This window comes from Rhinatrema bivittatum, chromosome 8, assembly GCF_901001135.1.
Source record: "Rhinatrema bivittatum chromosome 8, aRhiBiv1.1, whole genome shotgun sequence".
Taxonomy (NCBI): Eukaryota; Metazoa; Chordata; class Amphibia; order Gymnophiona; family Rhinatrematidae; genus Rhinatrema; species Rhinatrema bivittatum.
The window spans coordinates 251,068,025-251,189,176 of record NC_042622.1 but is presented as its reverse complement, the minus strand read 5'-3'; the positions used below and the strand labels follow the sequence as shown (position 1 = coordinate 251,189,176).

General features: G+C 44.5%; 1 protein-coding gene across 7 annotated transcripts; it reads right to left on the bottom strand.

Annotated features, from left to right (window-relative positions):
- Positions 1–5,093: 5,093 nt before the first annotated feature.
- On the bottom strand, positions 5,094–92,138 carry TNFAIP8L1 (TNF alpha induced protein 8 like 1). Of its 7 annotated transcripts, XM_029614560.1 has the most exons (4): positions 91,690–92,064; positions 73,708–73,816; positions 60,646–60,984; positions 5,094–6,656 (listed from the first exon to the last, which is right to left on the bottom strand). In XM_029614560.1, exon 4 carries the CDS (start codon positions 6,649–6,651, stop codon positions 6,091–6,093), a length of 561 nt encoding a protein of 186 aa, XP_029470420.1. In that variant the 5' UTR covers positions 6,652–6,656; positions 60,646–60,984; positions 73,708–73,816; positions 91,690–92,064; the 3' UTR covers positions 5,094–6,090. The 7 variants fall into 7 exon arrangements, 6 of the variants coding, with proteins under 6 accessions (XP_029470420.1, XP_029470419.1, XP_029470421.1 ...); XM_029614559.1 differs by lacking the exon at positions 60,646–60,984; XM_029614561.1 differs by lacking the exon at positions 73,708–73,816.
- Positions 92,139–121,152: the final 29,014 nt, after the last annotated feature.

Sequence of the window (121,152 nt, the reverse complement as noted above, 5' to 3'; positions counted from 1 at the left end):
GACCCAGTATAACAGAGACCTATTTAAGAAGATCCAGGATTTCTCTGTCTTTACCTGACCAGCTTCAGGATCAACTCAATGCCCTGGCTCAAAAGGGTCTAGATGCTGGCAAGCATGAGGTCTTTGCTGCCTATGACATTTTTGACACTGCTCCTAGGGTGTCCGCAGTGGGGATTAGTGCACGAAGATGGGCCTGGCTGAAGTCCTCTGACTTAAGACCAGAACTACAGGCCTGATTATCTCCAGCATAGGCAGGTCAGCCAATCTCTTCGGGGACAAAATCCAGGAGTCTGTAGCACAGCTCAAAGACCACCACGAGACGCTACTCCAGCTTTCGTCGATGCCTTCTGATTTCCCGTCCACCTCTAACTTCAGTTAGAGGACATTCCGAAGAGACTCTAAGTGGCCATTGTTCAAGCCACGGAGATATTATCCTCCTGCTACTTGAGGTTGCCCCTCCAGACCTTACCAGAAAGGTCAGGCCAGACAATCCCGGCCTCAGAAAACTCAGCCAACCCCTCCACTGGGCCCAGCTGCTGGATTTTGACTCCTCGCTGGAAAGCATAAGCCAACCTCCTCTACCGTCTGTACCTGTCAGCGGGCATTGTGCCACTTCACCAACATATGGCACACGATCACCTCAGATCAGTGGGTACTTGCTGTACTGACTCAAGGTTACCACCTCAACTTCCTGACTGTACCAGCGGACTCCCCACCTTGGCTGACGTGGGGATCATTCGACCACTCCTCTCTTCTGAAGGAGGTTTCAACCCTCCTGAAGTCCCGGGAGATAGAACCAGTGCCCCTCTCCAAGCAGGGATGGTCCAAGAAAGCAAAGAGGTAGGCGATCTATGATACCGTCAGGTGAGCACAAAAGAAATAGATGCCTTAATCTTTTTCAATACTTTATTGATGCAGAGACGTTTCAAGTGAAATGCCCGACTCAGGCCGAGTTTCGCAGCTTGTAGCCGCTGCCTCAGGGGCTCCAAACTTTAAATCACTGATACTGTATAATCCACTCTGATTAAACAATATGCCATCGATGAATGAACAACTTGAATGCAAAAGGTTCAAACCCAGATTTCTGTGACAAACCGCAGTCTCTGGATTATACAGTATCAGTGATTTAAAGTTTGGAGCCCCTGAGGCAGCGGCTACAAGCTGCGAAACTCGGCCTGAGTCGGGCATTTCACTTGAAACGTCTCTGCATCAATAAAGTATTGAAAAAGATTAAGGCATCTATTTCTTTTGTGCTCACCTCTCCAAGCAGGGGCAGGGAGTTCTATTCCCCGTATTTCCTCATTTCAAAAAAGTCAGGGGGCATTCGTCCAATCTTGGACCTGCGTGCCTTCAACAAGTATATACAGAAGGAAAAGTTCAGGATGGTAACCTTGGGCTCTCTACTTCCTCTTCTGCAAAGAGAAGATTGGCTTTGCTCTCTGGATCTTCAGGACGCATACTCACTCATCTCGATCACTCCGTCTCACTGCAAATTCCTTCGATTCCTAGTCAGCCCTGGCACTTCTAGCACCAGCTACTGCCGTTCGGCCTAGCATCCGCATCTAGAGTCTTTACCAAGTGCCTCATAGTGGTCACGGCCTACCTGAGGTGTCAATGCGTGCATGTCTATCCTTATCTCGACGATTGGCTAATAAGGGCTCCAACTCAAATGGACGCACTAGCCTCCTTATGTCTAACTCTCCATACATTGCTGTCTCTCGGGTTTCTGATCAACTATCCCACATCCAGCCTAGTTCCATCTCAAGCCCTATCCTTCATAGGAGCCCATGCAGGTGAAAGCATTCCTCCCTTAGGATCGAGCTCATACTCTCATGTCCCTAGCGCAATGCCTCCAGGATCGAGATTACATGACAGCTCATCATTTCCTCATTTTGCTGGGTTGCATGGCATCTTCTGTACATGTCACTCCAATGGTACATCTCGCCATTTGAGTCATGCAGTGGACTCTGAAGTCCCAGTGGGCTCAGGCTTATCATCCAAGGTCCAGCATTGTCCACATTACCAAGCAGCTCCGCCTGTCACTGGCTTCGTGGATGCTGCTCTCCAATCTCCTTCAAGGCCTTCCCTTTTAAGTTCCAGAACCTCAAATTATCCTGACAATGGAAGCCTCCAACCTAGGTTGGGGTACTCATGTCGACGGCCTGCAGACTCAGGGAACCTGGTCTCCAGGGGAAGCCAAACATCAGATAAATTTCCTGGAGCTTTGGGCGATCAGATATGCCCTCAGAGTCTTTCAGGATTGCCTCCCAAACAAGACTATTCTGATTCAAACCGACAACCAGGTGGCGATGTGGTACATCAACAAGCAAGGGGGAACGGGCTCCTACCTTCTGTGTCAGGAAGCCTCACAGATATGGGCGTGGACTCTTTCCCATTTGATGTATCTCAGAGCGACCTACTTGGTGGGCGTGGACACTGTTCTGGTGGACAGGTTGAGTCGGACCTTTCATCCGCACGAATGGTCTCTCAACCCCACGGTAGTGGACACAATCTTCCAACGTTGGGGTTATCCACAAATAGACCTCTTTGCGTCCATCCATAATCGCAAAGTAGAGAACTTCTGCTCGCTTACTCGCAGCCGCCACTTCACAGCCGAGGGACGCTTTCGCCCTCTCGTGGTCCAGCGGTCTCCTCTACGCATACCCTCCATTTCCACTCATATCGAAGACTCTCGTGAAGTTATGAAGGGACAAGGGCTTAATGATTCTGTTAGCCCCTCACTGGCCACACCAAGTCTGGTTCCCAATCCCCCGGGACCTATCAGTTTGCCGGCGCATCCCTCTAGGGGAGGACTCTCTGCTGATAACTCAGTACGACGGGTGCCTACGCCAGGACCTATCCCTGACGGCCTGGATGTTGAAAGGTTAATACTCCAACCCCTTAACCTTTCGGAGTGAGTATCCCGAGTCTTGGTAGCTTCATGAAAGTCTTCCACGAGACGCTTTTATCGTTCTAAGTGGAAAAGGTTTACGGTCTGGTGCATGTCCACAGACCCCTTCACTTGTTCCACTGCAAAGTTTCTAGACTATCTCTGGCATCTGTCAGAATCAGGCCTGAAACCTTCCTCTATAAGGGTGCATGTCAGTGCGGTAGCTGCTTTCCACAATGGCGTGGGAGATGTCTCTATTTTGACACAGCCCTTAGTCACATGCGTTATGAGAGGTTTGCACCACCTGAAACCTCCATTGCGCCCTCCTGCCCCCGCTTGGGATCTTAACGTGGTGTTAAGACGGCTCATGAAACCTCTGTTTGAGCCTCTCCACTCCTGCGATCTCAGCTATCTCACCTGGAAAGTAATTTTTCTTCTCGCTATAACATCCGCTCGCAGAGTTAGTAAGTTACAGGCATTAGTCACCTACCCACCTTACACTAAAATTCTACATGACAGAGTGGTCCTCCATACACACCCTAAGTTTTTAGTGTAGGAATTTCATCTTAATCAATCCATCATCTTACCTACTTTCTTTCCAAGGCCCCATTCAAACCCAGGAGAACAGGTTCTACATTCCATGGACTGCAAACGTGCCCTAGCCTTTTATCTGGAGCGCACGTCAGCTCACAGGAAGTCCACTCAATTATTTGTTTCTTTCGATAACATCAAATTGGGAAATCCAGTGGGAAAACAGACCCTTTCCTCCTGGTTGGCGGACTGAATCTCCTTTTGCTATCAGCAAGCAGGCATTCTGCTACAAGACCGTATAAAAGCGCACTCTGTTAGGGATGTGGCAACCTCAGTAGCACTCCTTCATTTGGTGCCGCTTGCTGATATTTGTAAGGCTGTGACCTGGAGCTCTCTCTATACCTTCGCAGCCCATTATTGCTTGGATAAGGCTGGCAGGCAAGATTCCATTTTTGGCCAGTCTATTCTACGCAATTTATTCTCAGCTTAACTACCCAACATCTTACCAGTGGACCCGTTCAGGGTTTTCAGGATGCCCTCCTATCCAAATCCACCCCTGTTATTGTGCCTGTTGCACGTCTTTGGGTGCATTTGGTGCATTGCTCTGGCATCCTCAGCTCGCTACGCACCCATATGTGAGGACTACCATCCTGCTTGTCCTGTGAGAAAGCAGTTGCTTACCTGTAACAGGTGTTCTCACAGGACAGCAGGATGTTAGTCCTCACGAAACCCGCCCGCCACCCCGCTGAGTTGGGTTCGCTTGCGATTTATTTTATTTTTCGTATGTACTTCTTGCTGTACACGAGACTGAAGGGGGACCCCTGCTGGATGCAGGGTTGGTGCCATGCTGGGCATGCCCAGTAGGTGCCAGTCAAAGTTCTAGAAACTTTGACAAAAGTGTTCCATCCTGATGATGTCACCCATATGTGAGGACTAACATCCTGCTGTCCTGTGAGAACACCTGTTACAGGTAAGCAACTCTGCTTTTTCCCCACTGCACTTTTCTTTCTATTTCTCCTCTATACTGAATAGAAAGGTACAATGCAAAATAGTGGCCATAAGGTATCTAGGGCTCCTGATGTCACTTCCTGCTGTCCCAGGACATATAGGACGGATGACATCAAGTAATGGGAAGGAATCTCTGTCCCCACCTGCTGGTAAAAGAGCTAATTCCATTTGTCTGGACTGGTCTGTCCGGTTTCAAGGAAAGAAAATGAATGGATATGATTAAATTTCACCATTCTTGGAAGGAGGGGGGCAGACTTTTGCACTCTGTTGCTTTTGTTTTGAACAGAAGCTACTACTATTAATGTCTGCAAAGCATGTTTTATGACAGTTGCATAACTGTTGCTTTCTGTTACCATACAAACTTGCTGGTTACTGGGGACAGAGTCTGTATGATTTGCCATGTTGTGTGAGCCTTATGTGCACTTCCCTTTCAAGCTGAAAAATTGGATACTGATGCTGGCAACAATTCATCGTTTCATTATAATGCTTGAATAAGAAGTGATTCCAGGTAAAATAATTGTGTTATTTTTAACAAGCTTTGCTGCTGTCTTTCTGTTCAATTAAATCTTCATCTCTAAAATGCCTAGGACCCATTGGACAGTTAACAAGAAAACATATACAAAACCTATTGCAATAAAAGGGTGACAGAACACAGATTCCTATATAGCACAATAATAAAATTGCATATTTATTTGGTTATAAGGTGCAGTGTGTCATTTCTGTACAAAGAATAATATTAATGCAAAAGCACAGTTGATGAGGTTAGTTATTTGATCAAAGTTAGCCTTGCTAACAAGTTCCCTTGTGTCATTATTCTTTTGTCATATTAATTGTTCTTTTTTGTCATCTTACAATTTGCACCCCCATCTTCTTCCATCCCCTCCTCCCCAGAACTGGAGTATGTTTATGCCATCCTTTAAGCCCCCTTCCTCCACATTCTACAAATACTGTTATTAAAACACTAGGCTCCAAAAAATAATGTATGCTAACATGAATAAAAGAGTGTGGACCAATAAAAGATATTGCTATTTCCAAGGTATCATACTCCTGCCTGTGCAGTCAGCGACTGAGTTCAAGAACTAGTCTGTTTTCTATAGGGATCACTAGCTTAGACAGGTAGCACATATGAAATTAAATGTATTGCTCCTCTTTTGTTTAGCTGAAAAGCAAGTGAACAGTCTCAAAGTACAGGTCCTTATAATACATGTATTTTGAAGTGCTGTACATTTACTTGGATCCTAGATGCTGTGGGGAAAAATATATACAAAGACTAAATCTAGGCTAAGAAATGGTATCTCAGTTCAAGCTTGTTCTGGCCTTCAGCTAGGCTGGAGAAATTACTGGCTGGAGCAGAATGCAAAATGGCTCCACAGGCTTGACTTTGCACCATAAATTAAAATATTACCTCATCTTTTTTTTGATCTTATCAAAAAAATATGCATTTGCCTTCCATTGAAGTGTGGTGAGAAAATCATGGTAAATCTTGGTTCTTTTCTGTTCATTGAGCAAATGAGGTAAAACGTTTAGAACAAACTTGGTACTGCACATGATGCAGTTAGTAAACAAAAAGATTTGCAGTAGAATAGAAAGAAATTTAGCACCTGTAAGGGAGAGAGTTTGGCCAGGACTGACCTAGAACAGAGGAAGGTATTTATTTTAAACTAGATGTTCCCCTCATCCAGCATTTGATTGAGCCCCTCACAGATCCTCTGTAAGTGTGTGTGATATGGTTCAGATGGTCCATAAAGTGTTGACAGGAAGTCATAGTCTGCAAAGTGGTTGAAGACATGGTTTATCCTGGAGTGAGATTTGGCTGTCAAGTGCCTGTTAACAGCCTGATGAAGCAGATCCCGGCACTCATTCAGGATGCTGGACATAACTCTGCGATCAAAAGTGAAGTCTATCTGGTAGAAGCTGACAGCAGTCATAGCCAAGGTATGAACTTTCTTGCGGAAGCGTTCCATCAGAATTAGTTCATCTGCATTGAACTGTCCATTACGGTAAAGCAAACCAAGTTTCATTACAACCTTGATCAGGTTCTTGATGATCTTCTGTGCTTCTTTGCGGTTCCGAGTAAATTCTTTTGTAACTCGATAAAGCTCATCCAGGACCTCACTAGTTGTGTCATCGATAAAGGCATTGGCCATGGTCTTGGAAGCCATCTTGCTCAGGAGCTTCTTTTGAGCTTGCAGAGCTAGGTTCTTGGTGCTAAAGTTGTCCATCTTCTCTACAGGGAAAGAAAGAAAAAATTTTTAGTAATCAGATACTGCACCTTTATCTTTTACTTTTTATTTTTGGATAGAAGCATTCCTCTCAGTCCCCAAGGTTAAAATGTTTCTGCAGTTCAGCTTTCATTAAATTGGACTGTTATTTATGGCGTTACTGGAAACAGACTTTTAGGATGGCTTAGTGATCTCTGAAATACATGGCCCATTCAAGTTGGAGATAATGTATGCTATACTCGGATTCACACTGATGGCAAGTCTACGGCTACATAGGGCCAAGGTGGAGTTAAACTTTGCACTTACAGGGCCAGCCCCATGTGTCAGTGTCACATAATGCCTCAGCACCACTTGTAACACTCAGGATTTACCCCATGGTTACTCAGAGGGTCATTTGTGCGCTGTGCACATGCCTCTATGCTGGCAGCCTCACACCCACCAGCTGGGTCCCGCTTGCCCCTAGGCAAGTCCCCACCTGCAAGCTATTCCCTGGTGGTTACTAGGGACACTTGAGATCTCACACAAGCCAGGGGTCACACAGTTCCTAGAATTGCACCACAGACAAAATACAGAGAATACTGTAATATTAATCAGTTCAAGACAGGAAGAGCTAACAAACTGTTTATTAACAAAAATTGAGCCCAATGAATGGAAAAAGATTAAATTTGCAAGCAGTAACAGGTAAAATAAGGATTAAACAGCAAAAGTCAATAAAACCCTTTTTCGCTGTACTTAACAGTGCCTGAGGTACTAAAAAATGTGCTGTCAAGCAATTTCAGTACAAAAATTTACTCTGTTCTCAGCCAAAACTAGATATTCTTAGCAAATTTAGGGCTAGTTCTCTGTTTAAATGGCCACTCAGTATGCAATTTATTAACTATAGCTCTCTGACCAATGACTTTCTGAGCAGTAATAGCTTTCTAGCCAGTGCCACAGCAGGATATTACAGTGTTACATCTTCCTCAAGGATATTCGGTTTTCCATGGACAAGCAGGACACCAATTACACTAATGGGTTATGTCATCTGATAGTGTCAAATTGGGCTCTGATCTCACAGCTGAATCTTCTAGATGTTTTTTGACCATCTGTGGTAAGTTTGCGCCTAACAGCCACTGCATGAGCCTTGCCCCTCCTGCTCAGTCTCTTTCTGTTCACCATCACAAACAGTTGGGCTCTGCTTCTCTCTCTCCTGCCACTGCAGTTTATCATGTCAGAAGAGACTCACTCCCGAAAAAGCATTTTCCCCTTCAAGTTCTTTCCCCACTGTAACAAGAAAATGTCCAGTAGGGATCAACAACTGTTTGCCTCCTCTGCCTTGGTCCTGACCATGACTCTTCTTCATGTAAGGCTTGTGGCAGTATGTCCTCATGGGCCCATTGCTACCACGACCTAAAGATTAAATACAAAACTCTGAATACAAGCTTCTCTTTCCAAGAGGAAACAATCCACTTCTCCAGAATAGTCTTTTAGGAGAGTAAAATCCCATCGCTCTAGTATTGAAGACAGTACATCTTCCAGGTGCACACCAGCTCTGTCTCCCATCGTGGACCTCACCAAGAGCCTCAGTGACAGTTGTCCTGTGTCCCTGTGAGCCAAAAATGAGCCCAGCTCTCCCCACCTTTGTTGTATCCCAGATAGCCTTCCAAAGCGTAAAAGCTTGGCGGCAACAGGCCACCGAGTTTTAGCGCTGAGCACACAGCGCCAAAGTGTAGCGTGGAAGGCAAGCTGGCTAAGCACAGTGCTGAAGTCAAAGTGCAGAAGCACAGCGCTGAAGGCAAAGCAGTAAAGCACCAACCACAAGCCACTGGAGCCTACTGCTGATTGCTCAGCACAGCTACATAATGGAGGCACCAAGTGTGGCCCTGATACCAAGCCACCAAAACAGATTCCTCAATCCTCAAACGCCCTTCCTGGGAATGGGAAAGCCTCTACTTCAGCTAATGGAAGCTGCTCCTTATTTTCTCTTCTGGAAGGTGGCTTTTCTCATATCTGTCACATCTGCTGACTGCTCATAGAATCAGCGAACTTCAGGCTCTGGTGTCTATCCTCCCTATACTCATTTTTTCCCTGATAAAGTGCTTCTCTACATGCATCCCAAAACCCTGGCAAAGGTCATGTCTTTTCTTTCACATCAGATGGTGGTCCTTCCGTCCTTCTACCCGCCTCCTCCTCCTCAGCTGCTTGTCTTCATATTCTACACTGCACCAGGGCGTTGCAGATCTACCTTCACTGTACTCAACCAACCAGATCATCTTTGCAGCTGTCCTAGAGCTCCTGTTTTCAATAGACCATATCCCACTGGATCACTGGTTGCATCAACTTTTGTTATTCACATAGGGCCGGATTTTAAATGCCCTGCATGCCGGTGCGCCTATTTTGCATAGGCCGCCGGCGCGCGCAAGTCCCGGGGCTTCGTAAAAGGGGCGGGGAGGGGCGTGTCGGGTGGCGTGGCGCTGGCCCGGGGGCATGGTCGAGGCCTCCGGATCAGCCCCTGGGTCGGGTGATGGCGCGCCAGCAGCTTGCTGGCGCGCGCAGATTTACGTCTGCTTTCAGCAGGCGTAAATCTGCCAACAAAAGGTAGGGGGGGTTTAGATAGGGCTGGGGGGGTGGGTTAGGTAGGGGAAGGGAGGGGAAGGTGCGGGGGGTGGAAAGAAAGTTCCCTCCGAGGCCGCTCCGATTTCGGAGCGGCCTCGGAGGGAACAGGCAGCGCGCGCCGGTTGCACAAATGTGCACCCCCTTGCGCGCGCCGACCATGGATTTTATAAGATACACGCGGCTACACATGTATCTTATAAAATCCAGCGTACTTTTGTTCATGCTCGCGCTAATGTATAAAATCTGACTCATAGTGGAGTTCTTTGTCCTGGTCTTATCACTGCCCACAAGGTCTGTGCATGGGCCATGACTGCTGCCTTTCACAACTCCACACAATTTCTGGATATCAGCCAGGCTGCTATGTGGTCTTCAGTCTATACATTCACTTGCCATTATTCTCATGACAGAGAATCTTCGGCTGATTTATTTGGTCGGACTGGCTTACAGATTAAGAACATATGAAATTGCCATACTGGGTCAGGCCAAGGGTCCATCAAACCAAGCATCTTGTTTCCAACAGTGGCCAATCCAGGCTACAAGTACCTGGCAAGTACCAAAACACTAAGTAGATCTCATGTTACTGATGCCAGTAATAGCAGTGGCTATTCTCTAAGACAACTTGATTAATAGCAGTTAATGGACTTCTCCTCTAAGAACATATCCAAACCTTTTTTTAAACCCAGCTACACTAACTGCACTAACCACATCCTCTTGCAACAAATTCTAGAGCTTAATTGTGCGTTGAGTGAAAATGTTCTCCAATTAGTTTTAAATGTGCTACTTGCTATTTTCATGGAGTGCCCCCTAGTCACCACAAGCGATCCAGGGATTGACGTCCATAGCCCCAGCTTCCAGCGGCCCCACATTCCTTTGCAGTAGAGGAGGACCGGAAGGCTCATCTGCATACTACTCCCAGCATCCCCCGGGAGAGGAGTCCAGAAGTCACCGCAAGCGATCCAGGGATTGACGCCCATAGCCCCAGCTTCCAGAGGCCCCGCATTCCTTTGCAGTAGAGGAGGACCGGAAGGCTCATCTGCATACTGCTCCCAGCATCTCCCGGGAGAGGAGTCCAGAAGTCACCGCAAGCGATCCAGGGATTGACGTCCATAGCCTCAGCTTCCAGAGGCCCCGCATTCCTTTGCAGTAGAGGAGGACCGGAAGGCTCATCTGCATACTGCTCCCAGCATCCCCCAGGAGAGGAGTCCAGAAGTCACCGCAAGCGATCCAGGGATTGACTTCCATAGCCCCAGCTTCCAGAGGCCCCCGCATTCCTTTGCAGTAGAGAAGGACCGGAAGGCTCATCCACCTGAGTTCATTGTAAACCGGCATGATGTGCTGCACGAATGTCGGTAAATAAAAGTTAATAAATAAATAAATAAATAAATAAATAAAATCTGCATACTGCTCCCAGCATCCCCCGGGAGAGGAGTCCAGAAGTCATCGCAAGCGATCCAGGGATTGACGTCCATAGCCCCAGCTTCCAGAGATCCCGCATTCCTTTGCAGTAGAGGAGGACCGGAAGTGCGCGCCTAATGGCGCATGAGTCTCAAACCCTTCCATTAACTGAGTGAAGATTAATTTAACGGTGGTTAAAGAGGAGTGGTAAGTATAGCTTTCAGAAATTTTGGGGCTTATAAAAGTTTGGTGAAAGGTGAAATTAAGGGATATATTCTTTAGAGTTTGTGTGTGTCTTAGGTAATAAGCAAGCCAGAGATAGTTAATTCTAGTGTCTCTTTCCCACCCAACCCTAGATTTTTAGGCACGAGACACTATCTCATTAAAAATCAATCAATCAGAGTCTTATCTAAATCATTCTATTGTACCAGCCCTTACTGAAAGTTTAATCATCCCCTTGTAGGACACTAGCTGATTAATTGGTAAATTCACCTGTAAATTTAAACTACTCTCATTCCAACTCCCTTAGTATCCTAAACTTAACTAGGAACTCAATAAAACTAAGATGAAGGCAGCAGTCCAGCAGCAAGAGGGGGGCTTTCCAGTCTTTTGCATTGAGTGTCACATGTATGATTTTTTACTCGCCGGTGAGAGATTGTATGTGTGCACTCGGTGCAAAGAGCGCCTGGCTCTCAGGGAACGAGTCCGATCTCTGGAGGCTAGAGTAGCAGACTTGGAGGAGCTAAGGGAGACAGAGAGGTTCAGTGATGAGACCTTCAGGGACATAGTAGCCAAGTCCCAAATCCAGTCTGGCAGCCCTAGTGCTGTCTTGGATCAGAAAGGTCTCCCAGTAGGAGAACATCACCCTGGTGTAGCAGGAAGTGATCCTGTAGCAAGGACCTGCTCTCCAGGTGATGTATTGTCCTCTCGCACCGAGTACAAGTCTCCCAAGGCTACTGCCCAGGAGGGAAGGGTTAGGCCGGCCATCATAGTTGGTGATTCGATTATTAGAAATGTAGATAGCAGGGAGGCTGGTGGACGTGAGGACCACTTGGTAACTTGCCTGCCTGGTGCGAAGGTGGCAGACCTCACACATCACCTAGATAGGATTATATACAATGCTGGGGAGGAGCCAGCTGTCGTGGTACACGTGGGCACCAATGACATAGGAAAATGTGGGAGAGAGGTTCTGGAAGCCAAATTTAGGATTTTAGGTAGGAAGCTAAAATCCAGAACCTCCAGGGTGGCATTCTCTGAAATGCTTCCTGTTCCATGTGCAGGTCCCCAGAGGCAGACAGAGCTCCAGAGTTTCAATGCGTGGATGAGACGATGGTGCAGGGAAGAGGGATTCAGCTTTGTAAGGAACTGGGGAAACTTTTGGGCAAAGAGGAGACTTTTCTGAAAGGATGGGCTCCACCTTAACCAGAGTGGAACCAAGCTGCTGGCACTAACTTTCAAAAAGGAGATAGAGCAGCTTTTAAACTAGAACAAGGGGAAAGCCGACAGTCACTCAGCAGTGCATGGTTCAGAGAAATGTATCCTTGAAGGATACTAAAGAAACAGGAGAGTTAGGGCATCCCAACAGAGAGGTTCCATTAAAAGCAAACATAGTCCATAGGCCTATATGTAAAAAATCACCAAAGCTAATGATTTCTGAATTATCCCAAACAACTGAAAAGCAGGTTGTTAAAACAAACAAAAAACACACTTTGAAATGTCTGTATGCCAATACCAGAAGTCTAAGAAGTAAGATGGGAGATTTAAAGTGTATAGCAGCAAATGATGAAAGTGACATAATTGGCATCACAGAAACTTAGTGGAAGGAGGATAACCAATGGGACAGTGCTATATCAGGGGACAAATTATATCGCAATGATAGGGAGGATCAACTTAGCGGGGGTGTGGAACTTTATGTCCGGGAGGGTATAGAGTCCATAGAATAAAGATCATACAAGAGACTAAATGCTCAGTAGAATCTATATGAGTAGAAATCCCATGTGTGTTGGGTAAGAGTATAGTGATAGGAGTATACTTCCGTCCACCTGGACAAAATGGTCAGACAGATGATGAAATGCTAAGAGAAATCAGGGAAGCAAACCAATTTGGCAGTGCAATAATAATGGGAGATTTCAATTACCCCAATATTGACTGGGTAAATATAACATCAGGACTTGCTAGAGATATAAAGTTCCTGGATGTAATAAATGATTGCTTCATGGAGCAATTGGTTCAGGAACCAACAAGAGAGGGAGCTATTTTAGATTTAATTCTTAGTGGAACGCAGGATTTGGTGAGAGAGGTAACGGTGGTGGGGCCACTTGGCAACAGTGATCATAACATGATCAAATTACTAATAACTGGAAGGCGGAGAATAAGTAAATCTGCAGCTCTAACACTAAACTTTCAAAAGGGAAACTTTGATAAAATGAGGAAAATAGAAAAAAACTGAAAGGTGAAGCTGCAAAGGTTAAAAGTGTTCAACAGGCTTGGACATTGTTTAAAAATACAATCCTAGAGGCACAGTCCATATGTATTCCACGCATTAAGCAAGGTGGAAGGAAGGCAAAACGATTACTGTCAAGGTTAAAAGTTGAGGTGAAAGAGGCTATTTTAGCCAAAAAAATCATCCTTCAAAAATTGGAAGAAGGATCCATCTGAAGAAAATAGGATAAAACATAAGCTTTGTCAAGTTAAGTGTAAAACATTGATAAGACAGGCGAAGAGAGAATTTGAAATGAAGTTGGCCACAGAGGCAAAAACTCATAATAAAAACTTTTTTAAATATATCCAAAACAAGAAACCTGTGAGGGAGTCGGTTGGAACATTAGATGACCAAGGGGTTAAAGGGGCTCTTAGGGAAGATAAGGCCATTGCAGAAAGACTAAATTAATTCTTTGCTTCAGTGTTTACTAATGAGGATGTTGGGGAGATACCAGTTCCGGAGATGGTTTTCAGGGGTGATGAGTCAGACAAACTGAACGAAATCACTGTGAAACTGGAAGATATAGTGAGCCAGATTGACAAACTAAAGAGTAGCAAATCACCTGGACCGGATGGTATGCATCCTAGGGTACTGAAGGAACTAAAAAATGAAATTTCTGATCTATTAGTTAAAATTTGTAACCTATCATTAAAATCATCCATTGTACCTGAAGACTGGCGGGTGGCCAATGTAACCCCAATATTTAAAAAAGGCTCCAGGGGCGATCCGGGTAACTATAGACTAGTGAGCCTAACTTCAGTGCCGGGAAAAATAGTGGAAACTATTCTCAAGATCAAAATCATAGAGCATATAGAAAGACATGATTTAATGGAACACAGTCAACACGGATTTACCCAAGGGAAGTCTTGCCTAACAAATCTGCTTCATTTTTTTGAAGGGGTTAATAGACATGTGGATAAAGGTGAACCGGTAGATATAGTGTATTTGGATTTTCAGAAGGCATTTGACAAAGTCCCTCATGAGAGGCTTCTAGGAAAAATAAAGAGTCATAGGATAGGTGGCGATGTCCTTTCGTGGATTACAAACTGGCTAAAAGACAGGAAACAGAGAGTAGGACTAAATGGTCTATTTTCTCAGTGGAAAAGGGTAAACAGTGGAGTGCCTCAGGGATCTGTACTTGGACCGGTGCTTTTCAATTAGGGGTAGATTTTAAGAGGCGCGCGAACAGCCTACTTTTGCTTGCGCATCAGACTCAAGCAAAAGTACGCTGGATTTTAATAGATACGCGCGGAGCCGCGCGTATCCACTAAAATCCTGGATCGGCGCGCGCAAGGCTATCGATTTTGTATAGCCTGCGCGCGCCGAGCCGCGCTGCCTCCCCCCGTTCCCTCCAAGGCCGCTCCGAAATCGGAGCGGCCTCGGAGGGAACTTTCCTTTGCCCTCCCCTCACCTTACCCTCCCTTCCCCTACCTAACCCACCCACCCGGCCCTGTCTACACCCCCCCCTTACCGTTGTCGGGGGATTTACGCCTCCCGGAGGGAGACGTAAATCCCCGCGCGCCAGCGGGCCTGCTGCGCGCCGGGCCGCGACCTGGGGGCGGGTACGGAGGGCGCGGCCACGCCCCCGGGCCGTAGCCACGCCCCGTACCCGCCCCCAAAACGCGGCCGACACGCCCCCGAAACGCCGCGTCGACCGGGCCCGCCCCCCGACACGCCCCCGACACGCCCCCCCTCCGAAAACCCCGGGACGTACGCGAGTCCCGGGGTCTGCGCGCGCCGGTAGGCCTATGTAAAATAGGCTTACCGGCGCGCAGGGCCCTGCTCGCCTAAATCCGCCCGGTTTTGGGCGGATTTAGGCGAGCAGGGCGCTGAAAATCCGCCCCTATATATATATATATATATATATATATATATATATATATATATATATATATATATATGATCTGGAAAGGAATACGAGTGACATTATCAAATTTGCAGATGATACAAATTTATTCAAAATAGTTAAATCACAAGCAGACTGTGATACGTTACAGGAGGACCTTGGTATCCCGCTTGTGGTATGACATGGCTGCTCTTCTGCGCCATAGGAGATCGTCTAGTTCACCTAATGGACACGCCAGCCCTGTGTCCAAGCCTTATTCTGAGTCAAACCAGTATCCCAAGCTTCAGTTTGACCTGCAGTCCATCTCAAAGAAAATGAGCTGTCTCTGGGGAAACCACAGGTCTCAGAGTAAAATGAGAAATCACAAGGCTATAAAGCCCCTGTTATGCCACAGTTGGTCATAACGCTACATGTGTTGTTTGGTGGTCTCATGCAGATGTTGCAGTTGAGCTACAAGAGGAAGAAAGGTGTTTGCTGATAAGTATGACCCCTGTTGATAGGAAATAAACTTTTCCTCTGCTCTTTGGCCAGGAAAAGAAGTTGATTTGCTCAGCTTCTTGAGGAGGGGGGCTTTAAAACATCAGAAGAACCCGTCCCCCCAGCTCCCTAAATGTATGTGCTTTTATTTTAGCTTTATTGTAGTTAAGCCTCATTAAGACAACCATCCGTGAAACTAATATTCTGTGCACTATTTGTGCCAGATGCTAAGGGTTGACAAGAACCAGGTTAATTGTCTAAGATCCAGGTAATTTTGCATAATAATGTCCCTAAAACCAGACCTGCTTGTGGTCCTCAAGGACCAGAATTGAGAACCTCTGGCCTACATTGATTCTATTTCTTTTTATTTTAAATTGTGCACTTCCTAAATCTCAGACCTCTACAATGAACCAACCAAAATCCTTTCCGCACAGTGCAGCTATGTGATGGAACCTGTTGGCAGGTGGCGGGAGGGGAAGTAAATAGATGGCAGAGCATTGCCAGTCCAATTATAGTAGATGATTATTTAAATAAAATTTGTGGACAGTCTTCTTAGTGGTGTACTTAGAAACACACCCATAGTTAGCCCTGCAGATGTGGACAATTTCAGCAGTTGTAGGCTCCAGTTTGATGACCTGACTCATTAGCATTCTGGGGCTTGCTTTCTGAGATGGAAGCACTGGCTGAGAGCGCGCATTTCAGCTGAACAGTAATGTTTGGAAATGTAATTTATTCAATCAATACAGCTCACTGGAGAATAATCCTGATATTTCTCACTTGTTTTTGTCAACTTTCATAAAGCATTTGACCCTTCTTTTGCCCATTTAAATTCATGTTTCCCTGTACCAGCGGAGACAATTTTGATTTCATAGATGCATTCAATTACAGAACAGTAATATGAGTTGAATTATTCTTATACTTTTGTTGTCCTGAAAACTATTTTGTAACAAATCCTACATGTTTGTCAGACTTGTTTCTGGCACATTAGGCAAGGGAAAATTATATGTTTCTGTATCAGTGCTGCCCAGGGACCTATCTGTCATATCTGGTTATAGTTTGATAAACAGTTCGTGATGACTAATTTAAGGGACGAGCTGGTATTTCTTTTGGTACGTAGTTGCCCACATGGGACTACTGGAAATGCATACCTTAAATGCATCTAGTCAGCCATGACTTAATTTTTAAGAAATGTTCATGTTGTTTTTCTGATCTAATACAGGCCTTTTCTAGGGACCCTCACAGACAGCTGGTTTTCAGGATATCCACAATGAATCGACATGAGATTCGGTGTATGAAAATTTATCTCATGCATGTTCATGTCTAAAAACCTGACTATGGGGTCCCCAGAAAGCCATGGTGTAGATCTCAACCCAGTCCTCAGGATACACCTAGCCAGTCAGGTTTTCAGGATCTCCACAGTGAATATGCAAGATATATTTGCATACAATGGAGGCAGCATATCCATGTTCACTGTGGATATCCTTAAAACATGACTGGTTCGGTATGTTTGGAGAACTGGGTTGAGAACCATTGGTGTAGAAGAAAGCCAGAATTTGAGGGTTAATGGACTGCTGTGATAAAATACCTTTAGAGGAAGGATGGTAGTTTGATAGTTTTCTTTTTTTAACCCAGCAGTTTCCTTCTCTCCTCTGGGCTCCCAGCTCCGTCAGAACCAGGGTTGGAATCTGGTGCTCTGAATCTTCATTCACAGGGATTTTTCCCTTGTTTTATATCCTCCTCTCAAGTTACTGTAGATCAGTCATTGCAGTGACAGCACTGGGTCAGGTCTCCTTCAGGAACCTGGCAATCAATGGCCCTAATATCTGGGCCACTGTGTGGTGTTGTTGCAGGATGACTATGACTTCCTCCGCTAGGGAGTGGCAGATGTGAGCCAAGATCAAACCCAGGTACCTCTGCATGGAAGTGGACAGCACAGCTACAGAGTCATCAGGTTGGCTCTAAACTTATACTCCTTATTTAAATCAGCAAGATAGATTTTTTTTTTACATTCAGTTTTCAAGAACCAACCTCCCCCCCCCCATCAGAAACCAGAACATCCTGTCCCACTGGAGACCAATAGATATGGAAAATGCTTGCAGTTCACCCCAAGACACTCTTCCAGATGCTAATGCGTTTACCTTTTAGTTAAATTAAAAACTAAAGATTGATAACCAAGTAGACACAAAAGGAGCTGAATTAGCATATGTTTGAAACTTGTGAGCAACAGTGGCAATTGTCAAGACTTAAACCATAGAAGTAGCCCTACTGCTAATTCAACCCCTTTTTGTGTCTACTACCATGTAACCAATATATGCACATGTATTTTTCTGTGTAATAACCAAGTAATAAATTAACAAAGCCAAATAGATACCAAAAGAAGACTGTCACATGAAATAACACAATAATTTACTGTGAAAATCCGCTTGAGAATGGATTTTGTGAAAAATGCATTGAGGTCCCTTTACACTTCTTGCATTAAAGTATTTTCCTTCCGCTTCCTTCCCTAAGACTACCTAGGAGAATCAAGTCCCTTTCCTGGCCAAAATAAGAAAGGGATATCTCCTCCAACACGGATACCTTTGTTGACAAATGGGGCCTCTAAAAATGGATTATTTCTTGGACATGGCCAACGCATACTGGTCAGGAGACTCAAACACTGTAGTGCTAGTCTATACAGCCGGTCCCTGTTTACTGATTTTTAACTGTAGTACTACAGTAAAATTTGCTTTGTGTATATATTTTCCTTGTGCCAACCTGCTCTTGGTGTAAACCAGGCTTTGTTGCTTTTAGATTTTGTTTCAGTCAGCGCCAACCCTAGACCTCTAGCATTTTTGAAAGTAAAAAAGTCAAAACAAACCTCAGACCAGTATTAAAGCAGTAAAAAACAAACCTTGCAATTTTGAGGTGAAAGGTAAACATAAAAGATGCTGTACTGATTTTGTTCCAAAGTATTCCCTGTCAAGGCAGCACAGCAAGACTAGATAAATAAAGAAAAGTTAACTTTCACAGTTAAATCGTTGTTTAAAGAGAAGACTCAAGTGAAAATGTCAGTGAGAGATCCTGTACCCTTGAAGATTTCCTTTACATTTCCACTAGTATTTACCTCTGTCCCAATACTCAGGAGGCTTTTCAGTCCTTCTGCCCAGACACACACAGCTGCTTCCTGGATGAGAACAGTTAATATTTCATGCAGGAACACAAAGGCATCTTGAATGATTGATGGAGTGGGGCAAGCTGAACATGCTTGGAAAGAGCACCTTCTGGGATGGAGGAAAGGGGACTGGGCTACCTCCACAACTGGAAAATGTACTGGCAGCAGAACAGAGGAATGCATACAGCTGCCCCATGGGATAAACAGGTTAAGAAAACCCCTCAAGCAGGAAAAAAGTATTATGCTGAACAATTATTTCAGAAACCAAAGGCTCACAAGCAGACACCACTTTCTCACTTACACTGCCATCTGCTGAGAGAATGCATATAAAAATAGCAAGAAGAAATGCATGTCAGGTTTTATCTAGCAAAAAGATGGTTTCACTTGGTACTTAATGGCAATAAGATTTTCAAAATAAGTTGCTGCCTAACTAGACCATTGCTAATTCATGGAACAAGATTTAGCTATCTAAGGAATAAAACATACTAAAGACATGTTTTTAAATACATTAGAATCAGAAAGCTTATAAGAGTGTCAGTGGGGCCTTTGGGCAATCAGGATGTAGAATTATGTACAAGCTAAAAAGAAAGTAAATAAATTATTTGCATTGGTCAGAGGTTGTAGCAAGGGAATACTAAATCAAACCTGATCTTGGCAGGGGCTGAATCTGAAAACCTGGCTCAAACTGAGGTGACAGGAGAGCAGGTTTTAGAACAAATTGATAAATAGTAGCAAATCACCAGAACCAGATGGCAGTCACTGGAAAGTTCTAAATGAACTTAGATATGAAGCTGCAGAGCTACTAACAAAAATATTTAAACTATTACTAAAAATATTAGTGGCAGAGGACTAAAGGACTGGCAATGTAACGCACATCTTTATAAGGGGCTCCAGAAGTTATCCAGATAGTTACAGATCAGCAAGTCTACTGTCTGGTCTAAGCAAAATGGTAACATCTATAATAATAAAAAAACCAGAATCATTACTTGTAAGTGATTTTGATATGTTGGGAGAAGGGTAAACATGGCTTCTGTATAGGGAAGTCATGTCTTAATAATCTGTTGGAGTTTGTTGAGGGAGTCCAATTGATAGAATATACTTGTAATTTTCCAGAAGTTTGCTTTATTTTTTTTTTGACTCTGAAGTTTCTTCCTGCTCTTTTGGTCTTCCAGCTGAGCTGGGATCTGATGCAATGATTCTTCATTTGCAACTATGGGGGGGATGGGGGGGATTTTCTCCCCTATTTATGCCCCCTTCCAGCTGACTTTTAGTCCAATCATTGCAGTGTCAGTCCTCAACTGGGGGCCATGCACGAAAGCTCCTGGAGCTCTGCAATCACGGGCTCTAAATCCAGTTAATGGGTATCACCAGTGTGCAATGACTAAGACATCACCCCCCCCCCCCCCACCCTCAGAGTTTGTGTGGGTGCTGCCTTCATGGCATTCCCAACCCTGGCTAACCTGGTCTTTTACGGCATGCCACTGATCTGAGCCTCACTAAAGGTGCTTAATAAAACTTAAGTTATCATGAGATTAGAGGGAAGGTTCTTTCATGGATGAAAAGCTGGTTCAAAGAAAGGAACAAGGGATTATTTGTCACTATGGAGAATTGTAAATAGTGATGTCCCACTGGCATTTATGTTGGGATCAGTGCTATTCAATGGGATGGTAACTTCAAAATGAGTGCAAGGGCGCACATATACATGTGAATATGGTCGTGCAGCCAGATATGCGGCAATTAAATATTCTGCATGCACGTTATAAAATGGTCCTGGCGCGTGTACATGCGTGCCTAATTTAAAGCTTGTGTGTGTACAGCAGCATAAGTCAGCTTTAGGATGCATAAGTGAAGGAATTTGATAACAGATGTACATCCAGCCCATGACCAGTTTCACCAGTTCATCCACCAGTTTTCCCAGACTAGAGTTAAGTCCTACAAACCCCCCTGGTTCTTTAACCTGCACTCCCCCCAGTGAACCCAGACCCCCTCAAACACTTCATAAATGCCTGTAATTAGCTTTATTAAAGACTTACACCTCATCCATAGCAGAAGTAAGTTTGTGCTGAAATATACCTGGGCATGCCCAGGTGCACAGCTACCTTTGTGCATATCTCCTGGTCCCACCTTGGCACATCCATGCCCTATCCACATCCCACCCCTTTTCTCACCTGATACGAGATATTCGCTCACTGGAACTTGTGCGTGCATGGGGCGGCTTATATAATTTGGTGGACTTACACATGTGCTAGATGCATGCCCATCTCCCAATTTTTGTGCGAGTCCGGCTTTTAAAATTCACCTTTATATGTATACATGATCTGGACAAGGGATTAAGCAGTGAAGTGGGAAAGTGTGTCTTTTGTGGATGATATCAAATCCTGAAACAGGGTAGACACTTGGGAAGGTGTGTAAAATATGAAGAGGGATCTAGCAAAGCTTGAGGAATGGGCTAGAGTCTCCCAGCTAAGATTTAATGCTAAAAAATAAATGCAGCATTATGCATTTGGGCTGCAAAACCCAAGGGAGCAGTACAGATAGGGTGAAATTCTGCTATGCAAGAAACAAGAGCTGGCTTGGTGGGTGATCATATCTGATGACCTGAAGGTGGCCAAACAGGAGCATACATTGATGAAAAAGCCAGAAGGATGCATGGGTACGTAAGGTGAAGAATGGTCAGCAAATAAAAGGAGGTGATATTGCCCTTATACTAGTCCCTGGTGAGACCTCATTTGGAATACTGTGTACAGTTTTGGACACAGTACCTTCAAAAGGATATAAACCAGATGGAGAGTGTCCAGAGGGTAGCTATTAAATTGTCACTAATCTTTGTTATAAGAACATGTAACCCCTCCTTAGCGTATGAGTCGGGTATGGAGGGGGACATAAAGTTATTTATAAGTTCTTTGGGGGCAGGGACACTGGCTAGCTTTTACTTCTCCCATCCCAAGGCATAGATCCTTTGGACTAGGGGTGGAAAGGAGTCTTCTCCGGTCCCAATATGGAGTGACTAGTGAGCTGTGTTGGAGTTCCCTCATTCTTCTGTGAGCTGTGTGTTGTGTGCCAAACAAATCACACTCAGACCATGTAGGCCTTGTCCAAAATAATGCTTTGCTGATACAGTTTCACTTAATTACAATTAAATATTGTAAATCACACACCACATTTCTGCAGTTTCTCTCAAAGTTATAGATCTTTTCTCCTCTATCTGTGCATTAGTCTTTATTAGGCCAGGAATCCATCCATACTTCTGGATTAAATTGTGCAGTGGTCCCTCTGGGATAGGCCCCCTTGGATGGCCGGGAAACCCTTCCTGATGGCACAAAAATCTAATGTCTCTATCTCTCAGGGATTTTGATAGACACCGGATGGATATCCTCCCTTGAATGTGGACCTTTACTCACAGTTAGTTGATTAATCTTCTGATGGGATCCCAGGTAGGAGGAATCCTTGGCAGACTGCAGGATTTGCCAGTCCCTTTGATGGGCAGGAAGAGGGGCAGAAAACACTTCCGCCCAGATAATGGAAACAAAATCTTCTTTCCCCAACTCAGATAATCGGGAAACCCTCTGCAGCGGGTCACGACCTCTGTTGAGCAGGTCTTCCCTAAACACTGGGCGTCTTTCCCAATCCCTGGCTTCAGAAAGGCCCAGATCTCCAGCAAGGCTCCTCTTAAATAATGTTCAGAATTGCAAAATAGTTCCAGAGCAGCCACTCTGTACCTCGTGGGGTGAATACAGCAGTTGAGCCCCTTAGGTTTATCCTGGAGGGGTCTCTGAGGCGCCAGGTAGGCTCAAAATCCAACTTAGGAAAAATACAACCTCCCTCTTTGATTTCAAAATAATACTATATACTCTGCTATAAAACCTCAGGATCAAGGGTATCCATTACAACTCCACCAGTGGGAGGGCTGGCCATGAATGGATACTCCCCTAATTATTTCCGTAACTATACTAGACTGTTACAAGACCTATTAGTAACCCAAAAAGTGGTCTGGGTTAAACATATGAAGTGCCATGCTGGGTCAGATCAAGGTCCATCGAGTCCAGCATTCTTTCTTGGCAGTGGCCAGTCTGGGTCACAAGTACCCAGCAGATTCCCAATAGTAGATTTATTTCTTGTACCTCACTGCCAGAGATAAGTGCCGGCTTTCACAAATCTACCTGGCTAATAACTATTTATGGACTTTTCCTTCGGGACCTTGTCCAGTCCTCTTTTGAACTCATTGACCACGTCCTCTGGCAACAGATTCCATAGCTTGATTGTACACTCTGTGGAAAAACACTTCCTATGATTTGTTTTAAAGTTGCTGATTGCTAATTTTATGGAATGTCCCCTAACCCTAGTGTTTGGAATTGTAAATAAACATTCCCTCTTTACCCGTTCCACCCTACTCTTGATTGTATAAATTTCAGTCATTTCCCTTCTCCATTGTCTCTTCTCCAAGCTAAAGAGCTCTAATCTGTTTAGCCTTTATCCATAAGGGAGCTTTTCTAGCCCCTTTTTGCCACCCTTTTCTGTACTCTTTCTATGTCCGCTATGCTTTTTTTGAGATGGGGTGACCTAAATTGTACACAATACTCAAGGTGTAGTCACACCATGGATCTATACAAAGGCATTATGATATTCTCAGTTCTGTTCTCCATTCTTTTCCAAATAATTGTTAGCACTCTATTTGCTTTTTTGACCACTGCCGCACACTGAGTCAAAGATTTCAAGGTATTGTCCACAAGAACTCCAGCATCCTTTTGCTGGGTGATGACTCCTAACACAGAACCCAGCATTGGGCATCTGTAGTTGGGATTATTTATCCCTACAAGCATTACTTTGCCCTTGTCCACATTAAATTGCACCTCTCATTTAGAAACCCAGCCTCCTAGTCTCACAAAGTCCTTTGGCAGTCTTTAACAATCTGCTGCTGTTAAGACTAAAAACAATTATGTGTCATCTGCAGATCTGGTCACCTCACTCATTGTTCCTTTCTCCAGATCATTTATGAATAAGAAAAATAGCAGAAGTCCCATTACAGACATATAAGGCATTCCACTAACAACTTTTCTCCATTTGGAAAACTAACCATTTAGTCCTATCCTCTGTTTCCTGTTTTTTATCCATTTACCAATCCACTACAGGACACTGCTTCTGATCCCATGACCTCCCAATTTCTGAGAAATCTCTCATGAGAGACTTTGTCAAATGCCTTCTGAAAATCCAGGTACATCGGCTCACCTTTATCTGCATGTTTATTTACATCCTCAAAAAAAAATCTAGTAAATTAGTAAAGCAAGATTTTTCTATGCAAAAACCATTTGACTCTCCCCAATTAAACCATGTCTATTTAAGTGGTCTTCCATTTTGTCCAGCATCAATGTCAGGTTCACCAGTCTACAGTTTCCTTGATCACCTCTGGAGCCCTTATTAAAAGTTGGTGTCACAATGGCCACCCTTCTTTACAGAGAAGGTGGTAGATGCATGGAAACAAGCTCTCAGTGGAGACAAGGCCAGTATCTGAATTAAGAAAGCATGGGACAAGTAAAGAGATCTCTGAGGGAGTGGTAGGGATTGTAGAGCTGGTAGTTGTTGTGGAACAGCAGATTAGATAGACCATATGGTCTTTTCTGCCATCATGTTTCTATATTTCTAAATTATTCTACACAATCCAAACCAAAATTGAAGAGTTACAAAAGGAACCTCACAAAATGGAGCTGAATGAGCAATAAATGTTTCAGCATGAATAAATACAGCGTGATACACATAGGAAGGGGAAAAAATATCCAAACTTCTCATTCATCGGAATAAACCATCACCACTTAGGAAAGATCTCTTGGGAGTCATGGTGGATAGTTCTTTGAAAAAATCAGCCCAATGTTTGGTGGTGGTCAAAAAGGTTAACAAAATTAGGAAGGGATTTACAAACAAAACAGGCACAAGATTTGCCATACTGGGTCACACCAAAGGTCCATCAAGCCCACTATCCTGTTTCCAGAAATGGCCAAGCCAGGTCACAAGTACCTGGCAGGATCCCAAGAAAAAGCAGTGGACTTCTGCAACTCTAATAATGGTTTATGGACTTTTCCTACAGGAACTTGTCCAAACCTTTTTTAAACGCAGCTACACTAATAGCTTTCACCATATCCTCTAGCAACAAATTCCAGAGCTTAATTATGCGTTGAGTACAAAAATATTTTCTCTTATTAGTTTTAAATGTATTTCCTAGTAACTCATTGTGTGTCCTCTGGTCTTTGTACTTTGAGAGTAAATAACTGATTAAAGTTTACTCGTTCCATTCACAGACCTCTTATCATATCTCCCCTCAGCCGTCTCTTTTCCAAGCTGAAAAGTCCTAACCTTTTTAGCATTTCTTCATAGGGGAATTGTTCCATCCCCTTTATCATCTTGGTCAGCCTTCTCTGTACCTTTTCTAATTCTGCTGTATCTTTTTTGAGATGTGGTTACTAGACTTGCACACAGTACTCAAGATGAGGTTGCACCATGGAGCGATACAGAGGAATTAGGATATTCTCTGTTTTATTCTCCATTCCTTTCCTAATAATCCATAGCATTCTATTTGCTTTCTTGGCTGCTGCTGCTACACACTGAGCAGAAGATTTCAACATATTTTCAACAATGATACCTAGATCCTTTTTCTGAATGACGACTCCTAATGTGGAACCTTGCACTCTGTAGCTATAATTTGGGTTTCTCTTCCCTAAGTGCATCGCTTGGCTCTTGTCCACATTAAATTTCACTTGCCATTTACATGCCCAGTCTCCCAGTTTTGCAATGTCCTCTTGCAATTTCTCACAGTCCTCTTGCAATTTAACAACTTTGAATAATTTTGTGTCATTGGCAAATCTGATCACTTCACTCGTGTTCCCATTTCCAGGTCATTTATAAATATATTAAAAAGCAGTGGCCCCAGAACAGATCCTTTCAATTTTCCCATTGGGAAAATTTGCCATTTAGCCCTACTCTTTGTTTTCTATCTTTTAACCAGTCGAAAAGCCACAATAGGACACTGCCCCCTATCCCATGACTTTCTAATTCCTGAGAAGTCTCTTGTGAAGGACTTTGGATTTCCAGAAAGCATTTGACAGATACACTATATCAACTGGCTCACCTTCATCCACATGTTTATTTATGCCCTCAAAAAATGTAGCAAATTTGTGAGGCAAGACTTCCCTTGGCTAAATCCATATTGGCTTTGTCCCATTAAACTATGCCTATCTATATGCTCAGCCATTTTGTTCTTTATGATAGTTTCTACCATTTTGCCTAGCACAGACATTAAACTCACTGGTCTGGATCACCCCTTGATGCCTTTTTAAAAATTGGCATTACATTGGCAACCCTCCAGTCTTCAGGTACCATTTATTTATTTATTTATAGATTTTTCTATACCGGGGTACGTAAATAACATCACCTCGGTTTACATTCAAACAGTAATTCAGCATTGCGCTTTACAATATAACATGGTAACTGAACGAATACAATACAGTATATAACTTTGTATTAATAGAATATAAGCAATATATGAGAGATTGTGGCAGTTAGGAAGAGTAGTTGAGGATTCAGATCATTGATAGTATGCTTTTTTAAATAGCCAGGTTTTAAGGTTTTGTTTAAATTTTTTGTGACAGAGTTCCTGGCGTAATTCAGAGGGCATGGTGTTCCATATTGTTGATCCAGCAATGATGAAAGATCATTCTTTTGTACTAGAGAGTTTAGTCAGATTGGGTGCTGGGATATTTAGTTTGGCTAAATTCTGGAATCTCGTTGGGCGGGAAGACGTTTTGAATTGTAGTTGATCTGTGAACCAGTGCATTTCTCTGTTTTGAATGGCTTTGTGTATCAGCGACATAGATTTATAAATTATCCTGTAAGCCACGGGTAGCCAGTGCAAAGACTGAAGAGCTGGAGTGATGTGATCATGGCGGCTTGTGTTGGTGATAATGCGGGCAGCTGCATTTTGCAGCATTTGCAAAGGTTGAATGGTGGCTTTAGGTAGACCCAGTAACAGAGCATTGCAGTAATCAATCTTTGATAAAATAGTTGCTTGTAAGACTGTGCGGAAATCATATTGGTATAATAGAGATTTAATACGTTTAAGCGTGTATAGCTTAAAGAAACCGTTTTTTACCGTATCCGCGATGAATTTTTTAAACGTGAGATTGCTGTCAATAATGATACCAAGGCTGCGTACTTGTTGTGAAATAGTGGAGTTGTTTTGAGAAATATCATAGATGATGTTACTGTTATCATCATTGCACCATTACACAAATCCATGATATACTAGCAACTCGAATAGTGTGGGCATAGGACAAATAGAAAAGATACAGAGAAGGGCAGGAAAGATGATCAGGTATAAGCTGCAACATCCACATAAGGACAGACTCAAACAACTAGGATTCTTCAGCCTGGAATAGAGATGACTGGGGACACATATGAGAGAGGTGCATAAAATCATGAAGAGGTATGAAGGAAGTGAATGAGGATGGGGAATTCTTCACTGCCTCTAGTAGCAGAAAAACAAGGGTGGCACTTGAGGAAGCTATCAGGGATGGCAGATTTAAATAAATTAGTACTTTATGCAATGCAGAGTTAACCCATGAGACATGATGGAGGCAATAGTATATATGGGTTAAAAAAAAAGATTACACAAATCTATGGAAGGGGGGGGGGGGGGGGGTCAAGCACAGATTTAATGTAAATCCTAGATGTCATCCCATGACTGATTGAAAGCGGAAAAATTAGATAAAGGATGGACTTTGCTACACAGGTCCCATTTCTCATGCACGTCTTCTAAAAATGTTTCATCCCAGCTGCGCTTTCCATGTTGTATATAGCATATATCACTAAGCAATAGTGCCAAGTGTATTTTTGGTGCAAACAAATTTGTATTAGATATAACCAGCCTCACAATAATCCTTGGCATGCAGCACTGACTGTGGTCTCTGATACTCAGACAAACTAGAGCAGTCTGGGAAAGTCAGGGGCAGAGGAAAGAGGCCGATTGTTGCGTCCATTGCTGCTCAACGCCCTCACTCTGCCCTCTTTACCTCAGTGGCAACTCCCTCCGGGTCTGATGGATGGCTGGCTGCCACGGCGTCTCCATGCCGTCTTCCCTCCGGCGTCCCCGGACCGGCTCGACATTGCAGATCTGCCATGTTGCCTGATGACCTAGGGTGCGCGCGCGCTCTGATTGAAGTACCAGCAAGGGCGCGAACCTCAGGGGCGTCCCCCTGAGATAACGTCATCCGCTTCCAATATTTAAAGGTCTCTAATTCACTCTCTAACTGAGTTAGCAAGGGGATTGCTTCGACTTTACTTCCAAGCTACTCTGCCTCCTCGGACTTACCAGAGGTACCCGCTCCTCGGGGGCCTCGCTCTTTTCTTTACTTTCAGATTACAGATAGGAACCGGTACTCGTTCCTCGAGGGCCCATGTTCCTGGACATTCTGAAGATTCTCTACTGCCTGGAAGGTATCGCTGCTACAAACAATTGTGAGTTACCATCGCTCTCTCAGAGCTTTCCCTGGAACCGGTACTCGCTCCTCGAGGGCCTAAACCTTTCCAGCTCCTGAGCTTCCTTGAGACCTTATGTGAGTTTTATCATCTAGTTCTGTTCATGAACCTTGTCTACACTGCCTACTCACTTTCTACAGTTTCTCAATAGCTCAGCCATCCTGGATCGCGATTCCAGTGCCTGAGGGACTACAGCCCTGCTGGGCATATCAGCTCTCTACTGCCACCTCTGGTGGTTTCCAAAAACCTGTCTAATAAAAGAACTAATGTGTGTCTGTCTCCATACTCAAGCCTAGCCGGTGGTCCCTCTCGGGATATCCTCCTGGGGGCGTGGTCATCTGCCACCGGCCCAGGGATTCACCACTACTATCTCAGATTCATAACAGATTGCTAACTCCTCACGGAGAACCCTAACAGATTGCTAACTCCCAGCATAGCGGAATATACAGAATCTGAGACACTACAAGATAGCTGACTCCTCCTTCTTAGGAGCCATTCATTCAGATTGCTCCTCCCATCTAACGCCCAGCTTTCTTACAGATTTACAGCAAATTGCTAACTCCCTAGCAGATTCTCAACAGATTTCACAACACCGTTCTTGCTATTTCAACTTCTCTGGCTGTCTTGGAGCAAAAGCAAGGTAATCCTTTTTTGATGCCTTTTTTTTTCAGTGCAAGTAAAATAATTTTGTTAAAATAAAAGCATAAGTGGGGGAAGTGACTTCATCCCTCCAGCATGGTCGCTTGAGGCGATAGCTCCCCTCACACTTTCTATATTCCTTAAAAAATCGGAGACATCGATGAGAACAGATAGTCTTGGAGAGTAACTCAGATATGCTGTACAGCTTATGATGTCATCTAGGAAAAAAATCAATTGATTTAAAGACACTTTCGTACGAAGCGGGGGTTCCCGATTTGCGGCCTTGCAAGAATATCCAGAATCGGGTGAGGATAATATGGCGGTCGCAGGCGCGCAGAAATCTAAGGAGGACAGTTATCCGGCGGCGGCTGGACTGACGGGGGTAAATGGGGAACCCACCAAAGAGGACTTTCGGTTGTGGTTCCAGGAAATTCAAAAGGGTATAAAATTGATTAAGATAGATATGAAAACGGCATTGTCGGAGTTCCGATCAGAGCTGGGGGAATATGGCCGCCGAGTTGAGGACGTGGAAAATATTGTGGAAAGGCAGGTTATGGAAACCTCTCGCCTGAATACAGAACTCACTACTCTGCAAACCACAAATGAAGAGATTCTGCTGAAACTGGAAGATATTGAAAATAGATCGCGGCGATCTAATATTAGAATAAGAGGGGTGCCAGAATTGGAAGCTTACGCAGATGCTGGTCTAGTGGTCAAAAAAATCTGCCAAGCTGTGCTTATTGCGGGATCTGACTCTGCTGATCTCCTGGACAATGATGTTGTGTTGGATCGGGCGCACAGAGCCTTAGGACCTCCGAGAACCAATGCTCCCTGCGACATTAACGCCTGCCTACACAGTTTTCGCCAGAAGGAGGCGATTATGCAAAAAGCCCGGCAGCTGGGTACCATTAATTGGGAAGGACTCAACATTGCCCTTTATAATGATCTAGCTGCAGCTACCCTTCAAAAACGCAGGGACCTTCAAGTTGTGACCTCCCTACTCCAAAAGGAGAATATACATTACCGGTGGCTGTACCCAAGTGGATTAGCTTTTACTGTGGGAGGCACAACCCATCAGATTAAGAGGCCAGAGGAGGCGGGCTCGATACTGGCGGAAGTGGGGCTTACCCTTCCAGATGGAGAGAACACTGCCCAGAAGACTGCGGGGACTGAACGTCCAAGATGGCAGCGGGTGGGAAAGTCAGGCTCCCGACTACGCTGCAAGTCTAATGAACAGAGCCTACCGAAGGAGGGTGTGGAGTGAAGACAGGAGATGAACGTCTGCTTGGCTCAGAATTACCTTTACCGGTGGGAGTATGGTTCACTCCTGGATGACAGTTAGTTACTTTTCCAAGTTACAGTATAATTAATGCCACTTATTTATGGTGGTTTACGGACAAAATGTTCTCTTTGTCAGAGTATGCTGATGTTGGGAAAGTGTGTGCGGGGAGGGGGTGGCGACTTCTCGAGGAGACACTACTGATGAGTTGGTGGAAGGACAGGGAAGTGGGGGGAGGAAGTGGAAGGGGAAAAAAGGGGAAATTTAGGTTATGGGCTATGCGAGGGATCCTCTCCTCTCAGTGTTCCAGTGGGAACACTGAGAGGTGAGGATCACCTTGCTGGTGGCTGAAAGGAATCAGTAAGTTTTTGCTTGGACATTTTCTTTTTTAAAAGTATTGGGGCAAAGTTAACTATTTGGGAATATTATTTAGTGTGTTTGTGCTTTTAATAGTCAGTAAGGCAGTGAATAAACATGTTAGACTGTTTGATAAAGATTTAATATTTTTAAACAAATCCTGTTCAGTCATGATACAATAATCACTAATTTTCTACATACATCCTTTTTTTCCCACCAGTTCTCTTTTCTTTTTTCATATTACTTGGAGAGCAATTTATTTAGAATCCTATTGGGCATTTATATTAGCTATATATATATTTAAAAGCAATATCCATTTTTTAGGTATCTGTCATCTTTTAGCATTTATTGCTGGTTTTAGCTATTTATTGTTACTTTTACTGTATACTTTTATGTTCATGATATTTTATTCACTACACACATCCATGCTACCATTTTACATGTTCATTTTATATGTTCATTTTATATGTCCATTTTGAATGTCTGGTTATCATATGTTTTTATTAGTTTTTAATAATTTATTTTTATATTATTTAATGTCAATTATTGTATGTTTTTAGCCCCTGATGCAGCCCTATTGAAAGAGGGCGAAACTCGGCTGGAGTCGGGCCTATTGTATAATTTGATTCTACACAATAAATCCTAATTTTGGACATTAGGCTGCTTATTGCGTATTTCTGCTTCCACGGCTTTATTAAGCAGCCTTCCTTGCTGTTTTGTCAGTCCCTCACTTTTGAGGATTATGTCCTTCTCTCCTTGGAGAGACGTCTTCAGTTACAACGATGGGCATCTTAATGAACTTTTACCAGAGGAACCTTTTTTCAAAGATGACAATGGATTTGAGGACTTTATCAAAAAATGGGAAGAAACTATAAATACAAGCAAAGGTTTAATAAGGAGTAATCTTCATGCCTCAACCCTACTTGAATATTGTAGATATAAGCGTATACCAAGAGGACTGAGGATCAACAAACCACCGAGAAGACTCTGAATTTATGACTTTATGGGAATCTATCCTCAACAAATGTTCTTTAGATTTAATGATCTTGGTCATCAAAACATCCAAAAAAAGAGAAGAGAAATTGAAACAATCTTTGGATGAACAATTAGAATATTTGAAACAAAATGACTTATGCTTTGATATTATTTATGCAGATTACAAGAAGAATTTAGATAGTTTCACCAGTGAGTTGAAAAATACAAAATATGAAAAATTCAAATGTGATGAAATAGACTATAAGAATAATAAAATTTATAATTGGCATCTTACTCACAAAAAACCTTTCAGAAATGACCAAGTGCAGGAACAACCAAAAATGTTACATAACAAAAGAAATGATGAACGCAAAGACAAACGTACGCACAACAGTCCGAATCAAGATAGGAACCCAAAGAGAATACGGAGTAATACTGATTTGGACATAGATCCCTCGGCCCCTTTATTTTCAGAATCATCGAGTCAGGCCACACAGGCAAACAATAATAGATTAGAAAATAGAGCATACGAGGTAGGGAAACTGTGGAGAAGAGACTCCACTAAAGAAAATCAACCACAGATGAATCGAGAGAGTCCTTTTTTAAGAGGAAGAGGTACTTGGAGAGGGAGAGGCAGAGGAAGAGGGAGATACAATCCATACCAACCACACAATCAATACAATTACCAATATTAGGTCAGATTAATGAAAATACACCGGAGAATAATAGCAACAGTACCATTGTCAATCTTTCCTCTCACATTTTGACACCGGACAAAGAAAGTGTACTTCATAAAGGGTTATCATTTGTCCCCACACCCACGTACAATGCCTTTAAAACTCGGGTTGAATTGTTTAAATTTATTAGGAAACTGAAAATTTTGGATGTTTTTTCAGACAAACCTGCTAGTGTTTCAGACAATTCCATAGTGAAAAGATCCAGTAAATGGATTCCTTCCAACACTATTAATCCTGTTATTGAAACTTACGAGAAATTAGTCATACATGAATTAGAAAAGACAGAAATTGATTGTTCATCCAAAAAAAGATATTATAATATAACCCTCAATGAAAGTAAAGCTTTGACGTCACTTGGTAAAGACCCAGAATTAGTGATTAAGTCTGCAGACAAAGGAGGTTGCATAGTCCTTATGGATAGGACAAATTATGTGCAGGAAATAAATCGCCAGCTATCTGATGATAATTTTTATCAGAAATTAGATGCAGACCCAACACCTTTTTTAAAAAAAGACATTGATAATCTGCTGACTGTTGCTAAAGATGGTGCTGTTCTTACCAGTAAGGAATTCAATTTTTTAACAGTTGAATATCCGGTGACACCAATAATTTACATTCTACCCAAAATCCATAAATCCTTGATTGATCCGCCAGGAAGGCCTATAATCTCTGCCAACGGCTCACTCCTTGAACCTCTTGCCACATTCTTAGATAAATTTTTGAAACCACAAGTTGAGAAGATTCCGTCCTACATTAAAGACTCTACCCATTTTATTAATTTTTTAAATGATTTTAATGATTTGAGTGATGATATTTTAATGGTAACTATGGATATAGAATCTTTGTACACAAACATTCCGCAAGATGCAGCTTTAGAGATAATTTCGAAAGAATTTTCAAACACAATGACAATTCCAGAATTCCGAATCAATTTTTAATAGATCTAGCGGAGTTTCCTTTGAAATCAAATTTTTTTGCTTTTAATCAGAAATTTTATAAACAGGTTAAAGGTGTTGCAATGGGGTCTCCGATGGCTCCTTCCATCGCAAATTTATATGTTGCAAGATTTGAAGAATTGTTTTTAACTGACCATGATTTTAAAGAGAACATTTTATTCTGGAAACGGTATATTGATGACATTTTTATGATATGGAAAGGGACTTCAGATCTGCTCAAGCTTTTTCACAGTTGGCTTGATAATTTGGATTTTAACCTGCGTTTTACTCTTGTTTTTAGTAATGATCAGATTTCATTTTTAGACGTTTTAGTATCTTTTAAGGATGGTTCTTTTTTTACTGACATTTTTAGAAAACCAACAGATACCAACAAGTTTTTACATTATGAGAGTTGCTACAACAAGTCTTTACAGAAGAATTTACCGTTTTCACAATTTTTAAGACTCAAACGAATTTGTGGCGATGAAGAAACTTTTCAAAAAAGATCTGAAGAAATGTCTATTAGATTTAAAGAAAAACGCTATCCACAGAGACATATAACAGCAGGTTTTGTTAAAGCTTCTAACTGTGACAGACAAACTTTACTACAATCTAAAGAGAGAAAAAAGAATGAACGTATAGTCTGCCCCATCACTTATAATCACATGTCATTTCGGATCACAAATATCCTCAAAAAACATTGGTCGGTCCTACAAATCTTGCCCTGTTTTAAAAACAAACAACTGATGATTGCCAATAAGAGAGAAAAAAATATCAAAGAATTTATCTCTCCCTCCGCTTTACCTCCTATTCGTCCCAAAGATATAAGACCATCTGGATACCGACCTTGCGGAAATTGTTCGGTGTGCGGTGTGAACATGAGGACAGATACATTACATATCCCTGGACGTGATAAGGCTTTTAAACTTAATAAATTTACCAATTGTAAAAGTACAGCAGTTGTGTACATTGCCTTCTGTCCCTGCAATAAAATTTATATAGGAAAGACTATTAGACAATTTAACAAACATATCATAGAACATAGAAGTAGCATAAAAAGAAATATACTAACTAGCCCACTAGTGACACATACCATAGAGAACAACCATAAATTTGAACAATACAAATTTTGTGTATTACAACAGGTTAATGTAAATTGGAGAGGTGGTGATTTAGACCACCTCTTACTACAGATGGAACAAAGATATATATTTGATTTTAAAGCTTTGGAACCTAATGGTCTAAATCTGGACATAGATTATTCTGTTTTCCTGTGAATGTATGCACTTATGTGGATATTGCCTTTTGTTATTTATTTTTTTTATTTTTTTATTTACACTTTTGCTCCCAATTTTCCAAGTTTCTTAATATGGTTTTCGAGTCAGATATTATATAGTAATTTTCCTAGTTACATTCATCTTTTTTCATCATTTCTTTTCTTTTTCCAGTTTCTTCATCTTTTTTAATTTTTCTATCGTCACTATCAATTTTTCCAACTAATTTCCGACCCTTTGACTAACATTGACAGTTCGTTAGGAGTTTTTAAACACAACACGATAGCAAAGAAGTTATAATACATTTTGAATTGATTGTGGAGTATAAAAAATTTTTTTTTGGCTGAAATTTGTTGTTTTCTAATTTTGTTTCTTAAGTAGAATGACCTTTTCAGTTATATTAAGTATATATTTTTATTTAACATACATGTTTCCTCAATTTCACGGTAAACCACATACTGTTTGCTTGTGCAATTATTTTTTTGACTATACACTGAGGTCATTTTGAGTATACGTACATAGGAGACACTCAGCCTACCCTTATTTTTTAATTACTCTTCTATTATATTTTTTTCATTCCATTCATTTATTTCAGTCATTGTTTACCAATTGTTTAAAGTCTAGTGTTCTTGATGACATTTTGTGCACAATACTAAGATACCAGTAGGAACGGACTCAGTTTGAAAATTACGCGAATCTATGTAGTCACGGCCCCTTTTTTTGTTGATTGACATTTATTTTGGCGCGCTTTCTCCCCCTCCCTTTAAAAGCAGTACGCCGGCGCCGGCGTCTAAATGTTTTTTGAAGAGATCGTAGCGATTTGTTTTACTGAGATCCTCAATACGTTACCCGCTGAAAGTATTGTTGCACACGGAGCCAGTTTTCAAATGCCGTAAGTTACATCGCTAAAATTTAATAATACACCCGAGCATGTTTTCTTTATTCGATTTGTTTATTTATTTACAGTAATTATCTTGATGTCACTAGTTTTTTTGAGCCTCTTGTCTGGCTCTTTCCTATTATTCAATTAATAATTTTAGTTTTGAAAATAAACATCCCTTCACTTTCAATTTATTTTTTCATTTCAGTGGGCACTTAATTTATTTCACATAGTAGTATTTTTTGTGTTCACTTTATTATGCCCCATGCACGGCACGTTTTTAATTCTGTTTGCCTCACATACTATGTCATAACTATATTAGTCATCTTCTTTTTCATATATTTTTTATGTTTGCACTCATATTCACTTATATATTTTTTTAGCGTCAAGTATTTATGCTTACATTTTTTGTATATTAACGTGTTAGCTTTTATTTACGCTTCCTTTTTTTGTGATTGACATTTTGTTTGGCGCACTTTTTCATTCCCTTAAAAAAAAACAGCACGCCGATGCCGGCATTTCAATGCTCTGAAAAGATCGCAGCGATTTTGCACTACTGTCATTTTGAATATTTTACCTGCAGAAAGTGTTGCTATACACCAAATCAGTACCTAAATGCTGTAAGTAACATTGTTTAAATTAAGTATACCCGATTACTGGTTTTTATTTGTTCATCCACCCACGACACTACTTTTTTAGTTTTTTATTTGAGTCATCCCTCCATTTTCATTCACTTTTTTAACTTGAAATCGCACTTACCTTTTTTTACTTGAAATCGCACTTAATTTATTTCACACGTCAATATTTTACACAGTATTTCCTTTGTCCATACATAATGTAATAATCACTGCCCATGCAGCTATATATGTCAATTCATTCATTTTCAATTCAATATTTATTTCTTTTGCCAGCATTTTGTATAGCATTTTCCACACATGTTTGACTTTACGGTGTTCATTTTTCTATTATGAATTTTGTGGATTTGGCTGCCAATTAAGAGAATATATTAATTTAGCCGGATTACTTTTTTTACTGTATAGTGAATTATCAAAAATTTGAGGTATTTTGATAATTCATCATGACTATTCTGTAAATACCACTTATCAATTCTGAATATTATTTTGTTTTCTCCACATTAACTTCATAGGCACCTTTTATAGGTTTTACTTACAACTCCTTGATAAAGATTTAATATATACATATGTAAATTGGAAGCATTTAATTTTTTTTTAAACAAATTTTTTTTAAACAAATCCTGTTCAGTCATGATACAATAATCACTAATTTTCTACATACATCCTTTTTTTCCCACCAGTTCTCTTTTCTTTTTTCCTATTACTTGGAGAGCAATTTATTTAGAATCCTATTGGGCATTTATATTAGCTATATATATATTTAAAGGCAATATCCATTTTTTAGGTATCAGTCATCTTTTAGCATTTATTGCTGGTTTTAGCTATTTATTGTTACTTTTACTGTATACTTTTATGTTCATGATATTTTATTCACTTTTGCAGTTCATTTTATTTCATGTTCATACTACATACATCCATGCTACCATTTTACATGTTCATTTTATATGTCCATTTTGAATGTCTGGTTATCATATGTTTTTATTAGTTTTTAATAATTTATTTTTATATTATTTAATGTCAATTATTGTATGTTTTTAGCCCCTGATGCAGCCCTATTGAAAGAGGGCAAAACTCGGCTGGAGTCGGGCCTATTGCATTATTTGATTCTACACAATAAATCCTAATTTTGGACATTAGGCTGCTTATTGCGTATTTCTGCTTAAATAGTCAATAAGGCAGCTAGTAAGCAGTAGGTAGTGTGTTTAGTTTTAAAAGTCTGTAAGACAGCTAGTAAGCAGAACTGAGTGTTTGTATTTAAAAAAAAACAAACACAACCCCCCCCCCCCAAAAAAAAGGAGCCAGAAGCTAGAAATAAGCTAGGAACAGTGTATACCTAAGTAAAAAGGTTGAAAAGTTCAGCTCAGTTACTCACCTTGGAAGTGTGATTTGGTTTGAATAGGTACCAACATTTGTTAATCAAGAGAGCAGTGAGTCACTCTGGCTGACTAACTGTTAAGGTTGTGTGTTTAACAAAGAATGGTACCTATTCAAATCAATCAGAACAGCAGTGAGTAACTCAGGAAAACTAACTGAAGTGTAAATCTCTAAAGGGATTGTTTTGCACTAATTTACCATAAAAGCACATTATATATTACAAGGGAAGTGCTAAGGTTGTGTGTTTTATTTGATTAGGTACCATTCTTTGTTAATCAGAACAGCAGTGAGTTACTCAGGAAAACTAACTGAAGTGTAAATCTCCAAAGGGATTGTTTTGCACTAATTTACCTTAGAAGCACATTATAAATTAGAAGGGAAGAGCTCAGTAACCCACATTCCAATGGGAACACTGAGAGGAGAGGATCACCTTGATGGTAGCTGAAAGGAATCAATAAGTTTTTGCTTGGGACATTGTCTTTTTTAAAAGTATTGGGGCAAAGTTAACTATTTGGGAATATTATTTAGTAGGGATGTGAATCGTTTTAGGACGATTAAAATTATCGTCCGATAATTTTAATATCGTCTTAAACCGTTATGGAACACAATACAATAGAGATTCTAACGATTTATCGTTATAAATCGTTAGAATCGTGAGCCGGCACACTAAAACCCCCTAAAACCCACCCCCGACCCTTTAAATTAAATCCCCACCCTCCCGAACCCCCCCCCCAAATGACTTAAATAACCTGCGGGTCCAGCGGCGGTCCGGAACGGCAGCGGTCCGGAACGGGCTCCTGCTACTGAATCTTGTTGTCTTCGGCCGGCGCCATTTCCAAAATGGCGCCGAAAAATGGCGGCGGCCATAGACGAACACGATTGGACGGCAGGAGGTCCTTCCGGACCCCCGCTGGACTTTTGGCAAGTCTTGTGGGGGTCAGGAGGCCCCCCCCAAGCTGGCCAAAAGTTCCTGGAGGTCCAGCGGGGGTCAGGGAGCGATTTCCCGCCGCGAATCGTTTTCATACGGAAAATGGCGCCGGCAGGAAATCGACTGCAGGAGGTCGTTCAGCGAGGGTTCCGGCGCCTCGCTGAACGACCTCCTGCAGTCGATCTCCTGCCGGCGCCATTTTTCCGTACGAAAACGATTCGCGGCGGGAAATCGCTCCCTGACCCCCGCTGGACCTCCAGGAACTTTTGGCCAGCTTGGGGGGGCCTCCTGACCCCCACAAGACTTGCCAAAAGTCCAGCGGGGGTCCGGAAGGACCTCCTGCCGTCCAATCGTGTTCGTCTATGGCCGCCGCCATTTTTCGGCGCCATTTTGGAAAATGGCGCCGGCCGAAGACAACAAGATTCAGTAGCAGGAGCCCGTTCCGGACCGCTGCCGTTCCGGACCGCCGCTGGACCCGCAGGTTATTTAAGTCATTTGGGGGGGGGGGGTTCGGGAGGGTGGGGGATTTAATTTAAAGGGTCGGGGGTGGGTTTTAGGGGGTTTTAATGTGCCGGTTTTGCGATTTTACGTTTTTTCGATTTTTTACGATTTTTCACGATATTTTACCCCCCCAAACGGCAACAATACGATTCCCTCCCCCTCCCAGCCGAAATCGATCGTTAAGACGATCAAGGACACGATTCACATCTCTATTATTTAGTGTGTTTGTGCTTTTAATAGTCAGTAAGGCAATGAATAAACAAGTTAGACTGTTTGTATTTTTAAATAGTCAATAAGGCAGCTAGTAAGCAGTAGGTAGTGTGTTTAGTTTTAAAGGTCTGTAAGGCAGCTAGTAAGCAGAACTAAGTGTTTGTATTTAAAAAAAAAACAAACACAACCCCCCCCCCCAAAAAAAAAAGTAGCCAGAAGCTAGAAATCAGCTAGGAGCAGTGTATACCTAAGTAAAAAGGTTGAAAAGTTCAGCTCAGTTACTCACCTTGGAAAGGTGTTGAGGTAGTGTGATTTGGTTTGAATAGGTACCAACATTTGTTAATCAAGAGAGCAGTGAGTCACTCTGGCTGACTAACTGAAGTTAGACTGTTTGGATTTCCCACCCCTAGCTTGGTCATTTAATTTATAGGCAGGTGCCACTTTCACAAAAAAAAAAAAAACAATAAAAACTTTATTAAGAGTTTTATCAGACCCCTGTAGGCCACTACCAGACATATAGTGAATTCACTAATACATTTAAAGGACATAAGACACATTCCTACTCCCATAGCAACCTAAAACCTAACTAGGAACTGATCAAAATTGAGATGAAGGCAGCAGACCAGCAGCAAGAGGGGGGCTTCCCAGTCTTTTGCATCGAGTGTTACATGTATGATTTTTTACCCACCGGTGAGAAGTTGTACATGTGCATGTGATGCAAAGAGCTCCTGGCTCTCAGAGAACGAGTCCGATCTCTGGAGGCTAGAGTGGCAGACCCGGAGGAGCTGAGGCAGACAGAGAGGTATATAGATGAGACCTTCAGGGACATAGTAGCCAAGTCCCAACTTCAGACTGGCAGCCCTGGTGCTGCCTTGGAGGAAGAAGGTCTCATGATTGGAGAGCATCAAACAGGTGCAGCAGGAAAGGATTCTGTAGCAAGGACCTGCTCTCCAGGTGATGCATTGTCCTTTCGGCAGGCAGAGCTCCGGAGTCTCAATGCGTGGATGAGACGATGGTGCAAGGAAGAGGGATTCAGTTTTGTTAGGAACTGAGGAACCTTTTGGGGAAGGGGGGAGTCTCTTCCGAAGGGATGGGCTCCTCCTTAACCAGGGTGGAACCAGACTGCTGGCGCTAACCTTTACAAAGGAGATAGAGCAGCTTTTAAACTAGAACAAAGGGGAAAGCCGACAGTCGCTCAATAGCGCATGGTTCGGAGAGCGGTATCTTCATAGGATACTAATGATGAATTAGAATTAGGGCATCCCGACAGTGAGGATCCAATAATAAGAAAAATAATCCAAGTGCCTGTAACTAAAAACTCACCTGAACTAAAAAAATTCTAACTTATCCCTATCAATTAAAAAGCAGAATAAAAATACAAACAAAAAACAAACTTTGAAATGTTTGTATGCTAATGCCAGAAGTCTAAGAAGTAAGATGGGAGAATTAGAATGTATAGCAGTGAATGATGACATAGACTTAATTGGCATCTCAGAGACATGGTGGAAGGAGGATAACCAATGGGACAGTGCTATACCGAGGTACAAATTATATCGCAGTGACAGAGAGGAGCACCCGGGAGGCGGTGTTGCGCTTTATGTGCGGGATGGCATAGAGTCCAACAGGATAAACATCCTGCATGAGACTAAATGCAAAATTGAATCTTTATGGGTAGAAATCCTTTGTGTGTCGGGGAAGACTATAGTGATAGGAGTATACTACCGTCCACCTGGTCAAGATGGTGAGACGGACATAGAAATGTTAAGAGAAATTAGGGAAGCTAACCAAATTGGTAGTGCAGTAATAATGGGAGACTTCAATTACCCCAATATTGACTGGGTAAATGTATCATCGGGACATGCTAGAGAGATAACGTTCCTGGATGGAATAAATGATAGCTTTATGGAGCAATTGGTTCAGGAACCGACGAGAGAGGGAGCAATTTTAGATCTAATTCTCAATGGAGCACAGGACTTGGTGAGAGAGGTAACGGTGGTGGAGCCGCTTGGCAATAGTGATCATAATATGATCAAATTTGAATTAATGACTGGAAGAGGAACAGTATGCAAATCCACGGCTCTCGTGCTAAATTTTCAAAAGGGAAACTTTGATAAAATGAGAAAAATTGTTAGAAAAAAACTGAGAGGAGCAGCTACAAAAGTAAAAAATGTCCAAGAGGCGTGGTCATTGTTAAAAAATACCATTCTAGAAGCACAGTCTAGATGTATTCCACACATTAAGAAAGGCGGAAAGAAGGCAAAACGATTAGCGGCATGGTTAAAAGGGGAGGTGAAAGAAGCTATTTTAGCCAAAAGATCTTCATTCAAAAATTGGAAGAAGGATCCAACAGAAGAAAATAGGATAATGCATAAACATTGGCAAGTTAAATGTAAGACATTGATAAGACAGGCTAAGAGAGAATTTGAAAAGAAGTTGGCCGTAGAGGCAAAATCTCACAGTAAAATCTTTTTTAAATATATCCGAAGCAGAAAGCCTGTGAGGGAGTCGGTTGGACTGTTAGATGATTGAGGGGTTAAAGGGGCACTTAGAGAAGATAAGGCCATCGCGGAAAGATTAAATGATTTCTTTGCTTCAGTGTTTACTGAAGAGGATGTTGGGGAGGTACCCGTAATGGAGAAGGTTTTCATGGGTAATGATTCAGATGGACTGAATGAAATCACGGTGAACCTAGAAGATGTGGTAGGCCTGATTGACAAACTGAAGAGTAGTAAATCACCTGGTCCGGATGGTATACACCCCAGAGTTCTGAAATTTCAGACCTATTAGTAAAAATTTGTAACCTATCATTAAAATCATCCATTGTACCTGAAGACTGGGGGATAGCAAATGTAACCCCAATATTTAAAAAGAACTCCTTGGGCGATCCGGGAAACTACAGACCGGTTAGCCTGACTTTAATGGAACAAAGTCAGCATGGCTTTACCCAGGGCAAGTCTTGCCCCACAAATCTGCTTCACTTTTTTGAAGGAGTTCATAAACATGTAGATAAAGGTGAACCGGTAGATGTAGTATACTTGGATTTTCAGAAGGCATTTGACAAAGTTCCTCATGAGAGGCTTCTAGGAAAAGTAAAAAGTCATGGGATAGGTGGCGATGTCCTTTCGTGGATTGCAAACTGGCTAAAAGACAGGAAACAGAGAGTAGGATTAAATGGACAATTTTCTCAGTGGAAGGGAGTGGGCAGTGGAGTGCCTCAGTGATCTGTATTGGGACCCTTACTTTTCAATATATTTATAAATGATCTGGAAAGAAATAAGACGAGTGAGATAATCAAATATTCAGATGACACAAAATTGTTCAGAGTAGTTAAATCACAAGCAGATTGTGATAAATTGCAGGAAGACCTTGTGAGACTGGAAAATTGGGCATCCAAATGGCAGATGAAATTTAATGTGGATAAGTGCAAGGTGATGCATATAGGGTAAAATAACCCATGCAATAGGTGCACAATGTTTGGTTCCATATTAGGTGCTACAACCCAAGAAAGAGATCTAGGCGTCATAGTGGATAACACATTGAAATCGTTGGTTCAGTGTGCTGCGGCAGTCAAAAAAGCAAACAGAATGTTGGGAATTATTACAAAGGGAATGGTGAATAAAACGGAAAATGTCATAATGCCTCTGTATCGCTTCATGGTGAGACCGCACCTTGAATACTGTGTACAATTCTGGTCGCCGCATCATAATTGCGATGGAGAAGGTACAGAGAAGGGCTACCAAAATGATAAAGGGGAATGGAACAGCTCCCCTATGAGGAAAGACTAAAGAGGTTAGGACTTTTCATCTTGGAGAAGAGCCGGCTGATGGGGGATATGATAGAGGTGTTTAAAATCATGAGAGGTCTAGAACGGGTAGATGTGAATCGGTTATTTACTCTTTCGGATAATAGAAAGACTAGGGGGGCACTCCATGAAGTTAGCATGTGGCACATTTAAAACTAATCGGATGAAATTCTTTTTTACTCAACACACAATTAAACTCTGGAATTTGTTGCCAGAGGATGTGGTTAGTGCAGTTAGTATAGCTCTGGCGGGTGGAGAGGTGGAAGTGGGGCATTTCTTTAAGCCAGGGGGAGTTGTTTTTGTAGAGGGTGTTGTGAAGAATAGTAAGGGTTTTGTATTGGGAGCGGAACTGGATGGGCAGCCAATGTAGGTCTACTAAGATGGGTGTGATATGCTCTCTTTTACGTGTGTTGGTAAGGATACGAGCCATGGCGTTTTGAAGAGTTTGTAGGGGTTTGATGGTGGAGAATGGGAGGCCTAGTAGGAGGGCGTTGCAGTAGTCCACTTTGGAGAAAATAGTGGACTGTAGGACTAATCTGAAGTCTTGAGTATGGAGTAAGGGCTTGAGTTTTTTGAGGATCTGGAGTTTGTAGAAACCTGCTTTGAGGAGGGACTTGATGTGTGGTTTGAAATTCAGGTGTTGGTCAAGGGTGACTCCCAGGTCTCTTACGGAGGGGGGTAGTGTGGGGGAGATGTAGGGGTGCGGTGGTGTGGTGGTGGTATCGTGTTCAGGTTGCTTGGATATAAAGAGTAGTTCGGTTTTGGTTGCATTGAGAGCAAGGTGTAGGTCGGTTAGTAGGGAGTTGATGGAGACTAGGCAAGATTCCCAGAAAAGGATGGTTTCTAATTTGATTTTCTAATTGTTCAATTTTATTTGCATCTTTTCAGATTTAATCAAATTTAATTGAACTTTCTCTGTCTCCTCAACTCTCTGACCTATATTAACTACTATCTCTTCTAGTTTTTCTGTCCTAGACTGTAATATCTTACTGTTATTCAAACTTTCTTGAACCATTTTTGACAAATTATTGATAGACTTTTGCATTAAGTATACCATTTTACCAATCCCGTCCAAAGTAAAATTGGGGGGAACTATAATAGATATACCAGACAATGCGTTCCCTTGTACTCCTTCCATCTCTTTTTCTTTAGAGTCAGACTTGGTACTAACTTCCAATTTTTGGTCCATAATAACCTGAGATTCTAGGTTCTGTAGTGGGTATTCTATTCCCACTACTCCTCTTTCCTCAGGAGATGTTAAAAGGGCCAATTTCGAATTAGTGTCAGTAAATAGAAATTGTCCTCCTCCTTTCCCCATTGGTGGATCTGGGGTTAAGGGAGCACCAGGGCTTAAAGATGTTTCACAAGTCTGGGAATTGTAGCCCTGCTCCTGGGCTTCAACTCCAGCGACTTCTACTCCTGGTGTAAAAGTTACGGCTCTGCCAAAGATGTCCTGAATTCTTGGCTGGTTATTACTCACAACTGGTGTTGAAGTTGCTACTTTCCCCTTCCTCTTAGTGTGGGGCATACCCAAGAGGAATAGTATCCAGCTTTTAATTAAGAAAATTTGTACCTCTTATAAAGATAGGCTCCTTGGTGACACACTCAATCCGGTCAGGTTCCGCAATGGCTGCAGTCTAAAACTCCCAATAGAATTTCAAATTCCAGCAATAGAGATTCCTTCACGTTTCCTACAAACTCCTACGAGCTCCGACGAAGCCCGACAAAGCCCCGCGCCCCTTAGGCGCGCGGCTTTGGCGATGCGCCGATGGCGGCGCGCCCTCTAAACGCCGATTTTATGGGCGTTTGTCTGGGCGCCTCCCGATGACGTCGAATGCGGAAGGGAGTCTCAGAATTAGCTTCAGCTGCTCAGCCCGCCAACAGAAAAGATAACAGCAATATTCCAACACAGGAAAAAAGACCTCGGGGGTCCAAGGCCAAGGTAGGCATGCTGAGAGGGAGCAAGTCGCAGCAAAGTGTCTCTAGACAAACGCCGATTTTATGGGCGTTTGTCTGGGCACCTCCCGATGACGTCGAATGTGGAAGGGAGTCTCAGAATTAGCTTCAGCTGCTCAGCCCGCCAACAGAAAAGATAGCAGCAATATTCCAACACAGGAAAAAAGACCTCGGGGGTCCAAGGCCAAGGTAGGTGTGCTGAGAGGGAGCAAGTCGCAGCAGTCTCTCTAGACAAACGCCGATTTTATGGGCGTTTGTCTGGGCGCCTCCCGATGACGTCGAATGTGGAAGGGAGTCTCAGAATTAGCTTCAGCTGCTCAGCCCGCCAACAGAAAAGATAGCAGCAATATTCCAACACAGGAAAAAAGACCTCGGGGGTCCAAGGCCAAGGTAGGCGTGCTGAGAGGGAGCAAGTCGCAGCCAGTAATTACCTCTTTAATTCATTATGATCAGGCAGGATTTATGCTGGGCCGTATGGCAGGGGATAATATCAGAAAGGTGCTTAATATTGTCCATTATGCAAGGAAAAATGCAATTCCATCAGAGTTATTTGGGATCGATGCAGAAAAGGCATTCAACAGGGTGCACTGGCCCTTTCTATTTCAAGTAATGAGAAAAGTGGGCCTGGATGGCGGTTTTCTTCAGTGGGTGCAGGAATTGTATAGGGACACAGCGGCTTGCATAAAGGTGAATGGGGGTTACTCGGATAATTTCCAAGTCCAACGGGGTATGAGGCAAGGGTGCCCACTGTCTCCATTGTTGTTCGCCCTTTGTTTGGAGCCTTTGGCAGAGAAAATCAGAACAGCGAGAGGAATTCTAGGTATTTGGATACAGGACAAGAATTATAAGATCTCTCTTTATGCCAATGATGTGCTTTTCACCTTGGCCAATCTGGAGCACTTGAAAAATTTGGGAAGGTGTCCGGCTTCAAATTCAATAAAGAGAAATCGGAGTTACTTCCTATTTTTTTTATTACCACCTCAGATTACTAAGTTAAAACAGTCATTCCCCTTTCAATGGGCGAAACAGACGGTAAAGAATTTAGGGGTCCAGATAGAATCGGAATATAGGGATGTTTTCAGCCGTAACTATTTACCATTATTTAAACAACTTGAGAGAGATCTTCAATCCTGGGACAGATTATTGCTATCTTGGCTGGGCAGGATTGCTGCCATAAAAATGACCTTTCTGCCGAAATTGGCTTATTTCTTCCCAGACTCTCTTGTGTATATTGCCAGCACAATATCTTAAGGGGTTGCAATCTAAAATTTTCTCCTTTATATGGAAGAGGAGACCTCCCAGGGTTTCCCGTTCGGTGCTTTATCAAAGTAAAGCAGATGGAGGCTTAGGGGTCCTTAACCTTATTAAGTATTATCCCAACTGAAGGTGGTGATGGACTTCCATAATCATGTCCACACTAAACAATTGGTACAATTGGAAAATGAATGGCCCCAGGCATAACGATTAGGAAGCTCTTCTGGACAGGTGGGCGGGTACGGTTTGATGAGGATCGCTTTTCACCCTGCACTGTTACCACTATAAACATCTGGAAAAAATGGAAGACAGTATTAGTGGGTGACCGTAAATTTCTGTATTCTACCTCAATTAGAGGATGTGAGGATTTTCCGGCTGGGAAAGTGGGAAAAAGGTTTCAAGTATGGGAAGATAAAGGATTGACTACATTAGGACAGGTCTGGCATGATCAAGAGGTGTTGTCTTTTGAGGGACTGAGAGATAAATATCTCCTGTCTGACGTGGATAAGTTTGCCTAACTCCAGTTAAAACATTTTTTCTCTTCTAAAGAGGTGCGAGCAGACATGAACAAGGGGAAAACATTAGTTGAGGGCTACTTTGACAAGGCTCACCTATTAAAAGGAGTTATATCCAAACTTTATACTATTCTCAATAGGGCATGGGAGACAGACCTGGGAGTTTCCCTGATGGAGGGAGAATGGGATGCATGTTTCCTGGCAGTGAGCCATAGTTCTCTAGCTGCACAAATGGTGGAACAAAGCTATAAGATGTTGTTTAGGTGGTACTTAACACCATATAAGTTACATAAAATGGGGCTTAAGAAGGACACCTTATGTTGGAGAAAATGTAGGTTAGTAGGTGATTTCTATCACATGTGGTGAACATGCCCTGTTATTATGCAGTTATGGGAGCAGGTCGAGACCTGGCTTCAAAATTTGTTACATGTGGACATTAGAGATGTGAATCGTTTTCCATATCGTCTTAACGATAGAAATCGTGTGGCAGGGCAAGAAAATCGTGTTAGGCACGATTTTTTAGTTAAAAAATCGTTAAAAATCGTTTTTTCCGATTAGTGCGCACTAACTCGAGTTAGTGCGCACTAACGGGAGTTAGTGCGCACTAACTGGGAGTTAGTGCGCACTAACTGAAAATGATACAATTTGACACTTTTCAGGTCAGTTAAGGTCAGTTTAGGAATGAATATGTATTCCTATTGGCTGCCCTCTTATTTATTCATGTTACCAAGCTTCCCACTGACAGTATATGGGGGATGGGAAATGGAAACAGTTGGTAGCTTGACAAAACAAGTAATGTGATCAGTCAAAGTGACTAGAACTTGTGCCCTAACCCTGATACCAGGGGTATTGTGATCTTCCTGCACACAGTGCCCTATCCCTATTAATACCAGGAGTGTTGTGATCTTCCTGCACACAGTGCCCTAACCCTGGCACCAGGGGTGTTGTGATCTTCCTGCACACAGTGCCCTATCCCTATTAATACCAGGAGTGTTGTGATCTTCCTGCACACAGTGCCCTAACCCTGGCACCAGGGTTGTTGTGATCTTCCTGCGCACAGTGCCCTATCCCTATTAATACCAGGAGTGTTGTGATCTTCCTGCACACAGTGCCCTAACCCTGGCACCAGGGGTGTTGTGATCTTCCTGCACACAGTGCCCTATCCCTATTAATACCAGGAGTGTTGTGATCTTCCTGCACACACTGCCCTAACCCTGGCACCAGGGGTATTGTGATCTTCCTGCACACAGTGCCCTATCCCTATTAATACCAGGAGTGTTGTGATCTTCCTGCACACAGTGCCCTAACCCTGACACCAGGGGTGTTGTGATCTTCCTGCATGCAGTGCCCTATCCCTATTAATACCAGGAGTGTTGTGATCTTCCTGCACACAGTGCCCTATCCCTAATATCAGGCGTGTTGTGATCTTCCTGCACACAGTGCCCTATTCCTGATACCGGGGGTGTTGGGATCTTCTTGCACACATCCCGGTATCAGGGATAGGGAACTGCATGCAGGAAGATCACAACACTCCTGGTATCAGGAATAGGGCACTGTGTGCAGGAAGATCACAACACCCCTGGTATTAGGGATAGGGCACTGCGTGCAGGAAGATCACAACACTCCTGGTATTAATAGGGATAGGGCACTGCATGCAGGAAGATCACAACACCCCTGGTATCAGGGATAGGGCACTGTGTGCAGGAAGATCACAATACCCCAGAGGAGTGAGGGTCAGGCAGCTCCCCCCTGTCTGTGAAGCCAGCCTCTCACTAGTAATGCAGGGAGGGAGCTGTCTCAGACTTCACCATCCTCCTCCCCCCCCCCCCCCCCCCACCCACACACCATTCACTAGCTGGGACATGGGGGAAGTCAGGAGTGAGGGTCAGGCAGCTCCCCCCTGTCTGTGAAGCCAGCCTCTCACTAGTAATGCAGGGAGGGAGCTGTCTCAGACTTCACCATCCTCCCCCCCCCCCTCACCCACACACCATTCACTAGCTGGGACATGGGGGAAGTCAGGAGTGAGGGTCAGGCAGCTCCCCCCTGTCTGTGAAGCCATCCTCTCACTAGTAATGCAGGGAGGGAGCTGTCTCAGACTGGTATCAGGGTTAGGGCACTGTGTGCAGGAAGATCACAACACCCCTGGTGCCAGGGTTAGGGCACTGTGTGCAGGAAAATCACAACACCCCTGGTGCCAGGGTTAGGGCACTGTGTGTGCAGGAAGATCACAACACTCCTGGTATTAATAGGGATAGGGCACTGTGTGCAGGAAGATCACAACACCCCTGGTGCCAGGGTTAGGGCACTGTGTGTGCAGGAAGATCACAACACTCCTGGTATTAATAGGGATAGGGCACTGTAAGAGATGACTGTAGTAGATTGAATAAAGATCTGATGTTTCTGCTCTCCTCATACCAAACAAAAGCAACACACAAGCAGAGAAGCCCTTCTTACAAAGCTGAGCTAGTGAGTTAAGTAGGAGGAAAAGTAAACATACTGGTGCCAGTGTGGCTACTTAAAAAATACCCTTACCAACAATCAATTACATATATTTGAACTGTGTACAGTTCCAGCCAGGACCACCTTTCTAAAATGCACAGTGATTGGCAAATTCAACATGCACTAGCATTTCAGGTGCCTGCTAACAAAAATAATAAACAAACAAGTTCTAGTCACGTGAGTGCTGATCATCACATTACTTTTTTTGTCAAGCTTCCAACTGTTTCCATTTCACATCCCCCCAACCATTACCTCAGTGTTAACCTTGGTAACATCAATAGATAAGAGCACAGCCAGCCAATAGGAATACATATTCATTCCTAAGTGACCTTTACTGACCTGGGAAGTGTGAACACTTTGTTTCATTTTCTGTTGGTGTTCGTGAGTTTCCAGTTCCATTTCCCATCCCCCCAACCATCACCTCAGTGGTAACCTTGGTAACATCAATAGATAAGAGGGCAGCCAGCCAATAGGAACACATATTCATTCCTAACTGACCTTCAGTGACCTGGAAAGTGTTTATTTGTATCATTTTCAGTTAGTGCGCACTAACTCCCGTTAGTGCGCACTAACACGATTTAACGATTTTTAACGATAAATCGTTAGAATTTCTATTGTATCGTGTTCTATAACGATTTAAGACGATATTAACATTATTGGACGATAATTTTAATCGTTGAAAAACGATTCACATCCCTAGTGGACATGCAATGGACTGCGCAGGGGGGGGGCCTTACTTCATGCCCCAGTGGATAAGGTGTCTTCCTTACAGCAAACCATTCATCTGAGCTGTAGCACATGCTGTGAGGGGAGAGATTGCGAAACACTGGAAAGAGGTGCGGGCACCTTCTTTATCATCGGTGCTCCAGCGACTGAAATGGATTCACTATATGGAGTATCTCACTGCCTTGAGGAGAGACAATATGTAACGATTTAGTGGTATTTGGCAGACCTTTCAACGATGGATATCCTCTACTGAATGTTAAGTGGATGTGTCGGAGATAGGGGGGATGGAAGGGAAGGGGAGGAGGGGGGTGGGGGTCTACTGATTAATTAATATTTAGAATGTACATCGGGTCTAAATGGATGCTGGGTGGCAGTAGATGGAAGGCGCTCATGTGTACAACGCTTGTTACTTGTTAATGTGTTATTAAAGGTTCTGCATACTGTGTATAAATGGCGTATGGTATCTGTTGTATTTGTACTACTGACCACAGATTTGCAATATGGTACCCTGTGTTCTATTTTATTGGTTATCATTGTACAATAAACAGATAATTACAAAAAAAAAATAAAAGCATAAGCTGCTACTGGAAAATAAAGTAATTGATTACAGCATAGAAATAAGAGTGCAAAAATAATGACATTTTTTTCTAAAAAGAATGAATTTAGTCACTGAGAGAGGGGATGACTTCAGCTTAGAAATGTTATCTTACAATGACCCTGAAGGCATTTGTGCTTGCTTTGCATTGAGCTGGTCATGTGCCAACAAAAGCTGTTGACCCTATGGCATTTTGTATATGCTCTTTTTAGCGCAAAGGATGTATATAAATGTATTTACTATTAGCACAATGATTAATAGGCTGCATTCAAGATCTCTTCTACTTCCTGGTCCACCAGCCAAATTTTTCCTAGCATCTTGAGCAGAGCCATAGCCAGGCAATTTGGTGACTATGACTACGTGAAAAAATTTAACCTCACCCTGTGCACAACACGACACGACGAGCTGGAAGACTCAAATTATTTTTTAAATTTATATTCTATAAGTAAACACAAGTGTGCCATTGGTCCCAAAAGTGTAATCTTTAGGTCTGTAAGGATGTGACCCTTAATTCTTGCTACATGAAATATAAATAAATATAACATGAGAAAAAAATGAAACCAAGAAAATGAGGAATGAATACAAATAAAGTAATAAAAAGCACTAACTGCCAGCACTTAAACAGTAACAACTTTATTCATGAAAAGGCAATATTGCATATATTGCACCAGGCTCTAAAACACTAATACACCTCTTATTAGGAAAGCAAAAAAAGTCAGGCTGCCATAAATGCCTACACAGAAACTACACACTAGCAGAAAACCTCACTTCAGATATAAATGCATAATGCAGGTAGACCCTCATCAAATAAAGAATAAAGAGAGCATAATATATAAATAGAAATCACAAGAAGCCATTCTCTGTATGTAATGCAATAATGGAAATACAGAATAATCACCATTCCTCAGAAAACATAAAATAATAAAATCAAGAAATAATCATTAATGGTAAATTTCCTGTTCAATGTTTTGCAGCAGACAGCAAGCGATGGGAGAGAGGAATGCTACGACGCCTGGGCCCAACACGGCGCTTTAAGCGCCGGGGGGACCATAAAGTGTCAGTGTCGGGCCCAGGCGTCGTAGCATTCCTCTCTCCCATTGCTTGCTGTCTGCTGCCTGCTATTCTGCCTTACCTACCATCGGAGGCCGTCAGAGAGAGTGAAGGGAACTGTTTTACCATCTCCCTGCTCTGCTAGGGCCCGTATTGTGCCGCGCTCGGTCCCCCCCCCCCCCCCCCCAAGGCCAGCTCCACCCACCCGGGTACGTCATCACCAAGCACTGGGGGGGGCGGCCCATAAAGCGCTGGTGTTGGGCCCAGGCATCGCGCGAATAAGGGGCCTGCCCCTTTGAGTGCCCCTTCGATCGCTCCGCACGTTCGGCCTGACCAGGATATCGTATTTACATCTTCAATAAGTTCAGTTATCTGTTTCTTCATCCTTAATTAATTCACCCAGTGTTATCAATGTCTCCCCAACCAGATTCTGCTCCACAAAACATTTCAATCTGTATGTACAATGGAAAAAATAGAAAACATCATCCGACAAAGTATCAAGACCACAAGAGAACAAAACATAACCAGACCAATTACTATCGGATGGTGATCAACATTTCCTAAAACCATAAACCTTTAATTACCAATTGCTTATTCCTGACTTTCATTCTTATCAATATCTAAGCTGTCTCAAAAAATCAGTATTGATTTCTGACCTGATTCATGATAAAAAAACAGATTTTTTTGCCATAACAGAAACATGGCTGAAACCTACAGATAATGTATTACTTAATCAAGTAGCTGATGCGAACTATGACATTTTTTCAGCCCCTCGAGTACAACGCAGAGAAGGAGGCTTAATGTTGATAGCCAAGAAACAGCTTAAACTTAAAATATTGCCTACTACCATTTGTCAACCTTACGAAGTGATGTTACTAGAATCCGAGAACTTACAAATTTGTTTGTTATATTCCCCACCCAGATTACTCGACCATAATATCTCTCCACTCATTGAGCTACTCACTATCTCTTTAAATCCCAATAAGCCATAAATTATTTTAGGCGACTTTAATTTACACATTGATATTACTCCCTTAGATACTACATGTACTATTTTACTTGAATCTTTAGGATATCATCTTTCCTCATATAAACCTACTCATAAAGCCGGTCATACATTGGACTTGATATTCACCAATTCAAACTTTTATAAGAACACAAATGTTTCAATAACACAGGTACTGTGGTCAGATCACTCTCTCCTCTACGTAGAAACTGAATATACACTTCCTGTCAGACACAATAATAATTAATCTGTTCACATATCCTACCAAATACAACCCAAACCTGAAGATTTAATAAATTAATTCAGGAATATAAACGATAACCTTAAAGATCAAAACTGTATTGAAGCTACGAACACTTGGTTGTATGACTCCCAGATCATTGCCGATAAGCTATGTCTCATCAGAACAAAAAAAATTAATCCTATTAGCTCGCGAAACCCATGGTTTTCAAATAAATTAAAGTTGGAAAAAAGCACTTAAAAAGCTGGAATTAACATGGAGACGTAATAAAGACTCATCATTAGGTAAATTTAGAGCAGCGCTAAGTCATTATAAAAAAAGCATAGACAAAGCAAAAAAAAGAATATTTTAAAAGTAAGATAGAGAGATTTTATCACAACCCTAAAATACATTTTTAACTATTGAAAAAAAGTAACTAAAGATAATATTCAAACTAATGAAGTTCTATCTGAGGACAGAACAAACGAGAAACATGAGGATACAATACATGCGCTTGCCCTTTGTCCCTTCGCCCTCAACAAATACACATGACACTTAGTGGCATTAAAATAGGCTGCAGTTTATTAATCTAACCCGAGCCCTTAACAATCGATAACTTCTTAAACAACATCTCCCCCCTTTTATCCATTCCCCCATTCCCCCCCCTCCCCTACCATCCTCCACCACCTCGAACCAGTGGCAAAGTCCCACCCCTCTCCCCTTCTGCCTACTCCGCCTCAAGCCAGTGAGAGCAAGCTTTGACCGTGAACTGGAGCCCCATAATACACTGGTCATCCCGTGTAACAGCCCCCCCCCACAACACACGAGACCCCCCCCCTCCAACTCCAATACCCCAATGCATACAACATAACCTGGGCTCGGGTTTACCACCACAAACAAGTCGACCTATGTTGACCTGTTCCCCACTGTGGCCTCCTACCATTTCCTGATCTCCTTCTCCAACCCTTCCTGCAGGGAATTGTTGAATAAGTCCATCCCTACATCAGACAAATGTACCCCATACCGCTAAATAATCCCGCCTCCATCTCCCAGGACCAGATGCCTTACCCAAAACCCTCCCTCCCACCCCATCCACTTTCCTAACTAAGAGGTTCAACTTTTTAACCCCGTTCTCCCATAACGCCTCTCCTTTATGCTTTAAACGCACTATGATGTCAGACTATCCCAACCTTACCTGTGGCCACCTAATCATTATTTGGGACAAATCCTTCTTCATGCACGTGAGTAAGTCACGGCATGATTTCAAACCGATATCATTGCCCCCTAAGTGTATCAATAGGATATTGGATACGCCCCACATGTCTACCCGTTCCTGCAGGAAAGGCAAGAGTTCTTCCCACCCCATGCACCTCCTGCTGAACCATGCTAATTGCCATCCCACACTCTCGAGCTCGAGGTGTTCGCCATACGGGCGTTTCAGCGCTCTTCTCTGCACCCTGTGTATGAAGGAGTGGCCCACGATCCAGGTGCACCCTGATGAACTCCGCACCACCATTCTTTCTGTAACAGAAGACACCTGCGTTAAATTCTTTTTATGACCAGATGTCCCCCCCTCGCTACCCCTTCCCCCCCATCCCGCCCCTGCCTAGGAGTCCTTCGACCGCACGTAAGCTCGGAAAGCATTGGACTTCCATCTTCCAATAATCTTTATCCCATCTGCCGGTATTCCTGCTTTAGCTGGTGACATGGCCGCTCCTATCCTAAAAGAATGAGAACTAAACCCACTTCCTTCCCACCCCAGCCTGTCAATGACCAAACTTAGGACTTTGCTGAATTGGAATCTGGTCAAAGGCACACCATCTTCATGCACCAAAAAGGAGCCCAACACCTCCGGCCTCAGCTGCAAATGCCCTTGCGCCGCCTTCACTGGACATGCCGTTTCACAATGCGCAGGTACTAAAGTAATATATTTCCCTTTCTGATCTGCATAACTCAGCGCAAGTGAAAAAAGGCATTTCTGTTAAAATGAGCAATAACCTTGAGCAAGAAACTGAAACAGTTGGTACAGAAAGTTTGCCCATAGCTCAAGGCCTGAACTACTGAACAGTGAAGGGGGGGGGGGGGTATTAGATATGGCACTTGGCAAGCTTTAGCATTAACCATAGTTTTAGAAAGCTTCAGTAGCTTTCCATTTCAAATAAGGAAAGTCCTGGAAAAGAAAAAAAAAGTAGAACTTTTCCAGCAATACCTGTATATAACAAAGCAATATACCATGTAGAATTTGAGCAGACTCTGAGGCACGTCATTATTAGACTGTTTCAATCTGTTCCCAAGAAACCTCTGTATTTTCTTGATTTCTTACCTGATTCTTATTTTCCTACTTTACTTAATAAAGATTATTGCTTAGACATAAGGCTGAGATATTTCTTTGGTTACCGGCCATATAACCTGAGAGGTATGGTCCTCGGGATGTAAACATAGGTGAAAAGGTCCCTGGATGAACGTATACCTGGGAGTTAAGGTCCCCAGTTGAACATATCCTACATCTCTCATGCTGAATTGGGACTTGGCCATCAGCTCACTAATATGCAACACTCCAAAAAATGCGAAGGAAAAAGCTACACGAAACAGAGCCTCCTCATACCTGGACCAGCAGATACCTCCCAAATTCTCTATCAAACTCACCAGATCCTCATAACGGATGGGTCTCCTGATATCTTGCTGATCCCTCCTCCCCCTCTGCCATCCGCTGAGCACTCGGCGCACTCTAAAACTACTCACAGGGTTACCCCAACCTCTCACTTTCTGAAAGAAAGCAAAGCCTGCCACCTGGGTCTTCACTGTCGCTAACGAATAACCCTCTAGCTTCGCCCTTAAAATAAACTGCACCAAATCGCACTCCTGCACCAACCCTCCTAGCCATCCTTTCTCCTGCAAAAAAAAAAAAAAACCGGCCACTGCTTTACTTCCCTTGACATAAGCTCTCCATGTCGCTGGCGCCACAGATCGCTGGATCAGCGTCCATTCATCATCCTCCCTAGGTTCCATAAATATTTTGGGAATGGCTCCACTTCGATCTGCACTCCTGGTGCCCATTGTCGAAAAACCTTCCAAGGAAAACTAGACAATGAGTCAGCCACCACATTTTGTACTCCCAGAATGTGCTTTGCCCGTCTATTGATGTTTAATGTCAAAGACAACCTCACCAATTCCCTTAGAAGCTCAGACACTTTGGGACAAACAATTAATGACTTGCACTACTCCTAGATTATCACATCAAAATACAAGTCTTTGACTCGACAACTGCGCACCCCAAATGACCAATGCCACTATTATCGGGAATAACTCTAAAAAGGTGATATTGGAGGTCAGCCCTTCGCTCACCCAATCTGCTGGCCAAGGCTGAGTGCACCTTTTACCTTGAAAATAAATCCTAAAGCCCAATGCACCTGCTGCATCCGTGAATAACTCCAACTCTTGATTCGAAATTTCCTTGTCAGGTATCAATTGCACACCGTTAAACTGTGCTAAGAAAGCATCCCAGACTGCTAATTCATCCTTGATCTTTTTGGTAACTCAAATCAAATGGTGGCCTGCCTTTACCCCCGTTGTAGCGGCTGATAAACGCTGCATGAACGTTCTCCCCACCGGAATTACCCTACACGCGAAATTCAACGACCCTATCAAGGACTGCACTTTCCGGAGCATAATCTTCTTTGCATTTAGAGTCTCCTCTATCAACTGTCTGAGTTGCCCTACCTTGTCCTCCGGTAACCTAGATACTATGTGTATTGTATCCAATTCAATCCCTACTTAAGAGTAGTAAATCACCTGGACCGGATGGTATACACCCCAGAGTTCTGAAGGAAATCATCCATTGTACCTGAAGACTGGAGGATAGCTAATGTAACCCCCATATTTAAAAAGGGCTCCAGGGGCGATCCGGGAAACTACAGACCGGTTAGCCTGACTTCAGTGCCAGGAAAAATAGTGGAAAGTATTCTAAACATGAAAATCACAGAACATATAGAAAAACATGGTTTAATGGAACAAAGTCAGCATGGCTTTACCCAGGGCAAGTCTTGCCTCACAAATCTGCTTCACTTTTTTGAAGGAGTTAATAAACATGTGGATAAAGATGAACCTATAGATGAAGTGTACTTGGATTTTCAGAAGGCATTTGACAAAGTTCCTCATGAGAGGCTTCTAAGAAAAGTAAAAAGTCATGGGATAGGTGGCGATGTCCTTTCGTGGATTACAAACTGGCTAAAAGACAGGAAACAGAGTAGGATTAAATGGACAATTTTCTCAGTGGAAGGGTGTGGGCAGTGGAGTGCCTCAGGGATCTGTATTGGGACCCTTGCTTTTCAATATATTTATAAATGATCTGGAAAGAAATACGACAAGTGAGGTAATCAAATTTGCAGATGATACAAAATTGTTCAGAGTAGTTAAATCACAAGCAGATTGTGATAAATTGCAGGAAGACCTTGTGAGGCTGGAAAATTGGGCATCAAAATGGCAGATGAAATTTAATGTGGACAAGTGCAAGGTGATGCATATAGGTAAAAATAACCCATACTATAGTTACACAATCTTAGGTTTCATATTAGGTGCTACTACCCAAAAAAGAGATCTAGGCGTCATAGTGGATAACGCATTGAAATCGTTGGTTCAGTGTGCTGCGGCAGTCAAAAAAGCAAACAGAATGTTGGGAATTATTAGAAAGGGAATGGTGAATAAAATGGAAAATGTCGCTCCATGGTGAGACCGCACCTTGAATACTGTGTACAATTCTGGTTGCCGCATCTCAAAAAAAGATATAATTGCGATGGAGAAGGTACAGAGAAGGGCGACCAAAATGATAAGGGGAATGGAACAACTCCTCCCCTATGAGGAAAGACTAAAGAGGTTAGGACTTTTCAGCTTGGAGAAGAGATGGCTGAGGGGGGATATGATAGAGGTGTTTAAAATCATGCGAGGTCTAGAACGGGTAGATGTGAATCGGTGTTTTACACTTTCGGATAATAGAAAAACTAGGGGGCACTTCATGAAGTTAGCATGTGGCACATTTAAAACTAATCGGAGAAACGCACAATTAAACTCTGGAATTTGTTGCCAGAAGATGTGGTTAGTGCAGTTAGTATAGCTGTGTTTAAAAAAGGATTGGATAAGTTCTTGGAGGAGAAGTCCATTACCTGCTATTAATTAAGTTGACTTAGATAATAACCACCGCTATTACTAGCAACGGTAACATGGAATAGACTTAGGTTTTGGGTACTTGCCAGGTTCTTTTGGCCTGGATTGGCCACTGTTGGAAACAGGATGCTGGGCTTGATGGACCCTTGGTCTGACCCAGTATGGCATATTCTTATAGTAATAGAGGTATCCGGCCCTTGTCTTCTCCTTCGCTATAGGCACTCCTAACTGTTCTGCCACCTGCAAAAATCTTTCCAACAACAACCTGCAATCCTGCGATTCCCTAGCGCCTACAAACATAAAATCATCAAGGTATTGTAACATTTCCCTGCTTCCCGTAAATTGTTCTGTTACCCACTGTAAGAAAGAACTGAACTTCTCAAAGAAGGTGCACGAAACTGCACATCCCATAGGTAAACAACAGTCCACGAAAAAACTACCTTCGAAACTGAAACCAAATAAAGGCAAGCTCTCTGGGTGGATTGGTAAAAGCCTGAACGCAGCTTCTATGTCCGTCTTAGCCATCAAGGCTCCCTGTCCATCCGATCTCACCATAGCCAGAGCTACATCAAAAGAGGCATATCTCACTGATCAGCAATCCCTCGGAATGAAGTCATTAACTGACTCACCCCATGGGTATGACAAATTTAAGATAAGCCTAAATTTTCCTGCCGTCTTCTTTGGGATTATCGAGAATGGTGAGAGGTGCATCTCTGGGAAAGGTGGAGACTGGAAAGGCCCGGCAATATGTCCCATGTTCAAATCCCCTTCCAGCTTGCACCTCGCCACCTCTGCCATCTTTCTTGCCGATGGAGCATTACACACTCTCCCCCCATATCCCGGACCCACGTAAGGAATTCTGAAACAGTCCCTAAAACCCCAATATAAAAACTTGGCTGCTTCCTGATCCGGATAGTATTGCAACCACCTAGCCATCGGGCCGATACAGTACAGTTAGCCGGCATTTGGACACGCCGGCTAAAAAGCTAGCGCGTTTTGGTCGTGCTAGCTTTACCCCTTATTCAGTATGGGGTAATAGCGCGTCCAAAACACGCATCCAACCCCCCTGAACCTAATAGCGCCCGCAACATGCAAATGCATGTTGATGGCCCTATTAGGTATTCCCGCGCGATTCAGTAAGCAAAATGTGCAGCCAAGCGCACATTAGTTTTTGCCAGCACCGGGAACGTGCACAGAAAAGCAGTAAAAACTGCTTTTCTGTGCACCCTCTGACTTAATATCATGGCGATATTAAGTCAGAGGTCCCGAAAGTTTAAAAAAGTAAAAAATTTAAAAAAAAAAAAAAATTTAAAATGGGCCCGTGGCTGTCAGGTCGAAAACCGGATGCTCAATTTTGCCAGCGTCCAGTTTCCGAGCCCGTGGCTGTCAGTGGGCTCGAGAACTGACACCGGCAAAATTGAGCATCGGCTGTCAAACCTGCTGACAGCCGCCACTTCCGTCAAAAAAGAGGCGCTAGGGACGCACTAGTGTCCCTAGCGCCTCTTTTTACCGCCGGACCTAATTTAAATAAATTAAGATACTGTATCGCGCGCACAGGAGAGTGGCCTGTGTGCGCGCCGGGAGAGCGGGCATTCGCCCGCTCTCCCGTGTTTTTACTGTATCAGCCCGCATGTGAGCTAGCACTATCGGTGAATCAGCTTTTTCCAACTACCTTCATTGCTTGCCCCCTTTAACTGCTGCACTCCCAAGCTGCTGGGCACATTTGGATGCTGGGTGTGCTCCATTACACGAGGAACATGCGTGATGGAACTTGCAATCAGGGAACAAACAACTCGTCCTATTGAAGCGCCAGCACACATCCCCACTTCCCGCACCTCCTTTCTGCACTCCGCTCCCTTTGGGCCCATTTCCAAAGCCACGAAAGGAGCCCATCCCCCCATTCCCTCCCCCCGCCCCTATACCTGTTCCATGAAAACCAGATGCCCCCCTTCTTTACATTCCCTGAGCTCTTATTTGTCATCTGGGTAAGCCACAAATTGATATCCTGAGTGCCCCAGGACATAAACCGATTACCTTCCATCTTGTCATGAAATTTTTTGTCATAATTTAACCATGCCCAACCCTCGAGGTCCTTGAAAGCACCTACTATACTATCCCCGTAAGCTAAAAGAGCACCATATTGCCCTGGCTGATAATGGCCAACCACGCTAGCTAGCCTGAAAACCCCCCTAACCCAATTCAATATGTTTTTTGACACCTTTGGCCCATTGCTCGCACCACTCTTCTTCTTTTTATTCTTCTTTTTCCCTTTCCTAACTCCCCTTCTACCCTCCAGCAATTTGAAGATGATCATGTACTTCCGTTTTTTAATCCTGCACCTTAACTTCTTAGGCACCTCCTCCCAAAGCTCCATTAAGGACGCTAGGGCCGGGTGGCCCATATCCTGACTGGGTTCCTCTCCCCCTTGTCTGTGTACTGCTGGACTCCGAGGAGGATATCTCAGTAGAATCCGACCCTGAGCTAGATTCCGACGATGACCCCCTTCTTCCTCTTACCCTTTTTTGTTCCCTTGGCACTCCGACCCCCAGTCTCTTTACCTGATGTTGCTCCTCCTATCCTGACCAGGATGTCTCCCTCTGCACCTTCCTGCCGTCCTTGTTGATGCCTCTCCCCACCCAATGTCTGCACTGGCATCATCTCTCTCCACGCTTCTCTGGAGGACAGTCCCGGAGGCTCCTCACTCATTGACCCTGGGAAAACAAATGCACCAGCAGCAGCATCTCCTCTAACATCCTGTTTCCTGCATTCCTTCTGTCCCTATCCCGAACACCACCCCCTTTCTGACCTAACGTGTGCCCACTCTCACCCCTCCAGTCGCCCCTCCCCCCTCCTCTCACCAATACCTCCTCCCTCCTCCTCTCAACTTGGGCCCATTCCTGCCATCCCCCAAATCCTGAAATGCCTCCATCCCCTTTTCCTCGCCTAACAAATCCTAAATCCTTGTCCCCAGCACTAGTTCCCGGGGTTACCTCCCCTTGAGGCCTGAGCCCACACTCACCGCATGGCTCTCTAAACACTCCACGCCCTCCATCAGGTCTCCTCGTGTCTCCGACTCCCACGCTCGTTCCTCCTCTGCTATGTCCTCGGGTACATCTCGTGCTGCTTCCGCTGTCCCTCGCCTCCTGCGACCTGACAGGCTGTCTTCTGCCTCTGACTCTCAGGCTTCTCTGCACGGCATAACCTCCCTCCTTCCTCTCTGTCCGGATCTGCGCTGCTGTGCTGGGCCTGGGGCTGCTCTCCCGCACGATGGCTTCCCCCTGCGGCTCCCCCCAATGTTGCTCCCGTTTTCGGCCTGGTCATCTCCTTCGGGTGCAGCTTGCTGCTCCTTGCTTGAGGCCTAGGGGATGGCGGGAAAGCACTCCCTGACGCGTTTAAAGATAAATCGAGCGGGGCAGCTTGTATGTCGCACTCCTCCCTGCTTAGCGCTTTCCCTTCTAATTCTGACCCTAGCTCTGGGCCACTTTCCCCAGAGCTGGCAGGCATCGTATCCACAGATGGGCTGTTAGGATCCTGCCCGTCCGCGGGCCCCGGAGGGCTGTCGAAATGCGCCACCATGGTAACTTGCCATCCTGCCTTACCTAACGGTCTGCTCGGTTCCTGCTTCCCTCCGCGCTCCCTACCCTTCCTCATGCTAGGAATCCCTAGAAACCTGGTAGATAACTTTGGTTTATTAATTTTTTTTTTTTATACTTCACACAATCCTCCTCACAAAAGGCGGCATAATCGGTCAAACGCTCCCAATCCTAGCTGAGCCCAGCTAACGGTGCTGTTACCACCTACATCACCAACCTGCTCCCAATCCCCTTTCAGGGTTTAAATCTCGTTCCCGCCCTTTCTCGCTCCAACCTCTTTCCACTCGCCTAACTCCTCCCTTCCTGTTTCCTAACTATCATCCCTTCTACCACTCCCCCTCCCCCACTTTTCCCTTCCTCTGGCTGCGCGTGATCTACCCATGTTACTACATCGGCGCAGGACAAGCCTGCTCCGCTGCTCTTTTAGCTCAATTTTTTAAAAACAAAATAGATTCATTAGTTGCTTCTTTTTTCTCTAATTCTAGTCAGGAAGTTAAGATGATTCAAAAAATGGGCATGAACTGGACTACTTTTGAGACCACCTCAGTCTTAGAGATTGAGACAATAATAAAAAACTTAAATCTGGCAAAACACCCTCTTGACCATATCCCAATTTCCACCCTTAAAACAATAGCCAGTACTATCGCTACACCAATTACTACAATAATCAACCTCTCATTAACTGAAGGTACTTGTCCTGACATTTTAAAAAATGCCATTATTAAACCTATTCTTAGAAAAGCCAAACTAGATGTTTCACAAGCAATCAACTACAGGCCTATATCAAACCTTTCATTTATAGCAAAATTAACAGAAAAGGTTATACAAAGACAATTAAACTCTTACCTAGAATCCAACAATATTTTATTCCCGAATCAATTTGGTTTTAGAAAAATATTTTAACACTGAATCTCTGCTAATTTCTTTATCTGATACGATCCTTAGAGGTTTTGATTATGGCCAGAGCTATTTCTTAGTCCTACTAGACCTATCGGCGGCTTTTGATACGGTCGACCCCGCCATTTTACTTTCTCGCCTTAAAGAAATTGGAATACAAGACACTGTTTTAAATTTGTTTACGTTGTTCTTAAATAATCAACTTTTTCATGTAAAGATAAAAAACTCATATTCTAGTAATCCATCTCTTGAAACTGGAATACCACAAGGCTCCACTCTTTCCGCTACACTTTTTAATATTTATCTTTTACTGGTCTGCCATTTTCTCTCAGGCTTGGTCTTAATTTTTATATTTACGCTGACGATATACAGTTTCTTGTTCCCATAGATGTGTCCATAGAGCAGTCTTTTAAAACCATAGCAATTTATTTAAATGTGATTAACCAGCTACTCAAACACCTGAAACTTGTCCTCAACACAAATAAAACAGAGGTACTACTGTTAGAACGTAAATGTATGAGAAGTGAAATTCCCCCAATATGTTTAGGAAATAACTCCAAGATAAAGCCATCTTTATTTGTAAGGGACCTAGGTATTACCCTCAACACTGAATTAGGATTAAAAAAACAGTTCGCATTAAAAATAAGAGATGGCTATTTTAAACTTCTCACTCTCAGAAGATTGAAACGTCTGCTTGATCCTAAAGATTTTAGAACTGTTTTACAATCACTGATTTTATCAAACATTGATTATTGTAATGCTCTATTGCTTGGTCTCCCTCATAGCACAACAAGACCACTCCAAGTGCTACAAAACGCTGCTGCAAGGGTTCTATCTGGGGTGAAAAAATGTAATCACATCACCCCCATTTTAATTTCTTTACATTGGCTTCCCATAACATCATGAGAACAATATAAAACGGTTTGTATTCTCCATAACATAATATATGGAAATAAAACAATTGCTAAATTCAGCAATCCGGCTACATATTCCACAAAAAAATCTTAGATCTAGTAACAAGGGTCTATTAACAATTCCCACAATTAAATCAGCGAGACTCAGTGAAGTACGAGAAAGGGCAATCTCCATTGCAGCCCCTTGTGAGACTGGAAAATTGGGCATCAAAATGGCAGATGAAATTTAATGTGGATAAGTGCAAGGTGATGCATATAGGGAAAAATAACCGATGCTATAGTTTATTCAATGTTAGGTTCCATATTAGGTGCTACAACCCAAGAAAGAGATCTAAGCGTCATAGTGGATAACACATTGAAATCGTCAGTTCAGTGTGCTGCGGCAGTCAAAGGGAATGGTGAATAAAATGGAAAATGTCATAATGCCTCTGTATCGCTCCATGGTGAGACCGCACCTTGAATACTGTGTACAATTCTGGTTGCCAAATCTCAAAAAAGATATAATTGCGATGGAGAAGGTACAGAGAAGGGCTACCAAAATGATAAGGGGAATGGAACAGCTCCCCTATGAGGGAAGACTAAAGAAGTTAGGACTTTTCAGCTTGGAGAAGAGACGGCTGAGGGGGGATATGTTGGAGGTGTTTAAAATCATGAGAGGTCTAGAACAGGTAGATGTAAATCGGTTATTTACTCTTTCAGATAATAGAAAAACTAGGGGGCACTCCATGAAGTTAGCGTGTGGCACATTTAAAACTAATCGGAGAAAGTTATTTTTCACTCAATGCCAGAATTTGTTGCCAGAGGATGTGGTTAGTGCAGTTAGTATAGCTGTGTTTAAAAAAAGATTGGATAAGTTCTTGGAGGAGAAGTTCATTACCTGCTATTAATTAAGTTGACTTAGAAAATAGCCACTGCTATTACTAGCAACGGTAACATGGAATAGGCTTAGTTTTTGGGTAGTTGCCAGGTTCTTATGGCCTGGATTGGCCACTGTTGGAAACAGGATGCTGGGCTTGATGTACCCTTGGTCTGACCAGTATGGCATGTTCTTATGTTCTTAAGCTTTGGAATAAATTGCCACCTCATTTACGGCTGCAAACTAACTCTAAGAAATTCAAATCCGATTTAAAAACATGGCTCTTTACTTGTGCCTATGCAGAATTGGGTTAAACTAACAGCAAGCATTGTATTTTGCATTTACTATTCACTGTTTTAATCTATGCTTCTGTTACTGAACATAAGAACATAAGAAATTGTCATGCTGGGTCAGACCAAGGGTCCATCAAGCCCAGCATCCTGTTTCCAACAGAGGCCAAACCAGGCCACAAGAACCTGGCAATTACCCAAACACTAAGAAGATCCCATGCTACTGATGCAATTAATAGCAGTGGCTATTCCCTAAGTAAACTTGATTAATAGCCGTTAATGGACTTCTCCTCCAAGAACTTATCCAGACCTTTTTTGAAACCAGCTACACTAACTGCACTAACCACATCCTCTGGCAACAAATTCCAGAGCTTTATTGTATGTTGAGTGAAAAAGAATTTTCTCCGATTAGTCTTAAATGTGTTACTTGCTAACTTCATGGAATGCCCCCTAGTCCTTCTATTATTCGAAAGTGTAAATAACCGAGTCACATCTACTCGTTCAAAACCTCTCATGATCTTAAAGACCTCTATCATATCCCCCCTCAGCCGACTCTTCTCCAAGCTGAACAGCCCTAACCTCTTCAACCTTTCCTCATAGGGATGCTGTTCCATCCCCTTTATCATTTTGGTTGCCCTTCTCTGTACCTTCTCCATCGCAACTATATCTTTTTTGAGATGCGGCGACCAGAATTGTACACAGTATTCAAAGTGTGGTCTCACCATGGAGCGATATAGAGGCATTATGACATTTTCCGTTCTATTAACCATTCCCTTCCTAATAATTCCTAACATTCTGTTTGCTTTTTTGACTGTTGCAGCACACTGAGCCAACGATTTTAAAGTATTTTTTAGACTTAAACTTCTCTCTTAATATTATAATTAAATTGTAATGCTACATTTATTTCTAATTGATATTAGCTGTTATTATTTTACATTACTGCTATTTTATTGTATTTTCTTGCTTTTTTATTGAATGTACACAGTTGTGATGGTTTTATTACTGATGTGACGGTATAAAAACCAAATAAACCAGAGCTGATATGTTAATGCACAAGATTTTTGTCATTTGTTGACTTAAAATGCAGCTGGTGAGATGTCTGTTACACAACTAAAAATGCATTTAAAGCCTTTTAAAAAAGTGCATATTTGAAAACAGCTGACCAGTAGAATAAATAATATCCAATAATTAAAAACTTATTTACGTAATTTTTTAAAATTTCCCAAGCACCAAGAAAATATTTCAATACACATCAAATACCCAATAAGTAAAACAAATAATTTAAAAAACTGTCTTGCTCTCCATATCTGGACTTGTGATTTCCAGTCACCCTGACCCCAAGATTGTTGTGGATTAGTGTCCATGTGTGTGTGTTTTGGCATGCACAAGCTTTCTCCTCTCTCTCTCTCTCTCACACACACACACACACATGTGCTCATTCTCTCACACATACATACATGTGCTCACTTTCTCTCTCTCTCACACATACACACACACAGTGCTCTCTTCCTCCTCAAACACATACTCGCTCTCCCCATTCACACACATGCTATTTCTCTCTCCCACGTGTGTACACACACATGCTTTTACATCATCATCCCCTCCCCCCATCCCATCAATGTCCCCTTCTCTGTTCCTGCCTCCCCCAAAGCAGTACCAGTATCCCTGTCTCTCTGTGTTCACATTCCCTTGCAAGCCAGCACCAGCAGTATTCCCCATCCCCCCATCTGTTCCTGCCTCCACTTTTCTTCACACTACCAGGAACATTCGACTCTCTCCCTCAGGAACTTAGGATATCACTAACATCCTTCCCCTCACTGCCCTCTCCTCCTCCCAATACCATCAAGTTACTCTCCCTTCCGAAGTCTTTTCCTACCAGATGGCTTGCATTGCAATGCTCTCCGAGTCTGTCTCCTCCAAAGCTGTTGTGGCAGTAGTGTCTTCCCTTTCACTTGCTCTGTTTCGGTGCTCACTGCTGGATCAGCTGGGCCCCAGGGTTCTTCTTCAAGACAGCAGCCAGCTGCAGCCACAGTACCCGCTTTGTTCCCTGCACTGCCTGCCCTGCCTCTGTGTGGCACGTGCTTAGCACTGCACCTGCGTGGCTGCAAGTGTCTCAGCATGTCATGTGGGAAGCTCCGTTACTTTTGGGAGGCAGGGACATTGCAGCAGGCATGTTAGTAGCCACAACGTGGAAGTCTGCAGTGTGGCTGACGGTAGTGGTGCTGACGCAGCAGCGCCTATGGCCATGGCCTAGCTACGGCACTAATCTTGAGAGTAAATAATTAAACAATCCAAACACAGCCAGGATGAAGGACCTCATGTATTGCTTCACACCTGAGCAACAGCTGTTTGTGGCCTATTGGTATGATCACACCTTACCTTGCCCAACAGCCAGTATCTTCTGACTGCTTGGAAAACTCTTTAGTCATTGTTTGCTGTATTCTTATTGGCTATGCAATGTTAATTGACGTAAAGCTAAACACAAATTTCCCCTAACCTAAAGCTTGCATATATGCACACAAAAGGGGGTGAGGTGACAAAACACACTGCCTTCTCCATTTCTCCCTGACCCAGGGAGAAATGGAGAATGCAGTAAGAAGCAGACAACAGTATGTGATTGTATAATTGTTTTCCCCCATATCCAGGATCAAGGCCTCCCCCCTTGTATTATGGTTCTGCACATTTTCACAGTGTTGACATCTTTCCTTGTCCAGAATAATACTGTTGGGGGAGCGCTAGGGAGCAGCCCCCATTCCAGAGAGGTAGTGTGCCCTTGGACCACGGTATGACTGCAGAGGAGCTCAGAGGAAGCGCCGAGGCAGGCAAGGCGTGTCCAAGCACGGGTGGACAGGCTGAAGACCAGGAGCCCTGACCTCTGCCAAACCTGAGCGCATCGAGAGAGACCCAACAATGCAATGCTGGTCTCTGGGATAGCCCTCCGGCCACTCGATAGCCCTTTCGGACCTGCTGCCAGGAAGCGGCAGATGCGACAGGACGGACAGAGGTCGAGGACAGGCCATGGTACTAGAACAAGACAAAGACACTTGAAGACATGGTCGAGACGAAGGCACTTGGAGACATGGTCGGGCAAAGACACTAGGCAAGAAGGCACGGTCAAGGCAAGGCTGAGGCAGGAATACGGGCGGCTCTCCTAGCAGGTTCCAGCCGGAGTAGAGGCTACAGTGACCCGGCGCTCTGGCAGGTCCACTGCACACAAAATCCGCTGGCAGGACCTGAGACATCCGAACGAGGACAGGCAAGGACACTAGGTGGACGAGGACTCTTGATGAATGAAAAGGACAGCAAGGTTAAAACTCAGGATGAAGTGGAATCCGGGCAACACTCAAAGCAGGTTCTGGCCGAAGTGGAGGCTTCAGTGACCTGGCGCAACCGGTGACATAGCAGATCCACTGCAAACACAATCCACCAGGGAGAGGCTAAAGTGAAGCCGGAACCAAGGACATCCGAGGACAAGGCTTCCAAAGAGAGAGGCCGGAAACAGTGAATGCCAGAAGGCGGAACATCTGAAGATGAAGACATCAGGATCATCTAAAGACAAGGACATCAGGAACATCTGAAGACGAGGACATCTGAAGACAAGATCATCTGGAACAGCTAGAAACAAGGACATCAGGGACATCTAACGATGAAGACATCAGGAAGATCTGCAGACGAAGACATCAGGAATATCTAAGACGAAGACACGAGATCCGACGAGAAACCAGAAACACAGAAGAAGATGACGAGGGAATTCCCATGAAGAACAGAGTGCCTTAAGAAGCTGGCAATGATGAAAAGTCCAGGAGTGGACTGGCTCCTTGCAAAGGTGCTGAAGGACTGGCGAAGGGCCCTTTTATAGGGCTGAAGTGGATACACCCTGGATGACATCATCAGGAGGGGCCGCGGGACTACTCCCGCCGCAGGTGCTTTAAATCAGCTGGAGAGGTGCGGCCGTGCGCCTAGGAAGTGGGCAGAACAGGGGATAGCGGCATCCACGTGTTGTGTTTGAGGCATTGTGGACCCTTGGTCACAATGGAGATGACTCCGCCCACGAGGAGGAGCCCCGTGGGGAACCACTGCGATAGGCTGACACAGGTAGCAGACACAGAATGGATAGAGTCTTTATTGTTCTGCTGTAGATAGATGGTGAAAGCAGGAAGGTAAGGCACTGATCTCACCCAGATGTTCACGATAGGTGGGAGCCCGCAATGTGGGTAACGCCACCGCTGGTGGGTGGAGTTGGAGGGCCGGATCATAGAGGTACTCACAGAATGAAGGCGTCTTCCTGGTGATAGAATGGTGGGACCGAAGGTCCGTGGTGCAAGATATAAAGGTAGATAGGCCCTCGAGGAGCGAGTATCCAATGGTACTCGCTCCTTAAAAGTAGAATAGAGAGAAAGACTCCTGAGGAGCGGTTGTCTTAGTTAGTGAGGAACCCCGAACAGAAGTTGGAAGCGAGAGACCCCCGAGGAGCGGGTGTCTAGAGCTTCTACTAGAGCGAGGCCCTTAGCATGAAAGTGGCATCTAAGCATGCAGCTTAGAGAAGTCAGAGTAGCAAAGCGAAGTCTTTGCTAACTGAAAGTGGTAGCGGAGGCTAGATATACCCAGAGTACTGACGTCATGCGGTGGGGCCACCCCTGAGGTTCCCACCATGACATGTATTTGAGCGTAGGAGATGTGCGTGCTCGCGCCCTAGGAGGCCACGGGAGTGAGCATGGTGGATGGGGACGCCCATACGGGTTTGGAAACGCTGAGGCCCTCAGCACCGGAGGCAGCCATCTTGCCCAAAAAGAGTGAAAGGGGAGAAAAAGAGGTAAGGCAGAGCGGTCGCAGCCATCTGCGACTGACGGACGCAACACCACGCAGCAAAGAGGAGCAGGAGTGGCACTAGGCCGCGAAGCCAGGACCCGGTGTCAGTGGCAGCCTCCTGCCACAGGAGTAAGAGCGTCAGCAGCGGCCTCTGGGCCGTGCAGGAGGAACGACGGCAGCAGCCTCCGGGCCATGTGAGAGCACAGTGGCAGCAGCAGTTTCCTGCTGCAAGGAGGAATAATGACGGCGGCCTCCGGGCCACGTGGAGATGGCGTCGGCAGCCTCCTGGTTGCAAAAGCAGGACGGTGGAGAGGTGAGAGGCTGCTCGCGGCCTAGCTGCGAGCAGAATCGCAACAAATACTCAAGGGCAACAACATTCAAATATTTCTAGTTTACGTTGTCTTTTTTCTTTGTGGGAGGAGTTCTGGGGGGGGGGGGGGGGGGCCAGAGAATCCAGAATGCTAGGGAAAGCTTTCTAAAAATAATGGGCAGTGACAACTGTAGGATAGCAGAAAGAAAAGGGTGGCACGTTACCTTCACCCTGGGGTAGGAAGCCTGAAGGCCAGTGGATGCATTCAAGCTGAGAAGAGCTAAAAGGCGGTAAAGTGAGCAGCTGTTCTCCCTCTCCCTGATGATGCCCCCTCCCTCCAGGTCTAATCTGACAGGTGGAAGGCTCTGCAAGCACTTGGCATCCAATTGCACTTCAGAGTGCTGCCAGGAGAAGGGAACTGAAGAAAGGGTCTACATATGCAGGGCTGGTGTAAGGGTGTTAGGCACCCTAGGCAAAACCTTACAGCCTGGCATCCCCTCCCCCACCTCCCCATATACAATTTTAAATTATGCATTTATAACAACGTATTTTACATAAAAAATGACATTGAGGTAAAATTAATATACATGTTGCTGTTATAATTTCATGCATTGTTGCGATGCCAACCAGAAAACTTTGCATCTTGGAATTCATATGGCATCATACCTATTGTGATATGTTTCAGCATGGTCCTCCCTTATCAACACAGTACTATCTGCCAATACTCAAAGAATAACAACCCAACCTATGAAAAAGAATACCACAAATATTATACCGAATCTAAAATATCAATACACCTATAAGGAAAACAGAACAGGCCAAACTACTACAGATCCCTACAGAGAAATCATATGCTAAAAAGATGCTTCATCTCAGTCTTTGCATGCAGAACATGAACCCTCACCAAATACAGAATAAAGCCACATAAAGTATAAAAACTGAACTGTAAAACGCATCACGCCAGGCTATACAGTGCAACAATGGAAAAACAAAAATTTCACCATTCCTCATGAAACAAATCAATAAAATCAAGATATATAAATCATTAATCATAATAGTAAAATCATACTAATAAAATAATTTCAAAACAGCTGATGAATAGAATAACCAATAATTAAAGACTCATGCAAATTTTGAAAGCTTTACCAAACACCAATAAAATATTTCAAAACAGCAAACACATAAACACTACTCAATAATTAAAATAAGGTTAAAAAATATCCCACAATCCATAGCTGGGAACTTTTGATTTTCAATCTGAGCATATCATGGATTAATCAGAGGAGGCGATGGCTGCGATACAAAGACTTTCTCCTCTCTCTCACATACACACGCTCCACACAGGCATACTCGCTTACTCAAACATATCCATACACACACTCACTCTCTCCCTCACATGCTCTGTCACACACACACATATGCTCTCTCCTCCATATGCTTTCACATACACATACACTTGCTCTCTCTCTCCCCTACATGCTCACTCTCACACACACAAACACACGTTCTCTCTCCCCCTCATGCTCTCTCAAACACAAATGCTCTCTCTCCCCCACAGGCTCTCACCCCACACACTCGCTCTTCCTCACATGCTCTCTCTCATAAACACATACTCTTTTTCTCCCCACATGCTCTCTCTCCCCATTTACTCTCATATACACATGCACTCACACATGCTCACACGCATATATATTTTTTACTCTCCATCCTAGGTGTAGGCAGCAGCAGCAGCTTTCTTCTTAGACTTCCATGGCATCAGGAGGCCTCCACTGTCTTCCTCGTTCAGCAGAGATGCTGCCTCTTTTCTGCAGCATGCCCAGCTGATCCTGCCTTTCTCCTGCCGTGCAGCCTGGCCAATCACTGCCTCTCTCCTGCTGTGTTGCCCGACCGATCGCTGCCTCTCTCCTTCTGAGCGGCCCGGTCGAGCGCAGCCTCTAGTCAGCCACACAGCCCGACCAATCCTGCCTCTCTCCTACCGTGCAGCTGGCCGATGCTGGCAATTGACCCTCTCAGTCTTTTCTTCTGGCCATTCCTTCCAGCTATGGCGATTGGGCATCCTTCTTCCTGCCCATATGGGCCCACAACACATTTCCTCTTCCGGTCCTCGAGGGCTAGAAGGAGGTCCAATTGCCTAGGTCAGTGGTTCTCAACCTTTTTCCTGTTGAGACACACCTGATAGATGGTCATCACATGCGAGACACACTGAACACATGACAGACACAGGGCTAACTCCACCCCCACCCCTCAGTAATGGGTATAAAGCAGAACTAGAACATTCCCCGTACAACTTACCATACAAAAAAAGATATTCTGGTGTTATCTCAATAACAGCAACACAAACTCCCTCTACTACCGGGCGCAATAGCCCTACTTATAAAAAAGACAGCAGCTCACCACCAATGCATGTCCAATTGAGAAAACACAACATATAAAATGAGGTATTTTATGTGCCTACGTGCTAGTTAAATATCTCACCTCAGTCATAAACACACGACCTTCACCAAGTACAGAAAGACCACAAATTACTAATATGGAGAAAAACTGGAATGAAAACCCAAAAAAAGCCACTCTGCATGCACAGCAAACCTGGAGAAATGGAAACAGAAATATAGCACATAACAAAGTCCCAGGATATGCAATAATGCACACAAACTAATCCGCACAAAGTTATACCTGCATTATGGCATGTACTCAAATTGAACAACCCTACCTATAAAAAGGCAACACTAAAGATATTAAACCAGGCCCTAAACACCAATATACCTCCCATTAGGAAAACAGAAAAAGCCAAGTTGTTATAGATTCCCACACAGAAATAATTGTAAATATATATGAAAAAATGTTTCAAAACAGCTGATGAACAATTAAAAACTCTTAAAAATTATTAAAAATTCTTCAAACACCAATAAAATATTTCAAAACAGCAGACACATCACATACTAGCCAATAATTTAAATGGTAGTCAATCACGAAAAATCGACTTAAAAAGCTACCTTTACTTACCCTCTCCAGCAGTTCTCCTACTCCTTTCCCTTGCAGGCCACACCAGAAGCAGCAGTAGCTGCTGAAGCTGTACTCACGGTCCTCTTCCTTAGGGACCACAACCAGTCTCTCTCTCTCACGCTAGCACACACATACCAGTCATCTCCCTGATCAGTCTCTCACACATGCACAAGTCACCTCTCTGGCCAGTCTCTCTCAATCACACAATGCTCTCGCTCTCACTTACACACAAGCTCTCAATCACACACATGTTCTATCTCACTTACAAACAGGCTCAATCACACACATGCCCACTCTCTCTCACAGCCAGCCAAAAATATGCTCCATTTCTCTCTCGTACACACACATAAGCACCCTCCCTGACTCACATATACACCACACACATACAGAAGCACCCTCCCTGTCTCACACACAGAAGCACCATTCCTTTCTCACACACACACCACCCACACACAGGAGCACCAGTCCATTCTCACAGACACACCACCCACACACGGGAGCACCATTCCATTCTCACAGACACACCACCCACACACGGGAGCACCATTCCATTCTCACAGACACACCACCCACACACGGGAGCACCATTCCATTCTCACATACACACCACCCACACACAGGAGCACCATTCCATTCTCACATACACACCACCCACACACACAGAAGCACCATTCCTTTCTTACATACACACACACACACACACAGAAGCACCATTCCTTTCTTACATACACACACACACACACACAGAAGCACCATTCCTTTCTTACATACACACACACACACACACACAGAAGCACCATTCCTTTCTTACATACACACACACACACACAGAAGCACCCTTCCGATCTCAAACACACACACACACACACACACAGGCCCCCAGCTGAACAGCTCATCTTCGGCCCCGCCGACCTGGTCTCCAGCGGCGGCTGGCAGTGCCGGTTTTCTTTTCTTCGGCCCCGCTGGCTGCGAGTAGCACACGACACACTGGTTGATAATAGCTAGCCTAGGTCCTGCAGCTGCCACCAGTGTTGGGAATTGGGATACATTTTTTCACAATTCTGAGCAGGTTTGATGGAAGCAGTAGGTGGCTACTGGGTCTCCCCTAAACCTGTGGCACCCTAGGCGATCACCTAGTTCTTCCACCGGCCCTGTACATTTGAATATTTCACTTAAAATCTTTTTGAACCAAAGTCTGTATGTACACATGCAGAAACAGAATTTAACAGAGCAAATGCAGTTTCATTGAATCTCAGGTGCATGCATTGCTCTGTCTGGATGTTACAAGCCTTGGTTTGCTTATTCTTTTACTGGCATATTATATGATTGTCTCCACTGAGAATAACAACTGGAAGAGGGAGGGGAGAGCCTGGAAAAGGTGATGGGAGGAGGAGGGAGTGTTTACTTACAATTGTAAAGTTGTGTGATTTCTTGCAAATGAGATGAGAGAAATGAGGCTCCCAGGATATCTGTGTGATGGAGGACCAGACAGCTGGAAGTGGATGCCTATTTCAAGATCTAACAAGAGATGCTTAACTTTGTATTATATTCCACCTTTCATGACACTTCAAAGCAGATTACATTCAGGTACAATAGGGTTTACAATCTAAGGGCCTCATTTACTAAAGTGTTTTCTCCATTCTATCGGGTTAAATTTTAAAAGGAATGCATGTGTGCCCATAAACGTGTGTTTTGCAGCGTGAACAAAAATACGCCTCATTTGATAAAGTACGCGCGTAGCATTTAAAATACTGTTGCCACACATACTTCTACAGCCTTTACACGTGTATCTTGCACACTCAGGGAGAGAGAGAGAGAGAGAGAGAAACTGTATAGAGTCAGTCTGATATTCTCTATGGGGCGGATTTTCAGAGCCCTGCTCGCGTAAATCCGCCCAAAACCGGGCGGATTTACGCGAGCAGGGCCCTGCGCGCTGGTGAGCCTATTTTACATAGGCTCACCGGCGCGCGCAGAACCCCGGGACTCGCGTAAGTCCCGGGGTTTTCGGAGTGGGCGGGGCGGGAGGCAGGGCGGGGGGCGGGGCCGGAGCGTGCGGCGTTGCGGGGGCGTGTCGGCAGCGTTTTGGGGGCGGGTACGGGGGCGTGGCTACGGCCCCGGGGCGGGGCCGCGCCCTCCGTACCCGCCCCCAGGTCGTGGCCCGGCGCGCAGGAGGCCCGCTGGCGCGCAGGGATCCCCGACAAAGGTAGGATGGGGGTTTAGACAGGGCCGGGCGGGTGGGTTAGGTAGGGGAAGGGAGGGGAAGGTGAGGGGAGGGCAAAGGAAAGTTCCCTTCTAGGCCGCTCCGATTTCGGAGCGGCCTAGGAGGGAACGGGGGTAGGCTGCGCGGCTCGGCGCGCGCAGGCTATACGAAATCGATAGCCTTGCGCGCGCCGATCCAGGATTTTAGCCGATACGCGCGACTACGCGCGTATCTACTAAAATCCAGCGTACTTTTGTTTGCACCTGGAGCGCAAACAAAAGTAGGCTGTTCGCGCTCGTCTGAAAATCTACCCCTATGTATGTACCACTCTAGAGGGGCACTTTGAATCAGGGAGCAGTGCTAGCTGCAGTGAAAAAATCTACTCCTTGTCATCGCTTATAAGGGCTATAATTCTTTACTGATGTCAATTTTACTATGAATACCTCTGAATGTGTCTCTAACAACACCCCCCAGTCCCAACCCACCCCTATTCAAAGTGCCTCTCTAGAGTGGTACATACTGGGGCGGATTTTCAGAGCCCTGCTCGCCTAAATCCGCCCAAAACCGGGCGGATTTAGGCGAGCAGGGCCCTGCGCGCCGGGAAGCCTATTTTACATAGGCCTCCCGGCGCGCGCAGAGCCCCGGGACTCGCGTACGTCCCGGGGTTCTCGGAGGGGGGCGTGTCGGGGGCAGGGCCGGAGCGCACGGCGTTGCGGGGGCGTGTCGGCAGCGTTTTGGGGGCGGGTACGGGGGCGTGGCTACGGCCCGGGGCGTGGCCGCGCCCTCCGTACCCGCCCCCAGGTCGCGGCCCGGCGCGCAGGAGTCCCGCTCGCGCGCGGGGATTTACGCCTCCCTCTGGGAGGCGTAAATCCCCCAACAAAGGTAAGGGGGGGGTTTAGACAGGGCCGGGCGGGTGGGTTAGGTAGGGGAAGGGAGGGGAAGGTGAGGGGAGGGCGTTAGAGGATTCCCTCCGAGGCCGCTCCGATTTCGGAGCGGCCTTGGAGGGAACGGGGGTAGGCAGCGCGGCTCGGCGCGCGCCGGCTATACAAAATCGATAGCCTTGCGCGCGCCGATCCAGGATTTTAGTGGATACGCGCGGCTCTGCGCGTATCTACTAAAATCCAGCGTACTTTTGCTTGAGTCTGATGCGCAAGCAAAAGTAGGCTGATCGCGCTTCTTTTAAAATCTACCCCACTGTATATAGATAGTGTCAGACTGACTCTATACAGCATTTTCTAGAAGTGTAAAACTTTTATTAAAAATAGAGATATTTCATGTCATAATGTAATCTAACAAATCTGATTACCTCCCCACTGTTTCATATTGACCAAGAAGAGTTCTTTGGCTAATGTCTGAACACTGGTGGGTTAATATATCCAGGATGACTGTAGTGAACGCTTAGATTTTCCTCGATTAGCTTTCGTTAGGGCATTAATAGAAACATGACATTTTTCCTTCAGGGTAAATCATCAGCCAACAGTTGGCTCAAATGAGCTTAGGTGGCTATTGACAGCAATATTAGTTATAAAAAGAGGAAACTGTGACTTGCCATTACTTAGGCAAAACACATTTTCTTCTTTTTGTAACTAATATTTTTAAATTGCAGCAAATAGTTAAGCATCTTTCAAAAAGGATCAGACCATTTCCTCTGCACATAATAGCAATCCCATAACACCTCTTATAGTGCTGTTGACTCCACTATCTTACAGGCCGATACAGTAAAGTCCGCGGGACAGCAGGCTAAGCACGCACACTGGCCACTAGCCGGTGCGCGCGATTCTGTATATAAATTAAGCCCGGCGGTAAAAATGGGCAAAAGGAGGCGCTAGGGACACTAGCGCGTCCCTAGCGCCTCCTTTTTGACAGGAGTAGTGGCTGTCAGCAGGTTTGACAGCTGATGCTCAATTTTGCCGGCATCGGTTCGAGCCCGCTGACAGCCACAGGCTGGAAACCGGACGCCGGCAAAATTGAGCATCCGGTTTTCGGCCTGACAGCCACGGGCCGAATTCAAACTTTTTTTACTCTTTGGGACCTCCGACTTAATATCGCCATGATATTAAGTCGGAGGGTGCACAGAAAAGCAGTTTTTACTGCTTTTCTGTGCGCTTTCCCGGTGCTGGAAGAAATTAGCGCCGACCTTTGGGTCGGCGCTAATTTCTGAAAGTAAAATGTGTGGTTTGGCTGCACATTTTACTTTCTGTATCCCGCGGGCATACCTAATAGGGCCATCAAAATGCATTTGCATGTTGAGGGCGCTATTAGGTGCCGCGGGTTGGACGCGCGTTTTCCTCCCCTTACTGAATAAGGGGTAAGGGAAAACGCACGTCCAAGAGGAGGCTAACAGTGCGCTCCGTCGGCCTGTACGTTAGAGTCCACTTCTCTGTCCTCATATATGTGCAATATGCTGCCACACAAAAGTAATTGCTGCCACCTCAGACATGGCTGCACTTTTAATTGTTTGTAAAATGCTTGGCAATAGCCTTCTAAACATGACAGGTTGCAGAGCTGCACATTATGATTGTAATGGATATAGTATGGTAATACTGCACTATTTGCCATGCTGTCTGTTTCAGATCTCTCATTGTTTTGGTGCATGCTCATGTGCAGGTATATAGGGGACTGGCAATACTGAATTATTTTAAGAGCAGCCATTATGCCTCCAGTGAATTTCTGGTATACCCCCTCACACCCTCCCTGCAAGGGAAGGGGTGGATGGGTGATGGGGGAATTATTCTCACAGCTCAATCAAAGTCAGGCTTTCTTGTGCTGATGGAGCCGCAGTTTCATGAGGATCCCAGAGGAAACAAATAATGCAATGAGCTACTGCAGAGTGAGGCCAACTTCCTTCCTTCCCTCCATCCCCTCCCTGTCGCCGGCTAGTCGCCTGTCATCCTGTTAACACATTCACTTGGGGCTCCCTGCATGCACAGCCTGATTAATCCCTGAGTGTATTTTTTCTTTTTTGGTTAAAGTGGAATACGTGCTCAGTGATGAGCAAGTAGCTGAAAAGAATAATATGGAATTTTGCAGGCAGATGACTGGTTCTTGCTTTCTTGACCATGTGCAGTGCTTACCTAGTGAAGTTCAGAGGTCACTGAAGACCCTGTAAAACTGTTCTCCAGCTCCAGCATTTACTTAATGAACTGCAATGCTCATTTTTACAAGAGCAGGCACAAACTTGATTTGTACATAAATCTCTCGTTAAGATCAGTGGGCTATAACTTTATTGGCCACTGTCCTGCAGTTTTTGGTTCTCCTACAGGCACAGTGACCCACAGTAAAAGAATATGATACAGTATGTTCTGTAAGAGTGGCCAAGATAAGGAATGATAGTGCCAGATTAGCAGCAGGGTAGTTTTATGGTGATAAATGCTGAGAGAAAAAAATGGATTCTTAAGTGTAAATAAATTATTTTCTGTTTTAATGATCAAAGCATTAAAGGAGATGAAAGAAGTGGGGCCGGAAATACTAACAATACCGTTGCAGAGCAATCTGGAAAGAAGGAACAATGCCAAGTGAGTGGAGGAAAAGCATGCTGGAGCCAGCCTTTAAGAGGAAAGGAGATGTGCAGGACTGCAGTAATTACAGAAGGACAACACAAGTGAGCCATGCGCTCAAGTGGTGGAAAAGATTATACAAAAGAGGTTAAGGAACTTATTAAAGTTCAGTGACAACCAGATGAGGTTCTGTCAAGGAAGATCAAACATGGATACAAATTTCACATTGAAGAACCTGTTGGGGAAATATAGAGAAAAGAAAGCTTCCCACATGGTATTTTTGCCCAGACAGGGTGCCCAGAGAAAGCAAGTTTGCTTCTCATAAGCAGAGTTTTCTGCAGACAGTAGGATGAATTAGCTATGACATGTGGCATGACATCATCCAATGGTGCCCGACGGGTCCATTTCTCTGGCTCGGCAGAGCTTTTACTACTGAGGATGCATGGGAGTCCATGCACTCACGCACAGCAGCCCCCAGTTGATTGTACAATTTAGCTTTAGTGAGGTAGTCAAAGCTCCGGTGAGACAGATGTGTATTAAGCATGGCTAATTCAGTCTGCTGTCTACAGAGAACGCCGTTTATGGTAAGCAAACTTGCTGTCTCCGTCAACAAGCAGGGCTGAATTAGCCATGAGACATGGGGAGTCCCAAGTTGAGGGTTATGTAGTGCAGCACTTACTAAATAAAGCAACCTAGCTACCCCGTGGAAAGTGGATTACTGGGTGAACAAGCTGCACAAAACTGCTTGTCCAAATTTACTGTCATTTTTGGATATATTGTTCAATGAGGAAGGTGCATACAGCCAGATTCATTAAGGCTTTTCTCCCATTTTGTGTCTATGGGTAAAGCCCTTAGTGAATCAGGTATCAAGTTTGCAGATGACTGCAATGGAGACAGCTCTTAGGAGAGCAAATGAAAAACCCCTTGCTATGGACTTGACAGAATCTGTAATTATAAGGCCAACCAACGCACAGCAGCATGCAATACAGTCTGCTAGCCAGTTGACAAGGAATGATTGGCAACTGCTACTCCCAGACTGTTAGGATTGTAGGATGCAAATAGTTGAGAAGCCTGACGATGTGAGAGAGTTCTATCTCACAGTCCAGCACATGAAGGGCCATCTCTCCACTATGCACGTGGCTTGATTTCAGTGAAAAACAGAGACCACCTTAGGAGAAATTCAGGATGTGTGTGGTGCACCATTCTTGTGAAAGAACTGCAGTGCTTGACCCTTCTAGCTGAAAAAATAGTGATTACGAACACCCCCTTCCAGGTGTCACTTCCATGTAAGAGACTTCAAGGAGGCAAAATCCAATAGTTCAACACTGAGATCCCATGACATAGAATGATTTGAAACTGGAAGCACCATATGCCACAAACCCTCCATAAATTTTGATGCCCAAGAAAAAGCGAGATCGGTTCTTACTTTACTTGGAAGCAGTAAGCAGCGAAAGCACTAAGGTGCACTCTCACTAATGAAGCATTGTGACCCGATGGAGAGAGGGAGAATAAGTACTGATGCAGAACCTTGGAAAAACAGGCAAAGGGACCCAGAAAGCTCACCTGTACAATCTTCCAGTATATGGCTTTCTATCCAATAAAATGATGGCCTTGACCTCTGATGGCGAAAAAGGAGACTACCAAACATTCAGCATCCTTGTCATGAGGTTGCATGAGGGAAGGTTTGGGAGGTAAGATGATCTTGCCCCTGTGTTAGCAGCAAGGGCTCCTCTCCCAGAGGAATTGGATGGATAGAAAACTGGATGAGACAGGAGAAACCATACTTTGGGTCAGGTGGAATGAAGAGGAAAAGCCTTGTCCAATATTTCTGAGCTATTCCTGCCACTAACCGCAGTTGTGGAAACGCATACAGCAGGTGTGCCTTCCATTTTAGCAGAGAAGTGATCAAAGTGGACCTCAATTTGCTCCTTAGGAACAATGCTTCCCAATGCAAGTAAGTCTGAGGTTGTCAGCCCCAAAAGGCCAGACTGTCTGTCAGGTTGGAAGAACCTGTGGAGGTGATCTGCTAATTTGTTGGAAAATCTGGGAGTGACTACTCCCTGAAGGGAGGCCTTGTGACCGAAAGCCCATTCCCAATCTGTTAAGATTCCCAGCAGAGTGTCATGGACCCTGTACCTCCTTACTTGTTTATGTAGACTACCATTTGATTGCTGGTTTGGATCTAAAGTCTTATTCCTTGCATGAAAATGCTCTCAGCGGAAACTAGAGTGGCTCACAGTTCCAAGAGACTTGTCTGTAAAAAAACATTCTGTACTATGGTCCCTGACACGGAAGGAACCAGTGATAAGGGAAAAACCCGAAGATGGAAAGCTTTCTCAGGACCAATGGGTTTAGATACCAGTGAAGGGACATCTTCATCACCAAGAAACCAACATAGAGTGAAATAGGGGTTGACATAGCTGAATTCAGTGAGAGCAGAGGGCCCAGTGGAGACAAGCTTTAGGTGCATAAGGGGATTACATGCCCTTCCTCCGCCATGTGATCCAAAATAAGTATTACTGACCAGCAGTGGTCTGGCCTAACTGTAGCAAGATCTGGACCAATGCATATGGAAGAAAACCCTTTCTGATAGAAGGAACATACCTTCCTCCACCCAATCTGTCCATGCCCCAAAGTAATAAAGTTTAAGGACTGAGGGCTGAAAGACTTCTTCAGGGAATCCCAGACCCCCACTTGAGATGGTCAAGTTGCTAGTCAGTCTTCTATATATGGGAAGATGCACATTCCATGGTGGCAAAAGTGTGCCACCACCACCACTGAGTATTCAGCGAAGACCCTTGGGCCAGCCAAAAAGCCAGAGTGTAGAAGTCCATTAAATCCAAATTCCAGTTCCTTATTTCGAAAAAAGGGCAGGGTGGAGTGGAAGTATTTCCTTTTTAATTTCTCCTGGAACCGTCTCCTGATCACTCTTCAGGATAGGTCCCAATCCCCTTGAAAACTTAGAGGTGAAAAGAATAGCAGGAATAGAACCCTTTGCTATGATCCTCAGGAGGAACAGGCTCTAATGCCTGCTGTCAAAGGAGTGATTCTATCTCGAAATTCAATTTGGGGTAATTGAGACAGATCTGAATTGAAGACCAAAGAATGGTAATGCTTTGGAAGAAGGGAGACACATAAATGGTAATCACACTTTGCAAACTTGAGGACCCAGCGGTCCTTAACAACTTTTCTCCAATTGTCAAGTAATAGCTGAAAAACTCTCTCCCAATGGAGACAGTTAAGATTCAAGCCAGAAAAACTGGGTTTAGACTGTGGGTCCTTGGGCTTGTAGGAATATAAAGGTATTCTGTAGCCTGTGGGGGACAGCCTGCTTCCCCCCCCCCCCCCCCAACCATGTCTCTCCGGGAAGGAGCATTGCTACTGAAGATTACCACAGAATTAACTTCTATGAAGTATGAGCAGCCCAAGAAAGGACACTACTAGTTCATCAGAATTAGAACTGTATTTATCAGACATTTCAGGCTAACTGGCTAGAAGAATTCAAGCCACTTAGGAATTTTAAAGACGTCATTTATACTGCAATCCTTAACCCAGCATATATTTATAATGACTACACCTTAGCACGTGATAGGTAAAGTTAGAGCAGAGCACATCAGATAACTTTGACTTGTTTCGGATATTAATTAATAAACGTAGCTCACTAGTCCCCATAACTTCAGAAGATTACCATCAGTCTCATCATTATAGTTGTCTGGTTTGCAGGCCGTGGGAAATGCTGTGGCTAATGGAGGATGTCCCTGGAACAGCAGCACAGCATCAGTGCAGCAGGCTGGAGATTTTCTTATATGTAGGGTCCTCTGGTATGCTGAAACTGGTCTGCAGGAGAAGGGCAGGGAATGCTGACTCAGGTGTTGTCTTCTTCCACTACTACTGCCTCCCTGAACCCCTCTCCTCTGCTGCTTTTAGAGCTAAGATATACATATGTAAGAGCTTATACATAGTCAAACAGGAGCACAAAAATGGGGTATTTTCTTCATTTCAGACTGCTAGACCGCCACTGCTGCATGACAGCTCCTGATCAGGGCACATGATTTCTGGTCTTGTAACATTTTGAGCCAACGAGCTGACATGGCTGTAGCAGAGTTCACCTGTGAGCCGACCTGTCTGATAAGCTCACCTTCCAGGCAGATTTGGGCTCTGTTACAGGTCTTGAAACTATCCTTAAAAAACAACATTAGCCTTTTTGTTTCAGGACTTCTGTTTACAGAGATAAGTTGTTATTCTTCAGAGAGGCCTAGTTAAACAGTCTTGCCATTCCAGTCAAATTCCATCACCTCTGTATTTCTGATGAAATACAAGTCGGTGTCCATCTTGTGAAGTCAGTATTCATATTTTGCTGCATCAGCAGTAAAACGTCTGGTATCTCCTACAGGCTGACTTCCCTCACATGTGTGACCTCTTGCTGGAAGCTGCTGCATAGTTGCTGAAACATGCCATTGAAATGGATAGAATAGGCATCTCTGAAAAAAGGGGTGCCTTGAAGCGAAAAGTTGGCTGCTTGTTATCCTTAATCTCCCAAAGAGAATATCACTGGAGTGCATTGGGGGATAATAAGGGACTTTTTTGCCATTCTGATTTCTAGAACACCACAATGGACTAAAGTGATTGGTGGATCACCTCAAAAGAAATGGATGCTCTGTAGTTGAGAACCAGTTTCCTTATCCTGGAGGGCAGGGGATTGGTTTGTTTCAACACAGGCCCCAAAGAATGTGAAATATGAGGTTCTCTGCTATTATTCCAAAAACTCCTCCCTAGAATCACTCAAATTACCTTCCCCCCACCCAGATCTCTGGCAAGAAAAGCCTACTAATGGGGACAAAAATTCAACAGATCAGGAAAAAGGAGATGAAGAAATTCCCATAGACTCTTCCTGAGAGCTTAATGACAGTGATCACGGCAGGGATTTCATTCATCTCAGAGGAGAAATACTCTCTGGCATCCTCCACTGTGGGGAAACAGATTGTCCAACTGAAGCAGACCAATGCCTCCAGCCATAGTGAGGAATTCGAAGGGACTCTGCTGATAGGAATAAACCTGTATGTATCCTTCTTGGAGAAGAAACTGGGCTATGATCATGTGATGCCCTTGATATTTCCCATGACAAGGCCCTGGACATAGTGTCTCAAACAGATGATGCTGACAAGGCTCTGAATGGGTGTGTGCAATGAGATGTCCCACCTAGGCAGAGTTCAAGTGCACTTGCAGGAGGTCAAGATGCCTGCACTGGGCTCCAAGCAGAAGGTCCCAGGTGGACTACGTATGTTTGCCAAAGGTACTGTGGAACAAATAGGCTCAGTTATTTCCAGATTTAGAGAGGGATACCATGATTGGGAGGCCACAACTTCTGCGCTGAGGTTTCTATATCAAGTGCACCATGCAGATGCATTGAGGGCACCGACGGCACCAGATGTTGTGTTGAAAGCGTAGAATGCACCAGTGCATTAACGGCACCAGACGCTCCTGTGATGAAGGCACTGGGTGCCACAAGTCCCCCCTCTCCTCCCTCGCCCCCAACAGGGCATCTGACACCCCACACTTTCGCGTTCTGCTCAAATCTGAGATCGCAGTGGATCCAGAATCCAGCACTGCAGGGAGTTGTAGCCCTGTTTAAGGAGCTTCTGCTGAACTCAAGTTTATCTGAAGTAGGAGAAGCATCTTATGGAAAACATTTTAAATGAGAGAAAAAAGTTACATCTCCATGCGGATAAAAAGAGATTGGGGGAGGGCTCACAAGCAGAGTGCATGCAGGAGCTCCCATGCATGCTCAGTAGTAAAAGTTCTGCTGAGCTAGAGAGATGACATCACCCCATGTGTTATGGCTAATTCAGTCCTGCTTGTCGACAGAGAAATGATTTGATGGTGGATGACAAAGAGAGTTATCCCAAACATTTACATACAGCTGATGAAGGACATGTCGGGATAGTAAAATCCAGGTAAAGCTTGTGGACAAAAGCAAACTTTCCCGTCAAAGCAAGAGTAAGGCAAGAGTCAGATCTGAGTTTCTTCCTCTTCATATTTGTACTGGATAAATGAAAAAGGATTTTCAGAAGGAGCCCTCATGGAGCATGGTAGTTTCCAACAACATAATATGCAGAGAGCAGAGAAGAAGCAAAGAAGACCTGGAAAGATGGGTACAATATATGGAAAGAGGAAGACTGAAGATCAACAGAACAAAGAGTACATGGTGGCAAAATTTACTGATGAAAGCAGTGAGATAGAACGTTATGAGAACTGGAGAAAAGAAATTGCAGTCAGCTGAGGATTTTAGATAGTTTGGTGCAACAACAAACACAAGCAGGAGAAAGCAAAGTAAGGGCCATAGGTGAATAGCTAAAGTGGGAAGAAATGAGAGGTGCTACCTGTGATAAGGGAATCCCAGCTTGGTTAAAAGTAGGAGTGTGTAAAATGGTACAGAGCAGAAGTCTGGAGCATGTGAGAGAAGAAATAGCAGTGGTGATTTTTGGACTGACATGAAATGACAAGGTCAAGACGAAGAGGTTAGGAAAATGCTGGAGGTGTCTGAGATTGCAAAGTTGAGGGAAGGGAGTGGTGTGGTTTGGATAGGGGGGAAAGAAGAGATGAACGTTACAGTAGGAATGTGATGGAAAGGAAGGTGGAGGCTATAGTGCCCAAAGGAAGATAAAAAAAAAAAAGGCACTGTTTAGCAGGATATCAAGGCTCACGGCTCAAGCAAGAAAACTGAACTTGACCAGGCATGATGGTGGAGAGGTGGCTAGGACTGTGCCAAATGCTAAGACATTAGTTCACTAGCATTATACTACAGCATGACCAAAACTAGGAATACTACTACTGTAACCTCAAGTCAAGGCTGAAATCAGGGACATTTAATTCAGCACAGGGGTCAAGAAAAAAAAAACGTACAAGGAAGGATTTCAAAACAAATTACTGGGAGCGTAAGATAGTCTATAGAGGTAATGGTGTAATGTACATTTTTAGGAAACATAAAGCTTTAAGTACTGACACAACCATTTAAAATGATAAGCTTTTCTACTAAACTTCCAGGGTATTTGTTACAAAATATCAAAGTTATATGTATACAGATAAAATACTGGATGAGACCATCCCTGTCTTTGCTGCAGCTTCCTTCTTCCATTGAGTAGCAGTTAGGGAAGAGACACATTTTTGTCAGTGTGAGAAAATGGAAGTGCAGAATCCCCTTGAGCAGCGAGATTGTGGAACAGCTGTCACAGGGGTGTGACATTGCAGATCTCAGCCATGGGAATACAGCACAACACAGTCTGTGCTGCGTTACTGTTCAGAACCTGAGCTCTAATTCCAAAACAGCATCTGCCTCAGTGTAAAAGGGTTTCACAGAATGTCTTTCTGCTAATTAATGGCACACACGGGATGCACTGGTTTTGGGGAGGGGTGTTCTGGCATTCTGCTTCTTCCTCCCCTATCATCCGTTCCTTCCTGGGTTATTAACAACAACAACAAAAAAACCCCACAGGTGCTATTGTGGCTGTTTGTATATGTATACACATATATATATACACACACACATACATTATTTATTTTTATTTATTTTTGATTTTTATATACTGATATTCCTGTACAAAATTACAAATCACACTGGTTTACAAAGAACAAAACTTTGCATAAGAGTGTTACATGGAACAATATGACATTATATATATGTATGTATGTATATATATATACATACATATACACACACACACACACACACACATATATATATATATATATATGTGTGAATGTGTATGTGTAATGTGTGTGTGTTTGTAGTGGTGAGGGTTGATGGACCCACATCTCCCTGCTTCCCTGCATGTGCCAGTTGTAAATGCTGGAACTCAAGAGGTCATAAACTTACTCTGTTAACATAAAATAGGTTCATGGGGAATTCAAGCTTCTAAACAACACTGGACTGTCAGAATACACTTGGAAAATGGTTGCACTATCATCATTACCTTGTTCAGTACACATTTTCATGAGTGTTTTCTGCCTCTCTTATGAGTCAATATGGGTGGTTGGCAGCGTCTCTGTGTTTGGCAGCAGGTTCTGGCCAGGACAACTCTAGCTCTCTGTCAAAACAAGACAGGCTAGCCCAGTCCTGATTTTATATGATTGCATGCATGGAGCTGTAGTTCTGTTTTTTCTTACAGAAATCAGATCTACAATTACATACCTGCAATAAGAGGTAAGAATCAGTCTATCCCTTTTGACATATGCTCATCCTAGTTCTGACTCTTATGTAATAACAGATGCCACAAACAGCACATAATTATTTTACCTTGAGCACCTACAAATTGTACATTTGTAAACTGCATTAGAACAAATTACTTTTGCTCCCAGTGAGTCTGTTCCGACTGCTGTTCCACTGTGCACAGTGACACAGAACCAGAATTACAGGTGGGGGAATCTGTCAGGCAATTTGGAAATCTGTGATGATGAGACTACCTTAGGTGGAACCACCATTAATCTATAGTCCAGTCTGCCAGCCAATCAGTGACTAGATCCAGTGGTTATTTACAGACCATAGAAGCCCAGTGAACACTGATGCTCATGTTGTCATACAGAAAAAAGTAAAATGTGCAACTTATTTTTTTCAACATTTTAAAAATTCAGTTTCTTAATACAGACAGAACCTTCAGCATCAAGCTCTATCACCATAATTGCCCTTATTGATTTGTCTGAGATCCTGATCTTTGCCTTATGTCATCTGACTTTTATCACGGATCCTGGGGATTGTTAGCATCAGCTCTGAGGTTTAAGACATTCCCTACAAAATAGCTATTTTATGACTGTAAAATGACTGTAAACTGAGTTTAGTCACCTCAGGTGACTAAACTCAGTCTTTTGCCTCTGCATTAATCTGTTGCGAGACATTGCCAAAGGGCAGCTGGGGTTTCAGTGCTGCACTTCAGTATTATCTAGATTCTATATTCCTTGGCCACTCATTCATTTTTTTTAAATTGTTTACCAGTAGTTCATTAAACCAATGACAAACATCAGCCACGAGCTCTTCTGCCCACCATGAGTTACCACTTGACCCAGGTTAACTCTGAGAAGCCAGTTCTGTTCTTGTGCTATTGCATATCTAGACTTACAGGAAAGGAAAAAAACTACAAGTGCTTAGATGCAAAATCGGAACTGGATCAGCTGGTCAGGCAGCAGCCCTATAATCTACCTATCTCAGAGTTTTGGAAGTAGGCACTTTCTATCCCATTTATTTATTTATATACCATCACTCTGTATACAATCATGGCGGTTCACAACAAATTAAAAGATACATCAACATAGTCATAATAACTAAAAACCTAATATAAAAAAAGAAACATTTATACAATACATCCGGGTAACATAATCTGAGATATCTCAACCTATTTATTGCCATTTCCTCTTCCAGCAGATAAAAATAAACAAAACTGCTGCCCCTGATCATTGATTTTAATTGCTGCTATCATAGGCCAATTTGAAAAGCCAAGTTTTTAGTTCATTTTTTAAAATAACCTCAACTCATTTTGTAATCTCAGCTCATGCGATGAGTTCCACAGTTTTGGCCCAGCCACAGAAATGGCCCTCTCACGTACTTCATTCACGTGTGCAGATCATAATGATGACATGTTTAGGAGGCCTTTATTTGCTGATCATAAATCCCTTTGTGGGGTGTAAAAGTGGAATGAAGCACTTAAACAATCTGCATTGTTTGAGTTAATACTGAATTCTAAATTTAATAGGCAACCAGGGTAGTGAAATCAGAATTGGGGTAATATGGTCGTATTTTATTTATTTATTTATTAGCTTTTATATAATCGACATTCGTGGGTACATCATGCCGGTTTACAATATAACTGAAGGAGGAAATTACAAAAAACCAGGGTGGGGGGAGAGGGAGCAGTTAGGAAGAGAGAAGGGGTGAGAGAAGAGAGGGAAAAACAGGAAGAGGAGAAAAGGAACAGTACCTGATGGAAAACAACAGAAGAACATAATAAGTAGCATTGCAAATTATACACTCAGTAAGGGACTGTGTATAACCTTATAAACTGTGGATAACCTGATATACATTATACACTCCAAAAAGTATTATATACAGTAATATACATTACCTTTTACCAGTACATACAGGAGACACTATATATGACATTACAAATTATGCGTTCAGAAAGGCAACTATATATAGACTAGCAGGGTTGCTATAGGGAAACGTAAGGTTTAAAGGATAGCGGAGGGGTAAAATAAAAGGGGTATAAAAGGGTTTCTATAGGGAAAAAGGAAGGGTATAAGGCAGTGGCATTTTGTAATAGTTGTACAGGTCTTGATGTATTAGCTGGGATTCTTAACAGTATAGCGCGTTACAACAGTCTGTATTAGCAGAGATAAGAGTTTCTGAAATCATCAAAGTGGAGTAAAAGGTTTTAAGAGATGTAATTCATTGTAACCATCCCTTACTATCTTGTTAATCTGTTTCTTCATGGTGAGGTTACCATCAATTATTGCTCCCAAGTCACGGACTCGATCAGTCAGATCTCGAGTGGAGACTCTTACAAAGTGATTTAACCGATTGATGGGAATTTTTCGATTTAATAGTATTATTTTGGTTTTTTGCTTATTGAAGACCAGTTTCATATGAACTAAAAGTTGTTGAACTGTTGAAATGTATATTTCTAGTAACTTTAAAGATTGTTCCATGGATATTTCTATGGGTACTAAGAACTGTACATCATCGACATAGATGTAGTAGCTTATGCCTAGTCTGGGGAGCATATAGATGTTAACAAGTGTAGCTGACAGGGCTGATCCCTGTGGTACCCCCATAACCATTTGCACTGTATCTGAGGAAAAATTGCCAATTCTTACTTGAAAGGAATGATTTGTTAAAAAGGAGGTGAACCATTTCAATATTTTATCAGTCAAGCCAATTTCTGATCATCTCTGAACCATAATCTAATCTATCTACTATTAACTCTTGGCTTTCCCACAATCGTCTAAAATTGAATCCATCTAAGACTGAGATTGTCCATCTAACATCCATTTCAGATACTTAATTGGCCCACCTTCACATTTGATAACAAACGGCGTATCGATCCCGATAACACACTATGCCACAAATTTAGGAGTCATCATAAACACGGATCTATCAATGAAACAACACATTTCCTCTTTGACAAAAAAATCATTTTACAAACTGCAACTCTTAAAACGTCTCCGTCCTCTTCTTTTTCATCACGATTTCCGAACTATTCTACAGTCCCTAATTTTTTCTGGCCTAGACTACTGCAATGCTCTTTATCTAGGATTACCTGACTCCTCAATCTACTCCTTACAATTAGTTCAAAACAGTGCAGCTCGCATTCTATCTGGTATCTCCCTCTGAAATCACATCACACCTACTCTTCAATCCCTCCACTGGTTACCCATAAAATTCAGGATAAAATATAAAAGTACTCACTATCATTCATGGTTTAATACACAACTCCTCCTCCACCTGGCTCTGTTCTCTGCTTCGCATCTATAAACCTACTCTGCATTTAAGATCATTAACACAAAACCTATTAGACATTCCATCTCCTCGACAGGCAAGATTAGACATCACCAGAAGGAGAACATTCTCTGTAGCGGGACCCTCCCTCTGGAATTCTTTACCAAATCCACTCCGTTTATTATCAAATCCACTTCATTTCAAAAAATCTTTGAAAACATATCTGTTTCAATTAACATTTAATATCTCACCAACTCACTCAACTTCCACTACTCAACCCCCTTCCCTTCCCCCTTCCTCTTTATAGTATTTCCCTCTGTGAACCATTTCAATAAAACAGACTTACCCCTTTCCCTCTTTTTTTTGAGAATATTTTCCTCTAGATACTTCTTAGCCCTTCCCTCTTCCTATGCCCATAAAGCGATCTATGGCACAGTTCCTTTGTATTAAGATTTTTTGTTAAAATTAGTTACCTACTAGTTATATACCAATTTGTGTATTTTTATTCCTTTTAATTAACCTTTTAATTGCGTGTATTTCATATTTTTGTAAACTGTTTTGCAAAATTTATTTTTAAAAAACGGTATATAAATACTTTTAAATAAATAAATAATTCCGCAATCTATGGGATCAAATGCAGCAGGCAAATCCAGTAAAACAAGTAGATATGATTTGCCTGCATCAAATCCACATAAGACAGTATCAGTTAAAGCTAGAAGTAAGGTCTCTGTGCTATAGTTTTTTTCTGAAACCAAACTGAGTTGGGAATAGTATATTCCTAGACTGAATATATTCTGCTAGTTGACTGAGCACAACTTTCTCAATAATTTTTGATACAATGCACAATCACAGGGACTTTTTCCTATAGCGTTGGCTTGCATGACTCAATGCTTCCCCAGATATTACCAGCCTGAAAGATAGTATCAGCAAAGATCCAATGAGTCCTAAAACTCCTAAGGTTACTATTTTGTTGCATTGCCCTCTCCCCAATTTAATCATCTTCTTTAGTGGGGTGCGCCAAGATCCTGGGAAGGAGAGATGGAGGAGCCGAACAGAAAAGCAGAGAGGAAGGAAGCTGGCAGAATGTTATCCAGGATGGCTCCCAGGCAGTGGCAATGCTATAAAATATCCCTCAAAGGGAAGGCATAGCAGTGTTACTGAAGTGAATCAGAAATTGCAAATCTGAGGAATTATACTGGGTCAGGCACCATGGTCCTTCTAAACCATGGGCAGCAGAGCACCTGCAAGGCCCTGAATGCAAAGTTGTTTGGGGGGTAGAAAGGGGAAGAGAAGTGGGGCTCAAAATTGGACAAAAGGAGAAATGAATGTTTTCCCCATAGGCACGAAATGGGGCTTTACTTATTCTTTTTTTTTCAGAAATCAGGCTTTTGATGCGGTAATGACTTTGTCTTAAAAGACCCTCTCCACCTCCCTCTGCTCGACACCAATTGTTTTCTTACAAGCGAATTCTGCACACATATTTCTACAAGAAGAAATACAATCACAGGCAGGGACACAGTGGGACTCTGCGATGTTAAGCAGAATGTTCTGATAAGAGACTGGGACAGGATGTTCATGTTAAAGGAATTCAGTTTATTATTGTACAATGTAGAATAAGGAGCTGGGAAAGCTGTGTTTTAGTAGTGAAACAGTTTTTCAAGAAAAGCCTGCATGAGTGGAATCAGGTTCTGTAGTGTTTTCCACCCTAGCAAGGCCATGCTCCCCATACTCCACCCTCTAAGCAAATACACACACACCCCACTTTGGGGCACCGGAGAGATGTAATATACCTGAGAAAAGGTTGATCTGATTTGCTGCAAGAAGTTGTGATCAATTTTCAGACGGGCTGTTAACAATCAGAAAAGTTTGTAGGACTTTCTGCTAAAGAAGCAATCCACCCATCGCTGTCCCGGCGGCTCAATTTCTGGCATCTTTTTATCTCATTTAACTAAACCTTTGTGCGCTTGGTTGCAAAGCTAAATGGACTTAGCTATTTATTGCAATTTGCTGTGCACATTTCTTTTACATTTCAATCAATGGGCTAATTGGGTTGCATTTCAGATATGTGCGGGTACCGAAACACTCCAGCTTTTTAACATTTAAACAAATAAAGCAAAACAGCCCTATCAGCTGCTCGCCTTTTGCATTTCTGGATATAAAATACATGGAGAGCCAGCTCAAAGCTTCGCCCCAGTTTCTTTCTCTGTCTTACCTGCTGGTCTTCATCCAGGAGAAACGCCAAAGCAGACACACTCAGCTAGCTTGAACTGTTTCACAGAACAGGGGGTGTGTGGGAGGCTTTTCCCAGCTTTCTAAAGTATATCACAAGATGTCTCGCTTAATTGTGGAGAGGGGTACAAATCTTGAACCCTTCTTCGCTTCAGGGCAGCAGGATACCAGACTCACCCTGCCTAGGTTTCTGCGTTTCTCATTAGTGATCCCCCATGTAAAATTCATGCCTTGCCAGGGATCACATAGTCCTCTGAAACTTGATCCCAAGGAAAAGAATTAAAAAAAAAAAAGTTTTTGAAATTCAAGAAGGAGCCTGAGTGCTGGAGGCAGAAGGGTTGGACTGACAGCTGTTCCGTCCAGTGGCGCTGAAGGCTTTCTATAAAGTACCCAATAGGCAGAGGCCAGAAGGGAAGGGCCTATTCCATGGGTATTTCATCTGAGAAGGGGGAAGCGGAGGAAGAGGCAGTCCTGGGTTGTTTTTTTTCCCCCCACTTCATTTACAGTGAGATATATTAGTTCAAGAAAAAACAAACAGGAAGCCTGAAGGATGAGGGAAGCTGGGAGTGCTGTTCGGTCTGCTTTGGCCTGCACGGAGTAGCTGCATGTCTTAGGCACGCCACTGGCTTGGTTTTGCTGTGTGCAGAGCAGCTGAGGCACTGTGAATATTTCATGGCATTGTAAACGTCTCCCTTCAGCCTCAACGGCCAGATTCTCTGTTCTCAGCCATAACCGGGTTTACATATGTTTGGTCTGGGTTTTCCCCCCAAATGTGTTTATACAGTAGAGCATCTTCGTCTCAAAAATCTGTTTGGCAACTTAGATAAACCAATACTATAAATCTTGCGAGACTCCTTTACCTGTAAAGCAGTGTATTAGCACATAGTTTTTTATTGTTGTTTTTTCAAATCTGTTTATTGGTATTTTGTTGGGGAATACAAAACATTAAAATTTTCTGTAAACAATCTGAACTAGTGAAGAAAAAGAGAGTTCCTGTACATACCCAGATCAGTCCAGACCAGTGGGTTATGCACTCGTACCAGCAGATGGAGTCAGAGAGCAAAGCTTCGGGGCACTGGTATCCCAAGTGTGCCACCTGCAGCTCATCAGTATTTCTCAGACTCCAGCAGATGATGGTCGTGTATACCTGCAGCTCTGTGTGAGATGGATTTTTCTTGCTCCCTGAGGTGCTAGGTTCAGTGTCTGGGCCATCCCTCAGGTACAGCTGGGTGAACCTGGCAGTGCTAGCCCTTATGGTTCCGGATCTCCTATTATTTTTAGCTTAGGCTTTATATTTTTTCTGTAACTAGAAGTTAAAGTTTTTGTATACAAAAAAAACCAAAACAGCTCCAAGTTCCCTGTTCACTGTGGCTCCCAGGGTAAATCAGTCTGCCTGGTGGTGCAGAGCCAGGCAGACCCCTGAAGAGGAGGGGAGAGTGTTTCAGCCCTGGTAAGAACCTCCAAGGACGTTTTTAGGCCCCCTGCCTCATTTTTCCGCCAGCTCTGGAGCTATTTTTACCACGGTGGCCATTTTGTTTTTCTTTTTCAACCTTCCACACGGCTCCCCAGCATTCCTGGGGCCGATTTTCACAGCGCTTTTGGTGGGAGTCACCAGGGCTGGGTGGCAGCACCTGTTTTCTTCCGGGGGGGGCGGGGAGAGTTATATGCTGCTTTTTGCAGGAGGAACATGGCAGAAACTCCTCTGGTGGAACCCTATAAGGCTTGCGGGGTATGGTCAGCTTATTTAGACACCCTGTCACTATGCACGAACTGTGCACTGGGTGGGGAAGGGGCTTCAGACAAGAGGACCAAACCTAAAAAGTCTGCACGCAGATCAGGCTCAGCGACTGGGTCTAACGGAAAGAGCTCAACCCCCACTGCGCACCCTGTGGAAAAGGTCTCCCAGGATGACCCTTACCTGCTGGACTCCGAGACCAGAGGAATCGAGAGACACAGACACTGATTCTAGCAGTGACAAGACGGGACCGGGGGGATTTTCACCAGAATTTGCGCTGCTCATGCATGAAGCACTTCTGGCTCGGAAGCTCTTGAAGTGCAGAGCCCAGGATGGGAGCGTGGGAGTTCCCAAGCGACCCCATCTGCGAACTGATGGTTGTCTGCCTTGGGCAACTTTGGCTCGGGAGAATCTAGAGGGTGCAGTCGCAGGGGAATGACTCCACTCCGCCCCCGAGGTCCCTCCAGACGTAGATATGGGCGACGACGATCAGGATCCGATAGAACCTAGTGCGGAGGGGCACGACCCCCGCGTAGTCTGTCTAAGAGGGAGGAATTGCACCCTCTTATTCCCCAGGTGCTTGAGGAATTGGGGGTGAGACCCTCGCTGGAAGATTCCAACAGCGAGGGAGTGAACCCAGTCCTGGATGGTCTTTGGGGTCCACCTAGTGCTTTTCCCATCCTGAAGAAGATTCAAAAACTCAGCAGCCGGGAGTGGGAATCCCGAGAGGTGGGGCTTAAGGTCGGCCGGGCGATGCAAAAACTCTACCCGCTAATGGAGGAACATTTAGAACGCCTCAGGGAGCGTGTTTATGTTGGATTCAAAAACTGCAGGACCTTCGTCTTCTGGGACTTTGTCAGCTTCTCAGGCGGCTCGTCTGGAGGCGGCTGTAGCATATGTGGCAGATACCTTATATGACATGGTGTGTTCGGTGGCAGCTTGGCAACTCCTATGGCTCTGCAATTGGGCAGCGGATGCTTCCTTCAAGTTACAACAGTGCAGTCTGCCTTTTTGAGGGAAGTTGCTGTTTGGAGAGGATTTGGATCAGCCGATTTATTTATTTATTTGTTGATTTTTATATACCGACATTCGTCGGAACATCATGCCGGTTTACATTGTAACAAATTAACAAGAGAGTGAAATACAATAAACAGGGATGAAATCTCTGGGGGATTCTAAGGACAATAAACTGCCGGAAAATAGAAAACCCTACAGGAAATCATTCGGCCCTCAATCCCGTTTTCGAGATTTCCGAAAAAGCAGGTCGGGGAGGAGTGTCCGCCATCTGGTTCCAGACAGATCTCTTCCCGTACACAGTCCTTTCGTGGCTCCAATTGTCCTGCCAGAGGTGGTTTCGGTCAGGGAACCAGAACTGGGAAGACTGCCCAATGAAATCAGGCCCGCCCACTCCTCGGATGGGATGATTGGGGGGCAGGTTGCCCCAATTTTACGAGGAACGGGCCAGGATCACCTCCAATCGCTGGGTGTTGGAGGTGGTAAAAGAAGGTTAAGCCTTAGAATTTTCTCGGCCTCTCATGCTGGTCTTTGTGGAATCGCGATGCATTTCCCGCAACAAGCGAGCCACGGTAGAAGACACTCTACAAAGATTGCTGACCCTGAAGGCGATCGTCCCCGTGCTGTCTGAGGAAAGGGGGAGGGAACGGTACTCCATTTATTTCATGGTTCCCAAAAAGGAGGGCACTTTCCGACCCATCCTGGACCTACAGAAGGTGAATCGCTGCTTGAAGGTGCCCCATTTTTGAATGGAAACACTTCAAACAGTCATCGCAGCGGAGAGTTCCTCGCCTCCTTGGTTCTCACCGAGGCTTATCTACACATCCCGATTCACAGTGCTCACCAGAGATTCCTACAATTCAAGATCTTGGGTCAGCATTTTCAGTTCTGGGTGCTGCCATTCGGACTAGCGACGGCCCCGCGCACCTTTACCAAGGTGATGTTTGTGGTGGCAGCGACCCTCCAGAAGGAAGGGATAATGGTCCATCCTTACCTTGACGATTGGCTGATTCGAGCCAAGTCGGAAGAGGAAGGCAAGCAGACGGTTCTTCGTGTGATCCATTGTCTCCAGTCCCTAGGCTGGGTAATCAACGAAGCGAAAAGTCATCTGACTCCGTCACAGTATCTGGAGTATTTGGGAGCTCGTTTCGACACCCTCCAGGGCAGGGTGTATCTCACGAACGACAGGATATACAATTTGCAGCAACAAGTGCGTCTCTTGTTACAGCTTCCAATCCCCAGAGTGTGGGATTACCTACAAGTTCTGGGGTTCATGGCTTCAATGTTGGAATTGGTGCCTTGGGCCTTCGCTCACCTGAGACCATTGCAGAGTGTTCTACTGTCGCGGTGGAACCCAGTGTCGGAGCAATACCAGTTGCCCCTGCCCTTGTCGCAGCAAATAAAGTCCAGCCTGCAATGGTGGCTGTCGGAAGACAACTTACAGAAGGGGATACCCCTCGAAGTCCCGGACTGGGTGATAGTGACAACGGATACGAGCCTTCTAGGCTGGAGAGCAGTGTGCCTCGGTCATGCGGCGCAGGGAACCTGGTCCTTACCCGAACAGTCGTGGTCTATCAATCACCTAGAAACAAGGGCAGTCCGCAAAGCGTTGTTGGCATTCCAGTCCCCGGTGCAGGGGAGAATGGTTCGAGTCTTCTCGGACAACGCCACCATGGTGGCATATCTCAATGGCCAAGGAGGAACCAGGAGTCTGGCCGTGGCACAGGAATCACACCTCGTCTTCACTTGGGCCGAGCTTCATCTGGAAGGCATCGCAGCCTCTCATGTGGCAGGCGCAGACAGCATGCAGGCAGACTTCCTCAGTCATCAACAGCTGGATCCCGGGGAGTGGGAACTATCCCGGGAGGGTTGGAATCACATTTGTGCCCGATGGGGAGTTCCCCATCTGGACCTCATGGTGACCTGTGTCAATGCCAAGATGGACCGGTTCTTCAGCTGAAAGAAGGAAATTGGGGCGGTAGGAGTAAATGCCCTAGTCTGTAAGTGGCCAACTGGAATCCTCCTGAATGCCTTTCTTCCATGGCTCTTGATCGGGCGCGTTCTCCGCTGCATAGAGGACTATCCCAGTTCGGTAATTCTGGTGGCACCGGAGTGGCTGCGGTGGCCGTGGTTTGCAGACCTGGTATGGTTGGCGACAGACGGTCCACTACACCTAGCTCATCTGCTGAACCTCCTGCGACAAGGGCCCATTTTTTCGGATCGGGAGGATCACTTCTCTCTCGCAGTCTGGTGTTTGAGAGGCAGCGGTTACGGATGAAAGGTTATTCGGTACAGGTGATTTCCTCCCTACTTCAGTCCAGGTGGCCCTCGACATCTGTGGCATATGCTCGAGTGTGGAAGGTGTTTGAAGTCTGGTGTGACCACAGAGTGTAGTGCCATTGTCGGTGACCATTCCTCAGGTCTTGGGGTTTTTGCAGCAGGGATTATCTAAAGGTTTGGCTTATAGTTCCCTGCGTGTTCAGGTTTCAGCCCTGGGATGTCTCCTAGGGCGGGTATGTGGCAGGCCTCTAGCCAGCCACTTAGACATTGTCCGTTTCCTGAAAGGTGTGAAGCACCTTCGTCCTCCTCTTCGTAAGTTATGCCCGGAGTGGAATCTCAATCTGGTGTTGAGGGTGCTTCGTGATCCCTCTTTTGAGCCTATGGGACACGCTTCCTTAAAGGACCTCACCTTGAGGACAGGGTTCTTGGTGGTCATCTGTTCCACAAGGTGTATATCAGAATTGCAGGCTTTTTCCTGTCGGGATCCCTTCCTTCGCATCTCGGCTGATAGGGTGTCCCTGCGCATGGACCCTTCCTTTTTGCCGAAAGTGGTGTCTGCCTTTCATGTTAATCAGTCCGTGGAGTTACTCGGATTCCCTGATTGGGCTCATGACCCCACTATGGGAAGAGATCTTCATCTGTTAGATGTCCGCCGGTTTCTCCTTCGGTATTTGAAGGTCACTAACTCTTTTCAAAAAATTGGATCACTTTTTTGTGCTCTTTGGAGGTCCGAAGAAGGGTGAAAAGGCATCTAAGGCATCCTTGACTCGCTGGCTGAAGGAAACAATTTGCTTGGCCTACGTCGGGAAGGGTCGTCCCATCCCATCTGGTTTGAAAGCTCACTCGACAAGAGCGCAAGCAGCTTCTTGGGCGGAGTGTCAGTTGTTGTCGCCTGAGGAGATTTGTAGAGCCGCAGTCTGGTCTTCCCTGCATACCTTCACAAGGCATTATCGTCTGGATGTTAGGGATCCAGACCAAGCGCTTTTTGGGGAGACCGTCTTGCGAGTGGGTCTTTCGGGTTCCCGTCCGGTGTAATGTGGCTTTGGTACATCCCAGTGGTCTGGACTGATCTGGGTATGTACAGGAAAGGAAAATTGGTTCTTACCTGCTCATTTTCGGTCCTGTAATACCACAGATCAGTCCAGGATCCCACCCGGGTGCTACTGCCGAAAGACTGACTTACCTAATGGTTAGCTGCTGTACATAGGGAATCTATAGAATTATTCTATAACAAGCCGTTAGGCCCATTCAAATGGGCGAGATTCCGTCGGTTAGACTGGCATGTTGGTTAGAGCCGCTCTCTTTTCCTCTCTTCTTCACAACTTCTTAGCCTTCCCACTTACTCACTCATATCCTCTTCCCTTTTCCTTCCATCCTCTCTCATCTTCCCTTTCCTTCCCCTCACCTCATCCACAACCCCTTCCTCAGCCCTCCTCCACTCCTTTTTTCTTCTCCAGAACTTCTTACCCTTCCCACTTACTCACTCATATCCTCTTCCCTTTTCCTTCCATCTCTTCTCATCTTCCCTTTCCTTCCCCTCACCTCATCCACAACCCTTCCCTCTCCCTCAGCCCTCCTCCACTCCCTCTTTTTCTCTTCTGCACAGCTTCTTACCCTTCCCACTTACTCACTCATATCCTCTTCCCTTTTCCTTCCATCCTTGCCAGGTTCTTATGGCCTGGATTGGCCACTGTTGGAAACAGGATGCTGGGCTTGATGGACCCTTGGTCTGACCCAGTATGGCATTTTCTTATGTTCTTATGTTCTTATCCACAACCCCTTCCCTCTCCCTCCACTCCCTCTTTTTCTCTTCTACAGGGCCGTCGGTTGTCCCTTTGCGTGACTGCTAAAATGGGCGAGATTTAGCTCTGCTCCAGCCGTCCCTACTCCCTTCCCAGTTGGTGACCCTTCTGCCTTTTCCTCCCCCTGTCCCCGTGCATGACGGTCTGGCCGTACCTACTCCCTCCCCCCTTCCCCGGCGACGGAGGGATGGGCTCAGGCTGTTAACATGTTGGAGGAGCCATTTCTCGGAGCGGCGGCTCGTCTGCCCTTTCCTCCTCCCCTCTGTGACACCCTGGTCTGATCTCTCTGCCTTGGGGCATAACAGCACGTCGCTCAGAGCTCTCTGTTCCGCGCACGCGTGGTGGAGCTGCTGTCTACTGTGTATTTGCGGCACGTCGGGCAGGGCTCATTTATCTGTATTGATATTTTGGTTTTTGTTATGAACCGTGGTTCAAACCTGAATTTCAGGTATTGGGGTCATTTGTTTCGGACCTTTGAGGGAGTTTTTTCCTGTTCGCCTTGTTTCGGGAATTAGATGATTTTTTGTCAATTATACTTTGCTTGGATATTGATAAATACTGATGAGCTGCAGGTGGCACATTTGGGATACCAGTGCCTTGAAGCTTTGCTCTCTGACTCCATCTGCTGGTGGGAGTGCATGACCCACTGGTCTGGACTGATCTGTGGTATTACAGGAACGAAAATTAGCAGGTAAGAACCAATTTTCCTATCATTTGAGTTGTAACTGAGTACGGCAATACATAGTGTAAGAAACCTGGGTAAACCTGTCCCTTCCCCCCTTCCCAACCACCAATGCTTTTCCAAGGATAATTATGAGGATAACAGCATCCAGTCAAATATCTGTAGATACCAATAAATTATACCAATAACTAATAAAATATACCAATAACTGTTGGAGCCTACAAGAGAAAACGTGATGTTCTTTGTAGGGGAGTGTAGCTTAAAGCAGTTGAAATTCAGCTTATAAATTTAGGATTACATTTTTAATCACTAAGAGTAGAGTATCTATAAATGATTGCCAGACCTCAAGCATGGCTTCTCTTTTGGACTCAGAAAGCAATTTTGCTGTAAGACACTCAAAAGTAACTTTGTCATCTGCTTTTCCCAATGAGCTAGACATGAGCTGTCTTGCCCGATCCAACCAGCTAAAATTGTCTTCTTCGCTATTACCCCTACCTTGTCCAAAAATAATTTCTGTTATTTGGTAAGTGCAGGGGAGATAGTGTTATAAATACCAAATAGCCAGATATGTAGGTTGTCAGGTAATGGAGAAGCCACTATGGTGGAGTATCTTTTTGCCACAGCCCTCCAAAAGGAATAAATTTATGGACATAGCCAGAAACCATGAACATAATCATTACACTCCGCAAGTAGGAGATTGACAAATCTTAGCCTTAAATGCTCTAGTCTGTGATAAGTAAACCTGCCAAATAAATTTGAATTGCGTCTCCCTTCATACCACGTTTTCTGTGATCTCTGTGATATATTTGAAATAATACTGAAACTTACTATTTGTCAGCGTTACCCTGTTACAAGCCTAACTTCTGGCCATCGAGACCAATGAGTTAATATTTCAGAAAAGTCTTGCTGATCATCTAAATGGAGTAGAGCCTTGGAAAATCTAGCACACAAGGGTTTCCACAAATTATCATCTAGTGGAACCAAATCTAGTTTACCCCCTGTCCCTAAGCATGGATTTTTAGTAAGTTCAGGATATAGTGTCTGAGTTGCAACTAATTAAATAAATCTTTATGTGGCAGCTGATATTTAAGTTATACATCCTGGAAGCTATGTAAAGTGTTGGAATTATCCATAAAAATTTGTCAGATATGTACTACTACTTTTTTCCCCATTCTTTAAACACTCCATGCTCCTCCCCAGGAGAAAAATGGGGATTCCCACATATAGGCAAATGAGCAGATAAGGTCCCTTGTTGACCATATAATTTACAGCAAAAATATCAAGCTTATGTACACAAAGTTACCAGCATATAGATCTTAAGGTCATTTGAGGCCTCTCTCAACTCCAACTGTAAAATGGAAGGAAGTGATTGCTTACCAAACCATGCCTGTAAGTATTCCTTCCGGGAAAAATAGATAGTACCCATAAGCCAGTCATTGATAAGCCTCAACATACAGGCCAGATTATAATGTTGTAAATTAGGACAATTCAACCCACCACGTAAGAATTGCAGTTGTACAATTTTTAGGAGAAGACTTGCCTTTTTCCCGTGCCAAAGAAAATTTCTGAAAGCCTGTCTATTTCCTTTAGATCCTTCCGAGATAACCAGATGGACAGCATCTGCATTAGGTACAACCATTTGGGCATCTCTATCATTTTCAGCAAGTGGATCCTACCAGAAAGTGTTAAGGGCAGTTGCATCCATTGATTCAGATTTCCCTGCGTACTCCAGGGTAGCAGTGACACATTTGCCTTGTAGAGAGAATGAATGTCTGCAGGGATCCTGGCTCCCAAGTATTGCTTTTCTGAGTGAACCCAGTGAAGAGGAAAGGCTCCTACCCACAACTGCTGTAAATTTCCTGAAACATCTAAGGCTTCCGATTTAAGTTGATAAATTTTCAAACCCGTAAATTCCTGAAACTTGCTTGGTAAGCCAAGACTTTAGTCAAAGTGGTCATTGGGTGAGTAAGGAAAATTAAAACATCATCAGCAAAGGATGCTATTTTGAAGGATGTGGTTCCCACTTCCAACCATAATATTGAATTGTCCTCAGCAATTTTCTGGAGGAGGGGATAGATAGAAATCAGATATAAGAATGGGGAGAGTGGGCACCCTTGCCGTAGACCTCTGTTTATTGGGAAGGGAGCAGATTTTCCTCCATTTGCTAAGATATGTGACATTGGATTTTTGTAGAGAAGAGAAATATTTTTAATGATATCCCCTGAGAGATCAAGTGCAGAAAACATATGGCCATGAAACCTGGTCAAAAGCTTTTTCAGAGTCGAAGCTGACCACTATTGCTGGTATCCCCCTGTTCCTGCAATAGGTCATGGCTGTAGTTAATTTAATAATATGCATTCCTGCTGTTCTACCCTTAACAAACCCTATTTGGTGGGAGGAAATAATTGTAGGCATCACTAAGCTTAAATGGTCAACCAAGATTTTTGCGAAGATCTTCAAGTCACAATTTAATAGGGAGATAGGCCTATATGATGCTGATAAGGTTGGGTCTTTACCTGGCTTAGCTAAAACAGTAATGTGGGCGATGTTAAAATCCCAAGGGAATAGCTCTTGTTTCAGAGAAGCTGCAAAGAAATTTTGCACAGGTCCAGTAATATAGTCTTTTAAGATCTTATAGTAATCATAGCAAAAGTCGTCCAGGCCCGGAGCTATGTTGGGTTTACTTGTAGCTATCACATCTTTTTACTTCATTTCCATTCTCTAGTATCTATCCACATGCCCCTTTGGATCTTTCACTGTTTTTGTCTTCACCACCTCCTCCGGAAGGGCATTCCAGGCATCCACCACCCTCTCCTTGAGGAAATATTTCCTGACGTTGATTCTGAGTCATTCTCCCTAGAGTTTCATTACGTTCTAGTGATTTCTTTCCAACGGAAAAGGTTTGTTAATTGTGCATCATTAAAATCATTCAGGTATCTGAAAGTCTGTATCATATCTCCCCTGCACCTATTCCTCCAGGGTATACATATTTAGGTCCTTCAATCTCTCCTCATAAGTCATTTGCTGGAGACCCACCACCATTTTGGTCACCCTTCTCTGGAATGCCTCCATCCTGTCTCTGTCCCTTTTGAGATACGGTCTCCAGAACTGAACACAGTACTCCAGGTGAGGCCTCACTAAGGACCTGTATAAGGGGATCATCACCTCCTTTTTTGTACTGCTTATTCCTTTCTCTTTGCAGCCTAGCATTCTTCTGGCTTTAGCTATCTCCTTGTTACATTACTTTACTGTCTTCAGATCACTAGACTCTATAACCCCAAGGTCCCCTCTTGCTCCATGCACAACAGCCCTTCACCCCCCATCACATACAGCTCTTTTGGATTACTGCATCCCAGATGCATGTCTCTACACTGCTTGGCATTGAATCTCAGCTACCATATCTTCGAACACTATTCAAGCTTCCTTAAATCACATCTCATTCCGGTGTGTCCACTCTGTTGCAGATCTTAACTTCATCTGCAAATAGACAAACTTTACCTTCTATCCCTTCCGCAATGTTGCTCATAAAGATATTGAACAGACCCAGTCCCAACACCGATTCTTGTGGCACTCCGCTTAACACTGTTTTCTCTTCAGAGTAGGTTCCATTTACCATTATACATTGTCTTACTTTCATTAACCAGTTTGTAATCCATGCTACCACTTTGGTGCTCATTCCCAAGTTTCTCATTTTATCCATAAGATCCTATGTGGAACGTATCAAAAGCTTTGCTGAAATCCAAGTAGATCACATCGAGCACTCTTCCTCAATCCAATTCTTTAGTCACCCAATCAAAAAAATCAATCAGATTTGTCTGACAGGACCTGTCCCTGATGAATCCATGCTGCCTCAGGTCCAGCAATCCTCCTTTCCTTCAGCAGAGTCTCCATTAATTTTCCCACCACTGAGGTGAGGCTAACCGGCCTGTAGTTTCCAGCCTTCTCTCTGCTCCCACTCTTGTGAAGCGGGACCACAACCGCACTTCTCCAATACCTCGGCATCACTTCCATTTCCAGGGATCTATTGAACAGGTCATGCAGTGGACCTGCCAGCACATCTCTGAGCTCCCTCAGTATCCTGGGATGAACGTCATCTGGCCCTATGACCTTGTCCACTTTTCCTAGCTCTTCCCATACATTCTCTTCTGTAAATGGAGTTTCATCTCCATCTATGATCTTGTCAACCAGCAACTAGTCCTTCTCCAGGGTCTTCTTTAGTGAACACTGAACTGAAGTATTTGTTTAATATTTCCGCCATTTCTTCATCTCTCTCCATACAAATTGTTCCTTGTCACCTTTCAATTTTACTATACCACTTCGGACCTCCCTTCTTTCTCTGATATATCTGAAAAATGTTTTGTCTCCTCTCTTTACCTCTTTGGCAATTCTTTCTTCTGCTTGACTTTTAGCTTTCCTGATTTCTTTCTTCATCTCCCTCATTTCTTACAGATATTCTTCCCATGTTCCATTTTTTGGGAACCTTTATACTTCTCGAATGCTGTTCTTTTTGCCTTAATTTTTTCAGCCAGATCCTTAGACAACCAAATTGGTTTCCTTTTCCTCTTACTATTTTTTACTTTCCTAATATATAGATTTGTTGCCTTTGTAATAGCTCCTTTTAATTTGGCCCACAGTTGTCCCACCTTACCCATTTTCTCCCAGTCTTCCAGTTCTTCCTCCAGGTAATCCTCATTTTGACAAAATCCATATTTGAGATATTGAACCATACCATCTGATCATTACTGCTCAGGTGAATCCCTATCCGAACATCAGAGACATTATCCCTATTAGTAAGCACTAGATCGATGATCACATCTTCCCTCATGGGTTCCATTACCATTTGTTTGAGCAGAGCACCTTGAAGGGCATCCACTATCTCTCTACATTTTGTAGATTCCACAGAAGGGATGCTCCAATCCACATCCGGAAGATTAAAATCTCCAACAAGCAACACTTCTCCCTTCTTTCCCAAATTTTGGATGTCCTTGATCAGGTCTCTGTCCTTGATCAGGTCTCTGTCCAAGCTAATTCTGGTATGGACGGCAGACTGGAGAGTGGTGTGAAGTTAGCCATCTTAGAGAAGCGATTTACCACAACTCATATCATGGTATGGCCATTAAAGAGGGGAAGATCCGTGATGAAGTCAGTGGACAGGTAGGTCCAGGGTTCCTCGGGAGCCGGTAATGGCTGTAACAGCCCCTAGGAGTGAGCATGAGAACTGTTAAGTTTGGCACAAGTGGGTGTTGTAAATCTGCTGCTTGGAGTTAGCAATCTGTTATCGAGCTCCTCCTGTAGAGGGAGGAGTTGGCAATCTGATATGGATCTCCTCCTGAAGAGGGAGGAGTTAGCAATCTGTTGTCAATTCCTGCTTCTAGGAGTAGCAATCTATAGGAACTGCTCCCCAGGGGTGGAGTTAGAATCTGTAATACCTTATCCCGCCACAGGGAGGCGTTAGCAATCTGTTATAAGTCCGCCAGGGAGTTAGCAATTGGTTATGGATCACCCTGCCCAGGGGAAGAGCTAACAATTGTAATACTCTGTAGGCGGAGTTAGTGTTCTGTAGTGGGTTGGCTTCCCACAGACTAGGCTGGAGTATGGAGACAAACACAGATGGTTCTTTATTAGACTGGAAGTAGAGCCACCAGAGGTGGCAGTAGTGAGCTGATGTGCCTGGCAGGGCTGAAGTCCCTCTGATACTGGAATTGCGGTCTCTGGGTTGCTGAGCTGTAGAGAGAGACTATAGATAGTGAGTAGCCAGGGTATGCTGGATACATAACCAGTAGTAGATAATACACTCACAAAAGGCAATAGCAAAAGCCAGAAGAATGCTGGGCTGCATAGAGAGAGGAATATCGAGTAAGAAAAGGGAAGTGATTATCCCCTTGTACAGGTCTTTGGTGAGACCTCACCTGGAGTACTGTGTTCAGTTCTGGAGACCGTATCTACAAAGAGACAAGAACAAGATGGAAGCGGTACAGAGAAGGGCGACCAGGAAGGTGGAGGGTCTTCATTGGATGACATACGAGGAGAGATCGAACAATCTAAATATGTACTCCCTGGAGGAAAGGAGGAGCAGGGGTGATATGATTCAGACTTTCAGATACTTGAAAAACTTTAACGATCCAAAGACAACGACAAACCTTTTCCGTCAGAAAAAAATCAGCAGAAACAGAGGTCATGAGCTGAGGCTCCAGGGAGGAAGACTAAGAACCAATGTCAGGAAGTATTTCTTCACAGAAAGGGTGGTGGATGCCTGGAATGCCCTTCCGGAGGAAGTGGTGAAGTCTAAAACTGTGAACGACTTCAAAAGGGCGTGGGATAAACACTGTGGATCCATCAAGTCTAGAGGGCGTGAATAAAGAGGAGGCAGCAAAACACTGCACGGAGCGGCAGTAGCCACAGAGGCATTCAAACACGGCACGGAGCGGCAGTAGCCACAGAGGCATTCACGGAGCGGGATGCCAGTGGCCAGTAGGTGGTGTTCCACCTTCACGGAGCGGAAGGATGGAGGGCTGCTATCTCCAAAAAACAAAAAAACAAACAAAAAATAAAAACAGGGGTGGGTAAGAGTATGGGGTAAGGGTGTGGCCTGCTTGTTACAGCAGTTGCTACCCCTAATTGAGCTGGACGTTCACTTGGATGCAGATACGGCGCTGCTCTCTAAATTGGTGGTGGGGTGGAGGGGAATTAGGGCTGGAGGGTACTGGAAGCCAATAGTAACAGGTGGGAGAGAAAAAAAGGGGAAAAAATGGATAAAGTGCATAGCTTGCTGGGCAGACTGGATGGGCCATTTGGTCTTCTTCTGCCGTCATTTCTATGTTTCTATGTTTCTATGTAATTGTAGATATCTGTAATGGCCTCTATGCAACAGAGAGTCTTCAGTATTCAGGAACAGAAGCCGTAGGTGAGTGCTGGTTCCTATATGCAGTCTGGAATGAGAACTCACAATATCTGTGTATGAGATGGCTTATGGAATAGAAGAGAGTCTTTGGAGGGTTTTAGGAAAATAGGCCCTCGTGGAGCGAGTACCGGTTCCTATCTGCAATCTATAATAGTAATGCACAGATATAGATATATAATTGCTTCTGATATAGAAGAGAGTTGAGAAGGGATTTAGGAACATGGGCCCTCGTGGAGCGAGTACAGGTTCCTATCTGCAATTTATAATAATGAATCACGATCTCCGTAACTGCGATAACGTCTTAGACTGAAGAGAGTCTTCGGAGATTAGGAACATAGGCCCTCATGGAGCGAGTACCGGTTCCTATCTGTAATAGAACTCACTGTGTTCACATCTGCGATCACTTCCAGGTAGTAAGGAGTCTTCTGAGCATTCAAGGATGTAGGTCCTCGAGGAGCGAGTACCGGATCCCGTCTTAGCAATCTGAAATCAAGAAGAGAGAGAGCGGGGCCCCCGAGGAGCGGGTACCCCTAGGTAAGGTGGTAGAGGCAGAGCAGCGGAGGATGAAGCGGGTCAGAATGATCTCTGCAATCAAACCCCTTGCTAACTCAATTCATAGCTGCAAGTAAAGACCTTTTAAATTGGAAGTGGATGATGTCACTACGGGGGGACGCCCTCGAGGGTTCGCGCCCTTACGTCATCAGGAACATGGCGGATCCACAGCGTCAGGCCAGCCCGGGGATTCCAGGAAGTACGGTGAGGAGAAGCCGCAGCAGCATCTGTCCATCAGACCCAAAGGGAGTCGCCTCTAGGGTAGAGAGGGTGGAGCGAGGGCAAGAACAGGCACGAACGCAACAGTAGGATAGGATTCCACATAATGTTTCATGCCTTGCTTCATCTGGGGCTACCAATAATAGCAAAAGATTAATTTCAGGGTTCTAGCAACACCGGGGTTTCCTGCCAAATAGGAGTCATGGGACAATTTGAGTACTTTCTTTTGGAGACGTTTTGGAACTATGGTCTTCCCAGGTGGTATGAAGACCAGTAGCCAAAAATGTGGCTACTATTTTTGCTGGGTTTATATTGTGGTTTGCTGGGTTATATTGTGGTGAGAAGGCTCCTTAATGTTACGGAACATTGATCCTTGGGCCATGGGGAAGTTGGTACCACCTGTGGGGAGGAGCCCCACAGGTTTCCACTGTTGGCAGGTGAGGCTATTGGGAAGCCTGAGACCCCATTGATGATCTAGGTGTCATAGTGGATAACACATTGAAATCGTCGGTTCAGTGTGCTGCGGCAGTCAAAAAAGCAAACAGAATGTTGGGAATTATTAGAAAAGGAATGATGAATAAAACGGAAAATGTCATAATGCCTCTGTATCGCTCCATGGTGAGACCGCACCTTGAATACTGTGTACAATTCTGGTCGCCGCATCTCAAAAAAGATATAATTGCGATGGAGAAGGTACAGAGAAGGGCTACCAAAATGATAAGGGGAATGGAACAACTCCCCTATGAGGAAAGACTAAAGAGGTTAGGACTTTTCAGCTTGGAGAAGAGACGACTGAGGGGGGATATGATAGAGGTGTTTAAAAACATGAGAGGTCTAGAACGGGTAGATGTGAATCGGTTATTTACTCTTTCGGATAGTAGAAAGACTAGGGAACACTCCATGAAGTTAGCATGGGGCACATTTAAAACTAATCGGAGAAAGTTCTTTTTTACTCAACACACAATTAAACTCTGGAATTTGTTGCCAGAGAATGTGGTTCGTGCAGTTAGTATAGCTGTGTTTAAAAAAGGATTGGATAAGTTCTTGGAGGAGAAGTCCATTACCTGCTATTAAGTTCACTTAGAGAATAGCCACTGCCATTAGCAATGGTTACATGGAATAGACTTAGTTTTTGGGTACTTGCCAGGTTCTTATGGCCTGGATTGGCCACTGTTGGAAACAGGATGCTGGGCTTGATGGACCCTTGGTCTGACCCAGTATGGCATTTTCTTATGTTCTTATGTTCTTATGTTCACCACTACCAGCCCATGTTCCCCTCAGGTTGAGCCCTTGGTACCAGGGCCAGCTGGACTTACGTGGGGCCTCAGGAGACAGAGTCCAAGCACAGAGATAGCTCTAGCAGGCAGGAAGGTGTAGAAGTCAAGAGCTGGCAAGACAAAGCAGATGACGTGGTACAGGTTGAGGTCTGGAAGGCAGCGAATCTCGATAGTGAGGAACAAGGCGAGGTCTGGAAGGCAGCGAATCTCGATAGTGAGGAACAAGGCGAGGTCTTGTCAGGCAACAAATCTCGGTAGTCAGGCAGGCAGCGAATCTCGGTAGTCAGGAGCAAGCAGAGGTCAAGCCAGTGAGAAGCAGGAATACAGGAACAGGATATCAGGAACCCAGGCAGGAGCCGAGCTATAGCCAAAGCGAGGGCTTGCAAGAAGGCCTCGGTTTAAATATCCCCAGGTAAGAGAGAGGGGCCTTAGCACCTCCCATAGGGAATCCCTTAAATGACGTCAGAGGACGCACGCACCCCCGTGGGACTGGACAGGGCTCCAGCGCGTCTAGGCCGAGAGGGAGCAGTAGCATCGTAGGCCTGGCGAAGGCCCTGTGCGGGAGGAGCACATGGCCAGGAAGGAGCAACAGCATGGGGGGCCTGGTTTGGGGTGAGCATAGCGACCACGGCACCCTGCAGCCGCGAGACTTTCAGAGCTAGCAAGCGGGGGGCAGCCACAGTGGTAGGTGGAGGGAGCAGGCTGCGGCCTACAGCAACCTGCTCCCATAACAGTACCCCCTCCTCAAGGCCTCCTCCCAGGGGGTCTGGGTTTCTTGGGGTGCTCCTTATGGAATTGTCGAATCAGGTTTTTATCCAAGATAAAGGCAATTAGTTCCTTAGTAGTTTCTCTTATTCCTTAACTTCTTACTACTTTTATTTGGTTAATTTTTAAGAATGTTAGATTTCCTTGTTTTAGATGGGGACTTTTATAGTTTATATGGGAAACGTTTTTCTTGTTCTTGTTTGCCTATTTATACGGATTGTATCTTTTCCTCCTTTGGTTTTTAAATGTTTTAATGTGAACTGTAAAGATGGACTTTGTCTAGTTAACGGTATATAAAACTGTTTTAAATAAATAAATATGAGTGGTAGGTTCCCAGGGGTTTTCCTCCGGTCCGAAATCCTCCTACGAAATCAAATCCTCCCACTTACAGGGTCTTCTTCTAACATCAAGGATTTCTTGGACTTGGTAAATGTTCTCATTCTCTGTAGAAAGTTAAGAGGGTTCAGGAATCCTCCTGGACGGCCATGATAGCATCAGCGGCTTTAAAAATGAAGCATGGAAAACATTATGGATTTTTAGTGATTGAGGCAAGCGAAGGCGGTAGGTCACAGGTCCCAACTGCTGAAGCACCGGGAAGGGGCCAATATAGTGGGGTGCCAACCGCATGGACGGAACTCTCAGACGAATAAAGCAGATACTAAGCCAAACTCTTTCTCCTGGGCGATATTGCGGCACTGGTCTCTGGTGAAGGTCAGTAAATCTCTTAGCTGAACGACCTACTTCCTGGATCATGTGCTGCACATGAGACCAGAGTCGCTTTAATTTCTCAGCTGTCAACTGGGCTGCAGTTGAGGGGACCGATAATTGGAGAGGCAAAGGAGTAAGTGGCTTTTTCTCATAAACAATTTGGAATGGTGAGGCTTCCGTCGCAGTACAAGGGTGAGAATTGTGCGAGAACTTTGCCCAAGGAAGGAGCTCATCCCAATTGTCTTGGCGGGCATTGATGTATGTTCTCAAGAATTGTTTCAGGGTGCGGTTGGTCCGCTCCACTTGGCCGTTAGCTTGCGGGTGGTAAACTGTGGTGAAATCTAGGGTAACATGGAATTTCTTGTAAAGACTCTGCCAATATTTGGCCGTAAATTGAGGACCTCGGTCTGAAGAAATATAAAGAGGGAGGCCTTGAAGTCGAAAGATGTATTGCACAAACAGATGTGCTAGCTGGGGAGCAGACGGAAGACTAGGTAGTGCCGTGAAGTGGGCCATTTTGGAAAAACGATCCACCACTACCCAGATAACAGTGTTACCTCTGGAGGTGGGGAAATACACTAGGAAGTCTGTAGCAAGATGTGCCAGGGTTCGCTGGGGGCTAGAAGTGGCTGAAGCAGGCCCCAAGGTTGCCCGTCAGAGTCTTCTGCTGGGCACAGGTTGGACAGGATGCCACAAAGGCACGGGCATTCTGTCGCATATTGGGCCACCTATAGTATTGGTGGAGGAGAGCCAGGGTTCTTAGCAAGCCGGGATGTCCAGAAATATGAGAGTCATGAGCCCATTTGAGGACTCGGTCACGAATTCTACGGGGTACTACGGTCATACCTGGTGGAACCACCTGTGTAGCAGAAAGGATAATCCGAGCTGGATCTATAATATGCTGAACAGATTCATCATGGTCCTCTGCTGAGAAGGAGCAAGAAAGGGCGTCAGCGCACTGGTTCTTGGATGCCAGACAACAGAGTAGATCAAAGTTGAACCATGTAAAGAATAAGGCCCAGCGGGCCTGGCGAGGATTAAGGCACTGGGCTTGCTGAAGGTGTTCTAGATTCTTATGGTTTGTGAAGACCATTAATTTGTTCTGGGCCCCCTCCAGCCATTGGCGCCACTCTTCCAAAGCCAATTTAATGGCCAATAATTCTTGGTCACCGATGGCATAGTTTCGCTGAGCAGAGTTAAATTTCCGGGAAAAGAAGGCACATGGGTGCAGAGTTCCAGCTGAATCATTCTGGCTGAGAATTGCTCCTACTCTGTTCGAGGAAGCATCCACCTCTACGAAAAATGGAAGCCTGGAGTCAGGGTGTCGCAAGCAGGGCTTTCGCAGGAAGGCCTCTTTAAGACCTTGAAAGGACTCCAATGCTTCAGCTGGCCAATCCTTTATGGGGGCTCCCTTACGTGTGAGGGCTGTGAGGGGAGCATCCAATCTGGAGTAGTTCTTGATAAAACTACAATAGTAGTTAGCAAACCCCAGGAAATGCTGAAGGGCACGCAGTCCGGAAGGTCATGGCCAATCTTGAATGCATTTTAACTTGGCTGGATCCATGCGAAACCCGCGACTGGATACTATGTATCCCAGGAATGGAAGAGACTCTCTTTCAAAAAGACATTTTTCAGGCTTAGTATACAGGTGGTTCTCCCGTAGATGTTGCAAAACTCGGCAGATATCCTGGCGATGATGCTGTAGAGTCTTGGAATAGACCAGGATGTCATCCAGGTATACGATGAAGCAGTCGTATAACAGGTCACGGAAGACTTCATTCATTAAATTCTGAAAGACGGCGGGTGCGTTACAAAGGCCAAAAGGCATGACCAAATATTCGTAATGGCCTCGCATGTGTTAAAGGCCGTCTTCCATTCATCGCTGTCTTTAATCCGAACAAGGTTATAAGCTCCTCTGAGGTCCAATTTTGAAAAGATACGGGCCCCTTGTAGACGATCAAATAGTTCTGATATAAGAGGAAGCGGGTACCAGGCCTTCACAGTCATGGCGTTGAGACCTCTATAATCGATACACGGGTGAAGGGATACATCTTTTTTGCCTACAAAGAAAAATCTGGCCCCAGCCGGGGAGTTAGAGTGGCAAATGAATCCCTTCTGAAGGTTCTCCTTGACATATTCAGACATGGCTAGTGTCTCAGGCTGGGACAAGGGATAAACCTGGCCCTGGGGTGGTATGGAATCAGGAATCAAGTTAATTGCACAATCAAACTGCCGATACGGAAAAGACATCTGCGTAATGACCATATTGCAGAAGAACTCCTTGGGGTAGTGTAGCATCTTTGCTGGTGGCAGGAGCAGAGGTTTCAACTATGCATGTCCATTGACAGGTGGGACCCCAACTGAGCAACCATAGATTGGGCCAATCAAATTGAGGATTATGCTACTGGAGCCATGGAATCCCCAATACAATGGGGTGAATGGCCTTCTGGATAACATAGAAAGAGATTGTCTCCTGGTGACTGGGCTCAATACGGCACTCTAAAGGAACAGTTGTGTGAGTAATCTTGCCCAGAAGAGGGACCCTGTGGATAGAGGACAAAGTGAGCGGAACTGGGCATAAACATGTGGGAATCATGAACTGGTCCACGATCTCCTGCTTAAGAAAATTCCCACCAGCCCCAGAGTCCACCAAAGCGAGGGTAGCAAAATCGCCGCCCCTTAGGGCAAGAGTCACTGGCAAGGTTAATGGGGGAATCAGAGTAGTCAGGCCTGGGGTCACTCCCCGGTGAACACTAGGCCCTAGAGTTTGACGGTTGCACCAGACATTGGACCAAGAGATGGCCAGGCGCCCCACAGTACAAGCAAAGGCCCACCCTACGACGTCGTAGGTGTTCTTCTGGAGACAAAGGTCCCCAAACCATCTGCATGGGTTCCTCCATAGTTCCCACAGTAGAAGGCAAAGGACGTTGTGGGGCGTCACCTGTTAGTGCTTAACTCCAAGGACTTTTCTCAGAGATGGCGGTCAATCCGGCCTGCCAGGTCAATTAAATCGTCCAGAGACACAGGAAGATCACGGGCTGCCAGTTCATCTTTAATCTTGGATGACAAACCCTCCAAGAAGATGGCCCTGAGACAGGACTTCTCCCAGTGGAATTCAGTGGATAACATCTGACGCAGATGCAAGAGTTTGGAGTTGACCTGGGCTGAACGACCTGGATTTTCAAAAACAGTTCAGAAGCGGGCCAAGAACCCTGAGAGGTTCAACAGGAGGGAGTCAGAATGCTCCCATAGAGGTGAAGCCCAAGCTAAGTCTTTACCTTCCAGCAAGGCCAGAATATAAGTGATTTTAGTGAGGTCATCTGGGAAGAGCGCCGACTGCAGACAAAAGCGCATATTGTACAAATTGAGGAAACCGCAGCATTGCATGGGATCTCCCACATAGCGAGGCGTGATGCCAAAGCGGGTGCCGGAGAACCTGACAAGGGTGGAGCGGCAGTAGTGGCAGAAACCACCAAATCCAAGTGGGCGTTAAGCTGTTCCATTGAAGTTGCCAGAGACTCCAGGACCTTCTGTTGCTCTAGGATCTTTTGAGCAAGACCTGGAATAGCTTGGAGTGTGGACGCCTCCGCCGGATCCATGGCCTTGGCTACCTGTTAAGGAACGTTGATCCTTGGGCCAAGGGCAAGTTGGTACCACCTGTGGGGAGGAGCCCCACTGGTCTCCACCGATGGCAGGCAAGGCTATTGGGAAGCCTGAGACCCCGTTGACGCTTCATCACTACAAGCCCACATTCCCCTCAGGTTGAGCCTTTGGGTACTGGGGCTGGCTGGCCTTACGTGGGGCCTCAGGAGACAGAGTCCAAGCACAGAGGTAGCTCTAGTAGGCAGGAAGGCGTAGAAGTCAAGTGCTGGCAAGACAAAGCAGATGACGTGGCTGGATGTCGGGTACAGGCTGAGGTCTGGCAGGCAGTGAATCTCTATAGTCAGGAACAAGCAGAGGTCTTGGCAGGCAGCGAATCTCGGTAGTCAGGAACAAGCAGAGTTCAAGCCGGTCAGAAGCAGGAATACAGGAACAGAATATCAGGAATGCAGGCAGGAGCTGAGCTATAGCCAAGGCGAGGGCTTGCAGGAAGGCCTCGGGTTAAATAGTCCTGGGTCAAGAGAGAGGGGCCTTAGCACCTCCCATAGGGAATCCCTTAAATGATGTCAGAGGCCGTGCGCGCGCTTGTTGGGTTTGAGGCATAGTGTGGACTCTTAGTCGCAGTGGTGATGACTCCTCCCATGGGGAGGGGCCCCGTGAGGAACCACAGCGATAGGCTAGACTCAGAGAGCAGACACTGGAGATGGAAAGCTTTATTGTACTGCTGTAAATAGATGGTAATGGTGCAGGAAGATATGGCACTGAAGTCCAGCAAGGTGCCAATACATTCAGACAGCCTCAGTGAGTCTCACCCAGATGTATAAGGTTGGTAGTGTTCCGCAGAGCGGGATAAGTCGAACCTGGTGGGTGGAAATGGAGAGCTGGATCATAGAGGTACTCACTGAAGAGTAGTGCAGGAATTCTCCTGGTAGATGGTGAAGGTGGGACCCGAGGTCTGTGGTGCAAGATACTCTGAGCTGGATAGACCCTCGAGGAACGAGTGGGGTCTATCCACTCATTCCTCGCAGATGATCCTGAAAAGAGATGAAAGACCCCTGAGGAGCGGTTGTCTAATTAGTGGTAGAAACCCTGAAGGGTAGTTGGAAGCGAGAGGCCCCCGAGGAGTGGGTGCCCAGAGCTTCTTCAGGAGCGAGATTCCCTGGAGGGTAGCGAGGAGTCTAAGCGTGCAGCTTAGAAGCGGTCAGAGTAGCTAAACCAAAGTCCTTGCTAACTCATTCGTTAGGAGCAGAGCAGAGGCTTAAATACCCTGAGGTATTGACATCATGCGGTGGGGATGCCCCCGAGGTTCCCGCCATGATGTGTAGATAAGCGTAGGCAGAGTGCACGTGCGTGCGTGCCCTAGGAGGCCACGGGAAGGAGCATAGCGGACAGGGACACCCATGCTGAGTTGGAGACGCAGAGGATTTCGGCACCAGAGGCAGCCATCTTACCCATGGAGATGGAGAAAGGCAAAAAAGAGGTGAGGCAGAGCAGTCGCAGCCGTCTGCGACCGACGGACGCAACAGCACTTAGGAACGCGGGGAACCCCTGTAGGACTGGATGGGGCACCAGCACGTCTAGACTGAAAGGGAGCGGCAGTGTCGGATGCCTGGCGAAGGCCCTGCGCGGGAGGAGCACAAGGCGTGGGGGGCCTGGTAGGAGCCCGGAGTGGGGAAAGCATAGCGACCACGGTGCCCCGCGGCCGCAAGACTACCAGAGTTAGCAAGCAGCGGGCATCCGTGGCGGTAGGTGGAGGGAGCAGGCTGCGGCCTACAGCAGCCTGTTCCCATAACACTGAAGATCTTAAGTTTCAAAGGAACATGATAGATCATCGGCTAGTTGGTTCTTTTCAGCAGGTTGATAACATAGCTCGAAGTCAAAGCGGTTGGAGAACAGCAATCACCTGGCCTGTTGAGAATTGAACAAAATATACCAAAACATATCAAAATAAAAAATTTAAAAGTGATCATGTCATTACTGGATAGTAATGCTTAAATTGTTTGAAACCTTCCACTCCACCCGTATATAATTTTTTCTACAGTTGTGATTTAATTAATACAGCAAAGTCTATGTTTTTTTTTAAAACTTTTTTTGAATTTGTCCACAGAGAACATTTTTTTGAGGTGTTACATATTGAGTTGATTACTGTTGATGCATTGATCTTATGGCAAAACTTCCAGGTTCTTGTGTTTGGTATAAATGTTGATCAGGTATCTAGCTCCTTCTAGTGTTTGGGATGTGGACCCTTGAGCCAAGATGAGGTTGGTGCTACCACCAGGAGGAGACCCCTGTTGGTCCTCATTGTCGGGAAGAGGTGCAGGCGGAGAAGACCCAACTGGAGCTTTACCTATACCAGCCCTCGGTCCCCGCAGGTTGAGCCTTGGGTGCCGGGACCAGCAGGACTTAGGCGGGGGTCTCTCAAGGTGTGGAACCAGAGGAGGAGGCTAAAGAGACATCAGACATGTAGAAGCCGAGGCAGGTGGCAAACAGAAGGATCCAGAAACAGGCTGGAGGTCAGGACGGGCAGCGAACAGGCGAAGACGGAGAAACAGGCTGGAGGTCAGGGAAGGCAGAGGTCAAGCAGAGTCAGATTACCAGGCAGAGATTAGGCAGGCAGAGATCAGGCAGCGTCGGGTTACCAGGCGGGTTCAAAACCAGGAGGTCAGTCCGGAGGAGCAGGAGGGCATGGAACAGGAGGCAAGGAGCAAGGCTGGAATGCAGGATCAGGAATCAAAGGCTGGAACACAGGATCAGGAGACAACGCAGAACTCGCACTCTGAAGCAGAGTAGGACCCTTTGCTGAGGTGAAGTGCAGGAGTCAGGGCTGGGTATATATACCCACCCTGCATGACATCATCTTCACGGGTCGTGGGGAACTTTCCCGCCGCGGGCCCTTTAAATTGTGAGTGATGGCAGGCACACACACCTAGGAAGGTGAGCACAGAGGCCGGGACAGCAGCGTGTCGAGTCACAAGGGTAGGCCGTGAGAGCAGGCCGCAACAGTGTTGGCCCCGGTGAGCAGCACTGGGGAAGAGCTGGGTCTGGAAGCCTCCTGGCGGAGGTAAGGGGACCCGGCCGCGAGTGGCCATGGCCAGGGATCCTAACATCTAGAAGCTGACGTCACTCTTCTAATGCCAGTTTCACTGCCAGGAGTTCCCGGTCCCCGATCGTATAATTCTTTTTGGCAGATGTGAATTTTCTGGAGAAGTATGAGCACGGTCATTGTGTTGAACATGGACTGCCCCTATCCCAAGGGCAGAGGCATCTATCTCCAATATGAAGGGTTTAGACAGGGTTCTCAAGGCATAGGCAGGGCTCTTTCAAGAGCTCTTATTTAAGACGCTGAAAGGCCTGGATTGCCTCCTCCAGCCAGTGCTTAGTGTCCTTGCCCTTCTTGGTAAGGGTGGTAAGTGGGACTGCCAGTAAAGAATACCTGGGTATTAATTGCCTGTAGTATTTTGAAAAGCCCAAGAAGCATTGCAATGCCTTGAGTCCAATGGGTTGGGGCCAGTCTAGGATGGCTTTACCTTTAGAGGGTCCACCCAAAACCTATACTGTGACATTATGTACTCCAGAAATGGTAGCTCTTCCTGCTCAAATGTGCATTTTTCTAGCTTTGTGTGCAGGTGGTGTTCTCGCAGCCTCTGGAACACTTGCTTTATGTGCTCTTGACGTTGAGCCAAGCATCGTGAGAAGATGAGAATATCACCACTACATGGGAATACAGAAGGTCTGAAATATCTTGTTGACCATGTGTTGGAAGATGGCAGGGGCATTACATATTCCAAACAACTTAACAAGCTATTCATAATGACCATCCCTTGTATTAAAGGACATCTTCCACTCATCACCTTCTCGTATGCATATGAGATTATAGGCCATCCCAGAGCTCAAGCTTAGTAAAAATATGTGCTCCTTGAAGACAGTCAAATAGCTCTGTGATAAGGGACAAGGGATAGCTGTTTTTCTTGGTGATGTAATCTATACAGGGCCTAAGGGGTCTGTCCTTTTTCCCAACGAAGAAGAAGACTGCTCCAGCAGTTGATGAGGAAGGCTGGATGAATCTCCTTTTCAAGTTGTCCTGAATATACTGCAACATAGCAGCAGTCTCAAGTGCTGATAAGGGGTAGGCCCACCCTCAAGGTGGCATATTCCTGGAGATCACATAATGCAGTGAAGGGTGAGGACGCTTGTTCCCCTTCTCCGTTCCTCACCTCCAATCCGAGCCCATCCATTGCTGGCTAAGGGATCTAATTGCCAGATTTCACTATTTCTGCGATTCCCCATTGTCCAGCAGCTACAGACAGCCTGCGATACCAGGATGGCTGTGCGACTGACAAAGAGAGAGAAAGGAAAAGACAAGGCAAGGCCTCCGGAGCCACAGGTGGAAGACGACCCGGGCCCCTCTGACTCACCGCAAGCTGCGGCCATCGCAGACATTAAAGCAGTGGTACAGGAAGCTCTCAGACCGGATTTGCAAATTATCTCGACCAAACTCACTGACCTTTCAGCCTCCATTGCGGGGTTTGAAACCCGCATTGCAGAAGTTGAGCAGCATGTGTCGGAAATACAAGATGGCCACCGCGATCATGAGTCTGAGCTCACGGCTCTTAAAGTAACCCTGGCTAAACATGCAGAACGCATAGATGACCTGGAAAATAGGTCACGCTGCTCCAATCTCCGTTTTGTTGGCCTACCGGAGACACTGGCAGAGAGGGATTTGGCGGCGTTTTTGGAGATCTGGCTTACACGTGAGCTGGAGATTCCTGCAGCACATGGCCTGTTGAAAATTGAGCATATGCACTGCCTCGGGCCTAAAAGAGATGACACAGCCTGGCCCAGAGTTGTGATTGTCAAAATCCCTAACTTTGTGCATAAAAGTGATATACTTCGGGCGATGCGGGCGGGTAAGTCTCTCACCTATGACAACCAAAGAATCCTAATTTTTCAGGACTTCTCAGCCTCTCTCAGTGCTCAGCGCAGAAGCATGGCTCCCTTCTGTGCCAAGCTTCATGCCCTTGGTTTGAAAGCCACATTACTCTATCCAGCCCGTTTGCGTGTGTCCACGGTGCAAGGCATTTGCTGGTTTTCTGCGCTGGATGAAGCCTAAAAATATTTGTGCTCGGAGGAAGTACATTACACAGAGCAAAACAGAATTAATATTCTTTAAAAATCTGAGAGCGGACTGAAGCGCTGCAGCATTTGCCATGGAGGCCTGGGGCTGATATATCCTAATCCTGAGGCCGACCTGTTTGGCATTTTCAATGGATGAGTTGCCGAATACTAATCCCTGCGACTGGAGGTTCCTATCAGATGAGGCATATTGGAGGAGCTACTCTATGATTCGTTTGCGTCACCAGTTTACTTTTCTGTTTCTCCCAAGAAGACATTAATGCATACTAGTTTCATACCTGGTGCTATCTTCTTTGTTCTGTCATTTCTCCTGTTTGCATTTTTCTCTCAGGGGATCAAGTGGGATCCCTCATTGTGTGGTACATTGTGGGTTCGGATGGAGGGGGGAGGGCGGACGAGTGGGGAGGGGAACGGAATGCACACTTGTGATCTCCAATATCTGAGGGTTTGTATACGTTGCTGGGGATTGGGATTGTTGGGAAGGGGGGTGAGGAGGGGAGGAAGGAAAGGGGGTTGGGGGTCGGGGGGAGACTGGGAAGCTCAAAGGGGGAACCACCTGGTACATTTTTCATATTATGTTACTTGTTTGAAGTGGCACTCAACTAAGCAATCATTGTGGTTGTGGGGCGATCATGTGTAAATGGGGGCCTTAGCTAGGAGGGTCCCCATTGTGCAAAACATTTTACATTTTTTCATAGAATATGCTACTGCAACCTGGCACTAGGATTTTCTCAAGGAATGTATGTGGTGTTAACTCTCCTATTAAACACTCTAAAATTTTAACGACCCTGCGGAGAAAATCGGCAGACAGTCTTTTTAGAAGAAACACATTTAAGTGACTTGGAACATAAAAAATTGTGCAGAGGCTGGGTGGGTGCTGTCCACTTCATTTCTGCCACGATCAGGTCGGCAGGGGTAAGAACATAAGAACATAAGAAAATGCCAATCCTGGGTCAGACCAAGGGTCCATCAAGCCCAGCATCCTGTATCCAACAGTGGCCAATCCAGGCCATAAGAACCTGGCAAGTACCCAAAAACTAAGTCTATTCCATGTTACCATTGCTAATGGCAGTGGCTATTCTCTAAGTGAACTTAATAGCAGGTAATGGACTTCTCCTCCAAGAACTTATCCAATCCTTTTTTAAACATAGCTATACTAACTGCACTAACCACATCCTCTGGCAACAAATTCCAGAGTTTAATTGTGCGTTGAGTAAAAAAGAACTTTCTCCGATTAGTTTTAAATGTGCCACATGCTATCTTCATGGAGTGCCCCCTAGTCTTTCTACTATCCGAAAGAGTAAATAACCGATTCACATCTACCCGTTCTAGAACTCTCATGATTTTAAACATCTCTATCATATCCCCCCTCAGCCGTCTCTTCTCCAAGCTGAAAAGTCCTAACCTCTTTAGTCTTTCCTCATAGGGGAGCTGTTCCATTCCCCTTATCATTTTGGTAGCCCTTCTCTGTACCTTCTCCATCGCAATTTTATCTTTTTTGAGATGCGGCGACCAGAATTGTACACAGTATTAAAGGTGCGGTCTCACCATGGAACGATACAGAGGCATTATGACATTTTCCGTTTTATTCACCATTCCCTTTCTAATAATTCCCAACATTCTGTTTGCTTTTTTGACTGCCGCAGCACACTGAACCGACGATTTCAATGTGTTATCCACTATGACGCCTAGATCTCTTTCTTGGGTAGTAGCACCTAATATGGAACCTAACATTGTATAACTATAGCATGGGTTATTTTTCCCTATATGCATCACCTTGCACTTGTCCACATTACATTTCATCTGCCATTTAGATGCCCAATTTTCCAGCCTCACAAGGTCTTCCTGCAATTTATCACAATCTGCTTGTGATTTAACTACTCTGAACAATTTTGTATCATCTGCAAATTTGATTACCTCACTCGTCGTATTTCTTTCCAGATCATTTATAAATATATTGAAAAGTAAGGGTTCCAGAACAGATCCCTGAGGCACACCACTGCCCACTCCCTTCCACTGAGAAAATTGTCCATTTAATCCTACTCTCTGTTTCCTGTCTTTTAGCCAGCTTGCAATCCACGAAAGGACATCGCCACCTATCCTATGACTTTTTACTTTTCCTAGAAGCCTCGCATGAGGAACTTTGTCAAATGCCTTCTGAAAATCCAAGTACACTACATCTACTGGTTCACCTTTATACACATGTTTATTAACTCCTTCAAAAAAGTGAAGCAGATTTGTGAGGCAAGACTTGCCTTGGGTAAAGCCATGCTGACTTTCTTCTATTAAATCATGTCTTTCTATATGTTCTTTGATTTTGATGTTGAGAACACTTTCCACTATTTTTCCTGGCACTGAATTCAGGCTAACCGGTCTGTAATTTCCCGGATCTCCCCTGGAGCCCTTTTTAAATATGGGGGTTACATTAACTATCCTCCAGTCTTCAGGTACAATGGATGATTTTAATGACAGGTTACAAATTTTTTACTAATAGGTCTGAAATTTCATTTTTTAGTTCCTTCAGAACTCTGGGGTGTATACCATCCAGTCCAGGTGATTTACTACTCTTCAGTTTATCAATCAGGTCTACCACATCTTCTAGGTTCACCGTGATTTGGTTCAGTCCATCTGAATCATTACCCATGAAAACCTTCTTCAGTACGGGTACCTCCCCAACATCCTCTTCATTAAACACCGAAGCAAAGAAATCATTTAATCTTTCCGCGATGGCCTTATCTTCTCTAAGTGCCCCTTTAACCCCTCAATCATCTAACAGTT

Bases quoted from the DNA above. Each gene is read 5' to 3' on its own strand.
- TNFAIP8L1 (XM_029614555.1), bottom strand. From the start codon at position 60,332: ATGAGTGAGGAGCCTCCGGGACTGTCCTCCAGAGAAGCGTGGAGAGAG. The intron at 6,657-60,184 runs GTAAAGAGACTG...CTTTCCCTGTAG, and splicing joins GATAGGAGGAGCAACATCAG to AGAAGATGGACAACTTTAGC.